This window comes from Rhinolophus ferrumequinum, chromosome 3, assembly GCF_004115265.2.
Source record: "Rhinolophus ferrumequinum isolate MPI-CBG mRhiFer1 chromosome 3, mRhiFer1_v1.p, whole genome shotgun sequence".
Lineage (NCBI taxonomy): Eukaryota > Metazoa > Chordata > Mammalia > Chiroptera > Rhinolophidae > Rhinolophus > Rhinolophus ferrumequinum.
Window position 1 is genome coordinate 10,822,792 of NC_046286.1, and position 113,321 is coordinate 10,936,112.

The following is a 113,321-nucleotide window of genomic DNA, read 5'->3' on the forward strand; positions in this document are numbered from 1 at the left end:
AAAAACTTTTCTGATTGTTAAAAATCCACAACGTGCTCATCCTGTTACTGTTTGTGTTCTCCACGAATCTGAGCCACGACCTAAGTAAGGTGTGCCATTATCCAAATCTCGGAACCCGGAGTTAAGAGAAAAACAGCCTGGGGCAGCCCTCCCATGAGAGACAGGATAGATCTGTCCTGGCAGACAACAGAAATAGAAGGAACTCTGCCTGACAATTGAAACGGACCAACAGTAAAACAGGCTTGGAGTCTGATGGCGTTTGAATTTAAAAGCCATCCTGAGTTGCTTGAGTCAGGTGCCCACGGAACTTGTTTTTAGAAATCCAGAGATGACCCAGGTTTGTGCATCAGTCATAGGAAGCAAAGACTACCCTGTTGATGTTGATCCCAGATGATGTTTTATCGTAGAGCACCTTCACCACGTTTCAAGATACAAAACACCTTTGCTACTTTGAACGCGCTTCTCTGCGCCACCTCCCGCCCCCGGTCCAGAGCGAGGGCTACCTCAGCCCTTAGCAGGTGGGCGGGGCCCACGGCCGCTTTCGATTAGCGCTGCCACAAGGAAGCCCACACTGATTGGTTCGTGGGAGGTTGGTTCGTGGGAGGGCTCTCCAGGGCCGTCGATGCGGATTGGCTGCTACACAGAGGACCCTGTTTCCGGTAGCTCAGCGGTCAACCCCGCCGCCACCATGGCGACCGGCGAGCAGATGGGGGCTCCGCTTCTGTGGCCTGTGGAGGCCCGGTTGGCGGCGCTGCTTCCCGACCTGCTGGTCTTCAGGAAGCCTCGGGGATCGGAGCCCGAACTCGCCACGGCCCAGGGCGTTCTCCTTGGCGTCCACGTGACGGGTGAGGGCGAGGGGAGGCGTGTCGCTCTCCTGTCCTGCCAAACGTGGGCCGCTTGGGACTCAGCTTGGGCCTCAGCTCCCAGTGGCCGCTGCGGATACGGGCTTGGCCCCGCGGGGCGAGCTAAGGTGCAGCGCGCCGCCTCCGCAGGCAACTTTGAGGGTCATTTTCAGAGCAGCAGGACGCCTGTGGGGATGATCAGGCTTAGCCCTTGAGTTCTCTTCAGAAATGATGAAATTAAGACCCAGAAAGGGCAAAGGATTTTTCTGGGGCCACACCGCAGGCCTCGAATCCAAGTTTCTCCCTAACTCGCGCATTTTCCCATCAGCATTTTTCTTCATCCAATTATTGAGTTCACTCAGTTCATTCTTTAGGTCCAATAGTACGTGCCCGCCATTGTAGGAGTTAGGGAACTAGCAGCTGCTTTGAGAGTAGTTCATTTAGCAAATATTTACGGAGTTCTTATGTCATTGATTTGAAGATGAGTGATAACAAGGTGCCTTCCATGAAGGAGCTCAAAATATGAGTTCTCCATAAAGCATGAATCCATTCCCTCGTCAGTGGTTTCTCTGTCCCTCACATGGCGGGGAATCCTACAGTTTCCCTCCGCCAGGGAGCCTTAGAGGATGGTGGGAAAGAAGTAGCTGGCTTCAGATGAAAAGGGACTTGTGGGTGAATATTCTCTATCTGCAGCTTCTGGAAGCATGGAGAGGGTGGCCTTCTGGATTCCTGGAGGCAGTAGCAACCAGCCTGGCCCTGAGTACTTTCTAAGGAACACCATGTTAAAGGATAATGGAATGACTCAACTCCAGGAGATCTGCTTCCTTTACACTGGTCTGACGCATGCAGGGAATAGGGCCTGAAAGTGTAGCATTTGCAGCTAACAGTAATTTCTGCTTTGTTGGTCAGGGTTTACAGCATTAATGGACAGGTTCAGCCTGACCTGCAAGTCGGAACATGACATGGACAAACTGGCCCACATCTTCAGTTACTACATTAGTGACATCGTGGAGCGTGAGTGACCACTGTAGGGGAGCAAGAAGTGTGGTCCTGGGCTTCTGAGGGGTGGTAACAGAAGGAGGCCTGGGGTATTTTAGAAGAGATACTAAAGGATCATTCTTTTCATGTTACTCATCTTACTTCTTCAGGTTGCCACTGACAAGCTAGATCTTTGCCTGTATCTGCCATTCCACTCAGTTTCACATCCTGTTGACTCAATGTTCAGATGGGGGGGAGGGGAAGCTAATTTTAACTTTGCATGTTTGTACTTTATTTCAAAATAAGGTATTCCTCAGGTTGTCCCTTCTGGTGGACACACAGGAGGCGCAATATAGGAGGCACAATATAATGTGCCTCCTGTGTGTACACCAGATATAATTCACAAAACACTTTCCTATTCTAGTATTGCATTTTGAGCCTATGAGTAGGAATGAGTGTTTTCATGCTTTTCTGCCATGTATTAAGCTTGTGGGTATTTGCCTAATCCGGAAAAAAAGAACATTTTTATTTGTGCAGCGAACATGTTTCGAGCACCTACTCTGTGACATGCACTATAATAGGTGCAGAGGGTGCGAAAACCTATTCTTGAGCTTTCAGTCTAGTAAGACCTAACCAACAGAAATTACTCTGATCCTACACCCTTTAGTGTTTATGTAACATGCCCTTTCTTTACTGATAAGTGCCCCATACAGTTATGTCCGTCAGAGATTCACCAGAATACTTACTTTGTGGCATAGAAATGTGATTCTTTGACTCACCCTTTCCCCCTGAGGAACAAGTATAAAAGATCTTTCAATTTTTCTCATCAAGATAATTTAGATGATAGGGGGAGATAGGAGATAGAAATTAAGTATTAAGTAGGAATTATAACACCAGGAACTGCTGAGTGCTAGAAATAAGGGGAAAATAAGACATACTAGCTGCCTTTGTGGAACCATTTTAGTGAGAGAGAGATAATAAGTAAATGAGATCATTGTAGGTTATATATTCTACAAAGGAAATAAATAGGGTATAGTGGTTAAAATAAAACGAATTGTAGGGTGAGAGAGTTTCTGTATTAGATAGGGTATAGGCTCCTCTGAGAAGATGATGTTTAAGCTGAGACGTAAATGATGAGGGGAACACCTTGTGAAGAGCCAAGGGTAAAGCATTTCAGGCAGAAGAATGCCACGTACAAAGGTTTTGAGATGGGAGAAAGCTTGGCACGTTCTTAGAACTGAGAAGGCCAGTATGGCTATAGCATAGCTAGCCGGGGAAGAGTGGCTTGAGGTGTGGTTGGAAATCATCAAACTCTGTAGGCCATAGTAAGGAGTTTGGATTATATATCTTTGTATCAAGGGAAACTGGAAAGGTTCTAGCAAGGGAGTGATGTGATCTGATTTACATTTTTTTAAAGCTCATTTTAGCTGCCTCATGGAGATTGCATCATAGGGAGCTGATGGAGGGTAGATAGAATGGAAGCTGGAAGAGGCAACTGGAGCAGTTGTAGAGAGATGATGGAAATTTAGTCTAGGGTAGTGGTTCTCAACCTTGGCACATTAGATAACCATTTGGGGAGCTTTTAAAAATCTTGATATCTATGCTTCACGCCAGACCAATTATATCAGAATATCCTGAGGTAGGCTCAGGAATAGGGATTTTTCTTAAAGTTTCACAGGCAGTACCATTGTGCAGACAGTTAAAAATGTTGGTCTAAAGATTTGACATGGAGCTGTATAGAGATGGATTGATTTGAAATACATTTTTCAGGTTCTACAGACAGGATTTGCTGATGTATTGGATTTCAGTGGGAAGTGGTGTGGAAAGGGAACCTCAGGTTTTTGGCTTTCGTGATTGAATTGATGGGGACATCACGTACCAAAATGGGAAATGCTGGGCTTTGAGAAAGAAGATCAAGGGTTCTGTTCTGAAGATTCTGAGTTGGAGAGGTCAAGAAGTCATTCAAATGGAGTAATCAAAATGTGAATTGATGGGGAGAGTATAAATAAAGAGAAAGAGCCTAAGACTGAGGCTTGAAGAACTCCATGGAAGGATTGTAATTAGGGAGAAAGAACCTACAAAAAAGACTATGAGATAGCCAGCGAGGTAGAATATTCTGGTATTCCTGAAACCATAAAGGAAGTAGCGTCTCTAGAAGAGGATGGTGGCCCGCTGGGTTGAAAATGAAAAGTGTCAAATACAGGGAAGTCAGAAAATATTGAATTTAGCAAGATGAATGCTGTTGATGAAGTACAGAAATGAAAGTCAGACTGGAGTAAGCTAAGAAGAGAATGTCGGAAAAATTCAAGAGTGAATAGGATATGAAGAGAAAATTGTATATAGTCAATTCTTGAGGGTTTTTTTGTGTGTGACTGTATTATAATTTATTTAATCCCATATTGTATGTTGTTTACATTTTTTTATTATAAAGAACAATGACATTGACATCTTAGAACATTAGTCTTTTCCTACTTGTTTTATTTCCTTCAGATAAACTACCTGAAGTGAAATATCTGGTGAACATAAAAAGGATGCACATTTAAAATTTTGATCATATTATTCTCTCAGAAAGTTAGATCAGCTTACACTCTTGCTAAAAAATATGTTTAAATGACAATTTTTCATATCTTTGAAAATTGAGGATTATCAATATTTTTATTACTTTTGAGAAAGAATGGAAGTGATGTCTATTTTAACCTATAATTATTTGATGATTATCCATCAATAAATACATTTTCCTGTATTTGTGGACTTTTTTTATTATTATTAATTTCAGGTGTACAAAATAATGTCATAGTTAAACATTTACACCCCTCACAAAATAATAACCCCCTCCCCAGTGTACTATCCCTCTGACATCATATACAGCTGTTACAATTCCATTGACTGTAGTTCCATTGACTATATTCCCTATGCTGTATTCCACATCCCGTGAATATATATATATATATTTAATTATAGTTGACATTCAGTATTATTCAGCTTTCAGGTGTACGAGTATATAGCGCAGTGGTCAGGCATGTACAAAGTCCATGAGGTGGTCTCCCTAATAAGACAAGTGCCCATCTGATGCCCTACAAAATCTTTACAACATTATTGATTATGTTCCCCAAACTGTCTCATATTCCCGTGGCAATACTGTGACTACTAATTTGTACTTTCTAATCCTGTTACCTTCTCCTGCATGCTTACCCCCTCCCATCTAGCAACCAGCAGTTTATTTGTTTTGCTGGCAATGTAGTAGAAAAATAGCCCAAATAGCTAGAAAAAAAGGCAAAGTCAAGAATAGGTGGGTTAATTTTGTTGTGTTTTGTTTCTGTTTTTTAAAATATTGATAGGAATGATCCAGTAGAGAGAAGATAAGGCAGGGAGTGAAGTTCTTGAGAAGCACAAAGAGAAGAGAACAGGAGTACTTCTTCCATTTTAGAGAAGACAAATGTCAGTGCAGACAGATTTGGGGAGAAGCTAGGAGGAAGGAAGAAAGGAACACGAGCCTTGGAGTACACAAATAGACCAGAAAAGATATGAGGAAAAACTCTGTAGGCCATTCTTTAGATCACATATGATTCTGCCATGATCTGTATACCTCTGATTTTGACTTCTTTTGCTCTCTCTCCCTTACTCATTTTCAGATGTGCTCTGTTTTGGAGGGGATATCCTAAATATCACAGGTATTTATCAGTTTTTCTGAATATTTAAAGGACTGCAAGCGAGGGAGACTGTATTTGGATGGAATTTGGCATATTTGTTTATTCAGCATTGTTTGGTTATTTAATCTGTGCTGAGCCTGCGGAAACAAAGATGAGAGGACACAATCTGCCTCTGAGGGGCTCCCAATCTAATTGGAAGCCTTGCCCATATTAAGCTACATATGCTTTACATTTTGTTTAGACTGAATGACCAAAACAACAAGTGCTATAAAGCATTCATGAGAAAACTAATGAGAAACCTGGTCATTAGTAACAAGCTACGTGTAAGATAAGGAGGGGTCGAATGTCTCCCATCTGGAGAACTCTCAGGGTCATTAACAGCTTTATGCCATAGAATTGGCCTTTTTATTAAAACTTAAACCAGCCATAAACTTATACTTGAACTTACATTTCGTGAATCTCTTTGCTAGTACCCCTCCCCTTCTTTTAGTATACTGATGGAGGGAAGGTTACCAAAATTATCCTTAAACATTAGGAACGTTTCAGTTTCTACCTAATATAACCATGTTTTTGTATGCTGAATGGTTTTCAGGCTCTAAAGCAATATTTTAACCTAGGAAGGGCCAAGAAACCTTGCCTGACACCTTACATGAGATCTTCTGCATTACTGGGGACTTTGCCCGGCCCAGGTGAATCCAGATATTTGACCTCTGTCAGCCTATCTTGTGTGTTTCTGCAGGGAATGTGCTCCTGGCACTCTGGACAGTGGAACAGAATCAACTCAGTGATATCATTACTCTGGTGGCAAAATGCAGTCTGGAGATACAGGAGAAATTTGGGATCTACCATACCAGAGAAGGCCAGGATCTGCAGCTAAAGATAGGTATTAGCTACTAAAAGAGATCCCGTTGGAAAAACAAACAAAAAACCCAACCACTATAAAAAATTCAAACAATAAGTGACAAATTGGGGGAAATATTTGCAACTCATATAGACAAAGGCTGAATTTTTCTAATATAGAAGGAACACTTAGGAATCAAGAAAAGACTAACATTTTAAGAGAAACATGGGCTAAAGGATATGAATAAATAGTACATAGACAAAGAAATACATCTCTTTTAACATGTGAAAAGATGGTCAACTTCATAACTAAAAAAATGTCAATTGAAAGTACACTGAGAGCATTTCTCATGTATAGATAACACAAAAATTCAGATGCTGAACACACTGTGTTGAGGCTGTGAAGAAGGGTATTATTGATTGCAATATGCTTTGTAATAAACGATTGAAAACAATCTATCTACAGGAGACTGATTTAATAAACACTGATATGTCTACTCAGTGAGATTCTTTCTCTACAACTTTAAAAAGATGTTCTGATATAGCAATATCTCCAAAATATAGTTGAGAAAACATAAGATGCAAAGCATTGTGTTTTCCCTCCTTTTTATGTAAGGAGGGAAAATAAGAATTTTTATTTTTTTTATATTTGTATTAAAGAAACATTGGAAATATATATAAGAAACAAAAGTTTACTTTGTTTTGTGCACCTGAAACTAATAAAAAAAAAAAAGAAGCAAAAGTTAAGCTAGAAGAGGAAAATTGTGTGTAGATGGGTATATAGATGGAATCAGACTTTTTAATGTATATTCTTCAGATAGTTTGGTTTTGAACTATGTTGTTTTATATAATAAACAATACAATAAAAATTAAAAAGCTGCACACAGAGTCAGGATTGGGGGGAAGCTCTATACATAAAGCTTCTTCACGGGAGTTCAGAAACCTGAAGGCGTTTTTGAATTAAGGCAAAAGTTGACTGCCGCTTTTCACTTATATTTTGAGCAGCAGTGAAGAATCTTATTCTGTCTTATATATCATCTTTCCTGGCCTACAATTCTTTTTTGTTTTTTGTCTTACTGGGGAATAATTCATAATTGATACTGAATATAGACATATTTATATACTTTTTAAGCCATCACTGCAATCAAGATAATGAACATATCCATCACTCACAAGTTTCCTTGTGCCCATTTATAAACCCTCCCCCCCTACTACTCCCCTCTTGACCCCCAAGCATCCACCTTCTATCATTAGAGTTTATTTTGTATTTTTAAACATGTTATGTAAGTGGACTCATACAGTATATACTTTTTGGCTACTTTAATTCAGCATAATTATTTCGAGATTCATCCATGTTGTAGTGTGTTATCAATAGTGCATTCGTTTTTATTGCTAAGTAGTATTCTGTTGTATGGATATACTAAAATTTGTTTATCCATTCACTTTTGATAGACAATTCAGTTGTCAATTTTTCGGCTATTTGAAATAAAGCTGTTATGGCTTCTGCGGATCAGGAGTTGGACCACAACACCTTCCATTCCTCCCAGCCTTTCCTCCTGCAGAACGAAGAGCAATAGAACTTTGTTGTTTTGCCTTTTACCCTGAGGGAAGAGAAGCAAATGATGAGAAAATAATGAATGTCAAAAAAAAAGTGATTCTGTCAATGCTGGTTGTCTCAGCTGTAATTGTTGAGTTTTGGGAATATATTAACAGCCCAGAAGGCTCTTTCCTGTGGATATATCGCTCAAAAAACCCAGAACTTGGTGACAATGGCAGTCAGAAAGACTGGTGGTTTCCAAGCTGGTTTAAGAATGGGACCCACAATTACCAAGGGGAAGAAGAAGACATAGCCAAAGAAAAGGAACAAAGAAAGGAAGACAATGAAGAAGAGCTGAAGCTAAGCTGTGGAAGAGTGCAATCCACAGAAATGCCCAGAGGTTGTGACAGTGACCAGATGGAAGGCACCAGTTGTGTGGAAAGGCACAACAGAGGCATCTTTGAAAATTACTATGACAAACAGAAAATGACTGTGGGTTTGCTGGTTTTTGCCATCGGAAGATACATGGAGCGTTACTTGGAGGAGCTGTTAACATCTGCAAATGGACTCTTCATGCTTGGCCACAAAGTCCTATTTTACCTCATGGCGGACGATGTCTCCAGGTCTCCTTCCATAGAGCCGGGTCCTCTGCGTTCCTGCAGACGGTTTGAGATCCAGCCTGAGAAGAGGGGGCAGGACAGCAGCATGACGCGCATGAAGACCACTGGGGAGCACATCATGACCCACATCCAGCACGAGGTCGACTTCCTCTTCTGCACGGACGTGGACCAGCTCTTCCAGGACACCTCTGGGGTGGAGACACTGGGCCAGTCGGTGGCTCAGCTACAGGCCTGGTGGTACAAGGCAGAGCCTGACGAGTTTACCTATGCAAGGTGGAAGGAGTCAGCAGCATACTTTCCATTGGGCCAACAGGCGGTTTTGGAGAAACCCCCGTTCAGGTCCTAACCATCACCCAGGTGTCCTTCATGAGAGTCCTCCAGGACAAGAAAAATGACATAGAAGCCGAGTGGCATGATGAAAGCCACCTAAATAAGTATTTCCTTCTCAACAAACCCACTAAAACCTTACCGCAGAATATTGCTGGGATTATCATATAGGCCTGCCTTCATATATCAAGACTGTCTTGCCATACAAAAGCATATAATTTGACTAGAAATAATATTTGACTATAAATTGTGCCATTAGGTTTCTGAATTTGAGAGAGTAATATTTTGGCTGCTTCCTCGGAAAAGTAACTTAATTTTAACTTAAAAAAATACTAACAAAACACCAATCTAACAGGTACATACTATTCCTCCTTTTAACTGAGCCTTGTAATATGGGAGAATGAACCTACGGTAATCAGATGCGAATTCCTAGTGATTTCCTATCTATTCTGAGTTTGGGCAAAATACTATCAGCTGAACGAAAAATAATTTTTTTTTTTGTCACAGGCAAAGAAAAAACCAGGAAGAAACACTCTACATGTGCCAGATAATGAGCTGTAGAAAAGAGTGCTAAGGGAAGTGTTTGGCAACAAGATACAATTGTGGGGAGTTCCCCTTGATTTCACTGTTTTCCTGTCTTTGCTGGATCTAACGCAACATAGAGTTGCTTTGCCGCAGGAGAACTCTTAGTGAGGATACAGTCTACTTTGGCAATCCTCAAATGGTTTCAATAGCAAGTTGCTTCAGGCCATTTGTAGCCCATGTCCTTTTGTCTCAGGGTGTTGTTTGGCTTCTGTTGCGAAAGACTGGTTGAGATTCTCAGTGGATATCGTGGTGGTGAATGTTTGGAGTCACGGAATCTCAATGAGCCAGTGGGTGCTCAGGAAGTGCAAACAAAGCCTCAAAGTGGGTTTGCCATGAAATAGCAAAGAGAGCGTAGAAAGAGAGGGGAGAGTGCCACCTTGGAGGAGCACAGGACATGGGATTAGTGCTTAAATACAGCATGGACCCAGGTGCTGAATGGGGGGGACAAAGTGGATGGTCTCCAGCTGCCTGGATCCCACGACAACCAAAGCAGAGGGGACTTGAATAGAAGATGCTTCTTGTTTTGCCGAAGTCACATTCAGTCTGCCAGATTCTGCAACTTGTGTCTTCAAATCCTTGGCCAGAAGAAGTAATTGATGTCAGAGAAGACAAAGGCCTGCACTGGATTGAAGAGGCTTACAAGGAGTTATATTTCCCAGACCTGGGCTTCGTGGCATTCAGTTATCAGCAAGTCCCGCTGCCACCTGCTCTAACCTTGAGAGCCCCGCAACCTACCATGTCCCACTCGGGTGGCTGACATCAAGCTGTGGAAAAGCCCTCCCATCAAACAACCTCTCGTTTTCCCCTGCCCCTTCTGCTACTGAGGTGCAACAACCAGACACATTTAATAAAATAGTTAATTGACTTTATATCCAAAGCAGAGGGGATGGCAATGGAAGACCCAGTCCTCATGACTGAACAGCTTGACGTTCAATTCCCTTCTCTAAATTTCCTTCTTCAAATAATATGTAGGATTTTATATTATTTAAAGTTAAGCAATTCAATGTGAAGGAAATGAGGAGACAACATTTACATATGCAGGAATATTTATATTTTGCTTGTGTTCCAGTTTAGATCATTTGTTTCCATTTTTAAGCAATTTATTTGAAGGACCATTGCACTGGCTTTAAATTCAGCACCATGGGCTTCCCTGAGAAAATAAAACCCACATTTTCTCTACCGTTGCATTGTGCCTCCTACTCTTCACTTCTTGCCAAAAAATATCACAACCCAGCAAAACAAAGCCACCAAAACTCCTGAAGAAATGTACTTTGTAAAAGGAGATCACATATCAGATAGGACCCTTGCTTCTCTGTAACTCAAGTTTTCTGGGATCCATTCTGGAGTAGGAAAGTTAATGATTTAAGTCCTAAAATAAATGATCTATCCTGAAAAAATATAGAAAAGGGCTGATGTTTACACTTGAGGGATCCTTGATTTTTTTTTAATGCATTTAAATTTAAATCCCAAGTGAACAAACTAAAGATCTCATTAATAGTTATTCTTAAACATTAAAAAAATAGTTACTGATTTACAATTGAATAAATTATTTTCTCATTAAACAAATAAAGAAAGCTGTTACGAACATCTGTGGACAGGTCTTTGCATGGAGGACAATGCATTTATTTCTCTCGGGAAAATACCTAGGAGGGGATGGTCTGGGCCTTATGGTGGATGTATATTCACCTTTTTAAGAAATTGCTAATGTGTTTTCCAAATTGGTTGTTCCATTTTACATTTCCACCAGCCATGTATGAAGGTTCCAATTTCTCCATGTTCTTGTCAATGCTTATTTTTGCCTGTTTGAAGAACTTCCTTTAACATTTCTCATAGTACAGGTTTGCTGGAGATATGTTAGTTCAGCTCTTGTATGTCTGAAAAACAACCTTTATTTCACCTGATTTTGAAAGGTATTTTCAGTTGGTATAGAATTCTATGTTGGCAAGGATTTTTTTCTCTCTTACATGAAAGCTACTGTTGTACTGTCTTCTTCCTTGCTATGTTTCCATCAAGCAGTCTGCTTTAATTTTTATCTTTGTTTCTTTGTATGGAACGTGTCCTTTTTTTCTTCTGGCTACTTTTAAGATTTTTTTCTTCATCACTGGTTTTAGGTAATCTGATTATGATGTGCCTTGGTACAGTTTTCTTCATTTTTCTTGTGCTTAGGACTCATTGAACTTCTTTGATCTATAGGTTTTTAGTTTTTATGAAATTTAGAAAATGTTCTGCCTTTATTTCTTCAAATAATTTTTTTTGTTTCTCTCCTCCTCTTGCCAGTTACACTCATTAGACTGCTTGAAATTGTCCCATGACTCACTGGTGCTGTCTTCACTGTTTTTCTTTTTCTTCCTGTCTTTCATTTTGGATAGTTTCTATTGCTGTGTTTTCAGGTTTACAAACCTTTTCTTTTGCAATGTCTAATTTGCCTTTGATCCCATTTAGTGTATTTTTCATGTCAAGCCTTGTAGTTTTTTGCTTGGAACTTTGATTTGGGTCTTTTTTTTAAATCTTCTATAGCTCTACTTGGTCAGTCTTTTCTCTGGATTCTTGAATATATGGAATATAGTTATAATTCTTTTAATATCCTTGTCTACTAATTTTATCATTTGCGTTATTCTAGGTTGGGTTTGATTGATTGATTTTTCTTCTCATTATGGATCATATTTTCCTTTTTCTTTGCATGCCTGGTAAATTTGGGTGGGTTCCAGCCATTAGGAATTAACTTGTTAGGTGCCGGATTTTTAAAATATTATAATATTCTTGAGCTTCGTTCTGGGATGTGGTTAGCTTGTTCTTTTCAGTTTTTGCTTTTAAATTTTGTTAGGCGGGACCAGAGTTGCACTTAGTCCAGAGCTAATTTTGCCCCATTCCTGAGGCAAACCCCTTCTGAGTTCTGTACCTAGTGTCCTGTGAATTATTAAGTTTGACGCTCTGGCTAGTGGGAGCAGGAACTATTCCATCCCTGTGTGATATCTAGCATTGTTCCTTCTAATTTCTTCAGGTGGTTCTTTCCCTGGCCTCAGGTGGTTTCCTCACATTGATGCACCTATCAGTACTCAGCTAAAAACTTCAGGTGGGGACCCTGTACAGATGGCTGGACTTTTCTCTGTATACGTCTCTCCAGTACTCACAGTGACCTATGAACTCTAGCCACTTTGGCCTCCTCAGACTCTGAGCTCTGTCTTCTCAGCTCGGGGAGTTTTCTGGGATGCACCTGGGTTTCCACTCCTGACATGTGTCCTGGAAACTCTCCAGACAGTAAACTGGGGTATCAGAGGGTTCACCTTGTTTATTTCCCATTTCTCAAGGATCATTGTCCTCCGTTACCTGACATCCCACTATCTTCAAAATTGTTTCATGTATTTTTTCCAGTTTATTAGTTGTTCCCAAGCATTATGGTAAATTTACTACCTGTTTTCCATCATGGCCAGAAGCATATGTCTTTGCAATTCTCTTAAAACTATTTTCCAGGGCTGGCTCGTGGCTCCTTCGGTTGGAGCTCTGTGCTCCTAACACCGAAGGCTGCCAGTTCGATTCCCACATGGGCCAGTGGGCTCTCAACCACAAGGTTGCCAGTTCAATTCCTCGGGTCCCGCAAGGGAGGGTGGGCAGCGCCCCGTGCAACTAAGATTGAACATGGCACCTTGAGCTGAGCTGCCGCTGAGCTCCCAGATGGCTCAGTTGGTTGGAGCGCGTCCTCTCAACCACAAGGTTGCCGGTTCAACTCCCACAAGTGATGGTGGGCTGCGTCCCCTGCAACTAACAACGGCAACTGGACCTGGAGCTGAGCTGTGCCCTCCACAACTAAGATTGAAAGGACAACAACTTGACTTGGAAAAAGTCCTGGAAGTACACACTGTTTCCCAGTAAAGTCCTGTTAAAACAAAACAAAAAACAACATTTTCCCCTTGTTTTTAGCTTAGATTGGGTGACTAACTAAGGGTAGACTTCTTCGTTATACCATGTTTCCCCGAAAATAAGACCTAGCTGGACAATCAGCTCTAATGCATCTTTTAGAGCAAAAATTAATATAAGATCCAGTTTTGTATTATATAAGACCCAGTCTTATAGTAAAATAAGTAAATAAGTAAAATAGTAAAATTATAGTAAAATAGTAAAATAAGACCGGGTCTTATATTAATTTTTGCTCCAAAAGACACATTAGAGCTGATTGTCTGGCTAGGTCATATTTTCAGGGAAACATGGTAGTCACTTTTCCCCTGGCAAGAAAACCATTTCTTTCAGATGTGTTCGCAGTAAGAAATCCCTCAGGGCAAGAAAAACTGGAGGTGGAATAAGGGTGTATGGCAAAGCCCATGTCTGGTAAAATATTGACTGTCATCAGCCCTGGTATACATGAGGAGGGATGATGTGGTCACTGTGACATCAGCTTCTGAGCATAACCATTAGGTCTCTGCCATGAGAACCTAGCTGTCCACGAGAAGAGAAATTTAGAGACAAGGTTCTTAGACGCCTAGAATCTTCTGTTCTTCTCCCATAGAACCCAGGCTTGTTTGAATGTCTCTAGGTGTGTTTGAGACAGAAGGAAACCTAGAGCAAGGTATTATTTTTCAAGGTGAGCTCACCTAATACTTCTGCAACTGTGGGCAGTAACAGATTGGCTTTATGCACAGAGCAATGTAAGGACTCCGGACCCTCCCTGTGCGTGGGTTTCCAGGTGACTTTAGCTGTTCAGCACTTTTCTCCCTTTTTTCTGGATAGGTCTGTCTGCAGGTCAGATTTCCCAAGTTGTTGTTGGAGACGAGCAGCGACAATACCTCTTGGTGATTGGACAAGATGTAGACGATGTCCAGTTAGCTCAGCGTTTGGCTCAAGCAAATGAGATTGTCTTGTCCTGGAACTGCTGGAAGCTCTGTGAGCAGTACATGTTTGAAGTGGAAATCATGAGGGAGGATGAAGCTGTGAAGGTAGGAGACTGGCCCCACCTGTGGCACATCCTGAAAAGGCCTTTCTGCTACACAGGGCAGTGCGATACTGGTGGTCACATATCATCTAACCAAACATTGGAACTCTATCTTGGAGGGAGGTGGAGGATAGTCTCCCAGAAAAATAGACGAGGCAGAACAGTAAGGCTGGAAAGATAATGATAGAGGGGCATTCTCAGCCCCTCTGTTAAGGAACCAGAGGTAATCCAGTTGGTGGGTAGACACAGAATTGAGCCATTTTCTTTCTATAGTTAAGAGATATACGGACCATTGACCCATTTGATTTTGAGGAGCATTTTGACAAGTGCCTCGATTATCTGCCACATTACCGGACAAGTGCTGGTAAGTTACTTTGTCCTTTCCACCCAAGCCCCAAATTTTAAACATTAATGTTTCCAGGTGGCTGGAAACATTTTTTGTTTGTGTGTTTTGTTTTCCTTTTCTCAGACACTCTAAGAACTGCCCTGGAGCTGGATCCAGACTCTGCACTTGAGAAAACCCTGCGGAAGCACATAATGAAAAACCTTTTGAAAAAGGTTATTTCCTAATTCTTAAGTCATAATGTAGAGTCTGCGTGGGTTTATGTAAACAGGTGTACATTTATATGGGACAGCCTTTTTGTGTAGATCCAATTCATCTTCTGCTCCCCATTGTAATACCAGCAGGTTTCTCCACCTGCACCAATTATTGCAATGATGTGTCTTATAACTTCAGTTGATTTCTCAGTCATAGACAGTAAGAGCCATATTTGTTTTTCAATTTGTCCCTCAAGAAACTAGTATACTGTATAGCAGCGTATAGAATAAGTATATACTTGGTGAATATATATTGACTGATTGTGTCAATTAAGTCAATCTTAGTGTCCCTTCAACCACACATGTGCCATTGGGTGTTGACATTCCGTGCTCCTAACTCCGAAGGCTGCCGATTCGATTCCCACATGGGCCAGTGGGCTCTCAACCACAAAGTTGCCAGTTCAATTCCTCGACTCCCACAAGGGATGGTGGGCAGTGCCTCCAGCAACGAAGATTGAACAGGCACCTTGAGCTGAGCTACCAGATGGCTCAGTTGGTTGGAGCATGTCCTCTCAACCACAAAGTTGCCGGTTCGACTCCCGCAAGGGATGGTGGACTGCGCCCCCTGCAACTAGCAACAGCAACTAGACCTGGAGCTGAGCTGCGCCCTCCACAACTAAGACAGAAAGGACAACAAATTGAAGCTGAACGGCACCCTCCACAACTAAGATTGAAGGGACAACTTGACTTGGAAAAAGTCCTGGAAGTAGACACTGTTCCCCAATAAAGTCCTGTTCCCCCTCCCCAATAAAATCTAAAACAAACAAACAAACAAAAAACCCTGGCATTTAGGTTTAAAGTCAAACAGTTTTTATTCAAAGTGCCCTGGTTTATATATCTTCTATATCTCTCAAACCTGAATTTTCTTTTAAGTGTTTGTTGACACCCTTAAGTTATTTTCTCATACTCACCATGGAATGTCACTAAGATTCCTAAACATGATACTGAGAGTTGAAGATACAGGCAAGGAAACTCACTGTGTCTTTGTAGATTGATGAAGGCCAACCTATGGAGTATATATCCGAACTCCGTACCGTGACTATGATTTTGGTCAACCTAGAGTTCCACAAGACGGCGTGGATGCTGCATTTCTGTCATCTTATCCAGGAGGCTGCTTTATACATCTCCACAGTCATAGAGACAGGGGGTGGCCAGCTGATCCGTATCTTTGTGTTTGAGAAAGTAAGTACAAGGGAACTTGACCCATCAGCCTTAAAGGGGAGTGAGGAATAGTAGCCGTGTGTGACCAGTTTGCCTCTCATATAACACAGGCATAAGTCAGATTCCTTGCTGCTTATTTTGTAGCAAGCTATTTTACATTAAAACTTCAACTAATAATAGTTAAGGAATGGGATATTCTAGTTAATTTAATTGTCAGGCTAATTGAGGATAACTCTCTATATCCTCTTCTGATTCGATTCTTGTTGAAAACTCCTTGTGAAAGCATGAAGAATGTTTTTCTGGCTCTATTAGGAAAGTCAGTGTAATCAGATCTTAGATAATTGAGGAGCTTGAAAAAAAGCAGTATCACAATACCTGACATTATAGGAGAAGAAAATGTGGTCACATAGACTTAGTTCAAGGTATACACAGTAGAGATTGAATTTTTGAGAAGTTCTTGGTATTAATTTTTCTTACGTTTTAAATTTAGTTCTTAGAACAGTTAGTTAAGATTTTATGTCTTCTTTTTTACATCTCCATGTTGATTTGACCCCGAATGTTCATTTCATGAATCTTGTAGACTCCTACGTTCCTAACAGAAGACCAGTCAGGAAAGGGTCTGGCTTCATTCAGGGAAGTTGGTTCAGTTGAGGCAAGCCGTAGTCCTTTCCCCGGTAAACACTCTTGTCATCTGTCCCAGGGCTGCATGTTCTTCTGTGGTTTTGGCCTTCCTGGGGATAAGAAGCCAGATGAGTGTGCTCATGCCCTGGAGAGTGCCTTCAGCATCTTCCGCTTCTGCTGGGAAAATCTTGCTGAGATCAAGTGAGGAGGAAGGTGGGGGCAGGGAGGAGCTTCTCAGACCCCAGGGGGCTCTGACCCCAGGCAGGGTCAGAGGCAGTCATAACAGCAGGGTTTGAAGGCATCCATCGTCTGCCTAAGGGGAGGGAACATGCTAAGGGAAGTCAGAAAACAAGATCTACTATGAAATCACTAGTTACAGAACAGTGTACTAGATACCCAGAGTAAATGAAGATAAGTTTCCATCCAGTGGAGAAGGCGGTAGGAGAGGGGGAGGAACAGAATACACATAGCAAGATTCAAGATAATGCAAAGGAACAAACAAGTGTATAAATTAATAGAACACAAATAACATATCTGTATGTGGAGGGAATGGAGAACAAAGGCTGCCTGTCTACAGGGAGAAGAGGTCTCTAGGTAGGAAGGGACCACGCTGGTTAGTGCTCTTCTCTGGTTTTCACTCTTGGTCTTTCCCAGGCCCATTGATTTTTCTGGAATTCACACTGATCTGATCACTCTCCCCCACACCTACCACACCTCCCACCTTCTGTAAAAGCTTAGTCCTAATGAAGGTAGAGAACATTTCATTTTCCCACTAGTTTTACTATGACAAGGTTGGTGTGAATTTTTTCAAATGACTCTTTTTTCCTCTGGAAAGCTGTGGGAAAGGTGTATATATGAATGAATTTCAAAAACAGTTATTTCTAATGTTAACATTGAGTCAAAGATTTGTTTGCTTGCCATACTTATGCAAGATAAATAAAATTATATCACATTTATATAATGCTTTAACATTTATAGAATAATACATGCTACCAGTGTGAAAATGTTTATCTCTTTTACACACAAGGAAACTAAGGCCACAGAAGAGAAGTTGCTAGCATATAGCAGAGCTGGTAATAAAACCCAAACCTTCTGTCCACAATTTCTGTGTCATTTTCATTATTCCACAGCCTCTTATAAAATGCAAATACTCCCCAAAAGGGATATCATATATTACCAATGTAATATAATTATAGAGGTGTACTCATAGAATGTTAGTACTGCAAAGAACTTAGATGATCTGATCCAGCTCCTTATTTTACAGATACATAGATGCTACAGTTGCTTCATAGATATTCAGACTCTTAGCCGAAGACAGATACGTGTTGGCGCTTCTTTCAGGCTTGGTGGGATCTATAGATACTCCAACAGCCTGCTTTCCTACCTTATCTCCAGTGTGGGTGTGCTGCGCCCTCCCTTCCTGTGCTGATCTGGTCTGCTCTTGAATTCTGCATTGACCTGTGGCCTTCAAAAGTCCCGCCCTTGGCACTTACTGCTTACTGAGATGGTCATTGCTTTGGCCTTTGGAGGTGGTCTTACAATGCCCTTAAGGATGCCTTCTATGATTCTTAGGGCATAGCTTGGCTCTTTTAGTCTTCTTTAGTTTAGAGTGTAGTAGATGCATACAGCTATATAGGATGTTAGAGTTTCCTTAATCTGACTTCTTTAATTTAAGGAAACTGAGATCCAGAGGTTATGTTGGTAAACCAAATAGCTTGACAATGCCAGAGCCTGAAATCTAGTTTCAAGGTCAGCGTTTTTTCCCTTGAAGATCATTACTAATTCAAGAATGTTCCAAGATGTATTTGTTAGAATATCAGTTCCTTAGTAACTCATGAAAAACAATATTTTCATGGCCAAATATGTTTGGGAAGTGATGCAAACTATTTTTCCTTCTTGGAGGTTGACAATATACATCAACGTCAAAAGTTCTGAGTAGTCCTACAATAAAGAAATTTGCAATATTTTGTTTTACTCAACATTCCCCAAATTTACTTGCTCACCAAACACTTTTCTCCGGAACCTATAAACATCAAGAAGAATGAATGTGCTGAGGAGCGTATTTTGGGAAATGCTGCTCTAACGAGATGCTTAAGCTTGCCTTCTTCACCGCAGTTCAAGTCTCAGAGGTGCCTGTGTGGCCTCACGAGCAGATGCCATTGCTTATGTCCCTGCATCACATCAGCCTCTCTTAGACCCCAAACCACATCCCAAGTCTCCTTTTTCCATGACCCTCTTCACCTTGAGTCATCTCCTAAATTCTTTCTAATCTGAGAAATACCTTCAATTTTCAACTCATGTATAGAAGAAAGATGATTTCCAGAGTCCAGTGATTGATCAGGTTGCTTTGGTTTGTGACTATTTCTCTAGGATATTTTTGAGACCCAGGGAGTGCAGTCTCAGAATCTCATTATTATAGTTTTTCAACACCAGAACTACTTTAGGTATATTGTATACTCTATGTATAATTATACATATTGAAGAAAGGATATATTCTTCATCAATGAAGAATATTTTTTATAAAAGGAACATGGACTGCCAGGAAGAGCCAGGGGGATTATAAAGTACAATAGAAAGAAATAAGAAGTAACCGAATGAGAAAAGTATTGTTTCATTATCATCATCTTGTTAATGACTGGGTTTCTCAAATGCATAAATACATTCATTCAACCAGCATTCGTCAAACACAGCTATGAACCAGGCATTGTGCTGGGTGTGATGGACATAAAGAGAAATAAGATGCTACCTGCTCAGCTAAATAAATAACTAACTTTAATACAATGAAATTTAAATGCAGGAATAAAGTGCTGTAGGAATTGCAACAAAGTGCTATGGGAAGAAACAGTTAATTCTCACCAGAGGTACCAGGAAAGCCTTGACCACACAGGTAACTTCTGAGCCAGGTTCAGTAGGTGGGGAAAGTAAAGCGCATTCAAGACAAGGAAGCATCATGAAACGTTAGAAAATTTTTAGTCTTGTTCTTGGTCCGGCAACAGGACCAATTGCCTGGTTTTTTTTTCTTGGGGGGGGGTCTCTTTTATTCACCCTGGGCAATGGGCCCAGTGAATGGATAAAGGGTCTTCAATCCTGTCCTTACAGGGAGGAACGAGACTTTTAACATCTCAGAGACAAAAACATTGGGATTGTTGTCACTATTCACGCTCTACAAACAACTGAAAGTTGTTATTTGTAAATTTAACTTAAAACTGTGCTCATTGCACCCTTTCTTCATCCACATATCTTGTTATCTGTCGCATGAAATTTTCACATCAGTTGAGTAAATCTACTCATTCTCTGTTATGTATGAATTGTTCATTGTCACCTTTGAGCCTTGGCGTCACCTGGAACGGTATATGTCCTCTTTTTAAATAATTCATATTTTCAGTACTTTTTCAGCCATGGCCTAGGAAGGACCACTTCTCCTTTCACCTCTCCCTACTCCAAGCACCTTCTGTGCTCTAGCCTTCTTGAACTATTTAGTTTTGCAGAAACACATCGGGCTTTTCAAAACCTGTGTCTTTTCCCACTAGACAGAATGCTGTTGCCACACTTGGGCAGTATTTCAAGTTTTAAGGTCTGATATTATATCCTCTCCTTTGTGAGTACGCTTTCTACTCTGCAGTTAATGCATCCCTTCTGGTCACTCTGTTAGTTTGCTGCACTGATCCCTAAGATGTAGTATTTATCTTGCTAACTTGTAAATATAAATATGTCTTTTCACCTCCCTCGATCCCTACCACCCTCCCCCCCAGACAGACTTCTCCAGGGCAGGGTATTTTTATACAGGTCTTACTGTATAAATACCCAGCCCAATGCTAGGTACCGTACCTACTTCTCAGTGCTTATTAAATGAATGAATGTTTGCAGGCATGAATGAATGAGAAAATACTACTCATTTAAAAAAATTCTTCTGAAGACTCATTTGCTTCGGGAAGCCCTCCATCAGCAGCCTGACATTCTGATTATCCCCTTACTCTGACATTCTAGCATTATTGGATCCATGAACCCTGTTCTTCCATCTGCTGATCTATTTAATTTGGGAGTTCTCCCTGAGGCAGTGTGGTATAGTGGATGTAACACTGGTCTAGGCATCAGGAGGCCTGGATTCTCATTCTGACTCTCCTGTTGACTTTTGCTGTGTAACTCTGGGAAAGTTAATTAACTCCTTCAGTTTTTTTTCTTTTGTCAAATATTTGCTCCACATACGAGTACATACCTCATATGTTTGTTGTTAATTATCCCTTAAAGGATCAGCTGAGGTAATCAATTTGAAAGAACTTCAAAAAGCATAAATGAAGTATCTGATAGCTATAAGGTATTTTTAGTCTTTTTACTAATAATGACTCCCCAACTAAAATTTCCGGAGTAGGGGGACCATTCTGTTTCCATCACATGTTGTAGACTGACAGCTGCCTCTGGCCTTTTCCATCTGAGCTCTAAATCTAGACTTCTGGATATAGTGGTGGCAGATCTAGTGCCTGACCTGGAGGCTTCTGACTGTGAGTTTACCCATCGTTGCTTTTCTGATCCCCAGGCTTGTTTCCGTCGGTATCACCAATGGACCCGTATTCTGTGGCATGGTCGGGGCCGTAGCAAGACATGAATATACAGGTAGAATAAGACACGGGACTGTTGGTTCTGTGACTTAGGGGGTAAAGGTGGAGGAGGTGATCCAGAAATTCTCTATCCTTGTTTTCACTGTCTCCTTGACACAGTTATTGGCCCGAAAGTAAGTCTTGTGGCCAGAATGATAACGGCTTATCCAGGTTTGGTGTCCTGTGATGAGGTAATATATCAAAGATCCACGCTACCTGCTTACAACTTCAAGAAACTGCCAGAGAAGATGATGAAAAACATCTCCAACCCAGGGAAGATGTATGAATATCTTGGTCATAGAAGATGTGTGTGAGTGTCATTGTGTGATATTTCATTCTGATTTCTTTTACAGAATCAGGGCATGAGAGTAATCAGTGTTTGATTGTATGAAATTAGAAAGAAAGATGCTTCTAGGACCAGCCTCTTGGAATAAGAGACATAGGGGAGGGTTTGGTGTCTGAGATCTTCAACTTTTATGTTTAGCTCTTAGCTAGTTCCTCAGTGGACTTCTTGCTATTCAACAGGAATAGCAATAGGTCATTGATCTATATGTTCTTTCTTCTGTGCATACTTCACACAGTATATTTATTTCCTTGAACTTGGAACAATCAATAATACTTCTCCCCTCCCTATTCCCCAAATTTTCAATTTTTTAAAACTCTTTTATACAGAACTCTGTACCTCTTGAGTTATCTGAAAACACTTGCTTATGAGGACAATTTTTCCTGTCTATTTAGAGATATATTATCTATCCCAGACTATTATTTAAAAGACACATTTCCATTTGCCCTTCTTCCTAGAATGTTTGGGAAGAGAGATTTGGCCAGAGAGAGAAATAAAAATCACCCTTTGTTAGGTGAGTTTTTTTTCTACCTTAAATTATATGTTTTTTCAGCTATAGATGATTAAATGTGATTAAAAAAACAAAATTCAAGACTAAATGCTTCTAAGCTTGTATTAAACATTAGAAAGCAGCCTTCTTAGTGAATTTAATGTTAATTTTAAAGAGGACTTGCCATTTCTTTTCCATGCTGAATGTTTAAATTTCAGGTGGAGTTGTATCACTTTGCCTGAGAAATACCAGCATTTAGTAATAATCTTTGTAAATCAGAGTTCAGCTGTTGAGGTCTGACCAGCTTGCTGTGGTTCACCTGTAGAGGCAAATTCCCTCATCCTTAGATAGTGAAGATAGCAGCAGGACTGTTGCCACTCTATCTTTATACTTACTTTACCTATATCTGTTAGTCCATTGTCTTTACATAGCAGTGACAGACTTTGAAAACTAAATAATTATTATGGAAATTTTTACAAAAAGCTAAGAAGATAGAGTAGCCTCATGTCCATGTGGTGCCTGGTTGTCCTGAATGTCATTTCTTAGGCTTTGGAGCAAATCACCAAGTCCAGCACACATGTCTGTGTACCGTGTTTCCCTGAAAATAAGCCCCTGTTAAGGTCTCAGCTAGACGGACGCATTTACTCTGGACTACCGTGTTTTTATGATGATGTTCCAGAAGGAGATGACATGACTGTATTTGAATAAATGCAGATTGTTGTACGTGAAAAAATAAGACATCCCCTGAAAATACGTCCTAATGGAGCAAAAATTAATATAAGACCCAGTGTTATTTTCAGGGAAACACCGTAGTCCAGAGTTAATTTTCTGGAAAGAGCTGTGTGAAGCCTCATCAAAGAATGGGATTCTGCCAGGGATTCGGGTGGGGGATTGGGGAGAGCCGTTCTGTGACTTAACTTTGCACATTAATTCAAACAAATAGAGTGCCTATGAAAAAGTACAGGAGTGTTAGGTGCTCCCTGTCTCTCTACAGACCGGGAGAAAGAACTGGAAGACTTCCGAATGGCACAGCAGGGGTGTTTGCACCAGAAGAAGGGACAAGCAGTTCTGTACGAAGGTGGAAAAGGCTATGGAAAAAGTCAGCTGTTGGCTGAAATAAACTTCCTGGCCCAGAAGGACGGGCACAGGTAAAGACTCCTGCCTCCTGACTTAGGGTCTGCTTCTCTCGAGGCTCCTGTCCCTTTCTGGTGAGACTCTTCCTTGTGCTGGTGGAGTGAGTAACCTCTCTGTGGGTCAGTGGACTCCCTGTGACCGTGGTAACATTCCCCAGGGTGTTGCCATTGAAGCTGAAGGAAGCAGATTCCACGCAGTGTTTCTATGCCATTCAGACCCTCATGGCCATCTTCTTTGAGCTTGACACATGCCCAGCCTGTGACCGGCAAGAGTGCCTGCAAAAACAGCTCCATGGAATGGTGGAGGAGCCGCTTCACTGCCTCTTTAACGACCTCTTCTTTGTAAAGGTAATGAACGCAGTGGCTTTCTGAATTGGATTACTAACGTTAGTTTACCCAGCGTTGTCTTCTAATCAAATAGCCGTAGTTCCACGTATATGCTAAGGACTCATATAGTTTGCAATGGCAGCATTGAGATTTGAAATCCCTTTGACACCAAGACCCAGCCTTTCTCTTTTTTGAGGAGAGTGAATTCTAGGACTGACGGACACTTGCTAGTTGTATGTCCTAGCCCTCTGAGCCTCAGTGTTTTCACCTTCGCCATGAGGAGCATAATGTTGGTGTGGGTTTTATAATCTGTCCCTCAGCACAGCCCTGTCTTAAGGCAGGTTTTCCCTGGCCACCGTGGTGGAGGAGCAGTCCCACTTTGGCACTGAGGTCCGAGGTAGCTAATGTGCCTCAGCCTCGCACAGGAAACCGTGTTAGGAGATGTCCACCGCAGTTGTTTCTGACAAGTCTCCTGCATGCGTTTGTCTGGGTATAATTGGAGTACCTGGGGTACTGGAGCTGTCCAAAGTGGCATTGCTAAGTCCAACCCGTCATTTCACTCGTTCGTCATGACCCTTTAAGGGTCTGCCAGAGTCTGGTATGGAAAGGAGCTCTCGCTCTCTTAACTACCAGTGGACTTTCAGTCTCACCCGCTGAGCTGTGTGCTGATGTTTGTAACACTAGGCCCAATACTACAGAAACCCATTCTCACTCAGAATAGAATCACTTTTCTGTTCTCTTTGGAGAAGCTGTATATTTTTTTTAGATTGTCATTTTTGATGCTAATATATGAATAATTTTCCTGGTCAGTTTCCTTTGTCCTTCAAAGTTTCACACATGGATGACCTGGCCAGACAAAGGAAGATTAAGGAGTGTTTTTTCCAAGTACTACAAGAGGTGGGTACTTTTGCTACATACCAGTAACTCTTAATATGTGGAGATAGTTTTATGCTCATTTTAATCTATCAACATCACACCTTGACTTGGGCATTTCTTGACCTGCCCACTTGTTGATGTCTTCATTGCGTCTCTCTATAACCTTGAATCCATCGTTTAGCACAGCATACACTAAAAGGTCTTTGCTCTTTCCTGAGCCTGTTTCTTAATGAAATTTTAGTAACTTAATTTAAAACGGTAGTTTCTAAATGCAGATGGATAGCTATTAAAAACACTAATACTCAGGCCCCAATTCAGGATTACAGAATCAAAAACCTACATGAGCAGAAACTGATGCAGCCATTCTGGAAAGCAATCTAGAAGAAACTAGTCAAATGTTAACAACATGCATCCTCTAGACCCAGCAGTTCCACTCCGGGATATATATCCCAGGGAGTCTGTTCATTGCAGTGTTTGTCTGTGGAGGCTCGGGAGGCGTTGGCACGAACTCATGTATGAACACGATGGAGTGTAATGCGGCAGTTAGAGGTCCGGGACTAGGAGAACAACAACACAGGGCGATCTTAAAAATAGTCCTGAATAAAGAGAGAGAGAGAGAAATAATGAGATCTGTAATACAGTATCATTTATACAATTTTCTAGACAAAACAACTACATTTTATAAGAACAAGTTACAAACAGAAGGCTAAACAATAAAATTAAAATAGTTACCTGTGGCAGTAGGGAGTGGAAGGGGTGTGGAGAATGTGGAGAAAAGTGAGTATAGTTTTTTTAAGTCTACATGAGTGGGGCGTGGTAATTGGCAGTGTCAGTAAGCTCTCCCAGGGGATTCTGGTGTCTGTCCTGGTTTGGAAATTGCTGGTTTAAAGGATGAATTCCCACACATTTTGAAGCCTTGCCAAAATGAAATATTTGAAAGCTTTAAGTTTGATTTGGAGAATATTTTGATGCTTATTTCTTTTTCCAGTTAGAAGATTTTCTTGTCCAAAGAAACTCAGTACACGTCTTTGGGAATTAGATATACAGGAGATATTTCATATTTATAAAGTAAAATATTTGCTGGATTTAGAATACATTTTACTCTGAAAACCCCAGCACTTGTTGACATTTTATTTCAATTGTTGATGGGAAATTGCAGATCAGGTGACTTCATTTCTAATTAGAGGTTGTCATTATTTCTTTTGTTGTTATTTCCAGGCAGTGAGGGAAACGCCGTTGATTTTCCTCCTTGACGAGGCCCAGCATCTGGATGCAGCTTCCTGGGAGTTTTTGGGAACCTTGCTCTCCCGTGTGCCCATCCTCATGGTGCTGACGCTGACGCCTCCCTTCACCTTGTGCGGCTGGGCCCAGCACTTCCTGCAGAGTCCTCAGGCTCTCCTGGTGCCCATTGCCAAGTTAGCAGTGAATTCACTGTTGAGAATGGCATGTTGGGAACTGAGGGTGGTCAGCATCCCCCGAGAGCTGCAGATGTGAGTGTGTCAGACCAGCGGGGTACTTCATTAACGGAGGAGCCAGTACCATATATCAGGGAGAAGGCTCAGGTCCCACGGAACCAGAGCTGGGGGTAGAGAATGGCATCAGGAACCATGATGAGGCCCAAGACTAGATGTAAAGGTGGATAGTCTCCTAGTAAGCCCGGAAGGGCCTACCCCCTTGGGCTAGCCCCCCAGATATTCACAGGACAGTTAGGACTTGGATGGCTTGCTTCATGTGTCAGTTATATGTAGTCAGGCCAGTTTCTGCCAGGCCCTTTAGCAACAGGACGTTAGTTCCTTTTAACATCAATAGAAGCAAAATAGCTAAGAAAGAAGAGTTACTGCCAAAATACATTTCAAAGCCAATCATAATTTTTGGTTTACATTTCTGTGCTGCTGTTTCCCTCCGTTAGTATATATCAAGAGCTCACTGCAACAACAGAAGAAATATTCCTATTATGAAATAGCCTTCTGCTTGGCTGTCTTCATGTGGGCATCTTTAGTCAGCAATCCCTCCTTACCTCTCTACAGCTACATTCTCCACAGGTGCTTGGGAAACCCCCTCTACTGTGAGGTCCTATGCCAGGACCTTCTCTCTAAGGACATATTGCTCTTTCGTGCCGTACGAAAGGAGGAGGAGGAGGAGGAGAACAGCAAGTGGGAAACCCTCTCGGGTAAGCTTAGCTTCCCAGCGGTTGACCCTGGTCCAGCTGCTGGAATTCATGTTAAAATGGCATCACCCAGCCCTTATAAGACACATACCTATTCTCTGCTGGCACTGTCGGCAAGATTAGGCCTTCCTGGCTCAGTGCACTATGCAAATAATATGTAACTATGGTGCAAACACTGACTTCCTGCCTCAGATAACTTAATTGAATCGATCAATCTTCTGCAGTTCCTTTGCAAGCAGCACAGGTGGTGGGGATAGGAAAATAGGATCTATAAACATGGCAGTCCACTAGAAGGGATTTATAAACATGAGAGTTCAATAAAGGATTGCACATTACTTAAGAGAAGAACGCCTTGGGGATTTGGATGGGGGAAATGGGAGGGGGGATGAGGGCGGGAGAGGAAGAAAGGAGTAGAAGTATGTGTAAATTCAGAAAGGCTTCCTAGAGCTATGATTTACTACTGTGTTTCCCCGAAAATAAGACCTAGCTGGACCATCAGCTCTAATGTGTCTTTTGGAGCAAAAATTAATATAAGACCCGATATTATATTATATTATATAAGACTGGGTCTTATTTTACTATAATTTTTCCTCCAAAAGACGCATTAGAGCTGATTATCCAGCTAGGTCTTATTTTCGGGGAAACACGGTAGAAGTGAGGACTATTGGAAGGGGAACAGGAAGAATGAGAATGTTAGATACCATTGGTGCAGAAAATGCTGTTCATTTCTAAGAGAAAATCAGAGAACAGGCAGGGTGGGGTAAAGCACTTTAAACGTGATAGGCTCCATTCATCTTCATCCTTTTAGTTTCTTGACTAAATTCTTAGACTGTTCCGCTTTGAAACCTACAGTCACTGAGCCATGGTGCTTTCCTCAGTCACAGTCTTTTTCCCTTGCAGCCAGTGCCGTGAAATCCACCGTGTACAGTGTTTCTCCCGCCAGCTCTGAAGAAGACCGGCAACTTCATGTCTGCACAGTCAAGGCTGATGTGAACTTGGACACAGTGCTTCTCCCACCGGCGTTAAAAGGCAGGTCCCTTGAACTCAAGTGCACCAATAACAGATGCCGTTGCAATGGGTAATTTGGTGGGTGGTCGAGCATAAGTCTCTTATTACCATGCTAGCTTCATTTTTCTAAGAAAAGAAACCTGCCTTCCAGACATAAGTTCTGGCGCTACCTGAGGAGCCCTTTAAAGACGGTAATGCTATTTGAGTAACGGTTTACTGAAGTGAGCCCATTATTCTCTTTTGGGCTAACTGATAGCCTGGACAATTTTTTCAGCTGTTTAATGAAAAGCATGTCCACAGTTTCCCTCTCTGCATATTCCTATGCTGGAGGAGACAGGAAGCAAGGCCCATAATGTTGCTGAAATTTAAGAAAATCCATGGTGCTAGTGAAGAGGCAGTGTTAACGCACATTGCAGGAGTTTGATAAACAGAGTCCAGTTTGTAATGATTAATGAGATAAAGAAGCCATTAGAATTAGGTAGGCATAACTGGACAGGGATGTTCTTTTTAGAGGTGAGATTTTCTTTTCATATTCTACTCAAGTGTTCGGTGGCCATGTATGAAGCCCTCTGGAGGGCCATGATGGTGAATAAGCATACCTTCAAGTAAAGTAGGTCTTGCTGAGAACATGGCACGTGCATGTGAAACAGCAGCACAGACAGCACGGGGGCTCAGAGCCAGGGCGCTGAAGTCAGGAAATCCTGGATACTATCAGCTCCTCCATTTACTGGCTGTGGAACCTTAAGTAAATGAATTAACTTATGTAAGTCTTAGTCTTCTCATCACTCAAACGTGGGCAGTGGTGTGGTTCCTGCCTCTTGGGGTTAGTTGAGGATTAAATGAAATAAATCATGATACGTAATAAATATTCAATGAGTGTTAGCTACTATAAGCTATCCACTGTGGAGGATTTAGGTCCATCTCGAAAGTTCACACTCCTACAACTACGCTAGGCCACGCTTGGCAATGGCTTTACCCACTTAGAAGAATACAAGTCAGGAAACACAGCATCCTAACAGAGCAGCAGCAGGAGGTTTTCTTCAGTGAGTCCTCACAGCAGTTTCCACTGCTATTCGCTGGAGCGTCAAAGAACAGCTGCGGTGAGATGGCATGAGACCATGATGAATGGGATGCTGAGAAGCCCCACGCCCCCACTAGGAGCTCGTGTCTCCTATAACAGCCTCGTGGGCATAGCGTCCAGGCCCTGCAAGGGACATGACCTGTGATAAGATTTACTACACCCCAGGAAGCCCAAAGCTGTGGCTGTTCCTGTTCTTGTTCCTGGTCCCTGATGGCAAACTGTGAATAAACTGGGACCACGTATTTATAGCTCATTCACAGCTTTCCTAATCCAAATTCAGTTTCCAGTCAGGGAACGGGAACATTCTTAGCGTAAGCAATGTTACCTGGAAACTCAGCTGATGTTCTAAGTTTATCAGGATCCTGGAAACAGCTAGAAAGTTAACCCAAGGTCAGCATTGTGCACAGAGAAGGAAAAGGGATTTGTTAACTCCTAAGTTAAAATTAATAGCTCAGTCCACAATGTTTTGGTCTAAATGAAAAGCCAAATTTAGATTGTGAAAGGCCGCATAAGTTATGAACGTATTTAAGGAGACTGACATGACTATATTTGTACTTTAAGTATGTAACTCCACCACTAGCTAGTACGTTATTGGGATAAGAAAGAGAATATACATTGGAGATGTTCAAAACAAGGTATTATAGTGATCCAGGTGAAACTGACTACTTATACTAAAGTTATTTAGGAGGAAACACGCAAGAGCATTTAGAAGGAAGATGAGTGGGTGACCAGTTGGTTATGAGGGAAAAGAAAACGTTAAAAGGTTTAGAATTGTTTCAAAATTTGGGGCTTGGTGACTTAGCGGTTTGATATGCACTGCTTTAATGTATGGGTCAGAATATGGAGAGATTTACTATTCTCATAATGTTTGGCATTAATTCAGATCTTTATAATTATTAGAGTTCTGAGACCAGGAAGCCTCACCTCCCTGTTTAGTTGAAACTAAGAAGGAAAGAGTCTGAGTACTTATGTGTCATGAAAATGGGAAGAATTATTAGTATGGCTGAATGATTCAGAGCATAGCTTTGGGTCTACCAACAAAAGGCTTTGCTGGTCATGGGGGAACAGTTTCAGTGGTGACAATCTGACTGTTGTAGGGTGAAGAATGAGGACACACGAAGGCATGGAGATAAGGCTCTTTCAAGAGGTTTGGCTGAGAGGACCAGGGGTGACAAAAAGCAAGCTTTTATATAGTTTTAAATGAACAGATTTTCAACACAGTGCATTCCATGTTAGTAGAAAGCTTGTTCATTCCTGACTTTTTTTTTCCTCCAGAAATAGCAGTAAACCAGCTCGATCAACTGAGCGCAGAAGAACAGCTGCTGATGAAATGTGCTGCAGTCATTGGTCACTCCTTCCACATAGACCTGCTGCAGCACCTCTTGCCTGGCTGGGATAAACATAAGCTACTTAGAGTGCTGAGGGCCCTTGTGGACATGCACGTGCTCCGCTGGTGCACCCAGAGCCAGGAGCGTCCTGCTGAGCCAATATTAGTGCCTTCCTCTATCAAGATTGTTGAGCAAACCAAAGAGGAAAAGAAAAAGTCGGGTGAGGAGGAGCTGCTCCCTTGTTCCCAGGCCTGGATTGAAAGCTCGGGGTGCGGTATCTGTGTTGAGAAAGAGCGCCAATATCATATATCAAGGGCCTCAGTCTCTTAAAGCTTATGGCTGAGAAATGGGGAAACACACACAGTTATTTTAATCATGAGGAAACCATGGTTACAGTGAATGAATAGCCTGTATATTTCAGAATTGTCTTAATTTCAAGAATTCTAACTCCTTGTTAACCCCAGGTGGTAAGTAATTGTGGTTTGATTTTTGGTTCAGAAAATATTGCCATAATCTTTTATTGGCTTCTAGGTATAAATAGTAAGAAAAAAGGATAAACTGTTCCTCATTTTAGAAATTCACAAAGAAGATAAATATATGTGCTATTGAAACAGACATGAACAAATTAAGATACATACATATATATATATATGTATATATATATATATATATTAAATAGCTTGCAATCCCATATTCTCCACATGAAAAAATAAAATTGTGGCATAGAATACCCAAAACACATATAATCCACAAATAGTTTCCTTTTGACTTTGAAATATGTTTGGGCCTTATATTTGAACACAGCATTTCTGATGATTTGACGTTTATAATAATTTGTAGTAAAAAAAAAAAAAAAGCTCATTTTAGGAGGAACAGCTAAGAAATCTACTTCTGTACCGCTGATCATTTCTTCCTTATGGTACGTTATATAGATATGGTCAATATCACTCTCAGATTGGTACAAAATTCTTTATACAAGGTAGGTAATATCAGACAGGGATTACACATGAAGTTTCTTGTAAACGAGCAGCATGTGCTTGGGAGTTTGCCACATGGCAGCATACAAGGGCTTTGAGGGAGACTCTCGCTTAGATTTTTCTGGATTTCAGATGCTGGCTATCCTCTCCGGCTCCAGGAGCAGCTCTCCAGACCGCAGACTGAGGTGCTGGAATTTGGAGTGCCTCTATTACGGGAAGCTGCTTGGGAGCTGTGGCCCAAGGCACAGCAGATAGCCCTGCACCTTGAATGTGCCTGCTTTCTCCAAGATTTGGCCTGCCGCTGTGGGAGCTGCCATGGGGGGGACTTTGTCCCCTTCCACCGCTTTGCCATCGGTTCTACGAAGAGCTCCAGGGGGACCTCCCGGTTCTGTAGTTACAAAAGTACTGGCTCGGTGCTAACACAAGTGATCACAGACAAACTGCAGCTGCCTTGCCCCCAAGGTAAACCCAGGGGGCAGAAAGAGGACATGTGGATAGCACCTCTCTTTATTCATAAATGGGGAGTTCTTTATCCAAAAGGTGAAATTGCAGAAAGGGAGAAAAATAGGTGGAAAGAGCTCTTTATCCTTCAAGTATCCGAGATAAGAAAAGTGAAAGCTCAGAGTTCAAAGGAACTTGTTTTAGTTGGCAATCTTGGGCAAGTTACTTAACCTCAGTTAACTGAGGACAATAACAATGCCACCTTTATAGGGTCATCGTGAGGCTTGGATGAGTTAAAATATATAACGTGCTTTGAATAGTGCCGGACACATTTTAGTTATTGCTTTTTTATTATTATAATTGTTTGGCTCAGTACACATAAATTCCAAAAAATAGTATACACATTTTAAGAAAGGAAAAAAATGTGTTAAAATTACACTGATGGTAACCATTCTGAGCACCTCTTGTCATTGCAGACGTCAAACGTGACTTATATGCATCTTTTGCTATCAGTATATATTGAGTGTTACAATTTTAATAGTTTTTTCCTTTCTTAAAATGTGTATACATTTTTTTCGCACCCTCTGTATATGGAGTCTGTGTGTATCAGATGTTGCAACTAGGTGTTAGAATACAAAGAAGAAGACTTGATCCCTGAAATTATCAGTTTTGGGGGGGTGATACAGACATATAGAGAATTCCAATATGACACATGATAACGGTGATGAAAACGGCGTACATAAGGGTTGGGGTGCCTAGAGAAGGGGCCCTTAGCCCAGCCCGAGGAATGAGTAGGAGACGACTCTTCCTGGAAGGAGATACTGCCGGAAGTGAGACTTGAGGGATAACTAGGAGTCAGCTTCTTAAAGAAGGTTGGATTAGTGGGTAGATGGTCCCCAAAGCCTGTACCCCTTCTACCACATCCCAGGTAAGAGTTGTAACATTTTCAGTTAGCTTACCTTACAGGACAGCCTGTTTCATTGTCAACAGCTATTAGAAAGTTTCTTCTTTCATCAGTGAGGCGTCTACCTTCCTGCAACTTCACACATTTTTCAGAGCTGTGGCTTCTTCCACAGGTGAAGACAGCTGTCAAGACCCAACCATTCTCTTTTTCTACTTTGATAAAAGAGAAGTTGGTATTGGTGTTGGCAAGGAAGAGGGATATGGGAGAGAAGGTGAATTATTGGTGGTAAAGAACTAAAATGAAGGATTTGACCTACGATCCTAATGCCTCTTTAGCTGTAACATTCGGATGATTCTGTGAAGCTGAATCAGTAATTTGGAGAAATTGGTCATTGGCTGATGAACTCTGAGCCTTTGCACTTTTGCACTTTCTGAGAGGAAAGAGGAGAATAACAGTAAATGTCCTAGTCTGGCGCTGTGATGGAATTATGCTACCATTCATATTTCCTATATGGCCTTTTGTTTTTGAGAGGTCAGTGGCAGCTTTACATTAGACAGCCTGGCAAGTCTGTATGAGAGGCTCAAGGCCTTCCCAGCACCGCCGAGCCCCGAGCAGGCTGCCCAGACCCAGGGCCTGTGTGCGTGGCCACGCAGAACAGGTAGAGCACAAGTGCAGGGTGTGTTATTCACACAGGCCATGGCGTGACAGTGTCCCTGGGAACGGCGCGTTGCAGCAGTGCTGCCAACTCCTCAGGCCCCTTAGCCGTGCCTTCTCTGACAGGGGTACGCAATCGGAGAGCCAGTCCTTTGACTTCACCACGCCCCCCCGTCACAGTTCTCTTAGACCCCTTTCCAGTCCCACCTGCCATGCTCCTGAGCCCTAACGTAACTCAGCAACATCATTTCCCATTCTTCGCTTTTTGATCTTGGAGAAGGCAGCTGCTTAGGAAGAGTCAGATCTAGACAATACAGAGTATCTAAGGCCAACTTGGTGACGTTGAACACCTCTGCTGGCCACTGAGCCGTTAGTGGACTGTGGCGTCTTGCACTCTCATGGTTTTCTTCACTAGGTCTTAGGTTCTTTGGTTCACTGTGATCTGTTCATAAACCTGATCCAGACACATTCAGGTATTTCTACTACTAGAATTAGCCATCAAACCAAATGGACACATTCTTTATTCATTTATTTAGCAAACATTGAGGGTCTCCTGCAAATTAGGAACTGGTTTAGGAGGTTGGAGAACAAAAGTAGTTACTATTTAAATCAAAAATATTTGCCATTAAGGAATTTGTGATCTACCATCCTAATTTTGTGTGTTGGCTAATATTAAACCTAAATGTTTCATTTTTATACTGGGGAAGGCAATCAGGTTACGCACTAAGCTGCAGAGGAAAGGTAGTCAGGGACTGAAAGTGTCTTCAGTTAGTACACACATGGCCAGATAAAGATAATCAGCCTTTTCTCCCTACAGATCGTTTTCAGTTGCAGACAGAACCATCCAGAAGCCAGGAGGCCTTCACAAGTGAAAACTGCAGGTTAGATGGAGGGGCCGAGAATCATGGGTGTGGAGGGGGACAGACAGTGAGACACAGGTGACCATTAAACTGGGGCACTCACCTCGCCAGCAGACCGGGAAGGCGCCTGACTACCCAGAAGTAGTGACTCTGTATCAGCCCCAAATTCAAGTTAATAGAAATTTCAAAAGGCAATTTTTGATTCTGTGTAGAAAACCTATTTCTTAGTGGTTAACGAAAACTTTAATAGTTCTCAAACGCATTGCACATGTAGCAGATTACTTTTCAGCTATAAATTTGCCTTCTCAATTATTTTTGACCCCAAACTAATACTAAAATGAATTTACATTTCCAAAGCCATGTACCTCCTGGCTTTTGAATGACTAGCCCATGGATTTTAAGTGTCTGTACCTTGAGTTCACCAGCCACTATGTAGTTTTACATCTCTCTTATCCAACTTGATATCCCAGTTTTCAAACAGAAATCTATCTGTATTTGACACGAATCACCTCTCTACTCACCTGTGTATCTGGCTCACACGATTCTCCCTTTTAAAAATAGTAAGTGGCCTCCACTTCCTTTCACTTATCAGAATGTTCACCATCCTTCAAAGCCCTCCTCACTGCCCACTTGTTTCCATCGTTCTGTCTCAGAGAGACCTGACCTCTTTTGAACTCATAGTACCTATGGAAAGTGCACTGGACTAGTACAGAGAGGTGAGCTCTAATTTTGGCTCTACTCACTAGCTGTGAGGCCATATATGTCACTTACGCTCTCTGAGCTTCCATTTTTTTCATCTAGAAAAGGAAGGTAACTTTTTTTTTTCCTACATCAAACGAGTAATGTGCCGATGTAAGAAGGTAACTTTTGTCTGCCCAAATAACAGGGTTGTCATAGAACAAGATGGTGGTGGTATATAAAATAATACTCAAATGTGCCACAACATAGTTCAAACGTGCTAACAGATAAACGTATTGGTGCTTATTGCTTTGTATCACTTTTATGTTTTTATTTAGCGTATTGTTAGTTTACTCCAGGTGCAGTCACTTCCCCATTTTGTGGGGTGTTTAAATTGGCTTTAGGTTTTTAAAAATCCGTAATAGGGTTTTGTCATTATAGATCAGGTCCCTGACTTTGAAAACTTATGGAGTGATGGAGGAGGACAGACATAGAATTAACGAATTATAAAGGAAAGCTTCCTGGGAAAAGTGGCTTGGAGATCGGGGAGCGCCCCGACAACAGGGGCTGCTACCCCGGCCGCTCTCACTTCTCATTTCTCCACAAAGAACAGAGCAGGAGTTCCTGGATCAAGTGAACAGGACGCTGGCTCCGACCGAGAAAGACAGGCTGGCCACGAAGCCCTGTCACTGTGAGGAAATCCTGAAGTCGGTGCTCGCCCCTCTCACCCAGCACTGCCTGGTCATCGGAGAAAACACTTGTGCGTTTTATTACCTGCTGGAGGCTGCCGCGGCCTCCCTGGACCTGTCTGATAATTACATGGTGAGCGAGCTCTGCTCTCCGCCCATGAGCTGAGCCCTTTTACTTGGCGAATTCAATGGGGATTTCTTACTATCCAGTAACCTGGAGTGAGAAGTGGAAGGAAGTGGGAGGGAGAGGGGAGCTGGAAGGGGTTAGGAGAAAACGTGAAGTGTGAATGTGGTAGTGAAAGCGCCAGCCACTGCCCGCCAGCCCCGACCTCCTGCACGTGCACCCAGCTCCCTGCTTCTCATGCGAAATCTAACCCAATGCAAATACAAATGTTGACCCTCATCATCACCTTGCTCCAGCCTTCACCCTTACGCATCCCTAACGTCACCTGACTCCTAATCTGGTTTCTCCATCTCTTGTCTTACTTGGAGGCCTTCTTTTATTTGAGGAAGGCAAGTAGTCTTCTGGGACAACCCTCAGCGTTCTCATTTTTGAAAAGGCACAAGGTGAAGATCTCTCAGTTTGAGGAGGCCATTTTCTGCCGTCTTCGGTCAGAGGTGAGGGCGAGGGGAGACCTTGAAGTGTAGATCATTTCTCTTTGAGGGTTACCCTTTTATTTCTTATAAAATCCCTTCATATTTTATGTGCAGTTGTAAATGTGATGGTTTGATAATAGGTATACAAATTCAAAACATAAATATATATAATACGTAGAAAGTGAAAGAGCCCTCACTAATCCCATGCCACTCGCAGCATAGTTAATATTTGGTACAAATTCCACCAGCTATATACATACTCATGTCATTATTGTTTGTGTTGTTTTCAAAATAGGATCATATTTCTCATTCTCTTCTGTAGCTGACTTTTATTCTCAATAGTACAGATTGAACATATTTGCATGTTGGTCTACATCTAATCACAGTGACAACTGCCCAGTACTCCGTTGTATGCATATATCAAAGTTTACTTAACCATTCTCTTCTTCATGTGCATTTAGGTTGTCTCTAATCGTTGGTTATTATAAACATTACTGTGGTGAATTTCCTTGTAAATATCTCTTTCTTCCTTTGAGAGAGTGTTCCTGTAAGAGAAATTTCCAGAGGTGGAAATACTAAGGCAGAAAACATGAATGATTTTACATTTAGTAAATATATTGCCAAATTGTGCACCAAACATTTATATCAATTCAGGTTTTTTTCTGTATTTTCACATCCTTACTAACATCAATTATTAGTCTTTTTAAAACTTGCTGATACATAGATAAAAGTTATATGCATATTGTATTTTAAGTGTGTATGTCTTAATTAATAAGGTACATTATTTTTATATGTTTATTGGTCATTGATTTTTCTCTGACTTGTCTAGTCATGTCCTTTCCTCATTGGAATACACACACACACACACACACACACACACACACACGGTGGGCAAAATAGGTAAAGGTGGTCAAAAGGTACAAATTTCCAGCTATAGGATAAATGAGTCATGGGGATGTCATGCGCAGTAATAATACTGTGTTGTATATTCGAAAGTTGTTAAGAGAGTAGATCTTAAAAGTTCTCATTACAAGAAAAAAACGTATAACTGCGTGGTGATGGATGTTAACTAAACCTATTGTGGCTATTGTTCTCCAATATGTACAAATATTGAATCATTATGTTGTACACCTAAAACTAATACAATGTTATGTGCCAGTTTTATCTCAATAAAAAAACATCATATTGCCCACCTTAAACTTAAATGTTGTATGTCAAACATATCTCGATAAAGCTATGAGGTGTGATCAAACAATATGGTGAATGTTTAAATAAAAAAATGTATTACAGTAGAAGACACATTGCCATTGATCCCCTGTATTTGAACACACTTATCCCATCGTTCTCACCACTTTCTGAAGCAATTCTGGAAGTCCTCTTTCATGTCTTTAGTTGCCTCGATGTCCTGAATTGATTTGAAACGTTTACCTTTCATGGTCATTTATGGGGAAGAGCCAGAATTTGCATGGTGCCAGATCCAGTGAATAAGGTGAACGAGGACACACCGTAAGGTTTTTATTTGACAGAAATTGCTGTACCAGAAGCGATGTGTGACACGGAGCCTTTCTGTTGTGATCAACAAATATGATGAATTCTGCTGCCGAGTGCCATCCAGCGGAAAGGCAGGGTCTTCAATACTGAAAGTGGCATGTCGAATCTTAGTAACAGTGTGTGTGACCTGTTTCAGCTTGTTTGGGGCAGTCAGTCTCGTGTGAGGTATGGTTGAGAGAAGGTGTGTTTTAAAGTGTGCCGTCAATCATCCTCCATCATGACAATGCTCCATGTCAAACATCGCCTCTGGTTTACGGCAATTTCTGTCAAATAAGGTGGATGTCCTCATACACCTTATTCACCGGCTCTGGCACCGCACCGTGTGACTTCTGGCTCTTCCCCAAAGTCAAAATTATTCAGAACGTCGAGGCAGCCAAAACAGCGCAACTAAAGACACTCACAAAAGAGGACTTCCAGAACTGCTTCAGAAAGTGGCAAGATGATGGGATAAGTGTATTCGAAGTGAGGGGGAGTATTTTGAGGGGGATTAATGGCAATGTGTCTTTTACTGTAATAATTTTTTTTTAATTTAAACATTCACCGTATTGTTTGATCACACCTCATAGAAGAAAAAAACATACAGTTGAAAGTCTCCCCAATCCCGTCCCTCAGCCACCACGTCCCCTCCCAGTGTTATTGTATCTTCATGTGTTCTACCAGAGGGGCTGGGCACACGTAAATATATAGTCTCCCTCCCCCTTCCTTTTTCATCTTACTTTTTTTTAAAACAGTATTATTCCATATCATTTATAACAAATTTCCTCAGGGAATGAGATTTGTGTAACAAACAGAAACTCTGAAGAAAGCTTGCCATGAGATACTCTGTTTTCAAAGGACATATAGGAGCAAACTTATTTATTGTACATGAATAACTCAGGACAGCTCAGTAACTTCTAGCCTCATTACTATTAAATCCAATAGAATACAATGTGTTGGGATAATTATTTAGCACTTTATAAATAATTACTGCATAAAACCATGGGGGATGTTTTATTAAAGAGCCGAACTTCAAAACTTTCTTAAATTAAAAATATATAATTAACTTCAATGTAAACCTTAAGATAATCTGTTAGGAGAGTAAAGTTCACGTGTATAGTGCTTTTGAACACCAAAGGGAATATGAGAGTTGTCCACAGTGTTTCGTTATTTGTGTTTCAATCGAAATCTTTGGAGAGAAGTTAAATAATCATTTCATTTATAAGATGTGATTGTACAGTCTTCCCAAGATTGTTCTGGAATCACTATAGCCTTGATCACTTTCTTGGAGGGTGTAGCCTTAGAATGTGAAGGTACATGATTCCCTCAGGGTGGTTCCCCAGCTCCGCCCCCCACATTCACTGTGGTGGTGCAGCCTGTTTAAGAAGAGAGCTATGGGATGTGTTGGCATCTAGGATGCTTTCTGAGGCGTCTGAAGCGTGAGGATCCCGTCTCGGACTAGCAGGACCAAGTTCTAACTCACCGCCGTCCTCTCCTGCTCACCGACAACTGTGTGGGGCAGGAGAAAGGAGGGCGTTTTCGCCTTAATCATAGTTCCTCACTCCATAACTTGCTCCTGGCCCTACTGGTGCTCGTTAGTGCCTCCCGGCTCTGCTCCAGCTTGGCTCACTCTCTAGCACCTCGGTGGCCCCAAGTACACATCCCAAAACAAAAGAGCCAGTGCATGGTATCCAGGACCTTGTCCATAATATTCTTCCCGGATTTCCGTTACTGTTTCTTATTTTCCCATCTCCAGGTCTGTTTCAACATGGGACAGATCACCTTGGCCAAAAAACTGGTGAGGCAAGCCCTTCGATTGCTGAAAAGGAATTTCCCTTGGACCTGGTTTGGTGCCCTTTTCCAAACATTCCTAGAAAAATATTGGCATTCGTATTCCCCGAACCAACCTCCGAACAACCCCAGTGAGAAGTGAGAAGCCTAGTCAAGTTGCCCTGGTCCCCGTTAGGGCCACAGAGAGCCAAACTAACATCCAGCCTAGAGTTTTGCCATGTTGACCTAAGACTCCACTTTTCAAACATACCACAGGCAGTTCTAGTTCTTTCTACCTTAGTCGGCCAATTAAATGTAACAAAATGAGGACTTCTTAATTTGGGGAGTGTGGTGTTACCCTGTCTCTTTCAAATACGGATAGATACATAGATATATAACTAGGTAGCAATTTAATATGATTAATATAATTAATATAAGAATAGATACATAGATGTATAACTAGGTAGCAATTTAATATGTATCTGTGTGTAGACACAGAGATAGATCTAAACGAAGTATGAATTTAATATTATTTAATATCTGTCTTCTTTGTTTCCAGGGAAACAGATAAGTGAAATATATAGTATAATAGGTGATACTAAATGCCATGGAGAAAGATTAAAGGGAGGCAGGGGGACATGGGGTTTTAGGAGGATAGATACATAGATAGGTAGTTATTGAGTTGAATATAGGAAATATATTCAACCAAAGTAGCAATTCAAAGAATGAACCTTCTTAAAACACCTCTCTGAACTTTCCTGGTCAAGAGGGGTAAGTTAAAAGACCTCTGGGGTTAGAAGTAGTGGGATCCCAGAAATAGTTCAGAGTTTGGAGGTCTGTAGGTGGCCCCCTGGCGATAGACCTGGATTTCCTGTGGGAGGGACATCTGGGCATTGGTGCAGAATAAGGGCTCACCCACCACGCTGTGCCTCCCAACAGTGAGAAGAACTTGGCCGTCCTGCAGCAGCAGGTGCACTGCGTCTCCCTGCTCTGGCGGCTCTATAACCTGGAGGCCACAGCCAGCAGCCGCACATTTGCCTGCCTGGCCGCTCTTATGCAGCAGAATTCAGCTGAGGAGTTTGCACATGACACCCAGGTAGACGAATCCTTGCTTTACCTCTAGACCTCACTCAGAAACCTACAAAGCTAGGCAGAGAGCCCCTGCCAAGGTCCTGTTTCACACGGCTCCCCAGTCACCCAGACTTCACTGATCACGTGTGTCGGCAGGGTTTCTCAACTTGCCATTTATAGATGGCTTTTTAGGCTTGAGGTTATCTGTGAACTCCCTGAGCTGAATTTAGAACTTTGTCTGTTCAAAAGAGCATTTGGGGAGTGGTGAGAGGTAGGGAAGGGGTCATAGCTTTCATCAGATTTCTCAAAGAAGTTCATGGTCTAAGACAGGATTAAAATTGCTGACTTAGGGGGAAAAAGGAAGAGAAATGTGTCTTCCTAATTTTAGTCTCTCTCTCTCTCTCTCTCTCTCTCTCTCTCTCTCTCTCTCTCTCTCCCTCTCCCTCTCCCTCTCCCTCTCTCTCTCTTTCTCTTCCATCCATTTGTTCAAATATTCGATGAACAAATATTCGATGAACACCTATTATATGCCAGGCACTGATCTTGGTTCCAGGGAAACAGATAAGTGAAATATATAGTCTATTAGGTGGTAATAAATGCCAAGGAGAAAGATTGAGGGGAGGCAGGGGCACATGGGGTCCTAGGAACTGGCGGGTAGTTTTAAACACGATGGCCAGGGAAAGCCTCACTGAGCGGGTGACAGTCGGGCAATTATTCGAATGAGGTGAGAAAGTAAGCCACGTGGCTATGTGGGAGGAGAGTGTTCAGGCAGAAGGCACAGCAAATGCACAAGGCATGTCCTCTGTGTCTGAGAAAGAGTGAGGAAGCCAGTGTGACTGGAGGGAGAGCCAAACGATGAGTCCGAGACACGGGTGCGGCCTTGTAGGCCACTGTCGGAGGTCTGGCTTCAGGGAAGCCGTTGGGGGGTCCTGAGAAGGGGAGTGACAGGAGTCCACTTCTGTTTTAATAAGATCTGACTACTGTATGGAGAATAAACGGAAGGGGGCAAGAGAGGAAGCAGGGACACCAGTTAGCAGGCTCTTGCAGCAATACAGGCACGAGGTGGTCGGCTTGGATTGTGGCAGAGGAAGTGGGGAGGAGCGGTCTTCTGTCAAGAGAGAGCCATCGGGGTCACTCGTGAATCAGTTCACAATGTAAGCGAAAGAGACTCGTGAAGGATAATTCCAGGATTTACAGCCTGGGCTTCTAGAGGGTAGACATGCTCTTAATTGGGATGGGAAGTCTGCAAAAGGAACAGATTTGGGGGAAGACTGGGAGCCAGGTCTGAACTTGTTTCATGTGAGGTGCCCATGAGGCGTCCAGGTGGAGATGCTGAGTAGGCAGTTGAATATACAAGTGTGGAGTTCACAGGAGAGGTCTGGGCCAGAAATAGGAATGTGGAATCATCGGTGAATACATGGTATTTAAAGCCGTGAACTTCGGTGAGATCACCGAAGGGAATGAGGAAAGGTCCAGGGACGGAGTTAACAGCTCCAATGTTAAGAGATCAAGGTCATAAGGAGAAACCAGCAAAAGGATCTGAGAAGTTGCCAGAGAGACAGGAGGAAAAGCAGGAGGGCATGGTGTCCCGGACACCTGGTGAAGACAGTGTTTCAAGAACAGAATTATCAACTATGCCAAATGTGCATGTGGTTATCAGAAAGATCTAGAAGCAGTTCTGGGGAGCTCTCCGAGCAAGAATCAGGGGCCTTCATTAGAGAAAACACGGAAGAGGTTTGGCCAGCGTTTTGAAAGGAAAAGTCTTGGGTTGGAGAAAAAGAAGAGGGACAGGTAGAGAAAGTGGTTTGTTTAAAGAACGGATGGTGAGAAGGATCAAATTAGAAGCGCAGGCGGGAGAAGAACGTGTTTCCATTGCTGGGGCAGAAGTGAGTGGTAGGGACACACCAGGAGCCCCGACCGAGTGCACAGCCTGGCACCAGAGTGAGCACTAACTCAGGAAAGATGGAAACGTGGTGTGGGTGTGCAGTCGGAGTATCTGCCCTGTGTTTGCTGCCCCACAGGCTGTCTCTACCTACGTGGCCCTCTCGCAGTTCTTCCAGAACGTGGGCGACAGGGAGAAGTGGCTGCACTGTGAGCAGATGGCCATTCAGAAGAGCAGCCTCTGCTGGTTCTCCAGGGCGGGGCTGTTGGCCGCAGCCCAGCTCATGCAGGCCCTGGCCTACACCAGACTCTGCCTCGGCCATCTGGAGGGCTCCATCCAGCTGGGTAACGGGCTTGGGGCTTGAGGGCTCGGGGCTGGTAGAGAGGCCAGGCTCCCAGCTAGACGAGGCCTCACGCCACGCTCTTACCTCCGTAGGTTTTCAAGCCCATGAGATATGCAGACACCTCAGGAAACCAGCTCTGGAGAATCTGGTTCTCTCGGTTCTCTTCCGATCTGCATTTCTGAAGAAGAAGTACTAAGATCATTTTCTGTCATTTGTATTCGTTGCCTAGGAGGGGAGGGTATGAGCTCCCGGAGAAGTTTGGAGTGGAGTGGGAGGCGCCGCTCATTTCCACCGCCAGGGCTGCCTCTTCTCTAGTCCCAGCGCCAGCCTCGTCTTCAGCGTGGGGGTCAGGAGTGGAAAGGGCTGGCTCTGAGCTGCGATGTACTTTTTTTTTTGTCTAGGGAGGTAGAGAATTGCAGTAGTTCACGACCCTGGAAACTGTCTCAGAAGCATTTTCCCACTTCTGTTGCTTAGAGACAGCTCTGATCCCAGGCACAGATGCTCTCTATCTAAATAGAGCTATGGAGAGGAGCGGTAGGGGAGCCAGGCTGCTTTGAGGGTGTAAGATCCCCTCCTCTCCCGAAGCATCCTCCCCACTCCCAGTGAGCTGTTCCCAGTGGCTCTGTCTCTCGGCAGATTTGGTCTGTGTGTCCATGTGCTGGAGAGTCAGTGGGCACTCATTTCCCAGGGTCAGGATGTCCTTGACCTCGCCTGCTTCTATTCTGCTTGCTTAGATCTGCTGCTCTACGGAAAAGGTAGATCTCGTCCAGGGCTCTGTTGTACCCTGAGGGGTGCAGACTCCCCCCGGGACCCTAGGTGTGGCACACAGGCAGCCGTGAGCCTGCCCCCGGGCATGGCCTCTGCCCCTGGCCGCTGGCTCCATGACGTCTAGGAACCACATTGTGATTCAGGGGATCTGCCTTTCAGATAGTGCCCCCTCCCCTACACCACACACCTGCTGTGTTTCCTGCGGACAGCGTGTACTAGCCTCGTTACCTTCTCTGTCCGCAGGATCGCTGTGTCGGCCCTTTGGGGAGTGTCTGCATTTCGTTCAACACTGTGAGCGCAGCTGCGTTCTAACTGCACAGAGCAATGTCATGCTGGGGGTTCACTCCTCTCTGGCTATGTGGTAATGTGGGGGACCAGAGTCTTCTCAGGGTCTCTAGGAAAGGGTAGAAATTGAAGGACACCATGAAGTCATTTCAGCTGTACCTTTCACCCATCCAGGAAGGACTGTTTTTCATCTCTATCCCACTTCTAAAGACCGTTCACCTCTCATTCCACCCCCCCCCCTCTTATTAGAAGAGTTCCTCTTTTGTTCTTGTCCCTTAACAGGCCTGTAGGCTGAGGGTTACACTTACGTGCTAGATGACCCATGGCCAGGCTGAATACCACTGGTCTCCTTTTAAGTCTCTTTGTGTGCAAGTTAGTAGCCTTAGCCACTTTCCAGCAACACAATGCTCGCTATCCGGGACGTCGTAGAGCCTTAAAGAAATGATGGTTCTATGAAAGAGCCATGGTTGGAAAGTGAAGGACAGAGCTAAGACCTGTGATTCCTTCCCTCCAGGTTTGCCCAGGACTCACAGTGGGACCTATTTGAACACCACTTCTCCAAGGCTCGCCAGTTGGTGCAAAGAACCAATGCCTCACTGTTTGGTTCACATGGCTTCGTCCGATTCCTAGAGTGTCACGTGCTAATGTTACAGAAAATGCCAGAGGGTGTCTTCATGCGTATTCCCCCAGAGACTCACAGCCAAACCCTCAAGGTACCTGTTTCTCCACTGTCCTGCAACGCACACCTAAATTATAGTTCGACCCTGTGGTACTCCTGCCACCTGCATCTGTCCCTGGCTCTTCTCTTTTCCTGCCTCTGTCTCTTTTTACCCCTTGAGCCTTTTTTTTTCCCTCCACCTAGAAAGTCTGTCCACCTACCTCGTGTACCCTCCCAGATATTCTTGCCTGTGGGGCAGGACTGGATTCCCAAGGTGGAAGCCTTTGCACAGCTACCACCCAATACCGTTCAAATGTTAACCTAGCCCTTCTCAATGGACCCAGTCTGGCTAAGTCTGTCATTTGACACATCTCCCTATGGCCTTCTGAGTTAAAGACATTCCAGTTCCTCTGTACCTCAAACCAACTTTCTGGGTCTCCTTTGCTATCAGTAACTCCTCCTTGTTCCCCGAGCCCTGAGTGACTATGCTGAGTGGGGGTAGAATGGAGTGGGGGCGAAGAAAGCACTAATCCCTGAGCTAATGGACCTTCCTTTCCTTTCAGTACTTTAAGGAGTTCTTCTCTCGATGTGCGACCTGCCCTGTCTATCACCCGTGGGTGTCTGAGCTTAAAGCCTCTGTAATGAGATGTGGAAGGAGAGAATCCATGTTCTTGACTAACATCACCAGTCCTTCTGACGCCTGCATGACCAGGATTTGGGTAGAGGGAGAATTCCTGGATGAAAACAACTCGTTTGAAGAAAATTTAGGCATACAAAGTAAGCATTCCTTCCTGGAACCCTGGGACTCTCGTCTGAGAGACCTAAAGAACAGGCTTGAATTCTTACAAAGGCTGCACCTCCAGAGTAAGAAGGGACATGCAGATATAAGGAGTCAGTCCTTGCTCCGGGGGTAATTACCATCCTCTCACTGTGCTGGACCCAGCCTAGAGAGACGGGGCTCCCTTATGTTGTTAAATACTGTAAGAGCCTCTCCCACATCTTTGCTTCAACGTCTAGAATCCTTAAATGTAGAAAGTTCCTTCTTGGTCCCAGCTGAAACAACTAGATTGTTCCCTTGGAGTCGCTGGATGGTGACTGAGGGAGAAAGAAGGCCTTAGAAACCACAATGTAATGTTTGTGAAGGTAGATGGCAAGATATGGGCAAGAAACAGGAAAGAATATACTTCCTCGCCAGGGGGCCCAGCAAATCTCCTTATCCAGGCTCACGAGCTAAATTTGTCATTGCTGAGGTCATTCTCTGTGCTTGTGATATTCTTTATGTTCCTGTTCTCAGGATTTGACAGAGTGGCTGAAGCCGAGCAGAATAGGGATGAAGAAGAAATTCAAGAATGTATGTGTTAAAACAAACAAAAATCATCTGAAGGGATCATGATTCTCTTGTTGTATATAACACAAAGAAATGCCCCAAGTTCTCTGTTTTAAGTTACTGTGTGGTGTACATATTAAACATGCTAGCCTTTTACAGTCACCACTGTCTGTATCTTTGTCAAAATAAAAGCCAATGTTCTGAAGCATGAAACTTCGATCTTTCTTAACTTGGAACTGCCATGAGCACAACTGTGGATAAACGAAAAACAGGGTCTGTGGAGCAGAGGCCCGGGAGGCTCCGAGATGAGCTGATTGCATCTCATGTAAGGTGGGACCCATTAACAGATGGAAAACACAGCCCTAATAAAAGCGGTTGTCATTACTTCAGGAAGGTTGGCAGCGTGCGTGCTCTGGGGTTGCCCTCTTTTGGCACAAGTGTGGAAATGGGGGGCTAAGAAGTGAAGGAATCTTTTGAGAGGTACATACCGTGTTTCCCCGAAAATAAGACCTAGCCAGACCATCAGCTCTAATGTGTCTTTTGGAGCAAAAATTAATATAAGACCTGATTAGATTCGATTAGATTAATTATATTTATTGTATTATGTTATATTATGTCTGGTCTTATATTAAAATAAGACCGGGTCTTATATTAATTTTTGCTCCAAAAGACGCTTTAGACCTGATGATCCCACTAGGTCTTATTCTCGGGGAAACACGGTAGTGGAGATCCATTTCTCCTTTGCACTGTGTGATTTGGGCATTCCCATGTGCCATGGTGAAATCGCCAGAGGGTATATGATTCTAGCTCTCTTTATTCTCTGTTTGACGGCCTTTCTTCCACAGAGCGTGCTCTTCCCACTGGTTTTCATATTTTATAACTCAGTCGTCTAGTGTTCCTAGAGTCAGTCCACTAGTGCGATCGTAGCTACCATTTATTGTTCAATGACTCTGTGCCAGGCACTCTACTAAATGCTTGAAATACGTTCTTTAAATCCTTACAACAACTCTGTGAAGCAAGTACTTTTATTATCACCATATTACTGTTGAAGGAACTGGAGGTTAGAAAGGTTTTACTCCAAGAAACACAGCCACAAAAGAGAGCTGAGATTCCAACTCCAATTTCATTCCGGAGTTTATGCTCTAGACTAACTCCTAGGCTATGCAAGCTTTCATGGGACCTAGCCTACAGTAGGCTGCGCTGCACCCAGTCGTCAATATTCTGTTCAAATGACCGAGGTCAGATCTGGAAGCACCCACAGGGAGACGTCTGTGAACCGCAGGCTGTACTTGCCCTTGAAATCATCTTGTATTTCCCCTCCTTTCCCTCTCTCTCCTCCTCAGTTTCTCCCTCCTCTTGGTACCTTTCTTCCTCCCCCTGCACTCCCCTCTTCTCCCCCTTCCATTCCTCCATCTCTGACCCCTCCTTCTCACCCACATTCCCCCATCCTCCTCCTCCACTCCGTTAAATTTCTGGGAGGCAATATTCCGGACATTTCATATAAATGGAATCATGATGTGTGGCCTTTTGTGTCTGGCTTCTTTCACGTAGCGTAATCCTTTCAAAGTTCATGAAAAGAACTGCTGTAGCATTCCTGTTTATGGCTGAATAACATTCTATTGTACGGGTATGCCACCTTTTGTTTATCCATTCATCACCTGACGGACATTTGAGTTTCCACTTTTTGTCTATTATGAATAGTGCCACTATAAACATTCATGTACAAGTTCTTGTGTGTACATATGTTTTGAATTCTTTTGGATATATACCTAGGAATTGAATTGTTGGGTCGTACAGAAACTCTGTTTAAATTGTTTAAGAAACTGTCAAACTGTTCTCCAAAGTTGCTATACCATTTTCCATTCTCACCAGCAATGTGTGAGGGTTCCAATTTTCTACATCCTCACCAACACTTGCTATTGTTTGTCTTTTTGTTGTTTGGGTGTGACGTCGTATCTCATTGTGGTGTTGATTTGTATTTCCTTAATGACTGATCATGTTGAGTATTTTTATAACCTTATTGGCCATAATTATTGGAAAAATGTCTAAATCTTCTGCCATTTTTTTATTGGATTATTTGCCTTTATATTGTTGAAGAGTTTTTGTATATATCCTGGGTACTAGACCCTTATCAAATTTGGTTTACAAATATTTTCTAGTACCCACTGGCACCATACATAGTACAGTATTATTAACTATATTCCTTATGCTGTACCCTACATTCCCATAACTACTTTGTAACAACCAATATGTACTTTTTAATCCCTTCCCCTTCTTTCACCCATACTCCTAACCCCCCTCCCATCTGGCAACCATCAAAACGTTTTCTGTATCTATGAGTTTGTTTCTGTTTTGTTTGTTAATTTTGTTCTTAGATTCCACATATAAGCAAAGTCACACTGTATCTGTCTTTCTCTGTTTGACATACAACACCCTCCAGGTCCATCCAGGCTGCTGCAGATGGCAAGAACCCATTACCTTTCATGGCCGAGCAATATTTCATTGTATATACTATGTACCACCTCCTCTTTATCCATTCTTCCATTGGCGGACACACATGTTGCCTCCACATCTTGGCCATTGTAAACAATGCTGCCATGAACATATGGATGCACACGTCCCTTCGTAGTAGCATTTTGGGTTTCTTCAGATAAATACCCTGAAGTGGGATTACTGGGTTCTTCATTGTCTCTTCGTATGGCCTTTGTTTTAAAGTCTATTTTGTCTGGTATAAGTATTGCTACCCCAGCTTTTTTTGTTTTTTTTTCATTTCCATTTTCATGAAATATCTTTTTCCATCCCTTTACTTTCTGGCTGTGTGTGTCTTTCAATCTGAAATGAGTCTCTTGTAGGAAACATGTAAGGGTTTTGTTTTCTTATCCATTCAACCCTCCTATGTCTTTTGATTGGAGCATTTAATCCATTTACATTGAAAGTAATTATTGATAGATATGTAGCTATTGCCATTTTATTATTCATAATTTTGATTTTTTTTTTTCCAATTTAAAGAAGTCCCTTTAACATTCCTTGTAATACTGGTGGTGATGAACTCCTTTAGCTTTGTCTTGTCTGGGAAGCTCTTTATCTGTCCTTTGATTTTGAATGATGGCCTTGCTGGGTAGAGTAGTCTTGGTTGTACAGCCTTGCTTTTCATCACTTTGACTATTTCCTGCCTATGCCTTCTGGCCTACAAAGTCTCTGTTGAGAAATCAGCTGACAGTCTTATGGGAGCTCCCTTATAAGTAACTAGTAGCCTTTCTCTTGCTGCTTTTATGATTCTCTCTTTGTCTTTAACCTTTGCCATTTTAATTATAATGTGTCTTGGTGTGGGCCTGTTCGGGCTCATCTTGTTTGGGACTCTCTGCACGTCCTGGACTTGTAAGTATATTTCCTTTTCCAGGTTAGGAAAGTTTTCAGTCATTATTTCTTCAAATAGGTTCTCAATCTCTTGCTTTCCCTCTTCTCCTTGTACCCCTATAATGCGAATGTTGTTATGCTTGATGTTGTCCCAGAGGTCTCTTAAACTATTCTCATTTTTTAAATTCTATTTTCTTTTTGCTGTTTCAATTGGGTATTTTCTTCTACCTTGTCTTCCAAATTGCTGATTGGATCCTCTGCTTCATCTAGTCTGCTGGTGATTCCTTCTAGTGCATTCTTCTTTTCAGTTATTGTATTCTTCACTTCTGATCTTTTTGTTGTTGTTGTTGTTCTTTTTTATGGTTTCTGTATCCTTTTTTATGCTTGCAATCTGTTTGTTGAAGTTCTCACTAAGTTCTTGACATCCTTATAACCAATGTTTTGAACTCTGTATCTGGTAGGTTGTGTGCCTCCATTTCATTTAGTTCTTTTTCTGGATTTTTCTCCTGTTCTTTCATTTGGGATGCAGTTCTTTGTTTCCTCATTTTGGCTGCCTCTCTCTGTGTGTTTCTATGTATTAGGTAGATCTGCTATGTCCCCCAGTCTTCGCCAAGTGGCCTTACGTAGTAAGTGTCCTGTGGTGCCCGTGGCACAGTCTCCTTGTTCACCTGAGCCAGGTCCTCCAGGAGTGTCCCTTGATGGGTTTGTGTGTGCCCTCCTATTATAATTGAGCCTTCATTGCTATTGGCACATCAGTGGGTAGGATTGACCCTCAGGCTGACTGGCTGTGGGGTTTGGCCATATCCACACCTAATGGGCTGCTGTGCAGGAGGCTTACCCCACTGAGTGGGATTTTCCCAAGTGGGCTCTGGTACCTGTTGAGACCATTCTTTTTGTGTACCACTTGTGGGGTTAATTGGGTGGTGCTCTGCTATGGTCTGAAGCCAACCTCCAATTATGTCAGTTCTGGAGCCTCTTGGGAGGGACTTCCACGCAGGCTCAGGTCAGCCACTGCCTGGTGGGAGCTACAAAGTGATCTGCAGTGGTTCAGTGCCTGTGCTAAATCTGGAGGCATGTGAGAAAGGCCACGCTGCAAACTGAGGATGGCTGCAACCCGCACCAGGCTTGGGATAACTCTGCAAAAAGCCAGAGCACCCAGAGGCCTGCTGCCATCTGCCAGCTCCTGTAAGGTTCAACCACTGGTAAAGCCTTGTGCTGTACACAAGTTAGGTGAAGCAGGGTCTCGGAGTCACTAGAGTGGGAAGAGTTGTGGTGACCAGGTTAATGTAGACTCTGTTTTGGTGCCAGGGCTGAGCCTGGAGTGACTCAGCAAAATTCTCAGAGCACACAGAAGCCCGCTGTCATCCACCTGGGGCCTATGGACTGCCAAGTGTTATCCAAGAAAGTGTGCAATGGGGGTGGGGCTGGCTGCTCTCGGAGAAAGTGTCTGCAGCTGTGCGGGAGTTGGGTGGGGGCAGGGTCCCAGCTGAGTCAGAGAGTAACAGAGCTCACCAGGCCAATCAGATTCAGATCTGGTCTGTGGGGGCGGGCTCAACATAGGAAAGATGGCGCCCACCTGCCAGCTGCATGGGAAGAGGACCCCTCCCCTGGAAAAGACTGTCTGTCCTGCAGTCCTCCTCCCAAAGCCACACGCCTCAGTCTGCCCCCCATATGTCTCCGAGGCCCCCAAGTCATTGGCCCTCCGCTGGAGCCCAAGGTGAGTGCCTGTGATCTAGTGAGTGTGCGCAGGCTGTTTAAGAGGATGTCCAGGTTCCCTGCAGCCTTCGTCCCACCCGAATGGTTGGAATCCCGTTTTTCATAGCTAGATGTTGTAGGAGCTCCTCTTCCCAGCACCAGGGCTGGGTAGTCTAGTGTGGGTGGCTGGGGTCCCTCACTCTCTGGTGGGAAACTCTGCAGCAGAGATATCCCTCCTGATTCTCAACAACCACAGGGAGGTTTGGGGCCCGTTCTGCATCTCTGCCCCTCCTGCCAGTTTCAATGTGGCTTCTTCTTTGTATTTTCAGTTATAAGACTTCTGTTGGGCTAGACTTCAGATGGTTCTCCAGGTTGATTGATCTATAATTCACTTGTAATTTTTAATGTGTTCGTGGAAGGACGCAGGCACAGTGTTTATCTACTCTGCCATCTTGGATCTCTCCCAGTTACTTTTATAACTGTGACGTTGGTTGATATTCATAGACGTCCTACGATGAGCAAAGATGGAATTAATGTATTTCCTGTCCCTCTTCTCCACCAACCAATTGATTATCGTCCTTAGTATTTTACTTAGTACTATTAAATATATTTGCTTCTATCTGCTTCTAAAAATTTCAAAATTCCTTTAGGCCAGGGTCAGTTTTTCTCAGAGGGGTTCTTTTTAGACTCTATTCTGCCCGCCCGCTATTCTACTCCCACTGCACACCCCGCACCTCCCCACCAGGCAAGTCCTTCGTCATCTTAGCCAGGGAAAACAAGGTCTTAGTTGATTGGTGGGCAGCTGCAGCCTCCACAAGGGACAGAAATAAATTAGGTTCTGTCACGGGCTGAGACTCTATCAGAGACGCTCAGAACATCCTGCCAGCGCTCCATAAAAATAGCATCACTAGGCTTACACAGCTGGAGCCCAGGGTATAATCCTGCCCTGTTCCTTCTCCTGAGGTGCCTAGACAAGCTGAGGGCACCTCCAGATTGTGACAACCTCTTTTTGCCTATCTTCTCATGATTATAAAACAACTCGGTTCCTGAGCACGCACCTCATCCTCTCCACATAAGGCTCTCATCTCAATGTGCACACACAATTTCCAATTAAACGGTTTGCAGAAGAAATCCTGGCAGAGATCTTAAAGGCCGCCCACCCCAGCCTGGGCTAGCTTTCACGTACACTTAACCATGGCCACACTCTTACCACCCATTCCTCTCCTAACTCCCATGCCTTTTCTTCGTGGGCTCCTCCCAAGCTCCAGAGTTCAGGCCAAAGGGAATTGTGCTACCAGATGGCCACTCAGTTGAGAGAGAGCCAACTCTGGTAAAACTGATGTCTGCAAAGGTCTTTTTTCTCCTGGTGCTTCAAAATCCTTTGTTCAGCCCAGGAATTGTCTTGTTGTGTATTTCAGTTTCTGTCCTTACTCCTGTTTTTTTTTTTCAGCCCCGTCTCTCACACCCCGTCTGTCCTGAATCTCCTTCAACTAATAATCATGCTCTTCCTTCCGTCATACGTTGTCACATCAGAAGATGTCATTTGTTTACAAGGTGTAGAGCAGAAAGCAGAAGAAATTTCTAGACTCAAGGAAATGAATCTAACCTTTCAGTGATCATGAGAAAGGCAGGAAATACTTTTGAAGAAGCCTTCTTGGTTCTCCTTGAATCAAACTGCATTGCAGTATTCGGACCAGGGAATGAAACCACTTCCCCACTGGCAAGATGGGCAGGAAATAATACAGCACAAACTCTAGACCAGAGTCTTTTCAGTTTGACTCGTCAAACTCAGGCCCCTCCCTTTCCTCGCAACCATCAAGGACTCATATACCATCATTTAGAGTTTATTTCGCTCAGTGGTGTAATGGCAGAGGAACCAGCATGGGGGTGGGGGGGTGGGGAAGGCTCCCCCAAGATACCTCAGTCACACCCAATCATCACTTTTTAGGTCAGAATGTCAAGACATAGATTAGATCCTAAAGTCACCTCGTTGCTCTGATGTGCTGAGGATCTAGGGCCTGGGCTGACGGGGTGAGTGGGGGCACAGAAGGAGCCCCGGGGCGGTCTCTGTGAGCGCACAGTGTGGTGAGCAGCTCAGCTAGGTAGAGGTAGCGTCTGGCTATTAGCAGCATCTAGGGCTGGCTCCCGGGAGGCCCTGCCACCTTTGTCCCCTCCAGGGAAGATGACTGTGGCATATGTCACAGGGTTGGAAGAAATCAGGACCTTGGAAGGCAGAGGGGGCAGTGAGGACGGGGCTGGGGGTGGGGTTTTCCCTGATGGGGGCTCAGGTAGGCTGCTGTAGGTGGTATTGTCAAAGGAAGGCGGTGAGTCGAGCCTCACATATGGTACGCCCAACGGCACATCTGCAGCCGGTCCAGAGTCACTGGTGGTGTGGAGCGCTGAGGAGGGCACCTGTAACAAACACCAGAAAATCAGGCCGAGAGAACCCCTTCCGTGGCCCCAGTTCCCTTTGGTGGGAAGCCCAGGATCACACCGGAATCTGGAATCCTGAGTATGTCATGGGCAAGAGGACTTGTTGAAGATTTTCAAGCCCCAAGTTTTCCCCCAAATCTGGGAAGGTGGGATACCAAGGTGGGAAGGTGGGAGAAAATTGGTGCCAAGTTTACAGCACTTAGGAAGACAATTTGGGCCCTCAGTGGGCCCCGTCTTTTCTACACCCCATCTACCTGGGACCTCTCAGTGAGCATGGCAGGCAGAGGGTCTGGGGAATTTGGCAGGGAGCCTCTTTGGCAGAGGCCTCTTACCATGTGTGAAATTCCACTGCTCTGGGATCGGCCACAAACACCGCGCCTGTTTGCTGGCAGGACAGAGGACAGCCACACAGTTTGCTTTCTGTGCTGGCTCAGAGCCCACACCCCTATGCCCTTCAGAAACCTATCTCCAAGTCCAGATTCATCTTCCCCACGCCCATCACCGAACCTTTCTCACCTCCGTCTTCCCAGCCCAGCCTGCCCTGACTCTCCCCAGCCACTTACTGCTTTCCCAGCTCTCTTCCAAAACTGCCTTGACACGAATCCTAGCTCTTGAAGCCCTTGCCCCACTTCTTCCAGTCCCCTGTCCCCAATCCCACACCCCCCCCTTTCCAGTTCCTGTGTTTCCCCAGCCTGCTTCCACAGAATCTCCTTCCTCCCCTCAGCCCCTCAGCCAGGGGAATTCTAGGATCTGGGGGCCCTAGCCGATGCCCAGACAAGCCCCTCTGTAGGGGGGCAGACCTATTCTTGGCCTGGACTGCAAGACTGGCTGACGTAGGACCAGTGGAGCCGTGCTGGGTTCGGGAGATGGACAGTTACTTACCTTTCCTTTTGGCCATCACAGCAAATAGCACCACCGCAGCCACCAGCAGGCCCAGCAGGACCACAGTGCCCCAGATCAAGGGGATGCTGAGGGACACAAAGGGACAGAAGAGCTTGGCCCTGAACCCAGTCGGGAGCTGCTTGCCAGGAATCCCAGAGCAGTGGCACAGGAGTGCAGCTCTTGTGAGCCATGGTTGGGAGAAAGAGATTTTTGGAATGGAATGAGGAAGGCAGGCTCAGGCAGGGCAGAAAGGAGACACATTATGAGGGCATCCTGGCTGAAGGCCCCCTGGGATGAAGGGATCATTGTTCAATGGGGATGGAGAAGTGTGTCTGTCTACCTGCCTGATCAGAAGTCCCCCGGGGAAGGGAAGAATCGTAAGGTTTCCCTTTGATTTAGTCTGGGCCTCTAAACAAGCCATATCTTCACCACCACCCTTTCCCCAGCCACCCAGGTACCACTCTCGTCAGTACCTCTTGTCGTCCTTGCTGGGTTCCAGAGGGCTGGCACTGCCTGCAGGGTCTGAGGAGGAGCTGTCGGCCAGACTGCCAATGTTGTAGGTCTCGTCTTCCTCTTTCAGGCCAGGGGCTGAGTCAGAAGGAGAGATTTCGTGAGCTCATACCCATCGTGGGCAGGGTTCAAGGGCCTGTCGAGGTCTGAGTGATGGGAGAGTGGGGCTGAGAAAGAAGAGGCCTCTAGTAAGAGACAGCAAGAAGGAGGATGGGGGTATTCTTTAAGGGCCTCTCACTCTGGGGGCCAGAGAACAGCACTCTACCTGCTTGTGAACACACCCATGCTCCCCTCTACTGCCAGCTCCACCCCCTGCCCCCTGCATTTCTCCTCCACCATCTGCTCCCCGACATCCTGTGGTCTTACCAGGTTGCTCCTACTGCACCTCCTGGGGCACCTGTGCCCACCTCCTCACCCTGGAATAGGTTCTCCACTCTCATCCTCACTGCTGACCTTGCTCCTGGCGCTCATCCGTTGGTTTCTAAAGGGGCCTCCGCACAGCCTGCTGGGCCTTTCCACCCACCCAGCACAGTGTGGCCTCCCTGCAGGCGGGCTGAGCCCCACCCTGAGCTCTGCCCTCAGGATCTAAGGAACTCCAGGTCAGCCCTAATGTGACACATGCCAGCTGACCCCCTTGCTGAGAGCCTTGCTCGGACCCTGAGACAGTTTTGTGACAAGGCTTCTGTCATCCCTACAATATGCTCGACTTATGGCTGTGGCACTCAGGGTTGGCTTCTCTGGGCCTGAGGATCATTCTTGGAAACGTGGCCTATCCTTCTAGACCCTCTGGAGTGGAGGCCTTGACCTGTTCTTGTGAGATTCACCATTCTTCTTCCCCACCCCACACTAAATCAGGCACAGGAGACGCTGTGGTCCCCATCTTGCTGCATATGTTCTGCCCTCCTGGTGCCTCTTAAGCCACCATGGATAAACCTCTCTGAAACTAAAATCTTGCCCTATCCCTCCTGGACACCATGTACTGAACATCCATCCTCTGTAGATATTGGGGTCCCCCGCACCTGCACCATTGCAGGTTCCTGTCTCCTAGCCCCTCTTCCAGTGCATCCGGTCTTGTCATAATTTGCCACTGAAGGAATGATAACCTTGAGTTTCTAGACCTTAGAGTGTCAGGGGATGAGGAGGGCAAAGATGACGAGGATTAGCTGGAATATGTGTATGATACAAAACGGTAATCGTGAACTTGAGATGAGGGGTTTTCTCACGACAACTTAGCCCATCCTCTTAAAGAACAGATGGGAAAAAAACCAAGAGAGGGTAAAACGCCTTTCTTGATTTCACTATTTGGGGATTGGGCACAAATTACTTGGGAAAACAAAGACCTGAAAATGAAAAAATGTCAGCATCCATAAGAGAAAGTTAGTAGCAGTCTCTGCTTCAGCAGATGGCTAACCGTTTTTCCCTTCAGCACATTGTTTTTCTTTTTACAACATCCTATTTTTCTGGGGAGAATAATTTTTTTAATACTTAACAATGTTCTGTTAATTAATGCTGAGACATTAGAAAGTTGTAGGCCGTATGAATGAAATCTGTAAAAATAAAGTGCTTCCTATATTGAAATTAGGGTGGAGAATGTTGGCTTAAATATTAATGACACTTTCCTCATTTTTAAAACTGAATGAGTTCAAGAAATTCAGGTATATCGCATGTACCCTGCCTGTAGATGCGGCACATAATAGATGCTCAGTGAAGACTTATAATACGAAATAAGATACGACACGGTAATTTTTAGGCCATCAAACCCATTATCACAGGAATAAAAAAACTGGACGACATAAAAAAGTAATTCAAGTTGATATGGCAAATTAAAACTTTGCTTACATTTCTAAGGAAAAACATAGCATCAAGTAAGTTGGAAATGCAGGACCAGGAGGCCAAAGCCACGGGTGAGGAAAGAGGTTAGGCCTTCCTACGGGGAGACCTACTTGTGCAGGAGGGGGCAGGGGGCTGTGTTTGGCTCTTTTATCTCAGACTTCTCACCCAGTTTGGTTTCCGTTCCCCGCAGAACTGTCAAAAGGATATCTCCTGCCAAAGCCTCTCCCCCAGAGGCTCCCACCCCCCAAGGACCCAAGAGCAGAAGGTCGGGGCGAGGAGGGCCTGTCAGAGGGGGGTGGCCAGCCTCGGATAACTCACCTGCAGGGAGGATGTCCAGAGCAATTCTGTGCAACGTCTGGGGTCCAGTGGGTCCCTCCACCACGCAGCCATACTCCCCGGCATCGTCCTCCCGCAAGGCAATCATCTCCACCTGGAGCAGGCCGCTGCCCAGGTCAGTGAGAAAGGCGCGGCTGTGCCCTGGGGCTCTGCGATCCACAGCTGAGGACACCAAGGGCTGGCACCCGTCAGGCATGAACCGGCACCACACCTTCCGAGCCCTGATGTCCTGGAGTCGGTAGAGACACTGCACCCGGATGGAGCCCCCCACCTGTGCCTGCAGCACCTCGGGGAAGCTGCCAGCTGAGCCCTGGCCTAGGGAAGGAAAGGAACGTGGGAATGTTAGGCAGGAGTTGGGGGCACCTCCCAGCCCCCACACTGGCACAGGGACCCAGAGGTCCACTTTCTGGTCCTCCACATGTTATTGTTGCCACAATAATGTGCATTATTTCTAGGCGCGGAACAGAGTGTATGGGGCCCAAAGTTCAGCTCCTCTGACCCTTACCTGCTAGTCCCAGGAGCAGCGGCAGGAACAGGTTGGGACCCATGGCTGGGCAGGGAGATGTCAACTCTGGGACTTGCCTGGGCACTGACACAGCCTTCCCCTGGGGGCAGGAAACATCTGCCTCAGACAGTCACATGGGGCTCTCGGTGACCGTGGGGTGGGAGGCAGACACTGCTGGGCCCTCCATGGGTGGGGATAAGGAACTCTTCCAAAGCCTGGTTGGCTCAGTGCTCGGGAACGGACACTGAGGGTAGAGGTGGGCAAGGCAGTGTGAGAAGGCCCCGGAAAGGCAGGGCCGGGGCCCAGCTGAGGAAGAAAGATGGGAGGAGGAGCGCAGCCATGGGAGAGCATTAGAGAAAGAGGAAAGATGAGCTTAGGGATCTTCCAAATATAGACCACAAGGATGCCAAGCTGTGCAGGAGGGGGGTAAAGCGTCCTACCCGTGGTCCACGGCCATTCTGATTCTAAATCCTGTGCGAGTGACCCCACCCAAGCTTCCAGGGGACTGTCCTTCTCCTGGCGTACAGCCTCACACCAGGAGGTCCCCCCCACCCCGATGGTGGACCTGGCCTGTCTTCATTTATTTCACTGGGTGCTCTCTGGACCCTTTCAATGTGGACCCATGTTCTTCAGTTCTGGGAAGTGCATTGTTTCTTTGCTAATTCTCCATTTTCTTCTTTCGCTCTCTGTTTTTCTGGAACTCAGTAGTTGGTTGGATACTAAACCTCATGTATTCATCTCATTGTCATATCTCTTCTCTCTGATTTGCCATCTTCTTTGTCCACTTCGATCTGATTTCTAGAAGATCTCCTCATCTTTTTCTTCCATCCCTTCTCTTAGTGTCTTTTCTACTTTTATTCTTTAGTGTTTAATTTAGCAGCCTTCTTATTCTCCAAGCACTCCTTATGTATAGCACATTAGTTTTGTTTCCAGAAGACACTACCCTCTCTTGGGAGACTGTTCTTCATGAAGACTTTTGCATTCGTGCTTGGTCTGGGCCTTCTGAGCAAAGCGCACTGACCAAGCCTTGCCCCAGGGTGGCGGAATGGCAAGCAGGCCTGAGAAGCTGGAGACAGGATATCAGCTCCAGAGAGATTTGCTCACATCTTGCCCCTCCCTCCAAGGAGAAGGTGGCAGGAGAAGGTGGCTTTGTTTTGTTTTGCCTTTTAATAGGAGAGGACCCTGAAGCTCAGAGGGGTTAAGGGACTTGCTGAAAGTCTCTTAGTAGGAGGCAAAGCTGAAGTGTGAAACCAAAGAAGCTGACCCCTTAAGTTCAGAGAGTCCAAGGCAGGGAACCCCAATGACGATTGGAGTCCCCAGGCGGCTGTCTCCGACATGGCAGAGCAGGAAAGAGACAAGGCCAGGCTCCCAAGACAGGAAAGCTCCAGCGTGCTCGTTTCTCATGCTGCTGACTCAGAAGGCCAGGGGAACACAGATGGGACCAGTGAAGCAGCCTGAGCGGGGAGTGGGCCACGCAACCACGTGTGACCGTGGTCAGACGGGCTTCTGCCCGAGGATGGGGCCGACTCGTTTCCTCCTCTTCCTGGCAGCCCACCCTGGAAAAGCCTCTCCAGTTTCCCTCGCTCTTGGCCTGGGTGGTATGTGTGTGCTGACGAGAGAGATGAGGCTATCTGAGCTGCGCTGGCTGTTCCCTCTGAGCAAATACTCTCCCCCGGAATGTTCATGGGTCACTTCCTGGCGTGAAGTGTTCCCCAAGCGCTAGTTCCTGACTGTCCTTTAGAATCGCATCGTCCTGTCCCTTCTGCTTTCCCACATACTCCTGACCATCCGACTAACGTATTTATTGCCTGTTTCCTCTCTCCTCCCACTAGAACGTGGCTCTGCAGGGGCAGAAATCTTTGCCTGTGCTGTTCGCTGTTGTGTCTCCAATGACTAGAACAGCCCCGGCCCAGGAAATATCTGTTGAATAAATGAGTAGGATTGAACTCATTTATAGAGGGCGGGGCACCTTGAACACCAAGTGAAATTTGGATTTCCAGGGTCCATTGGGGACTTGGGGTGAATCTTTTCTCTTGTGAGCTGCAGTTTCCCTTCTGTACAATGAAGGGAATCAGAGCTTGGATCAGTAGTTCCCAGCTCCGGTGTGCCGCCCTCTGTAAGTCACGTCCTTGTCATTTTCTCTGGAGGGGAAGTAACGTGATGAAAGCAAAGCTCTAGGCAGATGAACGGCTGAGTCATCTGGAATTGGACGGACTTGGGATGCGGGGGTGAGAGGGGGACAAGAGAGGCCGGGGGTAGAGAGGCCAGCAGTGATCTTAGGAAACCTGTGGACGGGAGGCAAGAGGAGGAGAGCCGATGAAGACTGGATGCGAGAGAAATTCCAGAGGCGGGGGCAGGACTTGGTAATTAGATCTAGGTAAGGGAGCGAGCAGAACAAAAAGATTGGCCAGTGTGGAGCCTGTGAGAATGGGAAGATGTGGTATCCTATGACCCTCGCTCCCAAGGAGACAGACCTTTTCTCCTCATCCAAATGTACTCTCCTAGCCCCGTAGCAAAAGAGAAGACCTCTGTGATACCCCAAACCTCCCAGTTAAACAAAAGTCTTGGATTTATTTGTGAGACTGTTTAATGCCCAATGTCTAGAAGATGGTAAATGTCCTTCCCACCTCCCAGGCTCTTGCACGCGTGCACAAACACACACGTGCACACACACACACACACACACACACACACACATCCTTGCTTCTGAGGGCCAAGGGAAGCAGCATACAGGCAGAGTGGCCTTTTGCCAAAGCAGAACCAGGAGTCTTGGTGGCCGAGGAGCCAGTGTGCAGGCTGGGGTGGTCCCTGCAGACCTCTCCAGGGCCTGTCCTCCATGTACAGTCCTCTCTTCTCAGGTGTCTCTCAGACCTGCAACAGACCGGGTGCTTACACAGCCCCTCTCTGGCCTGTCCTCCCCCAGCCACTGCTGTGCTCTCCAAGCTCACCTGTCAGGGTTTGGAGCTGGTAACCTGGGTCAGGGCCACAGTCCGGCCCACTGGCCAAGGGTGTCCGCCGTTTCTGCCCATGCCAGGCCGCCGTCCAGAGGGCACTGGCTGCCAGCAGCTTGCTGAGAAAGATGCAGGCCAGGAGGAAAAGGATGGAAGTGGGTGGAAAAGAGATCTCCTCTTCCGAGATGCTCCTTGGAAAAATAAGGAGAGCGTGTGGGAGGCCTGGAGGTATCCTGCAGACTGGAATCTGCCCTCAGCGAGGGAATAGGGAAACACCAGGAGCTTCCAGGGGCTCAGGAGACCCCTCACCCAGCACCATCCATGGGATTCAGCTTGTGGGGCTTAGGAAACCTGTAGTCAGGGGACCCGAATTCTAGGCACGGACCTGCCCACTGTGTGCACTTAAACATTCACCTTCCCCTCACTAAGCGGTTTCTGCCTGACGTGACGGAATGGAGTGGCGCGTGTGCGTGTGCGTGTGTGTGTGTGTGTGTGTGGGCGGTCACCTGTGCTTCATGGTTATAGTAACAATGTTTGACATCAGCAAATAGGCATGAACCAATCAAAATGGATTGTGGCCCACCAGAGGAACAAAGATCTGGGGATCTCAGTGTTGTACCAAAGTACTAAAACTTTCATTGTTGCTGAATTGTGGAGATGTCCGCGGGCTGCCAGGGGAGGGCGGGGCAGGAGGCTGACCATTCCGGAGTCTTGGAGCCGCAGCAATTTACAAACCATTATGAAAGTAGTTCAACATTTTAGCAACTGGCACAGTCCTACCGACACACCCTGACTTGTTTGGACAAGATCGTATCTAAGTCCTTCCGTGCTCTAACTGCCTTGGACCCACAGCTGCCACCCCACGCCTGGGCTCGGCAGGGATCTTAGGAGAGACCTGTCACTGTACCTGGAGATGCTGTGCTCCACCTGGATGTCCTCAAAGCTCCGGGACCCCTCGGGGATCCTGACATCATCAGGGTCCTGGAGATCAGGGGGGTCTGTGGGAGACAGAGCCTGTGAGCTTCCAGCCCAGCTCCCTTGAGGCAGCAAGGTGGGGAGAACCTCTCTGGGTGGCATGTGGCCCTCTGGGCTCCTGCCCTGTGTGGATCAAGTGGTTAAGCTTCCTGAGCTTCAGTCTCCTCCCCTGTAAGGCGGAACAATTAGGAGAACCTGCTTAAGGCTGGCGCTGCGGAGCCAGTGGGGGCAACCTGTGGAGTGCCTCTCACCTCCCCAGGAGCGCAGTAATGCGTCTCCCGTGCTCCCAGCTCACAGGATCCCTGGGAAGGTCGAATGGAATAATGGTGTATTTGAGTGTCCTCTGTGTACTGCCAAGCTGTCTACACCAGCTATGAATAATATTAATAATAATAATAATATTATATAATATTATTAATAATTCATTATTATTATTATTATTATTTTCCTGCCTCCCTCTTGGGAGCTGGCTGAGCCGTAGGCTCTGATAGGGCTTAATTTTGTGTCTCCTCACCCCCTACTCAGAAAAGCGGTGGAAGTGCGGTTTGGGGTCCATGGCAGGCAGTCGCCCCTAAGCCCCCCACCTCAGACGAATACTAGCTAGACCCTCATTTGCACGATAACGGGCCATGTTGGGGGTAGGAGCTGGGAAAGGACAGAGTCAGAAAAGAGACAGTAACCCCAGATTTCTTCTCCTTTGGGACACAATAACATTCTGGAGACCCAGGCAGAGGCTTTCCTGGAGGACCTCCTGCATACCAAGCTCACCACCACCACCCTGTCTCACCTCGCCACGCCTGGAATAAGGATGCCACTCGGGTCACCTTCCCCCGAGCAGGTTACCTCTGTCATCTCACGTGAGCCTCGCAGGAACCCTGACACCACCACCTCCATTTAAGATGAGGGTCCCAGAGAGACGAAGCACATTGCCCAGGGTGCTCACAAGCAATGTTCCTTCCCAGGGTTGTTTTTCTGTATCCGGTTGGTGCTTAATTTACATTGGTAGGTCCCTTGGATGGTTGGGTGAGGGAGGAAATGAACCTCCTCCTCCTACTTAGGAACCACCTACGAAGTTCACATCCTAACCGATGCCAAATGGATAAAGCTGTTTGGGGAAGCAGGACCACAGCTAGCTGCTAAGGGGCCTGGTGCAAGTTAGAGAGCAGTCCCCTTCCTGCAAGTGATGCAGTCCTGCCCCAGAGAGCAAAGCCTGGACAGAAGAGACAGGACAGGATTGCGGCCCCCTTGTCCAGTTCGCGACCCACATAACTATCCATGGTGGCCCTCAGTGGGGGGACAGGAGCCGTTCTGTGGGGTTTCCTAGGGTCCCCGAAAGCCCAGAGGGTGGTCCTGTGCACAGAAACCAAAGACATGAGCCCCGGCCCAAGGGCTGGCCAAGGGCAATCAGCCACCCACTCACCAGCCAGCACCTGGACTAGGACCTTCCTGAGGGTGTCAGCCTCGCTACCGTGGAGGCTCTGACACTGGTAGAGCCCAGCATCGTGGACTTGAAGATTCCGCAGCGTGATGGTGAGTGTGCCCCCCAGGGCATCGTCTACGATGGTCGTGCTCCCATTCTGCTTCTTCAGGAAGGACAGCAGCCACGCGCTGTGGGTGCTGACCACCCGCTGGCACGGGCCCTCTTCACGCAGCTGGCGGCACCAGGCTTTGCGTCTTCCCCAGTGCTTCAAGGAATCATAGGGGCAGGAGACCCGCAGGGACTGGCCTGCCTGGACCTGGAACGCTGTGGTATTGTGGGCTCGAGACAGCTCTAGGGAAGAGAGATTCATTCACTCCTTCATTCACTTACCAAATATTTATTGAACACCTACTGTGGACAGCAAACAAGAGAGACAGAAACCCTGCCCTTAAGAAGCTCAGCTTCTTATGGAAGGTGGAAGAAGGTGGCACAACACAGGCATGTGTTTATGGGAAATTGGGAACCAGGAAACCGGGGTCCTGGGTCTGGCTCTGGTTCATCATCATTGAACCTCTGGACATCATTGAAGAAGTAATTGACCCTCTCTGGGCCTTTTTCCAAAAGCACTTGGTCTTAAAGTTCCCTCCAGTTGTATTTCACACATCTTCTCCCTATCACATGGGACCAAGACCTCTCCCTTCCCCTCTCCACCTCAAGAGAGAAGGGCCAGTGGGCCTCCCAGGTGTGGCACTGGGTCCACAGGGTCCTGGGCACCCCCTCCCTGCCCTGGCCATGCTTGCTTCCTCCGCGACTGCCCACGCTGGTACCGGTTCTGCATTCTCCTCTTTCTGACCTTTGGCTTCCAGCTTCCCTGTTTCTGTGGTTTTGTTCCCCTTTCAGGAGGCACTTGTCCCAGAGCTATTTTGGGGGAGACATGAGGCTGCTATTTTGGCCCTCCTTGCAGTGAGGGAGATGGGCTTAGAGCACCCGTCTACTGCCAGGGAAAGGGTTGCAAGGGCCACAGCCCTCTGTTTCAACTTCCCCTCTCTTGTGCCTCCTCCCTTCATCCCATCTTCAACCAAATGATGACGGAAACTTGGAAGATAGAATTGGGGAGCTGGTGACCTGTCTTTTGGAACCAGAAAGACCTGATGTGCAGTGCCCCTTCCATCCATCCATCCCTTTGCCTCTAGGCAGCCCACCCCCCCAATCTTCCCCCACTCCACCCCAGCTAAGAAGTTGCAGACGCAAGCCTCTATTAGGATGGTTTCCTCTCACCCAGGTTTGCTTATTGCTCTGCAGGAGCAAGAGGCAACCTTCTGCCAATGAGAAAAGGCAGTTGCGTGCAAGAATCTGAGGTATCAACTCCCCCAGCTCAGTGACAGAAATATTCAGCCCCCCTCACGTCCCATCCAGGGCTGACAACAAGAGGACCTTCAGAGCATGAGAAGGGACACCCAAAAGATGCAGATTCTGAGTCCCGTGTTCTTTCCTCCCTCCCACCCTACCACTCCTCTGGGGTTAGTCTTATGCTTAAGTGATTCGTAATTTTAGGGGCTTTCACCAGTGCCCCCCAAAACTTCCCCCAGCTACTAGCAAGTGGCTGAGATGCCACCATCAAAAATCCTTCCTTTTCTCATGGCCACAATCCAGCAGCCCTTATTTCTGCACATGCATGGACTCTGACAGTGGGTCCTGATACTGGGGAGGGAGCGAGAGCATGAAGGATGGGGACGGGGTGGGAAGACGGGCTGTAGACGATGTGAAGACTCCGACTTCCTTCAGAGCTCAGCCCAGTGCTCCCCCACCCACCCCCTGCCATACACTCAGGGAAGGGGAAGGAAAGAAGGCCTCGGAGCTGGAGGGAGGTGATCCTACCTGTGAAGGAGAGCAGGATGAACAGCCGGAGAAGCTCCATGTCACCCTTCCCTGTGGAAGGCAGACACAGCGTGTCTCGTGCAAGACCTCGTCTTTCCCTTGAACTGAAGAAAGGAAAAAGTCAGGCTTGTCAGGCGCTGCCCACAGGAACTGGCTCCTGGGGATTGAGCAACAGTCAGGACTGGGGTCTGGCTTGATGATTCAACGAGGGTTTGTGGGGTGGGGGAAGAGAGGAGAGGAGGAGCCAGCCACTGCAGCCTGGCAGCAGGAGGCTGAGGATCTCAGACCTCGAGAGGCCAGCCTACCCTCCGTACCAGCCAGCGTGACCCCACATGGCCGGGGCTGGTCAGGGTCCAAAGTGGCAGAGCCTCGCCCAGGGATCACTGTCCTCCCAGCCGAGTGCAGACCCTCCTCCAGCTGCAGTGCCTTGCGAGGGATGGAGAACAGCTGCTGCCGTAGAAGACTGGACCCTCACCCAACCCCTTCTAGTCTTTTGCTCCAGGCCAGCACCCCTGTACTGTGGCCGCAGTGAAGAACACGGCTGTGGAGCCAGACTTCGTGGCTCCAACTCCCTCCTTCCTCACCTCCTGTGTGTACAGCCACACATCCATAACCTCTCTGTGTCTTCATTTCTGTACCTGTGAAATGGGAATAATGATCGTGTATAAGGTTGTTGGGAGGATAACATGGATTTCCACAGGGAATGTGCTTTAGAACAGGGCCAGACACACAGTACCATGAACTAGTACCATTATCCTAGTTAGCAGAGGAAAGGGAAAACGGGCCGTCTGCGAGAAAGAGAATTTTCTCTGCTACCCGGAATCTCCTGGCCACGCTTAGCCGCCTTTGCACAGCTGGGCACTTCCTGTGTGCACATGCTCACAGAGCCATTATTTTGTGCACACACCCCCCGGGAACTCCCCCACCATCCTTTGGGGCAAGACGGGATGGGACATTTCCTGGAGATCTGGGGTGGGGCGCTTTTTCCCTAAGCACGGAAACTATGAAGGGTGATCCAGGCACAGGGACCTGTGTGTGCAAAGGCAAACGGGGTAAAATGGCCAGGTGAGTCAGGGGAGGGCTGGGGGAGGTGAAGCAATTTCCAGGGACAAGGGATTGAGTCGTGCTGGCGGAAGCAGCAGGGAGGCTGGAGGAACCCTCAGGGCCAACAGATCATCAGGAAACTTTGGTTTCCTGCAAGCACTCACGGATTTGTTCTTTCCTTCATTTATTTACCCATATTTACTGCGCATCTACCATACAGACAGGGAATGTGGGTAGAAATGGGGGTTAATGAAGAACATCAGACAGTCCTTCACTTAGGCAGCCAAGGGCCTGGCCTTGAGCTAAGGGCCCAGGGAATGAGAGGTCTGAGGCCACCTATACGTATCCTTCTGTGGTATTTCGAGTCAGGACTATTGGCACATAATTTAAATACACAAAATTTTACCTCCTTAGGGTGTCCTGTCCTATGAATTTTGACAGACTCACAAATCTATGTAATAACCGCCACAATCAAAATGTAGAACCTTTTTATCAGCCCAAAAAAGTTCCCTTGTGCCCCTTTTAGCGAATCCCTTCCTCTCCAATCCAAGCCCTGGCAATTACTGATCTGACTTCTGTTCCTACAGCACCCTGCCCTTTCTACAATGTCATATACATGGAATGTTCTGGTACGTAGCCCTTTGAGTCTGGCTTTTTTCACTTATCGTAATGCATTCAACATGCGTGAAGTTGTGCTTCTCAGCAATTCATTCCTTTTTAATGCTGAACAGTATTTCGTTGTGTGGCTGAATCACAGGTAGTTTATCCATTCATCAGCAGATGAACATTTGAGTTGTTTCCAGTTTGGGGCAATTATTGATACAGGAGAGTTAGCCTGTCCCTTGGGAGACAGGGCGGTCCCTGGGGGAATAAACAAAGACAGCCATATCCTAAAATCAGGTTTTGAAATCACTCCTTCACTCCAGGACATAAAGTAACAAGGCCCTGAGGTTAATCATAAAATTCCTTTTGGCCTGTCAAATGGAGCAGATCTGATAGATAAGAGTGGGTTACTTTGCTAATTCCTTCAGGATGGGCAAACAGAACAAACCTGTTAGATGAATTTCATTAAAAGGCGCCAATTCCCTTCTTCAAATAGCTCCCCTTCCCCAAACAGGCAAAGGGAAGGTATAAAAGTAAGAGCTTTTGCCTCAGTCACGGGGCACCCCCATTCAGGACCCCCTCCCGCTTGGGAGCTGCAACCTCTTCTCCTGCCTCTAATAAACTATGCTCTTTTTAAAACTTTTTGCCTCTCCCTGGTCTGTGTTTCCATTCTTCGGCTTCACGAGACGCGATCCCGGCCCACACCCAGAAACTGCCGGCAGATCCAACATCGCCTACGTCATTATGAATAAAGCCACAATAAGCATTCAGGTACATATATTTTGTGTGGACATGTTACCATTTCCCTCAGATAAAATCCTAGCAGTGGGAATTCTAGGTTATATGGTAAGTATATGTTTAACCTTGTAGAAGCTGCCACACTATTTTTGAAAAGTAGTTGTACCATTTTTGCATCCTGGTTAAGATTTGATATTGTTGGGTTTCTTTTTAAGCCATTTTAATAGGTTTATGGTGATATCTCATTATGGTTTTAATTGGTATTCTCCTAATGACTAATGAAGTTGAACACCTTTCACTGTTTATTTGTCATATCTTCTTTGGTGAAGTAGTAATTCAAATCTTTTGACCATTTTTTATTGTTTATTATCATCATTATTACTGAATTGTGAGAATTCTTTATATATTCTGGATACAAGTCTTTTATCAGATATGTGATTTGTAAGTATTTTTTTTCTAGTCTGTAGCTTGTTTTATCATTTCCTTAACAGTGTCCTCCAAAGGATAGAAGATTTTAATGCTGATAAAGTCCAATTTATTAATTTTTCATTTATAATTTGTGTTCTACTGAAATAATTGTGCCTACCTCCAAGTCACAAAGATTTTCTCCTATGTTTTCTGTTAAAAGATGTATAGTTTTCGGTTTTTCATTTTGGTCTATGATCCATTTCAAGTTAATTTTTGTATGTGGTACAAAATATGATTTGCGATTCTTTATTTTATTTTTTGTCTGTAGGTGTCCAGTTAGTTATACCAGCCTCATTTGTTGATGGAAGGACATCCTTTCTCCATTGAATTGCCTTAGTATCTTTGTCACACATCCGTTGATGTGTAGATCTATTTCTTGACTGTCCATTCTGTTCCATTGATCTATGTGTTTATCCTTCACCCATATCACACCATCTTGACTACTCATTGTGGTTTTACTACAAGTCTTTAAATCAGGCGGTGTGGGGAATCCAACTATGTTGTTCTTTTTCACAATGGTTTTGGCTGTGCTGGTTGCTTTGCCATGTAAATTTTAGCATCAGCTTGCCAATCTCCCCCGACCCCCTAACCTCCACCAAAAAGAAAGCCTGCGGGGCTTTTGCTTGGGATTATATTGGTTCTATAGCACAGTTTGGGGGGAACTAGCCCTCTTAACACTATTAAGTCTTCCAATCCACGGACACAGGGTAGCTCTCCATTTATTTATTTCTTGTATGGTTTCTCTCACCAATGTTTAATAGTTTTCACCATAAAAATCTTGCACATATTTTGTTAAATTTCTACCTAAGTGTTTCATGATCTTGGTGCTATTTTAACTATTTCTAGCTTTCTATCTCTTAGGCAGAAGCAGAACTCAGAAGTCCCATGAATCGTTCCCTTACTTGCTGGCCCACTTCTGCTCCATTCTGACCCATACTTTTCACTTCCTTTCTACCTGAAGAAAGGGTCTCTTGTCTTCTGTTAGCCTTGTTTCAAATGGTAGGCACCAAGAAATCTTTATTCATTCCTCACAGCACGTGCATATCAAATGTTCTCATCTTTTAGCTCGTGTAATTTGTGGTGCAATCCCCTGACCCTCGTATCTGAGCCCAGGAACATTTGTGGACCACCACCCCCTCCTCCCAAGCATAGGGTGCTTCCTTTCTCTTTGCTAAGTATGAGATCCAAGATACCTGCCACCTCACACGTGGGCACAGAGATCGTTTTCCCTCTATCATTACACCTGAACATGATCTCTCACTTGGGCATGCATTCAACCTCCACGCATGTGCCAGTCGCAGTGCTAGAGACTCAGGTCTCTGGGGGGCCCAGCGTGCCTGGATATGACGTTGACTAGCAGCTGTTCCAAATGATTACCCTCCTCAAACACAAACGTCTATCCACCCCCCTCCTTCTTCCCTAGGAATAAATCAAGTCCACCATATGCGAGCATCTTCACTCTTTTTCAGATCCTCTGTTATCCTCTCATCCCCAGTCTAGCCAACCTGAGCAGCTAGAGAAGCAGCAGAGTCTGGTCAGGACCATGGTCAGCACCCAAGCCTGCTTTGGACTTGGGAAGTGGGGTTGGGGAAGAGTGCAACTGGAACAGCTGGCATGAGAACAGGCCTCTCAAAGCTGGGACAACTCAGAACTATCAGGACACACCACCAGCCCAACCGGAGAAATCCCCTGCCCAGCCCTGCCTGAGAACTGGGCCTGAGAGACTAATTGGTGGTGTCCACTGGCTCCTGGCTATCAAACTCAAACCTCAGAGCCCGTAAGTGTCATTTTCTGATGAGCAGCCACTTAAGACTTCCCTCTTTGGTCTTATCCAGCTTTTACTTGATCTCACCTTCCTCGATCCAATCCCCTGCCTTCAAATCCCAACCTCTCTCTCACCTCTGATCCCCTGCAGACTTGACCTTCTTCCACCTCTCTCTTTTTGTATTTGTACTGTCAGTCTCTGGCACTTCCAGCTGAGGCCATTCCCCCATTTTTACCATCTCATATTTTCTAAGTTGAGGATCTCAGATCCTGTCCAGGGCCAATGACTCCTCTTTTCAGGGCAGGACATCTCCTGGGAAGTGAGTGTGAGTGTGTGTGTGTGTGTGTGTGTGTGTGTGTGTGTGTGTACATGCATACGTGTGCATGTACTGGGATTGAATTAGGATGCAGGCAGGCAGACATCAGGCAGTCAGGCAGCAGCTATTAGGACCAATGGAGTGATGCAAGATGGCAGGTCCAAAGGGAAGATCTGGCCAAGAACCCAGGAGCTGAGAGGCAGGGATCCAGGCACTGAACCTGACGCATCCTAGGGCTGAGACACAAGCATAGGGACTTATCTGGGGCCACTGGTTAATTGGGAATCTCTCCCCTTGTCTCTCCAGCCAAGGGAGCCACACTCCTACTGTCTTCTGTCAGCTTCTGGAGGTTTCTATCAGAAATAGTCATGCCCCTCACCCTATCCTCCCCTGGCACCTTTAGCATTCCTCAAGCTGTAGCCATGATTGCTTTGTATTGTCATTATTTTTTCACACATCTATCCATTGTGTACATGTGTGTACACCCACACATACATACACCAATAAGATCCTTACAGGAACAGAGACCTACAATCATTGTGGTTAAAATGTCAGGATCTAAGATCCACCGTTTACTAGATGTATAACTTTGGGAAATCATCTAACCTCTCTGTGCCTCAATTTCTCCATCTGTAAAATGGGAGAAAGCACTTCCTTTATCGGGATGCTTGAGCCACTAATGCACGCAGAGGCATAGCCCAGAAGAAGCACTCCATAAATGCTGGCTTACTAGAATTAATCTCTGTATCCCCAACCGTGAGACGTGCCTGGCAGTCAGCAGGCATCCATAAGTACTTATCTAATGAATATAACTCCAGGAGCTCTAGTCTAAGTCCAACCTTTGGGTTTTGACACTTCATGAGGAGCCTGACCCCTGGGATGGCTCTTGTTGCTGCAGCCAGAGCAATGCAGGCAGCAAACCCAAGTCGGGGAGACCCTGGTGAAGAGGAGCTTCCTCCGTGGGTACTAGACGGAAATACAGACCAAAAGTAGAGGCACCGCCTAGAGTCTGGAACTGTCAAAGGACCAGCGATCAAATGAGGCCATCTGTCAATGCCAATGCCTTTCTCAGAACAAGGTCCCATCACGTGGGAGCTCAGGGTGCAGCAGCTGCCCCGCCTGTAGCAGTCGGATCTGGGCGGCAGGCCTGAGGCAGGGAGGGCAGGACAGAGGCCTGAGAGGCCAAGGAGATGCTCAGAGCATCCTGCTCCCTCCTTGCTCCCGCCTCCCTCAACCCCAGGACCTGGTCCTATGGGTCTGCATGATCGTGCCCCCAGGGAGCCACAGACTGGGACAGAACCACATCCTCAACGCTGGGAACCTGGGAGGCACATGATGGCCGCAGAGATGTCACAAGTGGCAGGCACTTAGCCCACCTTCCTCCAGAGAAAAGACCTCCTCCTCCCTCCCACACCAGCCTGCCAGGCCTCAAACCGCCTCCCCTTCTCCTCTCCAACCCCTTTCTCCCTTTCTGGCCATCACACAGCCCAACCCTCAAGTCCCATCCTGTGGGCAAGACGGATGTCCCATTGTGACTGAAGGCAAGCCAAGTATCAACTCACAGGAACATTCACAAACAAGAGGCCTGAGCAGGAGGCAGCGAGTTCCCAGTCCTCAGATAGACTGATGCAGAGACGGCATAACTCACTGGAATTTCACAGAAGAGGTTCTGGCCTCCCACTGGCAGCTGGATTTGATGACCTTTAACGGCTTCCTTGAGAAGTGATGACTCGGCAATGCCAAGCTATCTTCCCCATGACGTGGCAGGATGTAACCCTTCTGCCCACATGGCCTGGAGTTCCGAGTTCAGAGCCACTCCCTTGGGGGGCACATAATAAAAAAGGGGCCCTGTCTCCAGAAGGGCCATGTGAAAGGGACCTCAGTGAAGTAGGAGGCCTCCCTCACCCGCTCTGTTTGCTGAGACACAGTTAGCAGAGGGAAAGTGGTTTCCGTGGCATATGGAGGAGCCTAAGCTGCGTGGCCACCAGGGGAAGGGAGCTCCCTCGCCCTGCTATGCCTGTCAAATCCAAGGATTAGGGGAGACCCCTGAGCGGCTGGCACTGCCCACATCCTGGCAGGGTTATTGATGAGAAGAGGTTAGAATCAGGAGGCCGAGAAGGAGAGGAGGTGCTGAGGGGGGAAACAGAGCTTTCAGCCTGGCTTAGAGGCCCTGAGAGGCCAGTGAATAGACACAGCTCCCGTCTATGGAGACAGTCACCAACAGAAGAACTTGCACAATCTGTCAGGATGTCATAGTCCCGGGTCAGGAAGGGAGGGTCAGAGAGGGAGGCGAAGATTGGGCTGCTCGGAGGCTCTGGGTCCCAAACCCTACCTAGTTGGACTCGGTCCTACTAGCACTCCCTCCAGACGCTGCACAGGGGAGCGGCCAGGTGTCCCGAAACCCCCTTTATGGTCCCCATGGCCTGCCCATCGCAGTCCTCAGACTCGATGGGCTCCTTTCTGGGTTGATAAGGACGTTCCTTCCTTTCCTCCCCTTCCTCACCTCCTCTGCAGGAAGGGATGACCCTTGCTGGCTTGGGACTGGCTCTGCCACACTGAGTCACCCCACCACTGGGAGGGCAGCCCTGTGCCTCACGGCCCAGTGAATTCTGCAGTCAGATCCTGGGCTCTTCCTCCAGAGCAGCCGGCTTGGAGGGGTGGGTGTGTTTTTAGTGATGTTGGCACATTCCACAGCCAGAAATGGGTCAGGTATGGGCTTCGGGTTGGGGTGGGTATTGACGTAGAAGGAGTCCTCAGGGCTGAGGTGGTTCAGGCAGGTAAGTGCGGCATCGTGGATGTCCCCAGTGTCCTTGCCAGAGCCCATCTGCTGATCGGAGCCCTGGGAATCAAAGAAGACAGAGTCCATTGTCAGATCCCAGCTGGGAGTGCTCAGTGGCCCCCTGGGTGCCCAGAGCCGGGCAGAGGACAGCGACAGGGATAAGGTGTAGGACAGGATATGGATCCTGCAGAGCCTCTAGAAATGGCTGCAGGCCAGGGCGCCACCATCGAACACATTTCAGGGTAAGGAAGGCTACACAGAGCACAGTCCACAGGCCAGCAGCTCCAGCACCCCCAGGAGCCTGTTAAAAATGCACAATCTTAGGCTCCATCCCAGGTCTATTAAAGCAAAATCTCAGGGGGTGGAGCCCAGGGGACTTTTGTGCACACTCCAGCTTGAGTAGCATTGAGCTAGAAGAGCGGAATGTCTTTTGTAAACTTGATTCCAGCCTTACAGAGGGTTGGACCAGATGACGTTAGATCCTCCCAATTCTGTGATTTCAAGAGTGTCAGATCTTTAATAAGACAGCCCTGACCAAGGGAAACGGCCCTGTCTCCAGCTCCTGATGAGAGAGCGCTCTAGGGAGCACTTTTTGGACTACGCGATACCCTTTTCCGCAGCTGATTGGACCTATGGTGGCCGGGCCACAGGCTGGTTCACGATCCACAAGCTAAGTCAGCAGAAAAGCTTCACCACAGGGGTGAAGGTGAACAGCTTGGTCAGGCAGCTTCTCCCGCTCTCTAAGGGGTTTGCATTGGGAAATAGGGGGGAAAGGACACACACAGGTGAGGCACTCGGGACATCAGCAGTCATGAGTGAGTCCAGGTTCAAAGTAACTAGAAGCTGTGTGCACACACAAGCCAGGAAGCTAAAAAAGAACAACATAAATGACAACAGAGTTACCCAGGAAAGCTGAGATTCCCTCTATCCTGGTGAGGGGTGCTTCCTTCTTACACACAGCGGTTTCGTCCTCGTGGGCGAACATGTCAGATGTGGTGGGATCGGTCCTTTCCTGTGAAGAAAACAGTGAGGTCTGGAGGAGCAACCTCTCCCTACCCCACACTCCCATGGAAATTCGGACGAGGGCTGGAGGTCCTGGCTGGGCAGAAGGACCCTGATGCGGGAGAGGCTGGGCTTGCTCAGGAAACACCATCCAGCGTGGGGAGATCCCAGACGGCACAGATTATTGGATGGGGAGTGGCTGGAAGTGCTGGAGAGCAAACCACAGTGGCTGCCTGTGGCCGAGCCACATCACGCCAGTAAACTTAATTCCAGGCCGCTGAAAGTTCCAAATTTAAATATCACATCTAAGTGTAACCTACAGAGGGTACCAAAACAATGTAGACATATTTTAAGAAAGGAAAAAAACTGTATTAAAATTGTAATACTCAATATATACCGGGAGGAAAAGATGAATACAAGTCATGTGTATACATTTTTGGGGCACCCGTGGTGTTTGCTGATGAAGTTATATGTCATTTTTGGGGCGCCCCTGGTGTTTGCTGATGAAGTTTCAAATTTGGGGGGGCTGGGGACCTCAATGAAAAACATGACTCTTATTACACACATGTTCTCCTAAAGTAGAAGTTCAATGAAAAATTATCCTTCCAATGTGCAAGGAATTTTGACATTTTGTTTTTCTGTTTTGTTTTATAAAAATACCATTGTGACCCACTAAATTGACTTTACACAGTGTGAAAAATATGTATATGAAATTTTACAATGCATTACTACTTGAGGATTTTTATAGCTTGAAAAATGAAAATCAATGTGGTCCAATATAATTCTGGCTTGTTTCTATATTTCACTCTTGTCAACAGACAAATCACTGGGTGATATACTTAATAAACACACAGCACCTACGTGCTGAACAAGCCAAGCAACAGAAAACAAAGTAAGAATCATCAAAAGGCACTAATCTGATAAATCGTACACAAAATGCTGTAGATTTTCCACAGGAGTAATGCTAAAAAGTTAGAACTTGGAAGATTAAAAAGTCCTTCAAGTGCTTCCAGGAAGACAAAATTTAAACATGACAGCAGCAATCAAAAAACAATATCCGTAAACAGAAAAGTCTTCAGATAAATTTGTTTTAAAAAATCCAAAACTGGGCCGGCCCGGTGGCTCAGGAGGTTGGAGCTCTGTGCTCCTAACTCCGAAGGCTGCCGGTTCGATTCCCACATGGGCCAGTGGGCTCTCAACCACAAGGTTGTCAGTTCAATTTCTCGAGTCCAGCAAGGGATGGTGGGCTGCGCCCCCTGCAACTAGTAACGACAACTGGATCTAGAGCTGAGCTGCGCCCTCCACAACTAAGACTGAAAGGACAACAACTTGACTTGGAAAAAAAAAAAGGCCTGGAAGTACACACTGTTCCCCAACAAAGTCCTGTTCCCCTTCCCCAATAAAATCTTAAAAAAAAAAAATCCAAAACTATAAAAAGATGATGAAATATAGGATCCCAAATGGATACTAGAATACCCAGTTTTAGGCAAATTGGCGCTGAGTCAAATTGTCTTGGCCCAGCTGACCTTGAGCCTCGGAAGAGAACTGGTCTGTCCTGGGCACCGCGCAGCCTGCCTGCCGCTCTGGCAAAGTGGGAGGGTCCAGAGCCCAGGGAATCCTGGCTGCTTCACCTCTCGGCTGCCATTTCTTTGTTGGTACAACGGGCATGATAAGCCTGTCCCCGTGGCTGGACGGCGCCGTAGTGTGGCTAAGCACGTGGTGGTCTGCTCAGAGCCAGTGCCGGGTGTACCTGTCCTGGCTCTTCCTCGGGCTTTGCTGAGATACGGGATCACGAGTGGGGTGCGCATCCGCAGCAGCAGGGCCACCGTCACGCTGGAGATGCTATTCCCGGGGCCTGGGGGGCTTTGGAATAAGGAGCGGCCAGGTGAGGAAAGTCAGAGCCAGCCTTCTGCCACGAAACCATCCCCCGCCCTCGCCCCCTCGTGCCTGTTGTCAGGACAGATGCTCCCCTCCTGCTGAGCTGGCCCGGAGGCAGCCCCAGGGTCCCGGGCTCTGCCCCGTAGGCCGTGCGGTTTTGCCATGTTATTCCATCTCGGCGCTTGTTTCCTTCTCAGTGAGGTGGGAATGCTGACGACGTCTGTATTTTTTTTATCTTTTTATTAGTTTCAAGTGCACAAAATAATGTAATAGTTAGACATTTGTCTAACTATATATATAAATATATCCCTCACACAGTGACAGCCCCCCTCCCCTAATCCACTACCCCTCTGACATCTGACATCACACACAGCCATTACATTTCCACTGTCTCTATTCCTAATGCTGTACTCCGCTTCTTGTAAATATATATGTGTGTGTGTATATATATAAAATTGTAGTTGACATTCAATATTGTTCAGCTTCAGCTTCAGGTCTTTAGACTTTGCTCCTTTCCCCTTTCTGGCTGCTGTCTCTTACCTGGTCTTCTGGGCCCCAGTTTTGGGATCCGTGCTCACCTCTCCTGCGTCCTTCCTTTCACCAGTCTTGGTCTCAGCTCCTTGCCATTATCCCTTCCCTGTGCAATCCAGTTAGCAGTCAGAGAATACTGGTGTCATCAGACAAACAACTCTACACATAATAAACACGTTTTAATAGGTCCTGTCGTAAGTCAAAGGAAGAACACAAAGGTAGACTTTCTTACAACATGGCAGCCTTCTAGGACAGGTGTCTGGGAGGTCAGAGGCCACGGGGGCAGGGCAACAGTGATAGGGACACCACCACACGGCTATAGGGACACCACCACACATCCCCGCTGTCCAGCACCAACTGAGTTCTGGGGGAATGCCGTGAAGAAGGAATAGTGGTTTGCAGGAGCCCAGGGTCCACCACCCTCAGTGACACAGAGAGGGGAGAACATAGGCAGGAAGGGAAACAGCTATGAGGCCAGTCCCAGGGGCTGGGGACTGGAAACCATCAGGCAGGGCAGAGGAAAAACTCAGGCTGTGGGCTGTAGTGACTACAGTGTGTGCCATGTCTCTAGACCCTGTGACTCTGGGATAGCTCCCCTGAAAGATGGAGAGGCGCTGGGAGTGGGGAAGAGGAAAGAGAAGCAGCCCTGCTCGCGGGCCTGGCCCTGGGCGCTTTGTGTCCCCCGAGGCAAACTTGGCACTGTGTGGAGACATTTTTTTTTTTCATATGTCTTTTTGGTTTTTTTTATTTAAATTTATTGGGGTGACAATTGTTATTAAAATTACATAGATTTCAGGTGTGCAATTCTATATCACATCATCTATAAATTACATTGTGTGTTCACCACCCAGAGTCAGTTCTCCTTCCATCACCGTATATTTGATCCCCCTCACCCTCATCCCCCACCCCCCAACCCCTTTACCCTCTGGTAACCGCTAAATTACGTTCCCCAAATTAATTTTCAAACCCCATGGCCATCCTGTGGTCACCGACTGCCCTTCAATCCCTTCACCCGCCCCCCCCCCCGCCCATCTAGCAACCCTCAGTTTTTCCTCTTTGTGTGTGGAGACATTTTTGGTCGCCACAACTGGGCGTCTGCGGGAGGTTTGTGCTATTGCTCTCTAGTGAGTGAGGCCAGGGATGCTGGTAAATATCCAACAACGCACAGGACAGCCCCTCACGACACAGAATTATCTGGCTCAAAATGTCAATAGCGCCAAAGGTAAGAAACCCTAACGTAAGGTGGGAATGTTACTGGCCCCATTTTGCAGATGAGAAAACTAGGGCTCAAAGAGGTGAAGTGACCTGAATCAAACTGTCGGACTCCCATTTCATCCCCTGAGAGCCAGGTGTCCGTGGGAATGTGGTAGTTGAAGGCATTTGGCACGGTCGGCAGTGGGTGGGAGGAAATGGAGAACTAAGAGGACAGGGGAGGGAGATACACAGTACCTGTCAATGACAGGGCTGGTGGCAGAGGTCCAGGCTGTGGTCCTCCTGGTGGTGGGCAGGGTTAAAGCTGCAAAAGACGACAGTGAGGGGAGCCCCCATGTATTTGCCCCACACTCCAGGGCTCCCCACTTTTAGCCCTCAGCCCTGGGTAGGAGAAGCCCACACGTGGCCCTGGACCAGGTGAAGACTCTAAGAAGCAACACATGCCCTGCAATGAATGCAGGTGTTACCCTGAGTTGTGTTGGATTTCCTTCGCAGTGAAGTGCCACACGGCAAGCGGCTTTAGATTAGGTATCACACTGTCACTTGTATATTGGATATATTCTGTAGTCTTTTCTGTTTCCTTGTTCTTGAACATGTCATGCTCTTTCAACCTGGAATGCCTCCCTCCCCCCACTCCCAACTTTATTGTCTCCCCTCGATAAATTCCTGCTCTTCTCATCAGGCCCATGTGGTGTCACCTCCTCTGGGAAGCCCTCCAGGAGAATCCATACCCCTGGTCTTCTCCAGCAACCTGGTCCCTCCTTTCAAGGGGTCTCCAACCACCTTGCATCATAACCCTTTATTGATGTGTCTGTCTTCTTGGCTGGACTGTGGGCTCCTCCAGCAAAGATGGGGGCTCAGGTTTTGGATTCCCTTTCCAGAGCCCAGCCCCAAGCCCTACATGGAGCAAGCAATGAAGCAAGGCTTGTGAATGACGGAGCAGCTGATCTGGGTCCACCGGGCATCCGACTGAGGAAACGCTGGGCAGGAATGGCAGCAGGGCGAGGGCCTGGGAAGGTGTCATTCAACGCCTGACGGTCACAGAGAAATGCAGGGGCTTTGTAATGCTGAAGTTTTCAGGAGGCATAACTGGGGGCCTCAGGGTTAGGCGTAATCTCAAGCTCCCCACTCTGAGATTTAAGGTCTCTCAAGTAGTAGGGGCAAGTCCAGGGTGAGAACGCAGGCCCCCTCAGCTCGCAGCCACTACACCTCCCAGCCTCACCCTCGAAGCCTCACGTCTGCCTCCCTCGCTGGCTGTCTCCTGTCTGTCTACATCTCTTGAGCCCCAGTTACCTGTGACCCATCTCCAGCACAGCCGTTTGAGAGAAGGTCGGGGATTAAGGTCAGGGGAAGGGATGCCCTGGAAATTACCAATAAACCCGTCTTGTTCAAACTTGAGGAAGCTGGATGATCATTACAAATGAACAGTGTCCTGTGAGCAGCGACGAAAGTGTTCAGACAGATGGGTGTGGTGGGCAAGGAAGAACAGACCCGAGGCCAACAGGCCCGAGTTCTGGTACTGGTTCTGCCCTTAACCAGCTGGTGACCGTCGGCAAGGGGCCCTGCCCTGGCTGTCAGCTCTGAGGGGGCTGAAGGAAAGGACTTTTAGGGTCCTTTCCAGCTCTAACATCTTGTGATTCAGGGAGTCTGAGAAGCACACATTAGAAGGGAAAGAACTCACCCTGAGATCCCACCAGACCGATGGTTCTGAGAACAGAGACCCTAGAACATTTCGTAGGTTCCACACCAATGGAACCCCGAGCCCTTCAGCCTGAGCTCGGCCATGGTGATGGTGAAGTAGCCCGATCTGAGGTCATCGTGGACACAGTATGGAGGCCGCCTGGGCACTGCCAGGAGCCTGGGGTGGGTGACCAATGTGGTACAAGGACGTGCTGATGATTTTCTGCACCGGGCTTTTGTCTTCAAACCTTGCCAGAGCGGGTACCAGCCTCTCATGGAGACTGTCTCACCCTCCAGTTTATGCAGCAACTCGAGCTGCTGTTCCCAGGAGCCTGAGAATAAACCCTCAAGTCAGGGAGCCCCCGGTTGCCACTGCAGACCTGTGAAATGGGCCTCCCTCCTCAGGAAGTCCCCTCTCCATGTCTACACTCAGAATGTGCCCCAGCGATGGCCTCTGGCCATAGCACCACCCTGCGCCTGGCCCTGTCCTCTGCATAGTCTGCTCACGCCCCTCTCACCTAGCCATCCCGTCTCCTCTTGCCCTGTTCCTTCTGCCCTCCTCCCCTGCCCCTCACCTGAGGCCAGGAGCCCCAGCAGGACAGTGGCAGCAGGTGTGTGGCCTCCCGGGCCCTGGGCTGGGTGGAGCAGGGAAGCCCCTGAGAAGAGGGAGCCAGAGCTGGACAGGCTCCCGGCCTCTCTGGGAAGAAGAGATGAGGAGGGCAAAGGTGGGACACGGGGGAACCGGGAGGAGGGAGAGGACTTGGCCTGCAGGTGCTGTGTCTGGGCCTGGATGGAGGCTCCAGGGCACTCTGTATCTACTGCTGCGCCCTCTTGTGCCCAGTTCCTTCCCCATCAGGCTGTTTCCCTCCCCCTGGGGTGGGGAAAGCTGTGAAAGCCCAGGAGGAAACTATGGTGAAATAAGAACCGATTTCTCCTCCCTCTTTCTCACCTCTATCTTACTACTTCCTTCCCAGCCTCAACTTTCTCCTCCCTACCCAAGAGAAGCAGGGGCTGCAGGTGAGTGACAGAGTTAGGGGACCCTCGGGAGGTCCCCAGTGGACAGAGGCTTCCTGCCCAGGCCTGCCTGGGAATTGCGAAGTTCTGTGGGGACTGGAGGGGAACAGGAAAAAGAGATGGAGGGAATGGAAGTGCAGGGAAGGTCCCTGGAAAGGGTGGGAGAGAGCAAAGCGGACCACCAGAAGGGAGGGGGAGGAGGAGATAGGTTCAGAACGAGGGGAGACACCGGGAGGAGAAGAAAGGGAGTCTCTGCCCCAAGGTCACCCCTGTGTCCCCGCTCCCAGCTTGCCAGTAGCACTCCATGAGCATTTGTTGAAAGACCACACTAATCAAACACATTTAAAAACTAATTTGTCATTAGATGAGCTACAGACAAATAATTGTCGCAGGCTGTTTATAGTTAATAGACAAAAAACGAAGAGAAGAGAAAACCCTGTAAACGTGCAATGTGGCAGGCTGGGTTTGGGTCTGTGGGGAGCAAACTCTGAGGTAGAGATTAGCACAGAGCTTTTAAAGCGCTTGGGGACCAGGCTGGGGGGAAAGACAAAGGCAGAAAGCAGGACGGCAGGAGCAGGTGGGCTGCCCTCGGCCAACAGGAAGCTCAGGCCACCGTCTGAGGTGTTCTAAAGACAGACTGCCCTTCAGGACTTACCAAGGTGGCAGGGGATACCAGGTCCTTAGTCCCCTGTGTCACAGTCGGGGGGGTGGGCTGCCCTGGCAGGGGGTCTGCCCTTCAGAGGAGGCCTCCCACCTTCACTGCTCCCAGCACTGGGTGAGGAGTCCATCAGCCCTGACAGAGGGGCTGGGCGGCATGGCGGAGCGTCCACAACTCAGTTTAAACCACATTTTACAGCCGTCTGGGAGACCTGAGCCTCAGGCTTGCTTGCTGGCCTCACAGGAGGAGGGGTCAGGTCCACCTGAGCAGTGTGAAGAACATCCCAAACATTCCTGGGAGCCTGGTTTTCTTTGTTCTTTCCCTCCGTCAGACAGGAAGCTCTTCAGAGGTGTACTCCACTCAGCCTGTTATTCTGGGAGCTTGTTTGTGTCACCCACAAAAGGCGGCCTCAGCCCCAGCCTGTCTGGAAACCTCGCCTGCCTTATAGCTCTCTGCCCTGGATCTGCTGGGATCTGGGTTCCCCCTGGAGATCTGGGGACAAGGGTAAGAAGAGGACAGGGGAAGTGAGAGGCCAGGGTTTGGAGGCAAATATCCCAGAGGCCTGGAGTCCCAAAGAGGCCACCAGGCCCCGAGGTGCTGGAGCAGCCGGGGCAGCACCTCCTCAGTGCCGTGTTCTTCTTTACCATCCATGGTTCATGTAGGACCAGGCCCCACCAACGGGCAGCATATGCAGGTCTGCCCGGGCCCAGGAGCCCCTCATCCTGGGCAAAAAGGACGGTGGTCATCCTGATGTCAGCGACCCGCCTGACATTGGGGCACAGACAAAGCATCTGCCTGGGGCCAGCACCCACCACCTAAGGACCATATACCCCTCGGTCCGCCAGGAGAAAACAGAGAAGAGTCCGAAGGTCTTAAAAGTAGAACGTGACAGTATTAGAACTTGAAAAGGACCAACAATCACAAGGCACTTACTCAGTTGTATAAGATTCACGTTCTTTCGTTTTATTCTGACAACAGTCTTGAGGTAGGAATTAGTGTCCCCTTTCACAAGAGGAAAACTGAGGCCCGGTCGGGTTAGTGAGTTGCACAGGGTCACACGGGGACAAGTGGCACCCGAGTCCCAGTCGTGCGTCCTCTGTCACGCTCTCCCACCAAACACTTGCTCTCCAAGGAGGCAGTGCGTTCAGGGTGGATGGAAGTCAGCTGTTTCTCCAAGGTGAGTTAAGACCCCCTCCTAGTTACACACCAGCTGGTGACCACCCCCTCCTGGTAAGGAGGACAGGTGTCTGTGTGTGTGTGTGTGTCCTGACACCACGCCAGTTAGTTCCTCAGTCTGAATCTCCCTTCTAGTGCCCTCTCCTGGACACAGGGAAGAGGTGCCTCCTCCCTGCTGTCCCCTGTGATGACCCCCTGCCCCTTCCTCTCTCCCCATATGCATCCTGGAGTGGCCCCACCATGGCTCCAGCTGTGTCACCCTCCTGACTGTGATGTTTGCTCTCCCCACTGGGAGGTCCCTGACTCAGGGCCAAGAGTGGAAATGCCACATCTGTCCCCAGGTGCTTATTCCAGTGACTGCAGGCCGGTGGAGCTCCCTTCCAGGGGAGGAACCCAGACCGTATCCTCCAGCCCTCTCCGCAGTAGAGGCCAAGTCTGAACCGTAAGCCTGTGAGGCAGGGGCAGACTCCCCAGGCTCCTTGGCTCCATCTTCCCCATCCCGCCCCACCGGGCAGTTCTCCAGGTTGTGGTCAGCTGAGTTGTCTTTGCTGTGTCACAAGTGGCTCCTCTTTTTCCCTGGAGGTGGGGGTGGGGGTGGGGGTGGGGATTCCCCCCTTTCTGTGAGTCCTGGTCCTCCCTTCAGGGGACTCTGAGGGCCCTCAGTCCCCTCCAGGAGCTCAGACCTGGAGCTCAGGTGTCGAAACTGGGGGAGAGAGCCGAGTTCAGCCTCTGCACCCCAGTCTGGGGACACGGTGGTCCTGCCGCTTAGAGGGGCTCTCAGCGGCTCTGTCACAGCTTTCCCAGGAGGGCCAGCCAGCAGGGGGCAGCACTGAGAGTGTGGGCTTGCTGGCTCCCAGGACTTGAGGGACCAGTAGGTGCCAAGAGCAGGGGACATCCAGAGGCCGATCAGAGGATGCATGGCTCAGAGGGGTGAGGGCTTGGACAGCTCTTGGGACCCCTGCTGCCGATGCCTCTGCGGACCCCCAATTCTTAGTTACTGTTCCTTCTTCTCCTCCAGGGCAGGCCACTGGGACATGGGCTGCCTCTGGGATGCTTTCTTCTCCAAGTGCATGGAGAAGCTTGGAGGGAGCAAAGGGAAGCTGAGGACACAGGGTTCTGGTGAAGAGAGGGCAGCCGTCCACCCCCCACCCCTGCTCCCTTCACCGTAGTAGCAAGGGGTTTGAGGCCAAGGGGAGCTGAGGCTCTCTGTCTGTAAACAGCATCATCGGGGCTTCTCTGTCATCCAGCGGGGGCCTGGGGGCCTGTGGCTCTAAGCAGAATCCCTTGGTGGCTTCCCCCAGGGCTCAATGCCTGGTGTCCTCCACTCTGGGTCCCGCCCCAGGTTCCTGGCAGCCCAGGGGGACTGTGTGTAAAGTGCAGCCTCTGGTTCTGGAAAGGCCGGAGTCCAGCTCTGCACAAGTCCTCACCCCCCACCCTGGCTCCAATCCAGATAGTTCCCCAACTTCACTCCTCCTCTGGCCTCCTGGGGCCCCTCTGGGAGAAGCTCCCCCACTCCATACGTGGCCTTAAACCAAGCAGGTTTCCATGGGGGCTCCGACCGTCCTGGTGGGTCCTTCCAGGGTCTAGCAGAATCCCTGCACACGCTGTAGCCTGTGAGGACCAGAAAGAGAGATGAAGGGCAAGCCTCCTGCTCCCCATCCCCCAAGCTCCGGCCTAGCCCAGCCCCTTCTGGCTCTGCCCTCCACTTCCCACCAGGTCAGCCCCAGAGGATTATGCTGTCCTGTCCCTGCCTGCCCTCCCTCCTCCCTCACCTGGGGGCCTCACGGTCCTCCTGACTGGACACAGGCAAAGACACACTGCCTGGGGACCGACTGCAGTCAGACACTTTGGAAAGTGTGTCAAGCCCCCAGTACTTTGCTCTCGGAAATACGGGAGGATGGACTCTACTCACTTCCTATGTGTCTCTTCTTCCAGAACCCATAGACCACGATCAGCACCACAGGCACTGACAGGAAGGTCAGTCCGCCCACAAGCACAATGGGATAAGAATCCTGGTACCTGAGGAGATGGGACAGAGTGGGGAGGTGAGTGCCAGGTTCCCTCCCACCCACGTTATTCTGCATACCTAACACGAGAGGAGTCGGACCAGGGGAAACCCTGACAGCCCCTGCAGGAAGTGATGGCCTCTCTTCTTTGGGGACCCAGCTGTGGGGGAGGGAAGTGAGGCGCTCAGAGTTCAGGGGAGGAAGTCCCCAGGTGGAGGGGAGCACCTCTGCTCTTTATTCCCCCAAAGCTGCTCATCGTTGAGGACAAGAACTCTAAGAGACGCCCATTTGTGAGGGCAGAGACCAAGATTCTTATTCTCCTTACAGTGACAGAGGAGGCGTCCTCCCACCTTCCTCCTCTGTCACACATGCTGTAGGGGCCTTGCCTGTATCTCTTGCTTGTATCACTCCCATGTACACCCATTGTCAGCACCTTCATTTAAATAGTTTTTGTGCCTAAGGACTTGCTGTTGTCACTGGTGCCCTCCATGCCACACACGGCAGGCAGCCCTCTACTGATGACCCCAGGAGTGGGAATATAAATACGCCAGCTCCCTTACCCCTCCGGGGGCTGCTTGACACTGGACCCCAGAGTTTCCCCAGTGGGACTGAGCTCTTGCTGCCCACAACGGCTTGGTTAAGTCCTCTGTCAGCTGCCTTCCATGCCCTCCCCACATTCTCCCCAGTGTTCCCAATACAACATGAATCCTGACCTCAGAGTCTGCTTCTGGGGCAACCCAAATCAGAGCGTCCTCCGTTTCCTACTTCCTACTGGGCAAGCCACCACCTTGTCCTGTCCCGACCCTCTCCTCTCCATCCCCTGCCCTCATTTCCATGCCATCCTTTATGTCACATCTCCATCCCAGCTTCCAGTCTCCCACCTCTTATTCAGCAACAGGCCAGATTGACTTTCTGGGGGGTGAAAGGGGAAGGTCTGCTATAACATTTGCACCTTGACATCTGTTCAGGCACCAAGAATTGTTGCCATGGCTGGTAAGATCTCATTCAACCCCAAATCCCACAGGTACCTGATAGGGGGTAATTTGTCGAGGGGAGATCTGCTGGTATGGCACAATCGCGTGGTGGGCGATCTGGTGGGCAGGTGCCCAGCCGTGGTGAAGACGGATGCTGGGCCAGCCGAGGAGGCTCTGGCATTGCTGGGAGATGCACTCACAGTCTGGAGCCCCGTGGTCCTTCTGGGCTCTGGGCTGGAGGGGCTGGTGAAGCTGTAGCCTGTCAAGGAGGCCAGGCTGATGGTCCCTGAGGCAGTGGAGGGCAAGAGTCTGGCAAGGGTGAGGACTCCAGGTGTGAACACCGTCACACCGGTGGTAAAAGGGGCATCAGGGCCTGCGGGAGGGGCTTGGCCCGCGGTGACGACCATTCCGCTCTTGAGGATGCTGGACAGCTGGGTAAGAGGAGTGTTTCTTTTGGTTGTGGGGGCTGAGGGACCAGAGAGGGAGGAACGTTAGACCGAGTTGGGGGCCTCGATGCCGAAGCAGATCGTGGCAACCGAAACGGCTGTCTGGCTGCGGGGGTGGGGCAGCCCCTGTGCTCCTCTCCCCTCCTTGACCTTGGACCCAGGATTCTGCTCTGCTGGTGTGCGTTTGTTCAGAGGGTGGTATCAGAGAGAAGTAAAGAAGGAAAAAGCCTTCACAATTTCTGGAGCCTCCCCTGCCAGGGCTCCTGGCCCCGAGGACACGCCCTCCCCATCCCTATCTCTCTCTTGTCGATTCCAGACCCTCCATGTTCCTGTGGGTCAAAGAGATTTCTCTACTCTGGTGCTGAACAGGGACTTTTCCAGTTACTGGGGTCCAGAGACGAGGATAAGGAACTGCAAAGGCCCTGATTCCAAAGGACGCCACAAGCAGCTTGGTCAGACAGCTTCCCTGGGGGTTTTCTAAGAGGCACCCAAACTGGTCCTGCTACCCTTGTCCATCAAACTAGCCCTTTGCTCTCTCATTTTCTAGAAAAAGGCTGGTGTACAGATGGATGGTGAGGGAGAAGGGAGTTGTAGTTGTGAGGTCCAACCTAAGGGGGTTGGGTCTTTCTCTGCAGGGAACCAGAAAATTGGAGAGAGATTGGGGTTGGGGGGGGCAGCTGCTGCATTCTGGGATTGTGCATGGCAGTGACGCATTCCCCAGGGCCGGGTGGTCGCCATGAAGGTGCCTGTTTTTCTGGGCAAGGGAACCCAGAACAAGCGGCATTGGTGAGGGTGGGCCTAGGGGAAGAGGCTGACCGGGAGCCTCATCTCCTACTCAGCAGTGGGGAGCCACTTCGGAGAACTCACCAATAGGTGCTTTGGGAGAGCCAGGGTTTGGACACCCACCTCATAGAGGATCTCAAAGGTTGGGCAGAAAAGGAGTGGCATCCAACAGAAAGAGCACTCCTACAAGGGTCAGGGAAGTCACACAGCCATTTCCTTCTTCTTCATGACTGCCCAGTACACCAAGAAGTTGGAAGCGGGAGGACGAGGAAAGGGTGACAGAGAGGCACCCCGTCTTCCCCACCTCCTGAGATGGAGGAAGGGGAGGGAGGCAGCAGGCTACCTCCCCTTCTCCACTTCAGGTGCCTTGTGCCATGAAACCTGGTCTTCAAGGGGCGCAAGGCTACCTCCCCTTCTCCACTTCAGGTGCCTTGTGCCATGAAACCTGGTCTTCAAGGGGCGCAAGGGGGAGTAGAAGAGAACACGTATTGCTAGAATTGAGCTTTTACTTGGGCTGAGGATTTTTTATTTCCTAATAACTGAAAAGGCCTGCAAAGCTGAAATTTCCCCCAAATTGTCAGTAAGAGATGGAAGGTAAGATTTGACATAATAGAATAGAGGGATATGCTAACCGTTCCCTATTTGTAGTCCTACAAAGGAAGATAATCAATAAACTGCTTTGGGAACAAGAAAAGGTTGATAATGCAATAGTTTAGGGGTTCCCAAAGGGTCAGGGGGGTGGGGGGTGGGAGACGAGGGTGAAGGGGATCAAATATATGGTGATGGAAGGAGAACTGACTCCGGGTGGTGAACACACAATGGGATTTATAGAGGATGTGATACAGAATTGTACACCTGAAATCTACGTAATTTTACTAACAATTGTCACCCCAATAAATTTAAAAAAAAAAAGGTTGATAATGAATTTCATATTCTTTGGCTACTTTTTTCAGGCTCTTTCACTGGCCCTTCACCATTTCCTATCTATAAATGTGGGAGGACCGTGGCCCTCCTCTTTTCTTTTTCTACACTCAAGGGAGAGCTTTCGTAGCTCCTTGATTTTTTAAGCACTACGTTGAGATATAATGTAATCTACATCCCATATAACACACCCATTTATAGTGTCAAATTCAACGGTTTTTAGAACACTCAGAGAAGACCTCCTTGAGCAAGTGACACCGAGCAGAGCCCTGAATGATGAGAGTGTATCAACCATTAGCACAGTCAATTTTAGAGAATATTTTCATGTCAAAAAGAAACCACTTACCGTTTAGCTATTACCTCCCTATTACCTTTTCCTTCCCTCCAGCCCTAGGCACCCACTAATCTACTTTCTGTCTATAGATTTCTCTAGTCCCTTCAACTTTAAACTGTCTTGACTAAGATACTTTCAAATACATCCCTAGCTCTCACCTCTCACCTGAGCACCAGGCTGATACATCAACTGCCGGCTTCATTTCTCCACTTGAGGTTCTAAAGTATCTTAAACTCAGCATGACACAATAGAGTTCTTAATTTCCCTCCTTCAAACTAGCTCCTCTTTCGGATCTACCCTACCCAATAAATGGAACCGCCATCCATCCACCTTGCTGATGAAACAGGACACCTTGGAGTCACCCTTGATTTCTCACTTTTGCTCACCTCCCACATGAGCAAATCCTGTCTTACCTCAAAATCGTACAGGGTGGGCAGGAAGTCTGACTGTCATAGACGTGAGCCACTCCATTTCTCTCCACTTCCAGGGCCTACACTCTACCCCCAGACACTGCCGTTTCCAGCCAGGACGCCCTCAGTGGTCTCTCTGCCCGTGTTCTTACCTTTCCACAATCCATCCACACAGCAGCCATTATTATCTTGAAGATAAACCACAACACACCCTGGCGGCTCTCCACGAGCTCCCTATTACACTTGGAATAAAATTCAAACTCCATATCATGGACGTTAGGGTTGCTGTGTGACCCTCCAACCTTCTCCTGTCCTTGTGCCCCACACTCAGTATGGACCAGCCACACAGGACTGCCTTACACAGGCCTCGTGCCTCACCTCAGGGCCTTTGCACATGCAGTGCTCCCCACCTAGAATGCCAGGTGAAGCACCCACATTTCCACAGGGTTAGAAAACGCTCATCATTCAGGGCTCTGTCCGATGTCACATGCTCAAGGAGGTCTTCTCTGAACCCCTGTTCTTTGGCAGTTCCTCCTACCACGGAGTTACTCTCTAGTTTACCACACTGTTCTATTTTTGTAAGAGCATTTATTGGTATCTGCAATGATCTGGCTGAAGACGTGCTGCGGCCCATCATCTCCCATAAGGCCAAACTGTCTGTTTTCGCTCACCTCGGAGCCTAGAATAGCGGCGGGCACATAATCTGGGCTCAGTGAATATGTATGGCACAGATGACTGAATAAAACAAGGCACAGAGAGTCCTGAGTTTGAATCTCATCTCCGCCACTTGCTAGCTCCGTGAACTTGGACAAGGTCAGAGGCGCGTACGGCTTTCGAGATACCATTTATAAAACGGTGGCAATAATGTTCACGAAGCTGTCTATAAACGAACGGTGCAAACTCTGTGCAACATGCTCATTGAGGGATTATTATTCTTATTATAGCTGACGTTAGTGGAGTGCAGGGCAGGGAGGAGACACCCCACCATCCCAGGGCCCCAGCAGGCCTGCTCACCTGGCGACACTTCCAGCTGGAAGCCCATCAGAGGGTAGAGGGTCCCCGAGCTGTTGCGCATACACCAGTACCGGCCCGAGTCCTGGCGCCTGAGGTCCGCCATGGTGATGTTGACCACCTTGGCCTGGGTATCGTCCTGCAGCACGTAGCGCGGCCCCTGTGCCCAGACCCGGGCAAACCCAGTCTCACACTTCTTCCTCCTGATTTTGCACCAAACCTTACCCTCCACGCGGTTTTTGCGGCTCTTATAGGAGCACTGCACAGACAGGGTCTCCCCTTCAAAATGCTGCACTTTGGAGTACACACTCTCAACAGGGGCACCTGGGGAGAACACAACTTGTTGAGCAAGGTCTGGCAAAAGAGCAGGGAGGGGGCATCTTGCAGCTTGAAGCTCGTGGTGAAGGGAGAGAAGGTGGAGATTGCCCTGCTGTCTCGGGGCTTCTGAGGGAGAAACACAGCCCTACTATGAGGGACCTCCCTCCCCCCAGTCTGAGGGGGGAGGCACAGACCTCATCCTCAGGGCATTGACAATCTGATGGTGGAGACAAAGGCATAGCCTGCAGGGAGCCCCTAGTCTAATGGAGGAAACACAGGCCTGACAGTCAGGGAGCATCATCAGACCAGCCCCTTTCTTCACAGTATTTTCTAGCCTGATGGGAAAGTGCTAAAAAAGCCCCATCTTCAAAGTCTTGTGGGAAAGACCCAGGGCTTGCTCGTAGTGAGACAGATGCACAGACACAAACCCAAGTCATTAATTAAGCTATGAAATTCCAGAGCACAAACCACTTAGGTGGATAGGAAAATCCATTCTCAGTTTTTGAAAAAAATAAGAGTAGTTTTTTATTTCACAAATAGGTTCACATAGATATCTATTAAATAGCAAGTTGTCTTAGTTCATTCTAGGTGGTGTTTAATTTTAAAATAAGCTAGTTGCATAGATTAAATATGCCCCAAATTGCACATAAATTCCCAACGCAGTGCAAGCCAAAGAATTCTACAATTAGTCACTGCTCATTTGCAATACATTGCACTCTATGCCTAGGAATAAGATGTGGTCTGTGCACTGCATAATCCATGGTCTGGGGGGGAGGGAGTAGGTCAGAGGTGGTGAATCAGGGGACAGGGAGAGGGAGAAAGCTGGGGTGGGACCCCAGAGCCTTCTGCAAACAAACACATACACACAAGTTACTCCCCACTAAGCCAGAAGAGTGAGCACACAAATTGGAGTCTACATAAACATGGGTTAAAACTCTCTGGATCTACCACGGACTAACCACATGAGCAGATCACTTAACATACATGTTCCTTCGTGTGTCTCAGGTTGGCTATGAGAACCATGCCCCAGGACAGTGCCTTGAATACAGCAGGTGCTCACTGTTTGATTCCTTTTCCCAAATGCAGGTTGCTCCAGACTTTTCCACTGCAGCTCAAAACTGTGATAACCAATGGCCCGGCCTCTGCCTCAGTTTCCAACGCAGCTCACTACAGTTAAGGCTTGGAGTAAGATAACACCCTCTCTGAGCATCACTAAACAGAATGATCCAACTCAATTATTTGGCGGGTGGGAGGTTTGGGGGACCCCAGGACGGGTCAGCACAGGAGACACTCTTCTGCCCTCTCTGGGGGAGGGGCATGGGTGAGGTGACCTTGGAAACAGTCTCCAGGGTACTGTGTTCATTTGTGTCCACCTTCCACCCCTCTCACAGGTGATGAGGAGTGGGTTTGGCCAACCCCCACCATGGCCAGAACTGAGCAGGAAGTGGTAACTTGGTTGCCATGGTAGCAAGGAAGGCAGGATTGGGTGAGGCCCCCTCCAGGAACTTCAGCAGCTATAAGGTGGGAGAGGCCTTCAGGGATTGCTTCCCCTCAAGACTGGGGGAGTGGCATGAGCATTCTGAGAAACGGTGAGTTCAAAGGGCACACACATGATACGATGATTCCCGTAACAACCAAGCAGGCTTTTTAAAAGAGGCCAAGGGAAGAAGGCTTTTTGTGTGAGGAACTTGAGTGGCCCTGGTCAGAGGTCCCGAGGAAGGCTGGTAGATAAGAGGCCGCCTGCGGAGAGGGTCCAGAGCTTTACCTTAGTTTGTAAGATCGGGGTTCAGCTTTGCCTGGGGCCAGGAATTAGGATGGAAACTTCTCATTGGTCTCTGATAAGGAGATCTACCCTAGGGCAGCCCCACCTCCTTCTCCCTCTCCTCCAATTCCATAAAATATTAAACAGGATCACTGGGCAAGAAAAATCGGGGAGGGAAGGTCTAGGAAATGGTCATTCGGTGCCCCCGGCCAGCCCCCCAGCTTCTCACCTGAGAGGCAGCCCTTGCCGCACAGCAGCAGCAGCAGCAGTAGGAATGTGGGACCCATGGCTCCATGCAGCTGGAGACGGTCACAGGCCAGCAGGGGGCCAAGACACCCCGAGGAGCCAAGGCTCGGCCGCAGGCCCATGCAGGGTTGGCTACTTCTGTCTGCCAGGGAAGGACCTGGGCTTCTGAAAGTGAAGTTGCCCATTTAGGGAAGTGAGGAAGTCACGGGACCCACTGTAACCAGCAGACCGCAGAAGCCCACTGAGCCTAGGAGAGGGTGGTGCCGGTTGCAGTTTCCGCCCTCTTCCTCGAAACTTCAGGCAGGTGTGGCTGCTCCACCCAGTCTGGGCCCCCAGCCCAGGGAGGGCTCGCAGAGTCAGAAGGCGCTGTGAGCCAGACGCTCTCTGGATTGCCTCCTGGAAACTAGTACCAGAGGCGTGCCTCCTATTCTGAGACAGGGAATCCATCTAGGGAGTGGTGTGAAGTTTCCAGAACCTCAGGTACAGACTTCCCTGGAATCCTGTGGGTTCAGAGGCCCAGGGGTAGGGGCTATACCGCTGGGGCCAGGCATCTCGAACACTACATTTTTCACAAACACATGCTCACAAGAAGTTTCTTGTAAACTCACGTTCATTCATTTATCCCTCACCAAATGAATTCATTCTGGCTCGCTCTTTCTCTCTCTCTCTCTCTCTCTCTTCTCTCTCTCTCTCTCTCTCTCTCTCTCTCTCTCTCTCTCTCTCTCTCTCTCTCTCTCTCTCTCTCTCTCTCTCTCTCTCTCTCTCTCTCTCTCTCTCTCTCTCGACTTCTGGCTGGGCTGGTCAGAACTGTCACTCATGCTCACACCCATGTCCAAATAACCCCCCTACGTGCTCAAATGCAATCGTACTTTTGTCACGGTTAGAGTGGCAGGGGTAAAAATGATGCAAATTGTAAAACTCAGAGCATAAGTTTCAGGTTCAGGGAGGGGTCCCTGTGCTCTCACATGTGGGGGCACACACACACACACACACACACACACACACACAAGCTGCCTCTCCTTTTCACTACTAACATGTCCGCTAATCTTTATTCTTCTGGCTACCTGTCCCGCTGTCCTGCCTACTTACCCACCAGCTCTCTCCATACTCCTGCTCCCTCTTGCAGGCTTCCCAAAGCAACACCATTGTGCCCCTCCCCCACCTCTTCTCCAGAAACCACACCCCCAGCCCCCTCTTCCTCTCGGTCTGGCCCTCAGCCAGCACACAGGCATGCCCACTTCACTTCCTCCCCTGCAACCCTATCTCGCCTATACAGCCGCCGGGCTCCAACTGAAATGACCCAGCATTTGGCCCAAGACCCCACCCTTCACGTAGTCCCCAGGGCCGAGAATCAGGATACACTTCTGACAACCAGGAGCTGTGTCATCTGCTCCTTTCGGGTGTGGGGACCTCATTGGAGCCCCATGACGATGTGTGCTCCCCCTACTCACCTATGTGAACTTTCTCCTCCTTTGATGGGACTCAGAATAAAAAGTTCTCAAGTTGCACGGCCACCGTCTTGAATGGAGTTGGAACCCCCAAGTCCCAAACCAAGGAAATTTTATCTTTGTTGACCCCAAAAGTCTCTTAACTTATTCATTTGTCCCTTCTTACAATCTTCTGTGCTGTGCATGGTGTGAGGTGTTGGGAGGTACAAGAATGACATCCAGTCGTCACTCCAGACCTCTCAGCTCCCAGAAGACCTACTGTGCTTTCCTCATCCACTTCTCCTTCTCCACATTTCTCCCTCAGATCCCTGAGTTCAGAGGCTATCTCACCTCTCAACACACATGGTATCTTCCTTCCTTCCTTTCCTCAGTCCTCAGGAAATGGCTGCAGGAGATGGAATGTCCCCCTGGGGGAACTTCATGTGCCTGGAATCCACACTGCTGTGTGCCCGGCACAGAGTGAGGCGTTGTGAAAAGTGCCATCACTGTGATAGCTGATGAGGGTGTAAGAACCCAAACATTCTCAGCTCCTCTCAGAGCGGAGGTATAAACTGGATTCAACGTTTCTTGAGCGATATTTGGAAGAATTTGTCAAAATCGCTAAAAATCTGTATACATGAGGCTTTTTGTACAAAGTAACTTAATACAGCATTATAGTTTTCTGTGTCTTTCTATTTCCATTTAAAAAGTAAGGTCTGCTTTACACAGAGGAAAATTCATTCTTTTCAGTGGAAAGTTCTGGGAGTTTAACAAACCCATAGGCATTTGTACCCACCACCATCATTATGATTAGAAGTATTCCAGTACCCCCTAAAGTTTCCCCGTGTCCCCTGGTAGTCATCTCCCCTCAGTCAGGCCCACTCTCAGTTCCTAGCGTTTGGCCCTTTCCAGAATGTTATAAAAATGGAATGATATAATACAGCTTATTTCTTAGTATAATGCATTAGAGATAATGTGTGTTGGGTGTATCAGTAGCTTGTTCCTTTTTATTGCAAAGTAGGATCCCATTGTGTGGACGAACCACCCTCCATATCCCAGTTGGGGGACATTCAGGTCGGCATCCAGTTTTGGGTTATTCCAGATAATACTATTACAAATATTTGTACACAGGTTTTTGTATGAACATAGGTTTACATGTCACTTGGGTAGATACCTAGAGTGGGGTTGTTGGGTTGTATGGTCAGATTATGTTTAATTTCAAAGAAATTGACAAATTGTTTTCCAATGTGGCTGTACCGTTTTGCATTTCTACCAGCAGTTTCCCAGTAGTTCCCTATTCTTGCTACCATTTTGATATTGTCAGTGTTGGTTTTTTTCCCCCTTTCTAGGTGTGTTCATTGTGGTTTTATTTTGCGTTTCTCTAATGATATTGAGTATCTTTTATTATGCTTATTCATCCTCAATATATCTTCTTTAAGGTAATATCTGTTCAAATATTTTCCTCATTTTTTATTTGTTTTCTTATTATTGAAGTTTGAAAGCTCTTTATATATTCTGATGTATTCTTTAATTAAATAGGTGTTTTGCAAATCTTTTTCCCAATCTGTGGTTTGCCTTTTTATTTTCTTATTAGTATCTTTCATGAGCAAAAGTTTTTAATTTTGATAAAGTTTAATATGTCATTTTTTATCATACTTTTTGTGTCATATCTAAGAAATCTTTGCTTAATTCAAGGTCAGAAAGATTTGCTTAACAGCCTTTTTGAGATATAATTCACATAATATAAAATGGACTCATTTAAAGTGTATACTTCAGTAGTTTTTAGTATGTACATTGAGTTGTACAACCATCACCATGATCCAACTTTACATGTTCACCACCCAAAAATGAAACTCCATACCCGTTAGCAGTCACACCCTGTGTTAGTTTCCTATGACTTCAAACTTGGTGGCTTCACACGCAGACATTTATTCTCTCACAGTTCTGGAAGCCAGAAGTTGGCAATAGTATCTCTGGACCAAGATCAAGGTACCGGCAGGGCGGCAGTTCCTCTGGAAACTCAAGGGAGGAGGCATCTCTTGCTTCTTCCAGCTTAAGGTGAGTGCCAGCATTCCTTGGCTTGTGACTTTGTCACTCTGCCCTTTAAGGCCAACATCTCCAGACTCTGTTCCATCGTCCCATCACCTTCTCCTTTGTGTGTTCAAATCTCCCTCCGCCTCCCTCTTATAAGGATACATGTCATTGCATTTCGTGCCTGGGCAAATAGTCCAGAATAATCTCCCCATTTCAAAACGCTTAACTTAATCACATCTGCAAAGACCCACTTTTCCCATATGAGGTAACATTCATAGGTCCCAGGGATTAGGACATGGATATCTTTTGGGAAGCCATTTTTCCATTTGTCACACTCCCCTTTCTTACCTCTTCTCCTCCTACTGCTGCCCCAGGCAACCACTCATCTACTTTCTATCTTTATAGACTTGTCTATTCTGGACATTTCAAAAAAACTTAATCAAGCACTATATGGTCCTTTGCAACTGGCTTCTCTCATTTAGTATAGTGTTTTCAAGGTTTGTCCATGTTGTACAGTACTTGCCGCAACAAGTTATATCAGTGTCTCATTCCTTCAAATAGCTAAGTAGTATACCATTTGCATATGCATTTGGTTTATCCATTCATTGGTTGATGGGCATCTCGTTTGTTTCCATTGTTTGCCTATTATGAACCATGCTACTATAAACATTCGTGTACAAGTTTTTGTGTGGACATATGTTTTCATTTCTCTTGGGTATATAACTATGAGTAGAATTGCTGGATCATATGGCAATTCTGTACTTACCATTTTGAATAACTGCCAGATAGTTTTCCAACATGGCTGCACCATTTTACACACTCACCAGCAATGGATGAGAGTTCTAGTTTCTTTACAGTCTCTATAATACTCGTTACTTGTCTTTTTTTATGATAGCCATCCTAGTGGGTATGAAGTACTATCTCACTGTGGTTTTGATTTGTATTTACCGAACGACTGGTTGTGTTGAGCATCTTTTCATGTACGTACTTGGCATTTGTGTACCTTCCTTGGATAAATGTCTATTCAAATTCTTTGCCTAATTTTCAGGTGGGTTATTTGCCTTTGTAGCACTTGAAAAATGTGTCACTTTATTGTGACCTCCGTGGTTTCAAAATTAGCGTTTCTGTAATTCGAATTGGTGTTCCTTTATAGGTAATGTCTGGCTGTTTTTAAGGGTTTTTTCTTTGTCTTTAGTTTTCAGAAGTTTACTTATGATATGTCTTGGTGTGTGTTTCTTTGGTTTCATTCCTTTTTGGAGATTACTCAGTTTTCTGGATCTGTAGGTTTATATCTTTTGCCAAATTTGGGTTCTTTTTATCATTATTTCCTCAAATACGTTTTCAGTTCATGCTCTTTTTCCTCTCCTCCTGGGACTCCCATGATGTAAATGTTAGCCCTTTTGTTATTGTCCCACAGATCACTGAGGCACTGCTAATTGTTTTCAGTCTGTTGTTGCTCTGTTGTTCAGACTGAATAAATTCTATTGATCCGTCTTCAAGTTCACTAGTTCTATCCTGTCATTTTCACTCTATGATGGAGTCCGTTCAGTAAGTTTTTTCTTTTGGTTATTGTATTTTTTAGTCCCCAAACTTCCTTCGGTTATTGATTTCTAATTTAATTCCATGTGGTGGGAGAACATACTCTTTATGGTTTCAAAGGGCTTTGTTGGTACTGCCACTAAAGGTACCCGGAAATGTCAGGCGATGCCCTACTTGTGGGGTAGATTTGGGGATGGTCCAGGGCCTTGCCACTGTCACTGCTGCTAGTGGATCAGCCCACACGGTGTTCTCTCCAACACCCAGTTCAGGGAAATGGGGGAATAAAAAGAAACCTCAGGGAACTGACCGTGTTGTTGTATCACAAGTCCTGAGGTCTCTAGCCAGCTGCCTCCTCTACCCAGCTTTTAGGATCCTTTTATCATTATTTGTTGAGTAATTTACAGGATATTTAGTTGTATTTAGAAGAGAGGAGCAGAAAAAAGTGAATCTACCCCATCTTGTGCTGGAACCAGAAACTATTGTTTATTTTTATTATTGAATTATAAGGATTTGTTATATAGTCTAGATATGAGGCATATGATTTGCAAATATATTCTCCGATTCTGTGGATTGCTTTTTCACTTTCATGATGGTATCATTTTCAGTACAAAAGTTTTAAATTTTGATGAAGTCCAATTTATCTAGTTTTATTCTTTTGTCACTTAATACTTTTAATGCCATATTTTAAAAACCATTGCTTAACCCAAGGTCACAAAGATTTACTCCTATGTTTTCTTCTAAATTTTTTATAGTTTTAGCTGTTACATTTAAGTCTATGATCCATTTTGAGTTAATTTTTATGTACGATGAGATATGAATCCAACTTCATTCTTTTGCGTGGTGGATATGCAGTCATTTCAATCTTTTCAAACCATTTGTTGAAATGATAATCCTCCCCCATTGAATTATTTTCACATCATTGTCAAAACCAATTGACCATAAAGGTTAGGGTTTATTTCCAGACTCTCAATTCTATTCCCTTGGTCTGCATGTCTAGCTTTAAGACAGTACCACACTGGTTTGTTTGTTTGTTTGTTTAGTTTCAGGTGCACAAAACAATGTAATACTTAGACATTTATCATTTATATCCCTTACACAGTGACAACCCCTCTCCCCCATCCACTACCCCTCTGATATCACACACAGCCACTACATTTCCACTGTCTCTATTCCTAATGCTGTACTCCACTTCTTGTAAGTATATACATACATATATATACATATATATATACACATATATATACACACATATATATATATATATATACATATATAAAATTATAGTCAACATTCATTATTGTTCAGCTTCAGGTGTACAGTGCAGTGATCAGGCGTTTACATCATCCCTGAGGTGGTCTCCCTAACGAGACAAGTGTCCATCGGATACCCTACAAAGTCTTTACAACATTATTGATTGCATTCCCCAAATTGACTCTTTTGTATCCCTGTGGTAACCTTGTGGTTACCGACTGTGCTTTCTAATCCCGCCTTTCCCCTTCTCCCCAATCCCCTCCCATCTAGCAACCCTCAATTTTTTCTCTGTGTTTCTGAGACTGTTTCTGATTAGTTCATTCATTTATTCTTTTCTTTAGATGCCACATATAAGTGAGATCATATGGTATTTGCAGCACTATACACAATAGCCAAGGCATGGAAAAAACTGAAATGGCCATCGATAGACGACTGGATTAAGAAGCTGTGGTATATTTATACAATGGAGTATTACGCGGCCATAAAGAAAAGGAAATATTACCATTTGCAAGAATATGGATGGACCTAGAGAACATTATGTTAAGTGATATAAGTCAGACAGAAAAAGACAAGTACCACACTGTTTTGATTACTGTAGTTTTGTAATAAACTTTGAAATCAGGAAGTATGAGTTCTCCAACTTTGTTGTTCTTTTTCAAGTTTGTTTTGGCTATTCTGGGTCCTTTGCGTTTCTATATAAATTTTAGGATCATCTTGTCAGTTTCTGAAAAGAGCCACCTAGGATTTTGATAGGGATTGTGTTGAATCTGTAGATCAATTTGGAAACTATTGTCATGTTAACAATATTAAATGTTCTAATCCATAAATATGATATTGATTTATTTAGATCTTTAATTTCTTTTAACAATCTTTTATAGTTTTCAGTGTACAAGTCTTGCATGTCTATTGTGAATTTTATTCCTATTTTATTCCTTTTGATGCTATCATAAGTGGAATTGCTTTCTTAATTTCATTTTCAGATTGTCCATTGCTAATGTATAGAAATATAGTTCAATTTGTGTATATTGACCTGTATCTTGCAATCTTGCTGAATTTATTAGTTTGAAATTTGTGCGTGTGTGTGTCTGTGTGTGTGTGTGTGTGTATGTGTATTCTTTAGGATTTTCTATATAGAAGATAATCTCATCTGCTAATAGAAATAGTTTTACTACTTCTTTTCCAATCTAGATGACTTTATTTCTTTTTCTTGCCTAGTTACCCTAGCTAGAACCTGCATTACTATGTTGAATAGAAGGGGCAAGAGTATACATTATGTTTTTATTCCTGATCTCAGGAATAAAGCTTTCAGTCTTTCATTAAGTATATTAGCTGTAGGATTTTCATGTATGGCTTTTATTGGGTGAAAACAAAAGTTTCTATTTCTTACTTGTTAAGTGTGTGTGTGTGTGTGTTTATCATGATGTTGGATTTGTCAATTTCAGTTTTTTCATCTATTGAGATGATCGTGTGGTTTTTCTCTTTTATTCTGTTTGTATGGCGTGTTACACTGATTTTCATCTGTTGAATTAACCCTGCATTACTGGGATAAATCCCATTAGCATGATAGATAGTCCTTTTTTATATTTTGCTGGATTTAGTTAACTAGTATTTTGTTGATGGTTTTTTACATGTGTATTAATAATAGATATTGGTCTCTAGCTTTCTTTTTGTTGTGATGTCTTTGTCTGATTTTGTTATCAGGGTAATGTTGGCTTCATAGAAAGAGTTGGAATGTGTTCTCTCCTTTTCTATTATTTTGAAAGAATTTGTAAAGAATCCATATTAATTGTTCTTTAATATTTGATAGAATTTACCAGTGAAGACATCAAGGCCTGGGATTTTCTCTGTGGGAAGTTCTTTTTATTGTTAATCAATCTCTTTATTGTTATAGGTCTATTCAGATTTTCTGTTTTTTCTTGAATCAATTTCAGTAGTTTTTGTCTTCCTATGAAGTTGTCCATTTCATCTAAATTAGATAATTTCTTGGCATAGTATTCCCTTATAATCCTTTTCATTTCTCTAAGGTCAATAGTAGTGCCCACCTCTCCTTCATTCCTGATTTTAGTAATTTAGTCTGCTCTCTTTTTTTGACCAGTCTAACTAAAGGCTTGTCAATGTAGTTGATCTTTTCAAACAACCAACTTTTGGTTTCATTGATGCTCTCAATTGTTTTTTTTTTTTTAAATTTTCTATTTCATTTACTTTCTATCTAATCTCTATTATTTCCTTCCTTCTGCTTGATTTGAGTTTAGTTCTCACTTCCTTCTTCTAGTTGCTTAAAATGGAAACTTACATAATTGATTTGCAATCTTTCTTCTTCTCATGATATAGGCATTTTCAGCTATAAATTTCTTTCTAAGTACTGAATTAGCTGCATCCTACAAGTTTTACTATATTGTATTTTTTGTTTGACTCCATCTCAAAATATTTTCTAATATTTCTTGTGATTTCTTTTTTGACCCATTGGTCATTTAAGTATAAGTTGTTTAATTTCCACATATTTGTAAATCTCCTAATTTTACTATGGTTATTGATTTCTAATTTAATTCCACTGTGGTTAGAAAACATACTTTATATGATTTCAAACCTTTTAAATTTATTGAGGCTTATTCCATAGCCTAGTATATAATCTGCCCTGTACCACATACAATTGAAAATAGTCTGTATTCTGCTATTTTGGTGGGGAAGTGTAATATAGATGTTGGTTAGGTCTAGTGGCTTATAGTGTTATTCAAATCTCCTATTTCATTGTTGATCTTCTTCCTACGTGTTCTATCAATCATTGAAAGCGGGATATGAAAGCTCCAATTAATATTGTTTAATTATTTATTTCTCCCTTCATTTCTGTCAATTTTTGTTTCATGTATTTTGGGACTCAGTTTATAATTTATATATATATATATATATATATATATATATATATATATATATATATATATTTCTGATGGATTGACTCTCTTGTCATTATAAAATTTTTTTCTATCTTTAATAACAATTTTTATATTAGAATTTATTTCGTTCGATATTGGTATAGCCATACGAGCTGTCTCTTGCTTACTGTTTGCATTGTATATTTTCCCATCCTTTTATATGCAATGTATTTGTGTCTTTGAATCTAAATAGCATATAGTTGGTTCATGTTTCTTTGTGTTCTTCCAATCTTTACTTTTTGATTGAAGTATTTCATACATTTTTATTTGATATAATTACTGATAAATTATAATCCATGTCTTCCATTTAATTATTCCTTTTCTACATGTCTTATGTAATTTTTGTTCCTCTATTCTTTCATTACTGTCTTTGGTTGTGTTCAATAGATTCTTATTGTGTACCATATTAATGTCCTTATTGTTTTTTCCCATTATTAAAAAATTTGGGACAATTGGTATGCTCAGTGGTTACAGCGCAATGCTCATACCACCAAGGTCGCCAGTTCGATTCCCACATGGTTCAGTGAGAAGCAAGGGCTTGAGCTTAGAGCTGAGTTGCTGGGCGGCTGGTTGGATCAGTGTGGATGGAGCGTGGTGCTCAGAACACCAAGGTCGCCGGTTCAAGTCCCACATGGGCCAGTGAGCTGTGCCCTCCATAACTAGATTGGAAATAACAACTTGGCTTGGAGCTGTGCTGCGCCCCCTACAACTAGATTGAAAAAAACAACGACTTGACATCTTGGAAAATCACACTGTTCCCCAATATTCCCCAATAATAAAAAAAAAATTGTTTTTAATAGTTGTCCTACAGATTTCATCTGACATCTTAAGAATTTTTGTTCCACTATAGCTTCATTTCCTTCCCCCCTACTTTTTTGCCATTATTGTCATATAAATTATATATTTAAATATTATAAGCCCATCAAACAGTTTTATATTTATTGCTATATGCAGTTGTCTTTTAATCACATAGGAGAAGAGTTATAAACGAAATAATACATTTAGACTGTCTTTTTTAAATAACTGTTTTATTTTTCAATTACAGTTGACATGCAAAATTATATTAGTTTCAGGTATACAACATAATGATTGGACATTAATATAACTTATGAAGTGATCAACCTGATAAATCTAGGACTGATCTGACCATACATAGTTATTACATTAATAACTATGTAATAACCATACATAGTTATTACAATATTATTGGCTGTATTCCTTATGCTACACTTTACATCCCCATGACTATTTTGTAACTACCAATTTGTACTTCTTAATACCTTCCCAGTTTTCACCCACCCCCTTTAACCCCTTTCCCAGCTGGCAACCATAAAAATGTTCTCTGTATCTATGAGTCTATTTCTGTTTTGTTCTTTAGATTCCACATGTAAGTGAAATTGTATGATATTTTTCTTTCTCTGTCGGACTTACAGCACTCAGCACAATACCTTCTAGGTCCATCCATGTTGTTGCAGATGGCAAGATTTCATTACTTTTTTATAGTTGAGTAATATTCCATTGTACATATGTACCACCTCTTATCCATTTACCTACTGATAGACATCCAGGTTACCTTAATATCTCGGCTATTGTAAATAATGCTGCAATGAACATATGGATGGATAATCCCTTTGAAGTATTCTTTGGAATTTTTTCAGATAAATACCCAGAAGTGGTATTACTGGGTCCTTCTTTGTCTCTTGTTATAGCATTTGTTTTAACGTCTATTTTGGCTGGTATAAATAATGCTACCCCAACTTTTTTGTTTCTTTCCATTTTCATGAAATATATTTTTCCATTTCTTTACTTTCAAAGTCTGTGTTTATCTTTCTATCTGAAATGAATCTTATATGGGCAGCATATGTAAGGGTCTTGTTTTCTTATCCATTCATCACACTATTTTTTTAAACTTTTTTATTTATTTAAGTGTGTTTTTCTAGGACCCATCAGCTCCAAGTCAAGTAGTTGTGTTTCAATCTAGTTGTGGAGGGTGCAGCTCACAGTGGCCCATGTGGGGATCGAACCAGCAACCTTGTTGTTAAGAGCACTGCACTCTAATCAACTGAGCTAACTTGCCACCCCATTACATCACACTGTCTTTTGATTGGAGCATTTAATCCATTTACATTTAAAGTAATTGTTGATAGATTTGTGGTTATTGACATTTCGTTATTCATAATTTTGATCCTCCTCCTCTTCCCCATCCCCCACCCCCTTCTCCTCCCTCTCCTTCTTCTTTTTCTTCAAGAATTACCACTAACATTTCTTGTACTGGTTTGATATTTATGAACTCCTTTACCTTTTCTTGTCTGGGAAGCTCTTTATCTGTCCTTTGATTCTACCATGGTTCCCCAAATATAAGACCTAGCCGGACAATCAGCCCTAATGCGTCTTTTAGAGCAAAAATTAATATAAGACCGGTATTATATTATATTATATTTTATATTATACGACCAGGTCTTATATTATAGTAAAATAAGACCAGGTCTTACATTAATTTTTGCTCCAAAAGACGCATTGGAGCTGATTGTCGGCTAGGTCTTTTTTTCGGGGAAACACAGTAAGTGATAGCTTTCCTGGGTAGAGTAATCTTGGTTATAAGTCATTGCTTTTCATCACATTGACTATTTCCTGCAAATCCCTTCTGGGCTGCAGTTTCAGTTGACAGTCTTATGGGAGATCCCTTGTAACTAACTGCTTTTCTCTTGCTACTTTTAAGATTCTCTCTTTGTTTTTAATCTTTGGCATTTTAAGTATGATGTTTCTTGGTGTGGGCCTCTTTGGGTTCATCTTGTCGGGGACTCTCTGAGCTTCCTGGACTTGTATATCTATTTCCTTTGCCAGGTTAAGGAAGTTTTTTGTCATTATTTCTTCAAATAAGTTTCCAATTCCTTGCTCTCTCTCTTCTCCTTCTGGTACCCCAATGATGCAAATATTGGTACTCTTGATGTTGTCCTAGAGGCCCCTTAAACTGTTCTCTCTTGTTTGGATTCTTTTTTCTTTATGCTGTTCTGAGTGGGTGTTTTCTGCTACTTTAACTTCTAAATCACTGATTCAATCCTCTGCTTCATCTACTCTACTGTTGTTTCCCTCTAATTTATTCTTTTTTCAGTGATTGTATTCTTCACATCTGACTGGTTCTATTTTTATGTTTTCTATTTCCATTTTTATGTTTCCTATCTCTTTGTTAAAGTTCTCACTGAGTTCATTTACTCTTCCCCTAAGTTCACTGAGCATCTTTATAACCACTGTTTTAAACTTTGTGTCATGTAGCTTGTTTGTCTCTATTTTGTTTAGCTCTTCTTTTGGAGCTTTGTTCTGTTCTTTTATTTGGGACATGTTTCTTGTCTCTCCATTTTGACTGTCTCCCTGTGTTTGTTTCTGTGTATTAGGTAGAGCTGCTATGTCTCCCAGTCTTAGTATAGCAGCCTTATATAGTAGGTGTCCTGTGGGGGACAGTGGTGCAGTATTCCTGGTCACCTGAGCTGAGTGCTCTAAGTGTGTCCCTTGCGTGGTTTGTGTGTGCCCTCCTGTTGTAGTTGAGCCTTGGTTGCTGTTTACACATCAATGGGAGGGATTTTGACACTTAGACTGATTGGTTGTGAGAACTACTGGTGACTACAGTGGAGGAGCTCTTGTGCAGGGGCTGACCCTATGGAGCAGTATTAGCTTTAGCAGGGCTCTGGTGCCTGCCCAGTCTGCCCTTTGGGTGTGTCACTCTGGGTGGTGCTCTGGCTAGATCTTTTAGGTGGTGCTCTGGCTAGGTCCAAAGCTGGCTGCTAGGTGTGCTGGCCCTGAGACCTCCTGAGAGGGTCCCCATTGCAGGCCAATTTCAGCCACAGCCTGTACCCTGCCTGGGGCCACCTGGCATGAGCCACAAAGCAATCGCAGATGGGCAGCCACTTGCACTGGGCTTGGAGATGCCTGGGAAAGGCCAAGCCATGGACTGAAGCTGGCTGCCATTGGTGCTGGGCTTGGAGCTGCTCATCATGAGGTACAGGGCATGTTGAGGCTATATGCTGCTTGTTTGGGTTTTGTGAATCTTTGAGAGATTTTAGGAAAGTCTGTAGAATGAGTCAAGACAAGCAGTTTATATGGAAAAGCCCCTGGAAGTGACGTGGGTGAGCCTGCAAGTTGGGTGGGGCAAGGTCTCAGAGAATCACCAGGGTGAGACCAAGAACGTTAGCCAGGTTGATGGAGACTCAGTTATGTCAGCCGCCTGACTGCCCTCCAGGAGTGGGGGAGGGCTCAACAAGGAAATAATAGGTTCTACCAGCACATCTGTCTGGGAGAAAGCTGCCCCTTCAATCCTCTCCCTTAAACCAGACAATTTAGTTGCCCTCCCATATGTCCCTGATATGTTTTGAGCTGCTGCCCCAGAGCTGGAGCTCAGAGCAAGTGAGTCCATCACCGAGTAAGTCCATGAGCAGGCCATGTAAGAGGAAAGCCTGGGACTCCAGCAGCCCTCTGTCTTATTCAGCCACAATCTCCACTGGTTTTCACAGTCAGTAGTTCAGCTGCAGGCCAACTTCAGCTGCAGCCTGTGCCCTGCTTGGGTCCATCTGGACTCCTCTTGCCAGCACTGTAACCCTGGGCTGGGGTGCTTGGTGTGGAGATGAGACCCCTCACTCCTCAGGGGGAACCTCTGCAGCTGAGATATTCCTCCCGATTTTTAAATGCCATCCATGGGTTTGGGACTAGCCCATTCCACGTCTTTGTCCCTCCTACCAGTCTTGAGGTGGCTTCTTCAGTGTCCTTAGAGGTAGGGCTTCTGTTCAGCTAAACTTCAGATGATTCTCAATGATGGTTGTTCTGTAGTTTAGTTGTAATTTTGATGTGGTCATGAGAGGAGGCAAGTACAGCATTTACCTAGTCCACCATCTTGACCAGAAATGCATTAGACTGCATTTTATATTTACTTATATGGGTACCTTTCTAGCATTCTTTATTTCTTCATGTGGATTTGAATTATTGTATACTGTCTTTTCATTTCAGCCCAATGGAATCCCTTTGGTATTTCATATAGGGCAAGTGTGCTAGCTCAGAACTCCCTCAGCTCTCTTTTAACTTTTCCTTCATTTTAGAGGGATAGTTGTGCTAGATATATACAGAGGGTACCAAGAAAATGTATACACATTTCAAGAAAGGAAAAAAACTGTGTTAAAATTGTACTACAACGAATGACACTAGCATTCATTTGATTAGCGCCATCTTTTGAGCAAACACCATACTACACATTGCTACCATAATTCAATTAAACTTTGAAAAGTAATACATAGATAACATCTCTTAAAATGTGTACAGTTTTTTGGCATCCCTGGTAATTCTTGGTTTACAGTGTCTCCCTGCTAGAATAACAAATCCATAAGCATAGTTGGAAGTGTGTCACACTCCTTTATTGATAATGCGCAAAACATGTAGACAAAAAAAAATCAGTAAAGATATAAAATATTTAAACAAAACTATCAATCAGTTTCACCTAATTGACATTTATGCACCTAATAACTGAAAAATACACATTCTTTGCAAGTGCATATTTTATGATATATCCTGGGTCATACTGTACATACAAATCAATAAATTTTAAAATATTGATGTCATATAGGGTATGTTCTATGACTAAAATGGAATTAAATTATAAATCAAAAGGAGTACAATATCTATAAAACACTTAAATCAATGGGAATTAATTGACACATTTATTTCCAAATACACCTATGGGTGAAAGAAGAAATCATGGGAAAAATTAAAATATATTTTGAACTTAAAGACACTATAAAAATTTCCAGGATCTAGATAACATATATCTAGATAAAATTTCCAGGATCTAGATAATATAAGGTTTAAATGATTATACTAGAAAAGTAGAAAGGTTTCCTTGAGGGTAGTATGCTAAGTTAAATAAGTCTGGCAGAGAGAGACAAAAACGATATGATATCACTTATATGTGGAATATCAAAAAGCCACTCAGAGAAACAGAGAATGATGGTTAACAGGGGTTGGGAGTGGGGTGGGATGTGGAAAATGGGGAGATACTGGTCAAAGGGTACAAATTTCCAGTTATAGGGTTAACAGTTCTGAGGATCTAATGTACAGCGTGGTGCTTATAGCTAATAATACTGTGTTATATACTTGAAAGTTGCTAAGAGAGTAAATCTTACATGTTGTCACCACACAAAAAAAATGGTTATTATGTGATGGGATGGAAGTGTTAGCAAATGCTATGGTGGTAATCATTTTGAAATATTTAGATGTATCAAATTAACACACTGTACACCTTAAACCTACACAATGTTATATGTTAATTATATCTCAATAAAGCTGGGGGGGGAATAAGAGTAGAAAGCTTTACAATCAGTGCTCTAAGCTTGCACATGAAGAAGCTTGAAAAGAAGAGCAAATTTTAAATGAAAGGATGTAAAAAAAGGAAATTAAAAAATGAGTGCAAATTAATGAAATAGAAGTAACAGAGAAAACTAACAAAGATAAATGTCTTTGAAAAAAATACATTTGTTAAACTTTAGCTAGACTGATTAAGAAAAAAAAGAAAAGGAAAATGATAAAAAGACATTTCTATAGCTCCCGGTATATATTACAAGGATGTAATATTATGAAGCTCTTTATACCTATTAATTTGACAGCTTAGATAAAATGGACAAATTAATTGAAACATACAACTTACCAAAACTAACACAAGAAGAAATTTAAAATCCTGATAGCCTCATATTTATTAAATAAATTGAATTTGTGATTCAAAACTTTCCCCCAAAGAAACTCCAGGCCCAGGTTTCTTCATCAATTTCACTGAAGAGCTGTATCAAATATTTAAGAAAGAACTAATACCAATGTTACATAAAAACCCTTTTAGATTATACAGAAGGAGGAAACGTATCCCAAGTCAGAATATACTTGATACTAAATCCTGACAAGGGCATTACAATAAAAAATATTATAGACACACATGCCTTATGAACATAGATATAAACAGCTATTATGAACTACTAGCAAAGAAAATCGATTAATGTGTATAATAATTATAACATAATATGACCAAGTGGAGTTTATCTCAGGACTGCAAACTGTGTTCAACATTTGAAAAATCAGTCACTTTAAATTCACCACATTATCAGAATAAAAGACAACAATTATGTGACTATCTCAATAAATGCAGAAAAAGCATTTGACAAAATGCCCCCTCCCCATTCATGATAAAAACTCAGCAAACTAAAATAGAAGAGAACTTCTGATGCCTACACCCAAAACATGATCCCCAAAGCCAGCCACCCTGCTCCCTGCCCCACCTCTCTCCTGCACCCCCTGCATCTCACCTGAGGCCAGAAGCACTAACAGAACAGGTATCACGGGCAGGCGTGGGGCTCTCCAGGCCATGCCACCTGCAACCTGTTGCTGACAGTAGAAGAGAGAAGGAAAGGAGAGGCCTCTGAGGAGAGGAAACCAGAAGCTGGGCCTGATTCTGCCCCAGCTTCCTAACATTACTGAGCTGGAAGAGAAAGGCCAACACCTTGACTGGAGAAGTGGGTGGCCTGAGAGGCAAGCAGAGGGAGGGGCAGCTGGGCCTGGGTTGGGGAGAGGCACCAGCTGCAGGGTCTGTCTCTGAGCCTGCAGACCTCAGCCCCGCCTCAGTTGCTTCCTTTTGCCCAATTTCTCCCATCTCTCTCACTCCACACCTTCCGCTCATCACACTCCTTCATTGTTTCTGGGGGAACCTCTGACAATGCCCAAGAAGAAACCATGGTACAATAAGAAGCCATTCCTCTTTTCTTTCTCTCTGTACACTGCCTATGAGTGTCAAGGGGCCCGTGGTGGCCTCACCAGAGTTCTTACTCCTTCTGGTCCCCAGGGCAAGACAAGGACCCCATTCCTAGGCATGGTGGGTCAATGGTGTGTTTTCGCCCTAGGAGGTTTGGTGGGGGGCAGAGTTTTAATTCCGGAAACTGTAAGCATGGTCCCTGGGAAAGGTGGGGGCCAGGAGAGGTGGCAGGAAAGAGAGCGCTGAGTGGGGATGAGCGGAGGGGAGTTTGGCATCATGTCCATATCTTCAGTTCTTACTCCCTAATGGTGCTGAATCAGTGTTGGTTAAAGGAATTCATGAGTGGGTGAAAGGATGAAAAATCCTTTTGTTTTAATGATCTGTGTGTAAAGATATGTGGGGGGGAGGGGAATGGCAAAAGTTGGAACAACTTGAGCAAAACAATAAAGTGGTATTGAATTATAACCCAAAGTACAAAAAAAAAATCTTTGAGTTCATATTAACATAAATGATTGAATAAATAAGTAAGTAGGGAGGACAGACAAATCTCCCATGCAGAAGAATTCCAAATAATTTATGTAGACACTCTGCCCTCAAGGGGGGAAAGCCTATCCCACCCCTTAAATGTGGGCTAGCCATAGTGACTTCCTTCCAAAGAACACAGTATGGAAAGGGAGGAAGAATAACCTTACAGTGGACAAACTTGGCAAACACCAGCTCAGCCTGGGGATCAAGATTAAGGTCAACGGTGATTATCATGTTGACAGTATGTACACTTGCTATGATGTGATGAGAATGGCACGTTACCTCTATGGTCTTCCTACCCCAAACCCCTACCCCTTTGAGAAAAAACATCAAACAACTCTCAAGTGAAGGACATTACAAAATTCCTGACCAGTTCTCCTCAAAAATGTCAAAGTTATAAAAATTAAAAAAACAAAAACAAAATAAAAAGGACATTCTGAGAAACTGTCATAGCCAAGAGGAGCCTAAGGCGACATGACAATCAAGTGTAATCAGGCATCCTGGAACAGAGAAAGGACATTAGGTAAGGAAATCAGAATGAGGTATGGACTTTAGTCAATAATAATGAATCATTATTGATTAATTAATTATGACAAATGTACCATATTAATGTAAGTTATTACTAATAGTGGAAACTGGGCATATGGGAGCTCTGTAATACCCTCACAACTTCTCTGAAATCTCAAACTATTCTAAAATTTTAAAATGTAGACTTCATGTCAAAACAGAGACTGTTTATCCAAAACCTGTTTATAAACACTCAACAACTAACAAATACAATAAAATATTTTTTTAAACTTAGTTAGATTAGGCATCAAGAATATCGACTGCAGCCGTGTAAATGACTAGTCGATTTAAGATCGGCTTCCTGCACTACACACACACCAACTACTTCGTGTATCCCAGTGGGTGCTGAATTCACATCGCTGGTTTGCCCAGTTGCTTGTAACCGAGCTCTCCTTAGGTGTGTTCAGTCTTCAGAGCGTCCTGTGCAGGTAGTGATCGTTTCACCTCCCTAAAACGAGCGAACACTCTGGTCGTCTCAAGATCCCACATGTCCCTGGACCTTCCTGTCCTAGTCCTGCTGTGGTACTGGGCCCAGGAGACCCAGGGAGAAGGGTGATCACAGGAGAGAGGAGGTGGGAGAGCTGGAGTTTCTGAGGCAAATGACCAGAAGACTGGAGCCCAAGCTGTCACTAGGCACCAGGAGGCTGCCCAGGTAAGAGGGGACAGGAGGGGACAGGAAGTACAGCTACTTCCTGTCTGTGACCATGTCTCCTCACCACCAGGCTCAGTGAGTGCTCAGCTACCCTGTCTTAACTGGACTTCTTGGATGAGTTAGAGGCCCCCGCCGGCGTTAAGAGCCCATAATCTGTGCCCACCCCTGTCTCTGGCCCCCAATGTGTCTAGTTCCCTCACGGCCCACTCCTGACTGCCATGCTGGTCCTGCCTCAGACTGTGCTGGAGCTTGTCCCCTTCACCAGTCTCTGGAATGCCTCCAGGGGCTGCTCCCCAACTAGCCTCATTGTGTGGCCACAAGAGGGCCCTCTTGCAAGAAGCTGGCGCTGAGGACTTAAGCCTGTAGCCATCAACCCCACCCCCGTCATGCATGGTAGCATCCGGCTGTGCACTGTGGCTCTGATCCTGTGCTGTGTTTTGTCACTACCCTATTGTGGACACTCTCTGTTTCTCTCCAGACAGACTGTGAGTCCCTGGAGGGCCAGGCTGGCTTCTCATATTTGCTGTATGAGCTCTGCCTTGCTCAACCTACGTCAGTTGTCAGTCGAGGTCTGCGCATGCTCCTTGACCTGACGGGGCGGGGACTACAGAGTGCGTCTCCAACCCCGTGGCGTTTCTCCCTAGGGAGGCTGAGCTGCAGAGCCAGCCAGTGGGATTGCCCAGGGTTTCACAGAGATTTCACCGTTGAGCTGGGCATTTGACCCCTGTTCTCCACACCCAGCGCTTTGCCCTCCGCTGAGCAGCCCCCATCCACAGCTTCCTCAGTGTGTCCCTAACATCCTTGGAAATGGGCCACCTGTGTGCTTGCAGGCCCAAGGACAAGGCGGTAGTCGAGGAGACGCCAGGAAATGGACAAAAGGACTGCGGCCCCAAAATAACATGAGCCCTCGCCTTGAGAAAGGAAAGTAAGAAGTCAGAACTGTGATTCCCTCTTTCAGAGGAAAATCTTCTTTAATTAAATGGAAACTACCCAGGTGTAAAATACCACGTGCTCTAAAAAGTTTTCATCTGTATTACTAAGAAGTTAAATTTATAATAAGGAACTGAAAGCCTTGATAGCCGACTAGTTGTGTTGAAACAAAAATCTAGAAATCACTGCTGTCGAACAGAATTTCCTGCAGTGTTGGAAATGTCCCATACCTTCCTGTCCAACACCTTGGCCACTAACCATGTGTGGTTGTGGAGCATCTGACATGTAGCAGGTGTGAAAGAGCAATTGAATTTTTATTTTCCGTTTAATTTTAAATGTATAGAGCCACATGTGGTTAGTGGCTAGAGTATTAGATAACACAGCTCTAGATGGCTGAGATAAACTTGAACAGGGGGCAGATTTCTTTATTGGGTCGTGTTTGCGAATGTCAAAACTGTAAAGTTAATAGAAGATAATGTGTGAGAATATCTTTGTACATTGTCTAAAAGACAGTATTCAAACTATGATTGTGCTTCAGATTGGGAAGGACATCTTAAATAAGACCCCAAATCATAAATTATGAGGGTAAAATGGAGGGATTTAATTACAGTGTCCAATGCTGGCTTCCCAAATGTGACCAACACAAGCTGATAAGAGGAAGCTGAGTTGATGGTTTCTGGGGGTCGGGGAGAACACCACCTGGGAAGAGCTGTAGGAGCGTCTTAGAGGGAGGCACAGTCAGAATTTATTGAGAGGTTTGGTTTAAGGCAGGTGTTTCAAGGAGTGGCTGGATTGGAATTACAGAGGATCGCAAGATACTAATCCAGGATTGGTAGAAACAGCAAAATGAAGATTTTAAAGCAGGGATTCAAGAATCTTAGTGTGCAAACTGTCTCTTGATGCTTTCCACTGAAGAATTGATGGGTCTTCCAGGAAGTTATTATAAGGAACAATCAAACCATATGCCTCGACAAGAAAACTCCCAGAAAAATAAATACTAACCAGGACAGTGGGATAGAAATGCCATGCTAATAAAGACAGTAAGATGTGCTTTCAGGTCTCAGGGTTAAGACAGAATGTGGTTTTCGGTGGTTTCGGTTCACAAAATAAAAATGTATATTCAAACAAAGGGTATTGTGGAGAAAAGCAATGTTGGGGAACACCTCCACAATGACACTCGGGCCACCTTGCATGCATCCACAGAAGCCACACAGGCAAAGGCTGAAATGACAGGTAATCTGACTCATGGCAGAGAATGAGAGGCTGGGAGGCCTGTGCGAATATCTCCCACTCACCTCCCGATCTCCGCTGGAAGACAGTTTCTCAGCACCTTCCGTGTTCTGATGAGGGGAGAGGCTTTCTGCCCAATCCCCTCAGAACAGAGATGCCGACTGAGACCACCGAGCGCAGTCGCGAATGGACTCCTCGGCAGTGAGATGTCACAAAACTCACCTTGCAGTTATCTGGCCCTGTTTATTTTGGTGTGTGAAACAAACCACAGGAAGTTGGTAGCTTTGGCTAATCTTCCTTTTGCTGTCTATGAAAGAAAGAAACTGTCTAAATCTAAAAGCGGCTCATGTGTATCCTCCTTCGCCTTGGCCTGTGTGGGCTCGACAAGTAATAGAAGAAAGACCGACATTTAGACATGCAATGTCTAAAACTAACCATGGATTAGTATCTATACAAACCAAGGGGTTATTAAAAATCAGCAAGCAGAAGAAAGAAAATCCAACAGAAAAATGGTCAGAAACGGATGATACAGTGCAGGAAAAATCAAATACCTAATAAACTCATATATATAGATAATTGACCTCATTAGTTATCAGAGAAATACTAATTTTAAAACACTGAGATTACAATTGTCACCCCAATAAATTAAAAAAAAAATAAAAAATAAAATAAAATAAAAAAACACTGAGATGTCACTTTGTACTCATCCGATTGGCAGGAACTAGAAAGTTGGGTAAGATGCAGCGTTGGTGAGAATATGAGAAAGAGAGTGGATCCTCAAGCCCTGACAGAAAGAATGACCCAGCTTACTGGAGAACAATCTGAAATGTCTACGTAGAATAAATATGTGACCATCCTACACTCTGTGTCCCACCCTTCAATACACACCCTGTTGTGGGTATGTATTACTGTTTTTTGTGTCCTGTTTAGGAAATACTTGCCTACGCCAAGGTCACATTTTTTGTGTTTTTTCTAGAAGCTATATTGCTTATATCTTTCATATTTAGGTCTATGACCTATTTTGAATCAATTTTGTGTACAGTGTGAAAGAAGGGTAAAGCCTTTTTTTTTCTGTGTTGCTATACAATTGATCGTCACCGTCATCAACCATTCCCACTCCATCACAGAGGCACCTTTGTGGAAATCAGGCAATTCTACATGTGAGGGAATATTTCTAAACCCTTAGTCTATCTGGCTGGAGGCCAACTGTGTATGTACTCTAGAAAATGTCTTCTATGGGTCCTCCAGGAACATTAATGGGGCTGTTTATTTTAAAGTTCTGTTTTTTGTTTTTCTGGGGTTTAGCTTGTTTGTGTTTTCGTGGTAAGCTGTTGAAGCAACTTGGGTGTCCATCACTAGGGAAATGAAAAAGTAAAATCCAACACTTACATTATATGGAATCCTACATAGCAAAAAAAAAAAAAAAAAAAATCAACCATTTAGATCTACACATAGTAAGGACAGTCTCAGAAGCACAATATTGAGTAAAAATTTATAAACTGACTTACACTTTTCCAAAAAGCTTAAATCATGATTCTCATACAGATAAAATAAACACGTGTTAACTATTTTATTTAACTCATACTCAGTGAGTGAACCAGGTAGATGTTAGAACCGGTTAGAAAAAGAAGTCAAGAAGCATAAATTTATATGGAGTAAATGAGTGTTGAAATTAATTACAAAGGAAGTCAAAGCAGTTTGGGGGCTTGTGTCCCTCCCACGGCAGAGGAAAGAAGACAAAACAGAATTTACATGTCTATGAATTACTGACAATTTATAGAATTATATATAAAACAGCTCTCATCAAATCAGAATCAGAGAACACAAACAAGAATGTGCTAGAAACAATACAATTTTCCATGGAAGCGCACATTTTGTATATAATAGAACAAAATTAGTGTAAAATAAAGCACATGAATCAATACTATGTATTTTCAAGCATCTACACAAATGTAAGTACACACATGGAAGGTAGCTTGCAAGTATATACATTAAATATATTAAGAGGATATTTGAGTGGGGGAGGGTAGGAAGTGCAGCTAAGGGCTAAAGGTGGGAAAAGTAAAAAGCCGCATTAAACCAAATGAATGGCAAGGTATTCCCATGGAATACGTCCCTGTGTCCTATGGAATAAGGAGTATGTCAGCTCAGTTT

At 45.4% G+C, this 113,321-nt stretch overlaps 5 protein-coding genes, 1 long non-coding RNA gene and 1 pseudogene across 12 annotated transcripts; 3 read left to right on the forward strand and 4 right to left on the reverse strand.

Annotated features, from left to right (window-relative positions):
- Window positions 1-673: 673 nt before the first annotated feature.
- Window positions 674-25,940, forward strand: LOC117020829 (adenylate cyclase type 10). Its single transcript, XM_033103584.1, has 16 exons — window positions 674-845; window positions 1,752-1,856; window positions 5,453-5,491; window positions 6,210-6,353; window positions 14,102-14,307; window positions 14,577-14,667; window positions 14,773-14,861; window positions 15,891-16,082; window positions 16,762-16,883; window positions 21,217-21,293; window positions 21,398-21,587; window positions 22,079-22,134; window positions 23,105-23,258; window positions 23,402-23,591; window positions 24,381-24,467; window positions 25,665-25,940. Exons 1-16 carry the CDS (start codon window positions 689-691, stop codon window positions 25,938-25,940), a joined length of 2,175 nt encoding a protein of 724 aa, XP_032959475.1. The 5' UTR covers window positions 674-688.
- A 4,063-nt stretch (window positions 25,941-30,003) lies between these two features.
- LOC117020442 (adenylate cyclase type 10-like) lies at window positions 30,004-45,601 on the forward strand. Its single transcript, XM_033102925.1, has 14 exons — window positions 30,004-30,250; window positions 31,140-31,469; window positions 33,824-33,887; window positions 35,153-35,366; window positions 35,726-35,851; window positions 39,114-39,286; window positions 40,067-40,223; window positions 42,220-42,424; window positions 42,516-42,612; window positions 43,060-43,178; window positions 43,435-43,552; window positions 43,991-44,189; window positions 44,698-44,911; window positions 45,429-45,601. The coding sequence occupies exons 1-14, from the start codon at window positions 30,028-30,030 to the stop codon at window positions 45,494-45,496; spliced, it is 2,307 nt and encodes a 768-aa protein (XP_032958816.1). The 5' UTR covers window positions 30,004-30,027; the 3' UTR covers window positions 45,497-45,601.
- A 6,754-nt stretch (window positions 45,602-52,355) lies between these two features.
- Window positions 52,356-58,406, reverse strand: TREML1 (triggering receptor expressed on myeloid cells like 1). Of its 3 annotated transcripts, none has more exons than XM_033102524.1 (7): window positions 58,277-58,406; window positions 57,013-57,256; window positions 56,490-56,822; window positions 54,302-54,416; window positions 53,829-54,007; window positions 53,279-53,331; window positions 52,356-52,925 (listed from the first exon to the last, which is right to left on the reverse strand). In XM_033102524.1, the coding sequence occupies exons 2-7, from the start codon at window positions 57,053-57,055 to the stop codon at window positions 52,608-52,610; spliced, it is 1,041 nt and encodes a 346-aa protein (XP_032958415.1). In that variant the 5' UTR covers window positions 57,056-57,256; window positions 58,277-58,406; the 3' UTR covers window positions 52,356-52,607. The 3 variants fall into 3 exon arrangements, with proteins under 3 accessions (XP_032958415.1, XP_032958418.1, XP_032958416.1); XM_033102527.1 differs by having other exon boundaries at window positions 53,829-53,914; window positions 58,277-58,402; XM_033102525.1 differs by lacking the exon at window positions 58,277-58,406 and having other exon boundaries at window positions 57,013-57,332.
- A 1,277-nt stretch (window positions 58,407-59,683) lies between these two features.
- TREM2 (triggering receptor expressed on myeloid cells 2) lies at window positions 59,684-64,457 on the reverse strand. Its single transcript, XM_033102751.1, has 5 exons — window positions 64,237-64,457; window positions 62,359-62,709; window positions 60,871-60,961; window positions 59,961-60,154; window positions 59,684-59,883 (listed from the first exon to the last, which is right to left on the reverse strand). Exons 1-5 carry the CDS (start codon window positions 64,274-64,276, stop codon window positions 59,867-59,869), a joined length of 693 nt encoding a protein of 230 aa, XP_032958642.1. The 5' UTR covers window positions 64,277-64,457; the 3' UTR covers window positions 59,684-59,866.
- Window positions 64,458-69,957: 5,500 nt separating this feature from the next.
- LOC117018891 (uncharacterized) lies at window positions 69,958-79,175 on the reverse strand (annotated as a pseudogene).
- Window positions 79,176-80,882: 1,707 nt separating this feature from the next.
- Window positions 80,883-91,463, reverse strand: TREML2 (triggering receptor expressed on myeloid cells like 2). Of its 4 annotated transcripts, XM_033103589.1 has the most exons (6): window positions 91,401-91,463; window positions 90,295-90,476; window positions 87,989-88,309; window positions 84,135-84,546; window positions 83,013-83,119; window positions 80,883-82,711 (listed from the first exon to the last, which is right to left on the reverse strand). In XM_033103589.1, exons 1-6 carry the CDS (start codon window positions 91,415-91,417, stop codon window positions 82,524-82,526), a joined length of 1,227 nt encoding a protein of 408 aa, XP_032959480.1. In that variant the 5' UTR covers window positions 91,418-91,463; the 3' UTR covers window positions 80,883-82,523. The 4 variants fall into 4 exon arrangements, with proteins under 4 accessions (XP_032959480.1, XP_032959482.1, XP_032959481.1 ...); XM_033103591.1 differs by lacking the exon at window positions 91,401-91,463 and having other exon boundaries at window positions 84,135-84,339; window positions 90,295-90,520; XM_033103590.1 differs by lacking the exon at window positions 91,401-91,463 and having other exon boundaries at window positions 84,135-84,366; window positions 90,295-90,520.
- On the forward strand, window positions 90,644-96,959 carry LOC117020835 (uncharacterized). 2 transcript variants are annotated; one of them, XR_004422739.1, is made up of 3 exons: window positions 90,644-90,791; window positions 93,681-93,796; window positions 96,904-96,959. It is a non-coding gene; the product is annotated as an uncharacterized LOC117020835 (long non-coding RNA). The 2 variants fall into 2 exon arrangements; XR_004422740.1 differs by lacking the exon at window positions 96,904-96,959 and adding an exon at window positions 95,190-95,233.
- The last annotated feature ends 16,362 nt before the right edge of the window (window positions 96,960-113,321 follow it).

Bases quoted from the DNA above. Each gene is read 5' to 3' on its own strand.
- LOC117020829 (XM_033103584.1), top strand. From the start codon at position 689: ATGGCGACCGGCGAGCAGATGGGGGCTCCGCTTCTGTGGCCTGTGGAG. The intron at 14,308-14,576 runs GTAGGAGACTGG...TTCTTTCTATAG, and splicing joins GGGAGGATGAAGCTGTGAAG to TTAAGAGATATACGGACCAT. The intron at 14,862-15,890 runs GTTATTTCCTAA...GTGTCTTTGTAG, and splicing joins TGAAAAACCTTTTGAAAAAG to ATTGATGAAGGCCAACCTAT.
- LOC117020442 (XM_033102925.1), top strand. From the start codon at position 30,028: ATGAAATGTGCTGCAGTCATTGGTCACTCCTTCCACATAGACCTGCTG. The intron at 33,888-35,152 runs GTTAGATGGAGG...TTCTCCACAAAG, and splicing joins TTCACAAGTGAAAACTGCAG to AACAGAGCAGGAGTTCCTGG. The intron at 44,190-44,697 runs GTACCTGTTTCT...CTTTCCTTTCAG, and splicing joins CTCACAGCCAAACCCTCAAG to TACTTTAAGGAGTTCTTCTC.
- TREML1 (XM_033102524.1), bottom strand. From the start codon at position 57,055: ATGGGTCCCAACCTGTTCCTGCCGCTGCTCCTGGGACTAGCAG. The intron at 56,823-57,012 runs GTAAGGGTCAGA...TTCCTTCCCTAG, and splicing joins GCTGCTCCTGGGACTAGCAG to GCCAGGGCTCAGCTGGCAGC. The intron at 53,332-53,828 runs GTAAGTAACTGT...CTGTCCTGCCAG, and splicing joins TGTGATGGCCAAAAGGAAAG to CAAACAGGCGCGGTGTTTGT.
- TREM2 (XM_033102751.1), bottom strand. From the start codon at position 64,276: ATGGAGCTTCTCCGGCTGTTCATCCTGCTCTCCTTCACAG. The intron at 62,710-64,236 runs GTAGGATCACCT...TCTCTTCCCTAG, and splicing joins CATCCTGCTCTCCTTCACAG to AGCTGTCTCGAGCCCACAAT. The intron at 60,962-62,358 runs GTGAGTGGGTGG...TGTCTCCCACAG, and splicing joins CCTAGTCCAGGTGCTGGCTG to ACCCCCCTGATCTCCAGGAC.
- TREML2 (XM_033103588.1), bottom strand. From the start codon at position 90,496: ATGGGCAACTTCACTTTCAGAAGCCCAGGTCCTTCCCTGGCAGACAGA. The intron at 83,120-84,134 runs GTACCTGTGGGA...CCATCTCCTCAG, and splicing joins GACAAATTACCCCCTATCAG to GTACCAGGATTCTTATCCCA. The intron at 82,712-83,012 runs GTGAGTAGAGTC...TGGTCCTCACAG, and splicing joins GAAGAAGAGACACATAGGAA to GCTACAGCGTGTGCAGGGAT.